Source organism: Lutjanus erythropterus, chromosome 12 (genome assembly GCF_056507025.1).
Source record: "Lutjanus erythropterus isolate fLutEry1 chromosome 12, fLutEry1.hap2, whole genome shotgun sequence".
Taxonomy (NCBI): Eukaryota; Metazoa; Chordata; class Actinopteri; order Lutjaniformes; family Lutjanidae; genus Lutjanus; species Lutjanus erythropterus.
This window is the reverse complement of record NC_139328.1, coordinates 35,191,353-35,306,568: the sequence shown is the minus strand read 5'-3', so window position 1 is coordinate 35,306,568 and position 115,216 is coordinate 35,191,353. Positions and strand designations below refer to the sequence as shown.

The window sequence follows — 115,216 nt, the reverse complement described above, 5'->3', positions numbered from 1 at the left end:
GGCGGGGCTTAGGAAGGGTCAATTCTATTTTTGTGTCTTTGTTGCTGTATTGTGAGTGACTGTACATTTTGTTTTTGTGAAGAGACTGTCAGCGCTTACAGGATCTGCAATCACATTTCACACTTTAAAAATACACTGTGCTGCAGTTGCCTCATTGTTTTGTTACATAATTTGTAATTTTAAAATATTTTCTGCCTGATGCTGAGGGATTAATACGGCAGACATGCAACTTAAAATACATTTGAGCATGTAACTGGATCAATAGAGAAAAACAATGTCAGATTATATAATCTGTGTGCGTTTGTGGGAGTGTTTGTGAGTGTGTGTGGATGGAGCTGAGTGGGTGTGCGTATGCATTATACCATATGTGTGCATGAAAAGACGAGTCTGAACTGGATTTTGTACCAGAACCTGAAGCTTTTATGAAATCCTGAGCGTGTGTGACATGACTTAGTGCCTGTGGGAACATCCAGAGAGCCAGCAGGACTAAATGTGGAGCAATCATTACTGCGGATTAACAGGCAGCCAGGGTCAGATTAGGCTGGCTCGCCTTTTATAACAAGGTTGTTTAGATGTAAACAAGCTGGTGTTTGTGGTTTGAAACAGACAGAAAACAGAGTCATTACTGGTTGTCAGAGGCAGCCATGTTGGGAGCCAGAACCTGCTTCATTAGCATTTGTGACAGACAGCACCGATCCTCACTGTCTCAGCCTCAAGTGCTTCAAACTCTGTGCGAAACATCTGCAAAACAGCCAATTGAAACTCAAATTCTAGGTCATATGATATTGCAATGTTCAAACCATACGCCGCCCACAGATTGCATTTCAATAACAGCCCGCAGTGTTTCCATAATGCAACTAAGTGGCAATTAAACCTCAACTAATGCTCACATTAGGTACTGTGATTATTTATTCATCAGGATCCTCAATCACTCGACGTGATGTCATTCCTTAGCTTGTCTACTTTTCTCTGCTTGTTTAGTTGTGGTTCTTACTCGTCTGCTTCATGAGCATTCCAGCACAAAAACAAATTTCAAGAAAGTAAAAAAAGCTGGAAAATAAGTCTTATGTTTTTGTCTGAACAGAAAAATAATCCTATGTCATCTTAATAAAACATATCTAACTTTGTCCTAATAAGATATTATTTTCAGATCTACATGCAAACTGAGTTGCAGCAGTGATGCAGCCGCGTCCTGCAAGACACTCAGAAGAGGTCAGATTTCTCATCTGAAGTATGTATTTCTTAAATAAATGAAATGTTGGCTTTTTTTAAGGCTCATTGTGGTCTTTAAAAAGTTAGATTTATACACGGAAAAAAATGAATTTCAAGAAAGTTTTAAAAACTTGGAAAATAAGTCTTATTTTCTGTCTAAAAAGAAACATGATCCTGTCAAGCAAGTTTAGCGTTAGGAAAGTGATCTTATTTTAAGACAGTATATCTAACTTTGTCTTTATAAGAAATTACAGCTAATACTTTCAGATCTAAATAGAAACTAAGGAGTCACGGAGCAGTAATTTTTTTTTTTAATTCAGTGATGGAGCCACATCCCGCAAGAGTGCCTTCATTTAAGAGAAAGTCACTTGTTTGTACCACGCTTTTTGAAGAAATTGTCTTTTGTCTTTATTATTGTAAATCTCAAATCAATATGGAAATTCTTAAAAATCAGCTCAGAAGAGGCCAAATTTCTCAACTGAAGTAAGTATTTCTTAAATAAGTTCAATATTTGAGAAATATTTCATATTTGGGGAGGAAGGAAGAAGAAAGAAAGAAAGAAAGAAAGAAAGAAAGAAAGAAAAAGAAAGAAAGAAAGAAAGAAAGAAAGAGGGAAAAAAAAGATCAATCTTCTTACAAGGACAGACCGCCTCCCTCTGGGTCTGGGGTCTGTTCTAGCTAAGAAAGGTTAACCCCCCCATAAGATGAATAAATACTGATAAAACCAGGAGTTCTGTTTTTTTAATTAATTCCTTTTCTTTTTTCACCAATTAAAAAAAAAATCTTAATTTTATTTTTATTTATATTTTTTCCTCTACTCTTCATTTTTTCCTTTCCTCTCATTCATTTATTTTGTCCCTCTGTTAACCCTTCACACACACACACACACACACACACACACACACACACACACACACACACACACACACACACACACACACACACACACACACACACACACACACACACAAATTCAGTCTACCTTCTTCCCTATCCAGCACAAATTTTGCTGTCCACATTGTTGCTGTCTATACCCAGTGACTTGTCTGTACTATCTGTGTCAACCCTGTCACGTCTCCTAATGTCTCAGTCTGTCTCTGTCCTGCTTTGTCTCACCTGTCCTGCTTCACAAAAGAAAAGAAATTAAAACAAAAATGAAATATAGTCAAACAGGGGGAAAAAACAGTTTAGCAAATGTCTTATTTTTTGCCTAAAAAGAAAAATAATCCTAATTTAATTTTAATAAAATATATCTAACTTTGTCTTGATAAAAAATTACAGCTAATACTTTCAGATCTAAATAGAAACTAATGAGTCACAGAGCAGTGCTTTATTTGGTTCAGTGATGCAAACACATCCTCTAAGAGCTCCTGGTGCCTGAATTTCAGACAAAGTCACTTGTTTTCATCATACTTTCTGAAAAAAACGTGTAGCATTGTAGGCAGTTTTTTCCTCTGATATAGATTCTTTTAGTCTTTATTACTGTAAATCTTAAATTAAGATAGAAATTCTTAAAGTGAGCTCAGAAGAGGCAAACTTTCCGATTAAAAAATATATATATATTTTCTATCTAGAAAGAAAAATAATCTTGTTGAGGAAGTTTTGCATTAGAAAAGTGATCTCATTTTAAGAAAATAAATCTAACTTTGTCTTAATGAGATATTACAGCTCATACTGAGCTTTATTTAATGAGTAACAAAGTACAACACTGGTTTGCATCATATCCCAGCAGAGGAACAAATTTGTTTTTCTTATTTTAAGAGTAAGACCATTTACACATCTTCTCAACTTAAGAATCTTAAGAAATGACACCAGTTAAAGGTTGAATTAATCTATTTTTATTCATTGTCATTTATTCATTGAGTGAGTGCATCAGCCTGGAGAACAGAACCTGCTGCTTCACATTTCACATTATTAACACAACACACATACAGCAGAATACAAACACAAACTGCAGCTCATGAACACGTTATAGTTAAACACGACCCGTGTGGAAAGTGCACCACAGACAGCAGAACTCCCAGCAGTTACTCAGCATCTTCACATCTAAAAACAGATTAATGAGTCACAGTGCAGTGATGCATTCGGTTCAGTGATGCAGCCACATCCTGCAGCATCATCATTATCAGATATGAATATATGAAAGACTATTATTACATCCAGAACACTACATGTCCAGCAAATATACAGCACCAAGTTTGAGTCTGAGTCAGAGTTCGACTCTCTGTTGCTCACATGTTCACTCCCTCCCTGAAATGCTAAAAATAAGATTGCTTCTGGTACCTTATTTTAAGACAGTCACTTGTCTTTATTTTTATCATGCTTTTTGGAGAATTTGTCTTTTCTACTGCTGATTATTCATTTCAGTTTAAGGTATTTAAAATCAGCTCAATCAAGAAGCCAAAATATATTCTGTCTCAAGAAAATGTGTCTTATTATAAGCTTTTTTGCTTAAATTAGGATAGAAATAAATGAAGAGACCATATTTCTCATTTTAAGTATTTTTTAGTGAGTAAAATATTTGTGATTGCTTCCTAGTTTTAAGGCCCATTATGGTCTTTATGTAACTATAAAATACTCTATAAATACTGATGAAATTGACTCCAATACTGTGCAGAGTTACAAAACAAAAGATTGAATGTACAATAGACTTCACTTTACAAGATGACAGCAACTAATGTCAGCAGTATGACTACTTATGTCATCTGTACATACAAAGGCAAAATGTTATTTACAGCTAACACGGTATTTTCAATGCTGGGAATTACATCAGGTCATTAGAATGATACAGATAGAGATTTTTTGGTGAAAATGTATTTTTTTTTAAGGATTTACATACATGAAATATATGTAATGTATTAAAATGCTTTGGTTTGCTTTCAGTTTTTTTTAATTTCTAAATTTGCCCTTTGCAAAAAAAACCCTTGTGGACTGGTAGCTGGAGGGGTGACAGCTCACCCCCCAGAGTGCTGCTGAGGTGCCCTCAAGCAAGGAACCTAACCCTTAACTGTTCAGGGTGTCAGACTGTATGTATATGTACAGGTCCTGTTTGTTCATATTTAAGTATTTTGGGCCTGTGTGTGTGTGTGTATAGGAAAAAAATACAACCTAGTGAAAAATGTCTTTTCCAGCAGGGGATTAATTATTTCTCCTTTTTCTGTCTTCTTTTAACTTCTTCACCTCTAAAACTAAGGACATCTACTGATAACAGGTGTAAGAATGTGTTCACGTGTTCACAAACACATCATAGAAGTAGCAGACTCATTCTTGAGAATTGGGACAAAACCATATTATGAGGGTGTTTTGATTTTTACTCTTGAACTATGGTGGAAAATATATTTTAAAAGATCAAACTCTTGGCTATCAAATCATGTAACAGACCAACCTCCTAATGATCTTTTTTTTTATTATTAAATATAGATCTGTAAGTTCACATCTTACAGAGGAACTGATTATTTTAATGTTGGAACTACTTTAGCATCGTACATTAGAATCGACTGGAACTTAACTACTGGAAAGAAAGTAGTTCCTACATGAAACTGCTCACAACAAGATCTGTCATTCATTTCATTTGTTTCATGATTTCTGGAAAGAGATGTTGCTTTTGAATATTCAAACATAATTTTTGGTGTTTTGAGCACCGCAAGCTGAATGCCATTTAGTCCCATTATACTGGAGAGAAAGCAGCCATCCCTGCAGCTGATATCTGTAAAACTCTGCAACTCGCCAAAAAAATCTAGATGGATAAACGGCATTACATGCCAGGGGAAAAATATGCGTTTTTGATTCTGGGGTGAAATGTCCCTTTACTTTACTATTGTCATTTTTGTGCAGTTAACTACTGAGCCTTCGGGCCATAAAAGGAAAAGGATATCTTTAATTTTACTGGTGTTTTAGCTAACTTATAGCGCTCAGATGTATGTCACTTTTGATAAAATGAAGTTGTAAGATTGTAAGATTGTAAACTAAGCAAATTAAATTTCTACCCTGGGTAGTTTTGCTGTGGTTCAACTTCTTCCAGAGTGAAGTAATAAGCATTTTTCAAAGTAGCTTCTCGAACACTGTTCAGCATATAAAACATGGTGTATTATTATAGAATAAACCAGGCAGCGGTAAATGAAGTACCACCAACTGCAACATAAATGAACTGCTTACACGTCACTTCAATAATAATAATCCAATAATAATAATAATATATGAATGGCAGTAGCTGTTTGTACTTTTAATTAAGTGCATTTTCAATGTAGGACTTTTGTTATGTTGTGTTGCTACTTTTACCAATAATTCTATAATTCTTTACAAATTTCTTGAAAATGTTTTGAGAATTTCTTCAGTGAACCTGTAGTGTACAGGAACAAAAATGAAAACTTGTAAATAAGTCTGTTAAAATGGAAGAATATGACTCTATTGACTCAAAAAAAATCAGTCTATTAACTAGAAATAAATAAGTTGCAAACATTACTCTTATGGTTTCCTACAGAGCAGCAGTGATGTTGACGTTCATCCCTGCTAAAGACAGACGTGTACTACCCGGGTTGTACTGACAGCTTAAATGTAACAGGGAGTATGTAATCAAATTACAAACAATTAGTAATTAGCCTAATTACATTTGAAAAAAAGTCTAAATACATTATAGTTACATTCAAGAATTACTTGATTACATTTTTGATTATTATTTTAAAATGATGAAACTTTAATGCTTAACTCATGAACATGCACCTGACGTACAGGGATTCTTAGACAGGAAAGCTTGTATGTGCATTTTATTTGCATTGAACATGTGTTCAGGGTTGCAAATTGTAAGCACACTCTGTAATCGATCGTGGGCAACATGAACTTAATTGATCATGTTTCAATTAATTGATTAATCGTTATTTTTTTTCTTATACAAAACAACATTAAATGTGTTTTTCCACCTCAGTGAAAGCTTTATTTCCATGGCAACATATTGTATATTCTCTAATAGCTTTACAAAGCCTGAAGCATACAGACGTACAGGCCCACATATTAAACACATATACTTGAATATCAGCTAATAGCATAGGGTGCTAATAAAAATAATCTCAGTTATATTTCAGATCTTTATTTGATAGTAGGTCAATTGAATTTTCCTTGATTGATCAAATTCCTAACTGATTACTGATCAAGGAAAACTGTTATAATCCCTGATTGAAATGTTTAAAGTGGAAATAAAAAGAAAATTTGTGAAACACAAATTTTTGTGGCTGCATCCATTTTTTTTGGTATAAGGTGCAATATTTTTAAATGTTTGATGTGGAAGTAATCCGAAATATTCTGATTACATTCCATTTTTTGTAATCCAATTAATTATGTTAATAATTACAAACTTAGATAGATAAGATAAGATAAGATAAGACAGACTTTATTGATCCCACAAATTCAGCTCAAAATAAAGTACAGGTAGAAGGAGGAGTGAGTGATAAATACAGAAAATATGAGTAGAATAAAAATATAAAACAATAAAAATATGAATTTAAGCAACTATACACGGGCTATATATAATACACCTTTCACTTGAACAGATGTATGGACATATATGGATAAGCGAACAGGTGTATGGGTATACATGGATAACTGTGCAGGATAATTGCACACATGTTGTAAATACACACACAGTGTGTGTGATAGTACATTCCCCAGCAGACTCCAGCCATTCTGGAGCAGAGAGGCTCCTCTCTTGGCATTCACCGCGTGCCTTAATTGACTGATTTTAAATCAAGGTCCACTGTGAACACTGAGAGAGGAAGCCCAGAGACACACGGGAGGACAGAGACAGACAGGGACAATAACCTTGAGTTAGATAGTGCTGAGGTTAAACATACTGAATATCTTTTGTACTCCCACATACATGCTGTGAATATATCCCTAAATAACACACTGAAATCATAATCACAGGTGTGCAGCGTCACTTGTGCATTTTTCTCTTCCAGGCATGCAGCAGTCATGTATTTCTGTCATTCTGTAGAGCTGTCACTGTAAATCACCAATGATTAACAACATATTTGACAGAAAGGAATGAAAAAATATTTAAAAATACACTTCATTGCTGACAATATTTAAAGGTCACACATATACCTGCTGATCATGTCACTTTCGCTCTGTCATTTCTGGCAGCCATCGCCTGTTTACACCTGCCTGTCCTCACAGAAAGCACTCAGAAGTGGAAAAAATCCTGCACAGACACGGTTAACACTCCATCTCTCTTTTTCATGACATGTCAAGGACACATCAAGCAGGCAGCCATTACAGAGCAGAGCCCGTGCAGACTGCAGGGATCTACTGTAAATGAGGCTAAGACCAGATTGGATGGGGAGTCTCATCAGAATGTAAACAGATGGAAACAGGAGCATCTGATTCATCTCAGTGAGAAAATAGACGACTTTTACGCGCAAAAATGCGCAAAAAAGGGCGTTTTTTCTAAGAATCCCTTCATTTTTTTTTCTTGTGCTAAATTGTGACAGAGTGCATGTCACTGATGGAAAATGACACTAAAATGTTATGATAAATTCAGAATGATATTAAAATGTTATTATGCTCTGAATGAATGATTACAGTGATAAAGTGGTATATTTTTAGCAAATAAAAGCATCTTACAGGCGCCGCAGTACTGTAAACACACCACCACAGAGCCCTGCTGGAATGATGATTAAATATATAGATCATAAAATAACAAGAAGCTCATAATAATCTCAATATTTACAGGCAGAGACGCACAAAATGTCCCTTCAGGAATGTTATATAAGAGTGATTTTTCATGTCACCCCTCCCGACATGAAATGAAGCAGATTATTACAGTATGTAGGCCGGGCCATGCAGCATTAGCCTATATGCTCCAGCAAAGCCTGAACGCACCACATTCTGACGAATAACAATACAAAATATACATTTAAAGAGAAATAAGATAGGAAATATATGTGCATGTAAGAATTTTCAGTGAGAATAAGCCGATTTTGCGTCTATTTTGCGCACAAAAGGCGCCTCTCATCATATGGCATCGACTAAAACAGCAGGAATGAATTGCCTAAATCTGAAGAGCTGGATATCTGCAGTGAAACGCAGATATTGTCGCATTATCTCCTCCAGCATCCATCCCGAAGCCTCCACATCCTCCTCTCCTCCACATCCTTTCATCAGGACAAAAAGACATTTCTGATGGAGAAAAATTAAAGAAGAAAAGACTTGTCCCTCTTTCGGTGAGGCGCAGTGTCTTCTCGGCGTCCTCTCTCCGCTCCCTGCATGCTGAAAAAAAAAGAGATCCTGCTTAACTGGTTTTAATATTCTAGACGGATTTTTGTTAAATGAAATCAAAGTGTTTGGATTCATCCTCCCGGACGGTGCGGACGGACGGGCGGGAGGGCGGGCGGTGGATGATTACGCACGGGAGGAGAAGGCTTCGAGCGGCTGGGGCGGGATGACGTCACCATGCAGACAGATGCTCTCTCTCTCTCTCTTTCTCTCTCTCTCTCTCATCCCTAACCACCACTACCACCGCTACCTCCACCCCTCCCCCCTCTTTGCCCTTGAGACCGGGATAGGCCTCCGATACAGCTGATGCTGCCATTTGGGTCTGTCACTTTGCTCTGTTTGTCCGTTATTCAGCAGTTCACAGGCCGGATGCAGCGCACTCATCCTCTCCTGGACAGAAAACTGGTTTCACTCAATGAGAAATTATCATATTTTACATTTCAGCGAATCACAGTCAACAATAAATGCAATGTGATGATGACACAAAAGGTCAAAGCATGTTTCTTTACAATAAAAACAGATAATAACTCCATGAAGTCAATAAGAAAGTCTATAAAGTGACTATACAATTTATTTGCGATGCATAAACTGCATTTATGGACTTATGGAAATGTATTACATTCTGCAACCTACTGTTGAAGACACCAGGGCCCTCCTTCTGGTGTTTTACCTATGTTCTCTCTCTCTCTCTCTGTCTCTCTCTTTATATTGACATATTTAACTGTCTTTTCTCATTTCCCTCCCCATTTCCCCTCTTTTCCGTCTCTGAGACTGCCGGTAGTGTCCGTACTGCTGTTCATTGCCTTTGCATATTTATTATATATTATGTATTATCAGAGGTGTCAAAAGTGCACACATTGTGTACTCAAGCAGAAGTACATCTACTTTTGTAAAAAAAAAAAAAAAAAAAAAGAGAGAGAGAGACAGAGAGAGAGACAGAGAGAGAGAAAAGACTGTTAACAGTAGAAGTACTGATTCAGCTTCTTTAGTTGAGTAGAAGTCAAAAAGTACAAAGTCTGAAATGTAAAAGTAAAAAGTAGCCTTGATAAAGGACATTTCTCTCTGCTAACTGAACCTCACCTTTTCTCTGGTCGATGTCTTTCATGTCATTTTTGTCTTTAGACGTCCTGTTACATCTTTTATCTTGCTTTCGTCTTTGTACGTCGCTTTTGTCTTGTTACATCTTTTATATATGTTTCATGCTGTTTTTGTCTTCTTATGTCTTGTTACACTGTTTGTCTTGTTTTGTCATTTGCATCATTTTCATCTTGTTGTGTTGTACGGTTTCCATCATTTTGTTGTTATGTCTTTTGGTAATTTTCATCTACACCTATTACGTTATTTTTGTCTTGTTATGTCTCAGTCGTTTCTGTGTTATTATGCCTTTTACATCATTTTCATATTGTTTTGTTATTGTTAGGTCTTTTTACGTTGATTTCGTCTTGCATTAAAACTAATGTTTTGAAAATGTAAGGAGTAGAAAGTACAGATATTTGTGGTAAAATGTAGTGGTAAATGTTCAAGTAAAGTAGAGATACCTGAAAAATCAGTAACAAAGTATTTGTACTTAGTTACTTCCCATCTCTGTCTGTTATGGTAATTGTATGCTATGTCTTTCTTATTCTTGCTATTTTTTGTCCTTATTTGTGATCTTTATATATAAACAGATGGGTGTTGAAGACATGAACAAAACAAATCTTTAACAACAACATCAACCCACCCACACACACATCTAATAGCACAATACGCAAAACTCCCAGTTTCCTGTTGGACGTTCGCTCTCATTTGACCGACTGTGACACGACAGCACCCTCACACTGACACTTTCACTCTGTCACTCTTGTTCTACACACTGACTCTGCTGCTGTCCCTTCACTCTGGAAAGAGTTCTTTGCCAAGGTTGTGAATGACTCCGATTTCCTGTAAGAGGACATTGGAGCAGAAATTGCTTTGGGAACTGATCTATTCAGTCTTCTGAGGGTGGAAGCAGTCTTTGAGAGATGTGGTACTTGATGAAATGAGTAAACTGCTGTAGGACTGGGAGTCAGTCCAGCACTGAGATGATGGAGTCGTATCTTTGACCAAGGACTGAGTCACAATGATAAACCCATCATTTCAGCGTGATCCACTTCATCAGACGGGATCAGGTAGAGGGTGTTAACCCTCTGGTCGAGCTGAAACTTCGTTTTACGTCATGCTTTCCGAATGGAATCGATAACAAGTTGTGTTTTGGCAGCGTGGCCAGAGACGAGCAGATTGGAAAGTTCAATGACACTTGAATGTACCATCACTCTCTGATGTGTTACATCATCGCTCACATTCATCAGATGGAGGCTGGAGCAGCAATTCTGACCACATGCAGCTCTCTTTCCTCTCTCACTCCTTCTACATATCCTGTCTTTTCATCTTCCTACTCCTTCTATAATCACCCTCTTCCTCTCCTCGACTCCTTTTATCCTATGCGCTGTACCTCAGGGGATTTCATCATCAACATGTGATTAATATTTTACTGGTTTTACTGGTGGGATCACCCCCCCCACACACACACACACATGTTCATAAAAACAATGCAAATGTGCCCCCTTGGGTGCCCATAGGGTACATGAAATGTGAAAAAGTGGTCTTTAGGGCGCCATTTTAGTGAGCAAAATGTGGTAATATGTCTTCTATAGTGCCCTTCTGGTGGACAAAATGTGGGAAAGTGCCTCTCTAATGGAAAAAAATCTAATAGTGTCCTCTATACTGCCCTTCCAGTGGATACAATATGACAAAATGCATTCTGGGATGCCCTTCTAGTAGACAAATTGTGACAACATGTCCTCTGAGGTTCCCTTCTAGTGGAATAATTGTGGTGATATGTTCTCTCTAGTGCCCTTTCCGTGGACAAAATGGGGTAAAGTGTCCGCTAAAGTGCCCTTCTAGTGGACAGAATGTGGTAAAGTGCCCTCTAAAATAAGCTTAGTGGTCAAAACATGGTAAATTATCCTCTAAAGCAGCCTTCTAGTGGTCAAAATGTGGTAAAGTGTCCCATATAGTGTCCTTCCAGTGGACAAAACATGGTAAAGTGTCCTCTAAAGTGACCCTTCCCGTGGACAAAGTGTGCTGAAGTGCCCTCATAGGTGCCCTTCTAATGGACAAAATGTGATACTGCCCTTCTGGTGCAGAGAACATGACAAAATACCTTCTGGAAGGTCCTCCCAGTGGACAAAATGTGTCATTCCAGAAAACGTGACAAAGTGCCATACAGGCTGCCCTACATACTAAAAAATAAGTTGCCCTTTTATGTGCCTTTAAATAGTTAAACAGTTCTCTGTGTTTTTAGTACAGTGTTGGAGTAGCTGTTATATAATGTAACAATTATTTTAATCTAAACCAGGATTTGGAAATTTTTAACCTTAAATGCACAACAATTTTAGTTGCCCTGGTGCCCCATCACATCACAGCCAGTGCCCTTTTTATTTTTTCGCCCCTGCCACTCAGACAGTGCCGCCCCCCAACATTAAGACTGATTTCACCCTGAACGGATGAGACAATAACACATAGAAAGGACAACTTCTTGGTGTTTCCATCAGTGTATAGCACATACAACAGACAGAACAAGATGAAAATGATGTAATAATACATAACAAGACAAAAGTGAGGTAACAACATGTAACATGATGCAATCTATAAGACCTAATGAACCAATGAACAAGATATAACAATACAAATACGACATACGTAGACAAAAACAATGTGACAAGATGAAAACAATATAAAAGATATAACAAGAGGAAAATGACATACAAGACACAAAAATGAAGTACAAGATGCAACAAGGCGAAAAAGTTGTAAAAGACCTAACACGATAGAAACAACGTAAAAGACGCAACAAGATGAAACGGACAAAGAGGGAGACTGGAGAAAGGTTCAATCATGTCCACATTAACCTGCTAAAATGAGCTGGGAGATTCTGTTGGGTCCCTGTTTGAGATTATTTTGTAAAGCAGAAATGTTATTTACATCATGTAGAATTTGACGTACAGCTCCTCTATGATGAACTGAACAACTGTACCACAAACCAGCTGACACAATATGGACCCCCAGACACCCAGGAGTCTCAGGACAGTCGCCTGCTTTGCCTGCTTGGTAATCTAGCCTTGATCAAGTCCCCTTTGAGAGATTTAGACTGTATTTACGAGAGCATTATTGAATTAAATATCAAACCAGTCCAAACACTAACATGTGAACAGTGCTGGACTTCTTATCTCATTTGCAAACAGCAGCAACAGCAGATGTTGTTACGTGTTTGAACATTAGGGGGCAGCCTCTTATTGGAGGAATCACAACACATGAGAGGCACCAACCTTCATCTCAACATCACATCTCTTCTAATGAAGCAGATTAGAACAGAAGTGAGAGGATCAGTAGTGTTACAGTTCATACCCTGTAATTTAAAACGTATAAATGATAAATATCACCCAAATGAGAAAATAACCTATGAGAATTTCTTTATAACATTCTCTATATATTGTTTCTGTCTCTATTGTGTCTGAATTTTAAAAAGTCTTGATGATAGACGCTCATCACGTGTGAATCCTCGCGTGCTCTGCTTTCTCTCGTATTTCAGGTCTTGTTCACGGCGCAGGTGTCCTCGGTTGTGACCCTGCTCACTCTGTTAATCTGATGTCTAATTGGCTAACAGGACCAGATGAAGCTAAGACCAGGAATAGGACTACTCAAAGATCTGTGTATGGTGGTGTCCAAGTTAGAGGTTAGACAGAGTGTAAGGTTAGTACAACAGGACCAAAGCAAAGGAAATATTATATGTTGTGATAGTGTTACATATCCAAGAGTGAGACTCTTATTTTTTTTTCACATTTTCATCCAATTCTGACAAGTTTTTACTTTTACTCCCTACATTTTAACAGAAATATCTGAACTTTCCTCTCCTTGCATTTTCAATACAGGATGTTTACTTTAGTTTTAATGTACTTTGCACCATTGCTTGCCACCTTCCCAAAAGCAAGACTGGTTTCAACCTAAATGGATGGAAGAATAACACATAGGAAAGGCAGATCCAAAAAAACAGACGTGACAAAATGAAAAACGTGTAAGGAGACGAAACTCAGCATAAAAAGAGATAACATGAACAAGATGCAAAAAAACGTAAGAAGACAAAAAGACGTAGCAAGAAGTAAAAGATGTAACAAGTCACAAACAATGTAACGACAAAAAGACAAAACAAGACATAATAAAACGTAAAAGACATAACAAGATGAAAAGTATGTAAAGATGTAACAAGATGAAAAACAATGTAAACGATGTAAAAAGACAAAAATAATGTAGAAGATGAAAAAGCTGTGACAAGATAGAAAACAACGCAAAAGATGTAACATGATGTAACAAGATGAAAACTGTGTAAAAGATGTAACAAGATGAAAACCTTGTAGAGGATGAAAAAGCTGTAGCAAGATATAAAAAAAGACATAAAAGTGTAACAAGACAAAAAGCAATGTAAAAGATGTAACAAGATTTAACAAGACAAAAAATATGTAGCAAGATAAAAAATCATGTAAAATACGTAACAACAAAAACAATGCAAAAGACAAAAAACACAAGACAAAAAAAAAAAGTCAACTATGTAACAAGTTGAAAAGTACATAAAAGATTAAATAGGTGTAACAAAACAAAAACGATGCAAAAGACAAAGACGGTGATTTCTGACTTTTGTACTTTGAGTATATTTCAGAGCCTGTTCTTTTTCAAGTTGAATCAGTACGTGTACTTTTTAATGCAAGATTCTGTACTTCTACTTGCATAAAGAATGTGTGGACTTTGGACACCTCTGCCAGTTAGCCAGAAAGTTCCAGTTTGAAACAAACAGTCAGTGTCAGTCGACGTGGCAATAAAATCATTTCCATTAAACGGACAACTTGTATTTTATTTTGTGTGAAAGAGGATGCTTACAAGTCCTTACTTGCTGTCTCGTTCGCTGGAAACTATAGGAATCTCCAGCTTGGTTCTCCATCAAAGCAGGTAATTGACCCACAGATCCACCAGAGGACATTGTGTAAGGGTCATGTTTTGCCTCCCCTAGGCAGGATATGATACAGTATGAAGAGTCCCCACAGGGACAACATCTGGGTGGACGGGTGGTTAAAACAGACACGGGACACCAGGGTTTGATTCCCATGTGAAGGAAATACTCAAGGTTGATTGTTTAAAGGAGGTAGTTATTTTAACCCAAACTAGGATCTTTTCCCAAACCTAACCAAGTAGTTTTATTGCCTTAACCTGACCACAACATTTTCTCAGCACACTTTATTTTGAAAATCTAACTGGACATTGCATATATATATATATGTGTTATTGCTAACTGCAGAATAATAACGTGTACTTTTCACACCTCGGTGAGGTAAAACGTGACACTGTCACAGTAGACTGTTATTCTATTACATGCTTTGGTGTGATACAGAGTTGGAATCTCACAAGCTTTTGAAAAAGATTACGCTGGTACAAGAAATAATTTCTCAAGAGCTAAAATTAAATTGATGAAGTTGAGTTGAGCTGTATGAAGGTTGGTTTGAGTTTTATAGAAACCCTCTAAATGTCTCAAGTCTACAGTCATTACAGCCATGATTGGCACTGGATGAAGACATCACCACAGTGATTATGATTCATCCTCTGGGGAACATGAATGTTTATAAGAAATTTTGTGTCAAATGTTGAGATATTTTACAGAACAAATTAAAACTTTATGTTGATGGTGGCACTTCAGGAAAAGGTGAACACTCTCTCACCACACCTTGATTCCTCCTGGCACAGCTCCATGACAGTATGTCTGATTGTGTTGAATCATTTTACCTTGATTTTTGTCCTTCTACCATGGGTAAGTAGGCTACGGAGTTAACTGGTGTCTTTTTTGGTTGGTTTTTACTATCAGGGTTCTGCACGGGATGTTTATGGTGAAAACTGACTGGATGCTATGCTGTTCCTGTGTCTGACTTCCTACCCTGCTGCTGATGCCAGGGGTGTTTCCAGACTTTTTTGACTGGGGTGGCCCAAGTGGGGCACTGACTTATACAGGGTGACATAAAGTAGGGGCTATTTGTAATAATTTAATGATAGCTTTAATTTACCACTCATTATCAACATGACAGTATTTTACAGTTTCTTACATTCCTGTGCTTTAATTGTTAATCGAAAAGGTAAATAGTACAATCAATCACATCACAACAGAGTGACACTCTACAAACATATCATAAAGTTTCCATACATTATTCTTTAAGTCCAAAAAATTTGTAACTACATTGTACCTCTTTCCTCAGGCTGTGAAATTCCACCACGAAAAATAGTTTTATTTTTGTGATATATTATTTATTTACCTATTTGCTATATAGGTCCCACCTCTCATACTCGAAAATACTGGGGTGGTACTTGGGGTGGCCAATCACATTTCAGGGGTGACCTCAGTGTCACACCTGAACACCACCACAACCTGAAAATGACTTGAAACATGGACGCTCTGTCTTGCAGCTTTAGTGGACGTTTCCATACATGTTTGACCCACCAGATCCAGAGGACGGTTGGTACACAGGATGGTACACAGACTTTAAATTAGACTTTGAAATATACTGTAAGACAGCAGTGTATGAGTCACTATAGCATACTGCCTACTGAGACCCACCTCCAACTATAAATCAGTGCACTGGGACTATTTCAAAGTCCTCTACAGGGAAATTTCAGGAAGACATTCCAGGAGGATTAGAGATTCTCCAAATCATTGACTTTTGCTTAATAACTGACCAGACACCTTCTGCATAACCACCATCTCAAACACTTTGAGACTGTGGTGATGTAAGTGCAGATTATTTGGCCCCATGTGAGATTCACAGCTCAGCCGGGCAATCAGGGAGCTTAGACATTTGGCACCCATACTTTGGCTCCGCACCCTTGGGTGACAGAAGCAAACTACATTCCTCAGGCCAGACAAGTCAATCTGGACTGTAAGCCATTGTAAATAAGTTAATGTGACCTCACACACTGTAGGATAAGTCTTTTTATTGAACATATAGGAGAAGGGTTGCATTCAGAGGCTGTTACAGTGAAACAGTAACTGGAAAATAAAAATAAACACTCATCAAATAAATAATAAAATCACTGGCTTGGTTGCACCAACATGTATTAAATTTTACCCCTAATTAAATTGTGGTTTAACTTAAATTTATGTTGCACAAAAACATTAAACTCCAATTTAAGCTGTGATCCAGTATTAACTTTAAACTAAAGGAGTTTTAACTTTTAAAATAACTGCTTTTATGAGATGTACTGAGCAAAATGAGTTGGCAAACTAGGCTAACCAACTTTTTAGCTATTTAACTTTTTAGCAAGCTAGAAAAGCTAACTAAACAGCAAACAACATAAAGTTTGTTGTTTGTTTGTTTGTTTTAGCCAGCTAGCAAACAATTTGTTTTGTTAATTTTTTTAGATGTAACACAAAACAAAAATATAAACAATATAACAATATATATTTTTTCTTTTTTGCTTGCTAAGAAACAATATATATATTTTTAAAGGTAACTAAAAAGCAAAGAATATAATGGATTTATTTTATGTTTGTTTTAGTCAGCTAGCAAATAATGTAACATTTTGTTAACTTTTTAGATAGCTAGCAAACAATACAACTTTTTTTATTTTTTATTTTTAGCAAGCTATAAAACAGTATCGCTTAAAAAAGGCTAACAGGTAAACAACAATGTAACTAGAAAGCAATGTAATATTTTGTTAACTTTTTAGCCAGTTAGCAAACAATATAGCGTTTTTAAAAGAAATACAGAGTAGCCAAGTTAACGTTTCCCCCCGCTAAGCATTACAGGGCTCCAACAGGACTTGAATTTATTTTTATTTAGTTTATTTTGGGTAAGCAAGCAACTCCATATTGCTTAAATAATTTAACGTGGGTTTACATCACAAACCTTGGATTTACTAAACAGAGATTAGTATTGAATTGTGCAACAGAGCTTTGGTGCAACCCAATATAACTAATATATTAGTTTTACAGTCACATTTTAAATCATGGAATTATATTAATAGATATGGATTTTTTATTTATTTTTTTATTTTTTTTAAAAAAGGAGTATCTATGAAATTATGCAAATATACATGTCAGGAAATAAGGGATTACAGGATTATACTACAGGTAGTGTTACATCCATCAGTGCATCATCCATCAATCCGCCTCTACCAGGCTTTAACAACGTGCCTACCGGCGTGTGTGTGTTTGCGTGTGTGTGTGTGTGTGTGCGTGCGTGTAGCCACTGACCGAGCATGTGCAGAGCAGCAGACAGAGAGATTAACGCTGTGTGTGTCTCTGGACGTCTCGCTGCGTGTCCTCAGTGTTTGCTGGAATATTCCGGGAACGGTTTTAATTTAGACATGGAGGGACTGAATCATTTGTGGGAAACTTTTCGGTTCAAACAGAGTCAGTAGGCTTCTGAGGGGCGGGGAGGAGATGAACGGTTGACTTTGGGCACTTTTTACGCGCGTGGATCTGTCCTCAGCTGTTGTGATCGCGGTCCTGTCTGTAGAAGAGTTACCGTGACTTTACTCAGAGTTGGACGTTCTTAACTCCAAGTAATGACAGGCTTGTCCAAACTGAATTATGGAGCTGCTGTCATGATATTTTGTGCAGATCTGGTGGTTTTCTGGATACATCTGAAGTGGCCTCACAGCAGATAACCCAGAAAAATACATTTTAACTTATATAGACAGAGGCAACGGACTATTTGCGTTTTAAAGTAAATCAAAACTGAGTTTATTAAAGGAATTACTTGTCAGTGAGTCAAATGGCAGAGGAATATGAACAGTCCGGTGCGTCAGAATTTATTAAAGGTAAGTCACACATGAATTTATGATATTTTTAAAACTGTAAATGTTGTTATATATGTTGTATGTAATGTAAGGTTGCTGTACTCTAATATCACTGACATACCCTCATAAATCCTGGCAGGTAAATATGCTGGAAGGTGTATTTGGGTAGCTATAAATAAATTAGATCTGAGCATTGAGACTTTCATTGGAAAAAATATATTTTTATATTAAAAAAATAACACAGTTGTGTTTAAGGTACAAAACTTTAACCTGTTGAGTTGACCATAGAACTAAATGACTGATTTGAGGAATATCAAAGATTACTTATTGGTTTCTTTGCAGGTGAATTTTCAAAACTTTTTAGGTCCAGTGTGTCAGATTTAGGGGGGTTTATTGGCAGAATATGGAAGAAATTGAATATAATATTTGTAAGTATGTTTTCATGTGTATATAGTCACCTGAAGATAAGAACTGTTGTGATTTTGTTTGCGCAGAATGAGCCCTTTAAATCCAGATTCACTTGCACAGCCCAGCCCAGAACAGACAAACCAAACACTGGGTCTAGATATGAACTTCGTCTTGCAGGTTTTGCAGCTACCATAGTTTCTCGTCCACGCTCGGAAGGGGAGGGTTAGGCGAGTGGTATTCAGTTGGTTGCAATCTACAACCTCACCATGAGATGCCATGAAATCCCACACACTGATCCTTCAAGGGGTTTCCACCAGGGCTGCACAATTAATCGCAGTCACAATAAAATCGCAATATACCCAACAAAAAGAAAACATATTTGATTGGTACAGACCTCAATAAATATCACATCATGATTTCAGTGTTTTGGGTTTTTTTTCAGTGAACATGAAAATTCCAATGTTAAAGTGATTATTTCCACTAATCATATCACAATCACAATTTCAGACAAAGTAATCGTAATATAACTTCTTTTTTTTAACTCTAGTTTCCACACATTTTTACCAATTCATTTTCAAAACTTTTAAACAACTTTTCCAAAATTTTATATAAAACACAATTTTGCCATTATTCCACTGTTGGGGAGACACACCTGTGTTAGCACATGAGCTGTACGACTATCTGCTCAAGTCAGTCTCATAGCTATTCTGATGCTGGCCATGCTGGAAGAAGTTGTTACGTTATCTGGCCTGGCTATTGTTGAGTGGCCTTTTGGTGCTTTTTCTGACCAGAGACGCTTCTCTCATGTTACCAGTAAACATGAGACATTTTGGTGCACTTACATGCAGTGCAGTTTCTCTGTCTTGAAACATGTATTATATTTGTCATTTAAAAGTCAAACAATTTAACACACATTTCACCATTTTTAGGGATAAGCAAACTACTAGCGCTAACTGCTAACTTTACTCCCTCATTAGACATTCCAGCCATCAACTAGATGATTGAGCTATGGTTGTGGCAGGGCTCCAGGGTAAAAAACTCCATCTAACTTTACCTAGTTAGAACGCAAGAGATCACAATGTGATTGGTAGTTGACATGGTACATTCATATTTCCAGTTTCTGTGACAATTGTGGGATATTTTTTGACCCATTCACCCAATCTGACCTCTCACTATGTGGACTTTGTTACTCTTTATACAACGTTCATTATTTGCATCCTGATACTTATATAAAGTGCTTGTTTTAAGCCAAACCACACATGATCTTTCCCTTAACCGAACCAAAGCGCAACAGTATGCAGACGCAAACGGTGCACCAATGAACAACCTTCAGCAAAAGTTTGGGAACCACTGGCTGAGGTCTGTACGTGGGTATATTGCAAACACGTATGGCGAATTTGGCTGTTAAAGATGTCAGTTTTCCAAAATGTCATATACAATATATGCTGAAAAGCACAGTGGAAGTGTCTTTCTGACAGTGATAAAAACTTTTGGGTTGCAAAGCCACATCTGTGACGGTGACCCTCCATGCACTCCATGACCGAGTCACACTGACTTCTCAATGCAGATCTACTAGGGGAAAAACAAACTTGTTATCCTGCAGAGGTTTGCATCTTTCATGGTGCACTCACAATTCACAAAAAATTGGAACGTTGTGTAAAATAGAAAGAGAACGCAGTTTTCTTGAATTGGGGTTGAATTTTCATGATCATGCGGGGGTTTGATTGCTGTCTGCCCGAGATGAGACCATCTTTGCTCAGGGCACAAGCAGTCCTGCATTTCCACAAACTGTGCTCAGCTTTTCAGAAACAGAATGGCCCCACACTGTTCTCTCCCTCACTGTACAAGCTGTACTCTATGTCTGTGCACTCCATATGCGCTGCAAGTGCATGGAGTGCTGAGGTCACATATGGAGCTTTTTGGTTCCTTTCTTTTTTAAAAATCAGAAAGCATCCACATCAGTGAGAGGCTTAGGGTTATATTTCACAACCTGGCAACCCTGAAGTTGTTCTTTTATTTTGTTTTTAACTTTATACTGGCAGACAACTGACAGTTATAAACAGCTGATCAACTTACAGTGAAGGACTGATCGTTGCTCTTTTTTGTCAATTTATGAAGTTGTGCACTTCCTGCAGTTCTGCGAAGCTCCTGCAGCATTCCTGCAGCCTGTCTCTGCTGTGTCTAGAGAAGAGGGGGCAACTTGTTTTAATGATAGTTCAGCCATAGTGCACTCTTTTTTTTTGCTTCAACCATAGATCATATATTAAACAGGATTACAACCTATTTAATATATAGTGTAGGGCTCCAACTCGTTATGTGAACCACTACAAGCTTGTTCAACTGTCATTGGAGCCCAGAGCAAAAGGGGTGGGACTTAGGAAGGGTCACTTGATTATGTTATTATATAATAAAGGTTTCACCAGTGCTAGGTGTTAAGTAGCCTATAGAGTGACTCACTGGATACACACTGTGGGTATAAGTCTTGCCATTGGCTGCAGTATCACGGCGTCCGCTATGTGTGTTTTCAAAGTCCCGGGAAACAAAAACATCCTCCAAGCTGCAACCTACAAGCTGAAAACAGCAAATTAGTACCTGGGACACTAATAGTACGAATGCAACAAGCTAACAGCTGTTAGCTTTTCTTATGCAGCGATGTAGTCATTTTAATACCAGCATCCACCTTCTGATGTGCAAATGTTCCACCAAAACAAGTTCCTCCTCATTTTGCAGCAGCACTGGCGCTTCATCCTGGGCTTAGTGCCGCCCAAGATGTTTGTGATTGGTTTAAAGAAATGCAAACAAGGCCTTGCATTGTTTCCCCTGTAACAGAATGTGTATGTGTTGAGCCAGACCTGTCTCCAGCACTTTGCCCTGTGGAGAGACATCTGGCTGTACTAAGTAGCGTGTTGTATTTCAGCAGGTTAAGTAACAAGCAGTGTTGTTTAAGGTGAGGGGCTTTGGTAACATGCTCTCATGCTACTTCAGCTTAACAGAGAAACTGGACTAAAATAGGTTTGCATTAGATTGTATTGTGATTGAATTGTGAGCTGTAACAAAGATTCTAGTTGCATTTCAACCACACTTAAATGTTAATAAATGTAGAAATGTCTATGATTGATCTGTCAGTGAAATTGGGGTTCACTGTCAGTACTGTTGTCTCTTTCTCTGTAAAATATAGATATTATTGAACAGCAGGGTTGGTACAATTGAAGGTTGATGTTCGACTGTGTCTCTGACATGAAAGTAAAACTATCTGAGCTCCACTTGAACTCACAGCACCTATCAATAATGCAATGGTATCTGTCTGCCTGTCCTCCTGTGTCCTGCAGACCGGCTGTACTTTGCCACGCTTCGTGTCAAACCAAAGAACACGGCCAACGCACACTACTTCAGCACGGACGAGGAGTTCATATATGAGAGGTAAGCCTGTGTGATGAGCAGCTGGATCATGTTAACATCACACAGTCAGCTCCACAGCACTGCTACATAATCCTCAACCACACACAATGAAGGGCAGGGTGACAAAAATGCATTTATGGAATTACAGCAGATTATTCAGACCTGGTAATACAGCAGAGCACCAAAACGGCAAAGCATGAAGCAGGTTAGAAACCCAGCAGTGAGCCTGGAGTCTTTGCCCTGTTCCTCTCACTTTGTACAATGTGTGCAGGTGTTCAACATTAGAGTTAAGCAGTGTTAATTTTGGACCAAAAAGATGTATAAGTTGGACAAAGGCTGGCAACACTTCAATGCAGTTTTATTAAGAGGATAGGTGGGAGTTTATGGTGGAGCAGAGTTGTCAGCTGGAAAACAGAATTCAGGAATCACCAGAAAATACTGAACTTGAGTCTGTAGTGTTAGTACAATGTTGACAAACCCAATAATCCAAATAATTACAGTGCAGGAGTGTGATGAGATGATTGGTCGCAGGTGTGCAGGTGGTTGGCAGCGTACACACAAACTTTGAGTAAACCGGCACAAACCAGCTGACAAAGAGGAAGCCTCTAGTGCTACAGAACAAACTACAAACAAGCAGAATGAATCTATGAAGAGATTTGACTGCAATCTGTTTTTTGTTGAACAGGTCTTGGTCTTGTATATTCCAACTGGAGCTCAGTAACTTAACGTTAGTTCTTCAGGGTTCTTCTCCAGGGTTAACAGTAGTTGATTCGGGTAATAAATGTAAGGTGAGGGAGCCCATGAATCATATAATACATTATCACATATTACTGAGTTCACATCTGCAAACTAAGTTGCTGCAGTACTCCAATTATACAATGATGATGAAGTTATTTCTAGATGATGATTCACGTCCTCAGTCTCATTAGTGTCTTAGATGTGATATTTAACAGACTATTGGTAATTAGGCTGCATATGACAGATTTATAGAAAGTAAAATGGTTATATACTGTATGAAAATGATGTGAATCATATACTACACCCTTCACAGTCAACAGACCTCCATCTCACTGAACACATACGGGATATTTTTGGAGCGATGTGTTAGACTGTCTGAATGACACAGACATAATCTGCTGTTGGTCACTAGCGACACATTCAAGTACAGTCGACCAAGGAAGTAGCCTCGTCACGGCTAATCCCCACCCCGCCCCATCCTGTCCTCTGTGCTTTAACTCCTTCCTGCTTTTCTTTCTTCATGATGTGGCCCAAATACTGCATCTGTGATCCTCGGCTTTGTTAAAAAAAAACATTACCATTTACAGTTGTCAAATGAAAATGCATTTGTGTAAGAAGAAATAAGCCTCTCACTCTGAATGAACCAATACAGCCCCCCCCCCCCCCCCCCCCAAATATGGTAGAGTAGTGCTTGTAAGTTAATTGTCTTGTTACGTCAAAGCAGGTTGATGAGGTCATACGTGTTGGTCACTTGAATTGCAGCCTGTTAGTGAAGCCCATTCATTCAGTCAGTGTTTATGATCCCACAGTAAGATATAGGTCAAGATGAGATCAGCGGCTGTGCCCCAGAGATGGACGGGGATTTAGGACAAACACTGGACGTCACCATTCCGACTGCATGACTAATCATTCCAATCCAACATTTGTAGCATTGAATAAACACAGAAGACAGTGTTTGACATGGCACTTTAGTCAATAGCATCAACGCTTCAACGAGTCCTGGCTGACTGTTATAATCAGTCAGTGCATCACAGTGAAAAGTTCAGTAGGTTTGTCAGTCAGATCAAATACATAGCTGAGTTTTAAAGTCAGACAGTTGGCAGTTTGAGGGAGGATTCATTCCCCCAGTTAGCAAAATGACCATAATGCATCTCCCTTGTTAACCTGCTGCCCCCTCTTCATGTCTTAGTAGAGAGACTGTAGGGGCAGAGGGGTTGTTTCATTGAATATGTTATTCTGGTCTGCACTGTAAAAACAAATAGCTGAGTTGACTTAAAATTTCGAGGCAAAGTGCTGCAGTAGACTCTAGTTACTCTAGTTTAGTTTCGCTTAAGTACAATCTTTAGATAAACATTTCTTCTTTAGATACTAAAGAACTTGAAACTTTAAGTTTTAGAAACTAAAAGAAAAAGTTCAAAAATTGGTCAGTTTCTTTTTTAGTGTCTGAATTTTTTCTTTTTTACTTGAAAAAAATTGTATTTTAACATTTACATTCACTTCATGCAATTTATTGAATATTTTATTAAATACACTGTTTTGAGTTGTGCCATTAAGGTAACTCATTGGTTCAAACAAAGTGCATCTTGGGAATTAAGTGCACTGTAAAAATGAAAAACTCAAAATTTCAAGGCAACGGACTGCAATAGATTTTTGAGTTTTGAGCTCAACTTTTAAATTTTGAAAAAGTTTTACCAACTACTGATCTTTTCTTGAGACAATTTACTTTTGTTCATTAGATAAACTTAAAGTTTTGAATTTTAGAGACTCAAAACAATGTTTAAAAAAAAAAATAAAAAATACTGTGTAAGTGAAGTGAAAGTAAATGTTAAAATTGTAATATTTTTATTTAAAATAAATTGTTCAGGTACTAAAAAAAAATACATTTCAGATTTTTTTTGTTTCTAAAACTGAAAGATTTAAGTTTATCTAAAGAAAAGTAAATTATCTCAACTAATGGTAAGGAAATCTTTTTAAAGTTTATTTCAAAACTTAAGAGTTTGAGTTGGGTTCAAAACTCAAAAATCTACTTTAGTGTGTTGCCTTTTAAATTTTAAGTTATCTCAAGTATTTCTTTTTACAGTGCAGACTAGACCAACATATTCAATGAAACAACCCCTCTGCCCCTACAGTCTCTCTACTAAGACATGAAGAGGGGGCAGCAGGTTAACAAGAGAGATGCATTTTGGACATTTTGCTAACTGGGGGAATGAATCCAACCTCAAATCACCTTGAAATTTTAAGGCATCTCAACTATTTTTTTTCTAGAGTGTATTGACTTGCTGAGAATGAAACGTCTTAACGTTAGTTGATTCAGGAAATGACTGGAAATGAATGGATTGGTGGATTCACACTTTAATCTTGGAGAGAAGGTATCAAGTATTTTAAGGCCCAAGTCCAGTTGAGGTCTATTTTAAAGTTTAAAGTTGTAAAATTTGTGACTAGAGTCTGACTCAAGTCCAAGTCATGTGACACAAGTCCACATCTCTGGCCTATTGAGTGGTGTCACCTTCATAATCAAAATGACAAGCAGCAACATGTAGTAGCTGAAGAGTGAGAGGATCATGAAGACACACTGCTCCCTGTTGTATTCCTATAATATAATAATAATAATATAATATATAATAAAACTCAACAAATCACTGACTGAGTGTACAAAAACATAATTTGTATTACATGAAAGCACAGTGTGTTTTATTGTTTCAGCTCATGTGTCTGATTTCAGCAGCTCATCATGGATTCAGTGACTGTGGTTCTAAAACAGCTCAGTGCTGCTGGGATTCTTCAAAGACCCCTGAACTCTGAAAATGAATAAAAATAAGATGACTTTTTTCAACTTTTCCTGAACCTTAACACCAACAGCTTCATGGAGTCAGATCCAGAAAGTAAAACAGTTTTGTTGAATGTGAGGTCTGGGAGGTTTTGGCAGCAGGAGAGCAGCTGGGTTCTCTGTGATATTATCATGGTGGGATGCCAGATACTTTTAAAATCAGCTTACTCAATGCAGATAGTGGCTGCCAGAGAAAATCACACAATCAGTTTACATTTTCAGCATCTCTGCACAGGATGTCCTCCCTTATCATGACGTGTCTCTCTATGGATACGTGTTTTTCCACCTTACTGACCTGTAATTAAAAAAAAAAACACAACGTGAAAGACCACAATGAGGTCGTCAACTTGTCCTGTATATCTGATCCATTTAAAAATGAACATAAACATGTCTAAGAAGATACTTTTTGTGTAACCTCATAATAGTAGACAGAGATAATAGAATAAGATCTGAACTGACTCATTCTTGACAATGTTTCTACCCAAAAACATTTAAAAAATATTAATATCAACTCTAATTGCAATTTTTGGGTGAAAAAATAATTCTTGAAGTATTTATATATATGAAATACATGCAATTTATGAAGTGTTTTGGTTTGCTTTAATTTCTTTAATTTCTAAACTTGCTCTCCTCGTCCCAGACAAGAATTCACAACTTCAAACAATTGAAAATGAATTAAAACTAACAAAATAACACAGGTATAAGCATGTGCTGTTATAATCATCTTTGTTTTAAGATGGATTGTTTTTCTGAAAGTCCCAGGTTGTCATCATCTCGTCAGATTTTTACAAAAACACTTTTGGCCCGTTACCAGGTTTAATATCCAAGAGTCTGATCTTTTAAAATCTATTTGTAATGAACCAAAACACTTTTTGCACATTGAGTCGTTCAAACAACCTTCTCAAAGTCCTTCGTAATATTAGACAAAGATGAAATCTTAAGATTTACACAAGACTCTATATATTACTGTAAATACACAACAGCACCTCTGAGCACCTGTGGAAATATTCTGTATCTACTCCTATAGAAACATCTTTGCAGCATTGCCTTGAAGGTTATTAATAACATTTTCTGATACTTGTCAGTAGTCAGTGAGAGGAGGTTGGAATGAGGCTGAATATGAACATGTTTCAGTGGGTCAAAAGTCTCACTTCTGCATTTTGGAAACGTTCCAGCTGAGATAGAGATCTGGCTCGGGCAGGAATTAATGGAATTATAGTGATCCACATGAGATGAGAGGAAAACATGGATTATTCAGGCCATCAAACAACAAAAAAAGCATTTATTTTGAAAAATGAAGACAAAATACAGTTTGTCACTCACAAAAACAGAGGTCTAAATGAGATGGCTATTCTGTGATTCAAGCTTTGCATTGAACACGTGCAAGATCAGCACCCACTGATACTGTGTCTGAACATTTTGCTAACTCATTTAACCACCAGGTGTACAGGATGAAGAAATCTCCTACAGCTGAATCGAAAAAATCTTGTCATCCTCCCCCAGCGGCAGTAACATCACATGTGTAGCACTGGTATCTCTTTACTTTAAATTCTCATTAATATTCAAATCAAGTCCCACCTGACATTAAATCCTGAACAGTCATGCTGAGTGGCAAAGTGGCCTTTTTTACTCAAGTGTCCCCGTCCCCTAAACACACCAGTGTTTGAGGTCCCAATGAGTTCATGCAACACTCAACTGATTTGTTTGTCTGTTTCACACTGATCAGAGTTCAAACTAACGCCGAATTTACGAATGAGCAAGTGTCGAAATCATTAATAATGTTTTAGAAGGACTAGATGTTTATAACTGTTAAATTGTGAAAAATGTGAATGAAGTTTGGCAGGCAGTGTGTGCATTTTCAGAGCAGTGGACTTTACATTGACAGACACTGACAGTTATAAACAGCTGATCAACTTACAATGGAGGACTCATCCTTGCTCTTTATTATTTATTTATTTATTTATTTATTTATTTATTTATTTATTTATCTTTTAGATTTATGAGGCTGTGCTCATCCTGCACTCCTGCAGAGCTCCTGCAGTGTTCATGCAGCCTGCTTGTCTCTGCTGCGTCTGGGGAGGAGGGGGTGGGGGGTAAACAACTCGCTTCAACCTTAGATCGTACATTAAACAGGATTACAACCTATTGCACTCATTTTTGAACAGTGCAATGGCTACGTATTGCTCCTTTAAGTTGAATTCACTTGATTAAATAAAACTTGTATAAAAGATTAGTTGATTCCACTAAAGTCTTGTATTTTTTTTTTACAGTGTGCTCAGTTTCAGTTACAGCACAGTTCAAATAAGGAGAAACTTTGTCATTGACGTTCAGCAGCTTAAACCGGACTGTCAAGTGCAAATGGGATGAGTAAGAGTTTCCCACGATATCAGGCTTCCAAATCACTACTAAAGGGATTTTGCGCCATTCTTTTGACTGTTTAGATGTTCTGTGCGTCAGCTGATGACTGACACAGTGATGTTTGTGATGGGCCCATGTTTCATGTATTTCTTGAATGACAGTTGGGTTTGCTGCACGGTGAGAAGTCTGGCCCTAAAGATATCCAGGCTCTTAATATGTTTAAGCGGTCACTGCAGTCTCATCTCAACGCGTCAAACACAGCGGCCGTCTTAATGATCTTAGCTGCAGATTATCAGAATACACCAGGAAGTGTACTCCACTGGCCTGTGACACTCTGAGGAGACCCAGACTACTGTTTGTGGTGCGTTGGTGCGATGGTGAGAACTTAAACGATCTGCTGATGTGGTATTCATATCTTTGTATGTAAAAGCTGTTAGGTTTAAGAGTTAAGAAAATAAGTTTAACATTAATTTGCCATCCTAAATGACAGATTTAAACTGAATAAAAGCACATTCATTTAAGTTGTTTTGAATCGAATCATGCCAGGCATTTGATATACCTCCTTGTAGTTTTTGAGACCATTTGTGTAATATATTACTTTTAGTTGTTAGTCACAAAGGGTTACTCATTTTATCATTTTTCACCAAAACAGTGGTGGAAATATAGGTTCCCCTTATCACATGTTCAAAACATGTCATCACTTAATGACCAGATAGACTCAAGTAAGAATTAAACATAAAAAATGCATTTTTAGGGAGAAATGATGCAGCTTCATGATCATGAGTTTCCGTGCATTTCTATGTCCATAAACCCCACAGAAAGAAAAGGGATCTCATGGGTATGAATGCTGAAAAGTGAATTATAAAATTCCACTTAGAAGGAAACATTCTGAAAATAGTTTAAAGACAGACTTTAACTGCATGAACAGCAAAGTGAGTTCTGCAGTTAAGTTAATAAGTTTTAGTGTTCAGATGATAAATTCCTAATGTCTAATTAAATGTCGTACGGTCTTTTAACAGTCAGAATCTTTGAGTTGGGTTTTTTCTTTTTGCTCACAGAACCTCACTTTATATTTGGACCGGTTCTGCGTCAGCTCTACAGCTTAGTCAATCAGATCGTCAGTGGATCAGTCCTCCAAAATTTCCCCACCCTTTGGTGACGCTAGGAGGCATAGAGGTCAAGGGTGTGTGAGTGTGTGTTTGTGTTCATGCCAACTGGCTAAAACAGGACGTGGCAGTGGGAGTGACCTATCACAAAAAGGCACACAACTTCTAAAGGGATTCACACAACATTAGCGAAGTTTGAAGAAAGACACACACTCAGATATGGACGAATCCGACGATGTTCTTGAAGTCAACAAGTACATCACAAGTGTGTCATAAGAAGTTTACAGTTTTCTACTTTTACAATTACTTTTTATGTAACGTTACTTTTGACAGTTATGTATTTGAAGTCAGGTAGGAGCTGTGCAGTTCAGCTGCTCCAACAGTTGTGTCAACTTTGGGGAAAAAAGTGGAATGCAAAATACACAAAGCTTTACTTGATGAAGAGTGCTGCTGTTTGAGAGCAAACACTCTACAGAGGAACACAAAGTGTCATAATGGATTCAAAATATTCACAGATGATTGATTGATGAAAAATGTGAATTTTTAAATACACAGTGCACAGTACTTCTTCACTTAAATGTGTTGGAGGTGGTCTGTTTTTCCTCTCATCTCCTCCTCTCCTTTTTCTTCTCCATCATCTACTGTGTAAAATTTGAAGAACTTTAAAATCGCCATCTGATAAGGAAACGTCCTCAGTCTCTGAGGGCGGCTGTTTGCCACCGTCAGCGGGCCACAGCAGACACGGTGACTGGAAGAGAACCCCAGATCCCCGAGATCTTGTCAGAGTCTCGCAAATTTGTGGTTCCCTTCTAGACACAACCAACAGAGTGGCGGACGCAGTGTGCCATCTCAGTGAGGGCGCCGCAAGATGGCGGAACACACAAAGCGGTTGACAGATTCATCTATAGACAGACACACACATACACACATTCCCTTTCATAACTCATGAACTGGTTGTCATACACACTTGTATGAGGCATCATTGGACTAAGCAGAGATCCCTTTTCATTGTTGACGGTGTTAGAGGTTGTGTGTGTGAATGCATGAAGAAATGGATGTATGTGTGTTCATATGTATTACAGATTCACACTTGTTTTGTTACATTTTATCATGTATAAGTATAGTCCATGTACTGTATCTGTTTCACCCTAAAACATCGTGGTTTGGGCTTAAGTTTTATTATTTGAAGCCCATTTAAGAAGCTTTTCTTTGCACAAATGAACTCTGGGAAATTTGGGACAGGGTATGTATGTCTAAAAACCTTAGAAAAGCAAATATTTAGATGTACAGGGCTTTCATATAAGAAACTCCACCAGTGTATGTAGTGATGTACAGTATGTGACAGGTTCCTCTGTTTCTCTGTGTGTTGCAGTTTCTATGCAGACTTTGGGCCCCTCAACCTGGCCATGCTGTACAGATACTGCTGCAAACTCAACAAGAAGCTCAAGGTGAGAGACGGAGCTCTTACAGTCCACACATACATACAATGTTTAGTTATTTAATCTTCTTTTGCTGAAATAACACTGGACACTTAAATCTAGTATGTTGTTCTACCTGATTATTCAAGAGATGTTGACTTTTTTTGTCCCTTCAGTCCTTCACCATGTCCAGAAAGAAACTGGTCCACTACACCAGTTATGACCAGAAGAAGAGAGCCAATGATGCTGTTCTCATCGGTGCCTATGCTGTAAGTATCTCTTCATTTGTCCATCTATTCATCCTTCTGTCTGTCTGTCCATCTGTCCATTGTTAATAACACAGTATAACCTCTCCTCTATAGGTAATCTATTTGAAGAGAAGCCCAGAAGAAGCCTACAGGACTCTGATCTCAGGAAACAACACAGCCTACCTGCCGTTCAGGTAGTGTACCTCGACACACACTCACAAACACACACACACACACACACACACACTTTGTTAGTGCTGCTGACACAGTTTTTGCAGCATTACAAACACTGATACTGTGTCTTAAGTTTTTTTTTTTTGCTGACTCATTTTGCAGGTGTACAAAGTAAATCTCAAGAGTACAACCTAAGCAATCTTGCCGTCCTCTGTTAGCAGCAGTAACATCAGATGTGTAGCTCTGAGTATCTCTTTACTTTAAGCTCTCATTAATATTTAAATCAAGTCCCCCCAGACATTAAATGCTGCCCAGTCGTGCTAATTATCAGACTTCCAAAGTGCCCTTTTTACTCAAGTGTCTCCACCCTCCAAGTACTCCAGTGTTTGAGGCCCCTCTGATGAGCTCATATTATTGATGTGTCCTTGGGACAAACCATAGACTGTATAAAACACAGATATAGTCTCCGTGACTATTTTGGGTGGACCTGAAACATGGTTTGGTGATGTGACGGGGCCGTGGCCCCCCAACACTATATAAGCCCCAAGAGCCAACACATGTATGACCCCCAAGGCAACAGACTGCAATAGATTTTTGAGCCCAACTCAAATTCTTAAATTTGGAAAAAGTTTTACCAACTACTGATCTTTTGTTGAAATAATTAACTTTTTTTCTGTGGACAAACTTAAAGCTTTGAATTTTAGAAACTCAAAACATTGTATTCAAAAGAGATATTGAGTAAATTCATTTTCTATTAAAACTATTTAATTTTTCAGGCACTAAAAAAAGACAAATCTGGTTCGCAGCTCACATGTGAATTTTCTTTTAGTTTCTAAAACTCAAAGATTCGAGATTATCTAAAGATTATAGGTCGGTTTATTTCAAAACGTAAGAGTTTGAGTTGGGCTCAAAACTCAAGAATCTATTGCAGTGCGTTGTCTTGAAATTTTAAGTTGTCTTAATGATTTTTTTTACAGTGTAAAAAATGTATGTGAGGATTATTGTCAAAACTCATTCAGATCCACAGAAGATGTTTTACAAATATTTTACATTTTTTTAACAGAATCACAGGCTGAGTCATGTCAGTAAACCGTATGTGTGTGTGTGTGTGTGTGTGTGTGTGTGTGTGTGTGTCTCACAGGGATGCAGCAGTGGGAGAGTGCTCCTTTAACCTCACTGTCCTCGACTGCTTACAAGGGATACGCAAGGTAAACAAGAATCACAACTGAGCTAAACTACAGCAGATTACTTCAGTTTGTACATTTAGCAGGTCCTGACTTTACCCCTGATACACTCAGAGATTAGTGGAAGGTCAGTCAGCTAAAGTTTATCCAGGAGGAGGAAAAAACCTTACACACAGCTCTTACATCACGTTAAAGTGACGTAAGATATTTTGAACCGTGCATTGTGTGAGGAAAAACAACAACAGCTGCCCCGATGTGATTTCTGTTCCCACCAGAGGTCAAAGTTCAGCTGCTTTTTTGTTCTTAGTTTAAATCCTGAACTCTTATGAAAGTTTGAGGGGATGAAAAAAACAGCAGAGGTCATGAGGAGAGAAATTACATCACAGTATCAGACTATTATAAAAGAAAAAAGCTGCATCAACGGTCCTCTTTGTCTCTGTCTCTCTGGCTCCTGCAGGCATTACAGCATGGTTTCTTGGACTTTGAAAGTTTCCATGTTGAGGAATATGAACATTATGAGGTGAGCACACACACAAACAGTCCCACTTGTGTTATAGTTATAAAACACAATGAAAGATGATTATATTCAATTCGATAAACTTGATGTCAGACTCACAAGAGGGTCCATAGCAATTAAAAGAAACAACAAGACAGATTAAAACAGCGTTGAATGGGCCTTAGCATCCCACGCTACTGCTGTGGTGTTGCTGAGGAACATCAACACTAACCTGACACTCCAGATGTTGTTTGTTACACAGAACCATCTGGGAAGTTGTCCTTAGAAACTGTTTGGAAAAGGGCAGGCACTTTCAAGAAAACACTTGGCAGTTGATTGGATGAACCATCTGCCTATCACGTCTAACACAAGCTAACTTCAACCAATCAGATCAAATACAACAAGTAGTTCTATGTAAACGATTCTTGTTTTTTGTAAAGAAAATTTGCTGGTTGGGAGAAGAGCAAAAACATCTGTTGTTTGTTCGTCTTTCAATGAAGAAATACTCTTCAGTTCTAAAATAACTGATGCTATCACAGTAGCTACGCTAGCCTTTTCGTTTGTCAAACAAGTCATTTTCGTGGACGCTTCTCACCATTGTCACGCCTAAAACCACACCATTCATTCCTCCTAGGATGCTGATTGGCTGCATCACTTTTGGTGCAGACAAAAATGGATAATTTGAAGCTGGGCAAAATGGATTCTCATGTGATCTCAGGATCTTGTGGGGCTCTGAACTGCCAGTCAAGTACTGGTGTTTGTTCAGACTGGGACTCTCATCATGCCTGAAATTTGGTGCCACTCCAGTTTCCACTTCAATGGAAACTAAAAAGTTTCTCAATGTAGCATCATCAAGGTCTTAAGACTTTCTTGACCAGATCTGTCAGTCAATCTGTCACTTCCTGTTGCCAAATGGTGGTGCTATGAGTAGGACTGACTCCATGCATGTGGATGTTTCCAAGCCAGGACTTTTATCAAACATGTCAGTAAAAATAAAGTAACAGAGTAAATGAAAAAGTACAGCGTGGAACAATAAAAGGCTTCAGAATTATATGAAAGACAAGCAGCAATGAGTGTGTAGAGACAGTGTGGGCTTACATCACCTGCTCTGAAAAAACTTGATGTTTTTAATGGATACAGCTAACTTGCTTTGGTGCTGCATGGACATATTGCCACACACTCAAATGTCCATGAAAAACAAGTGGCTCGTTGGTCTAGGGGTATGATTCTCGCTTTGGGTGCGAGAGGTCCCGGGTTCAAATCCTGGACGAGCCCTGCTTTAGGAAAGGTTTGTATATCTCAACCTTTAGATTTGGTTGAACAGTAAAATTCACGTCATAGTACAGTTTGTAAAAGCTGCAAGTCCGGACAGATGCTTACAGAGGAGGATTACTGCAGGTTTCCACTCCAACTGTCTGGAAAGAAAGGGTGTATTCTGATCACCCAGCAGTTCCCTGTGAGGTGGACTGCACTGCAGACATGTTAAGTAAGAGTCCAAACCACAGATTTAGAGTTCTGAAAACTGAGAACTCAACAATGGATCTTTGCAGGAAGTTGACAAGAAAGATTACCCATCAGTCATTGCACCAAAACCAGCACACAGAAGTTTTAGATCTCAGATAATTTTATTTATATTTTATTTTGAATTTTGAATGCTGAATTTAATAAACACAAAATAATTATTTAATGGTATGTAGCGATATTTAATTTAGCAGTAGTTATTCAATATTTATTATATTTTTAAATAGGTTGCACGTCTGTTAAGTATTGTCATTGTAACTAACATTACCAGTCATAATTATCAAGGATGATATAATATAAATATATTATATTCTGTAAATCTGCATAATAATAATAATCTCTGAAGGAATGGCACCATACAAATTGTACATGAATGAAATCACATTTATTCTCAAGTTACACCTGCCAAAACCATTTTCTTTTCAGAAATGTTTTCTCATGTGTCTCTCAGGGCTTCTGTAGTCCTCTCATAAAGTCATAAAGTTGTAAACATATTTTCATAAAAGGTCAAAATTGAGGCAAGAGAGGTCAAAGTCATGATGTGTAGTCCCTAATATGGCTATAGCTCACCCATTCTTGAGAACTGGGATAAATCGTATATAATATACAATAATATATATATATGTGTGTGTGTGTGTGTGTGTGTGTGTGTGTGTGTGTGTGTGTGTAAATAATACCAACACGTTAAGTCCAAAACTCTTTCTCTTAACAAAAAAAAAAAAAAAAAAACTCTGTGGGGCTCCATTCCATTAATATTGTCGATATCAGGTGGAATTAAGAAAACAATATTTGTTGTGGCTTGTTGGTGTTGGGGTATGATTCTCCCTTCAGGTGTGAGAGGTCCTGGGTTCAAATTCCAGATGAACCCTTAATAAAAATGGGTTGTGTGTCTGGACCTTTATAACAACTATAGTTAAATATAGTCTATAAGCTCTTTAGAGGATGGAAGGACTGCTGTGTCTTCTGTCTGTCAATGTCACTTATTGCACCACAGGTGTCAAACAGAAGATCCAAACTGTCTAGAGAATGTTTTTCTTATAATAGTAATATCAAAGCATCATGGCAGTTTTACAGTTGTGGGATCTCATTTCCGCCAGTGTGATGAAAAAATATCCTGTTAGTCATTATACTGAGAAACTTTTCAAAATAATGGCTCACTACCTCATTATTTTGAGATACAAAGTCATTATTTTGTGAAAGGTTTTCATAATAATGACTATTTTTGTCATCACATTAGCAGAAATAGGCTTCCATAAATGTTCTAAAGTTTAAAATGCTGTACATAGGAGTGCCTCTGTCACACACTGCTGTCTCTTTTCTCTCTGTGTTTTTTAGCGAGTGGAAAATGGGGATATGAACTGGATCATTCCTGGGAAAATTCTGGCATTCAGTAGCCCTCACCCTCGCAGTAAGATAGAGAATGGTGAGTTAAAAAAAAGAAAGAAAAACTTTCCCCTAATCCTCTGGGATTCAAATGATGATTTGTAAAATTCCCAGAAAAACAGAGTCGCATTTAATTGAATTAATCAAATGTCAGACTGCAAATGTCAAAGGAATGTATTTTGGTCCTCACTTTTACCAACACTGAATAATTGGTTGTGATATAACAACTGATAATGGTTGTGTTTCCAGGTTATCCTCTCCACGCACCAGAGGCGTATTTTGCATACTTTCGTCAAAACGACGTCACTGCCGTGGTACGGTTAAATAGGAAGTTGTATGACGGCAGGCGGTTTGAGGATGCAGGATTTGAGCACCATGACCTCTTCTTCCTGGATGGGACCACACCCTCTGACCTCATCGTCAGGCGTTTCCTGCACGTGTGTGAAAGTACTGAAGGAGCTGTGGCGGTGCACTGTAAAGGTGGGACTGGATTAATGTGTGCATATTTATTTATTTATTATTTTTTTTTCTTAATCACAGTCAAAGATACTGCACTTGGCAGAAAGTCATACCATATATAAAAAGTAGTTTGTTGCAAGTCTAGGTGTCAAACCTTTTCTGTCATTTGTTTAATCCACAGCTGGTCTGGGCCGTACAGGCACTCTGATTGGCTGCTACTTGATGAAGCACTTCCGGTTCACTGCAGCTGAGGCCATCGCTTGGATAAGAATTTGCCGACCCGGATCTATCATCGGTCCCCAGCAGAACTTCTTAGAGGAGTGAGTTTCAATCTCAGATACAGTATGATACAGGACGTGATGATATGATACGACAAGATACAATACGATACGATACGATACGATATGATACGATACGATATGATACAATGCCACGACATGACATGACACAATAAACTAAAATAGGATATGATAAGATACCACAACATGATACTATACAATATGAAATGACACAATACAACATACTACGATGTGATACAACGCAACAATACAATATGATACAATACAATAAGTAGTAAGTGTGTTTCAAAAACAAAATGTAACTTCTCTCAATATCTAGAAAAATGCAAATATTTAATTAAATATTTCAAGTCATCTATCCTAAATCATGATTGCCAAAGCAAAGTCAAGTCCAGTCTTTAGTCAACTAAGTCTTAAGTCCTCAAATTTGTGACTTGACTATGACTCGGGTCAAGTCATGTGACTTGAGTCTCCCACCTCTGCAGATTGATAATCTTTCAAGAGAGAATCACAGTGCATCTAAGAATCAAATATTTCTCCCACCCCTACGTTCATGTCCAGAAGCTTAGCCTAGCAGAAAGATTAGAAGCAGAGAGAAATTTCTTGTAGAGTTCCACCAAAGTACAGTTCAACAGTGATTTAATCAGAGTTTATGATTGAAACTGAGTGGCAAGTAGTGGCTCGTTGGTCTAGGGGTATGATTCTCGCTTCGGGTGCGAGAGGTCCCGGGTTCAAATCCCGGACGAGCCCTTAAGAAGAAAAATTTGCCTCAAACATTTGGTTGGCAAAACAAATACTCTACATTTGCAACTGTTAGGCCTGATCACATAGTGTGACTGGTAGCTGGAGAGGTGTCAGTGAATTGATTAGGAACTGCAATAATGCATGCAAGAGTGTAGAACAACTGCATAATAGCCTTGTTTAGTACAAAGACTAGGAACAGGGGGAAACTGTTGGCATAACTGACCCTTCACTAAGCCCTGCATCCAAACAGCAACTGTCCAATCATAGCTTAGCAACTGTAACCAGAGCAGGCAAGCTTTGCATTTTCCTACATGTTGACGCAGTGTGCAGGAGGATCTGAGAACAGCGATACTTTGTTTTTCTGGATGGTGACATCTTTCCTGTAGTCTCACAAAAACGTGAAACACAAGAGCACACGTGGCGAATGGATTAAAACTGTCTTCATCTGCTCATAAGATGCAAACATTAGCATGTCCAGCTAACTAAGGAGCATGTTCTGTGGTTCGTTGGTCTAGGAATATGAATATGATTCTCGCTTTGGGTGTGAAAGATCCCGGGCTCAAATCCCGGATGAGCCCTTAACAAGAGAAGTTTTCTGTGTCGCAAACTTGGCCAGTGACATGGACAAAGTCTACAACAGCTACAAGTCTTCCAGAGGATCATTGCTGGTTTCCAGTCCCAGCTTCTCAGAGCCCATTGACTTGATTTAGTTGATAGATTAAAACAGTCTGAAAGAGCATCAAAGAAGTTCATGTTGTACACATTAGAATGAATTCGGGCACTGCAGCAATACTCTAAAATTAATTATATTTAGCATTTGAATGCCCAGGAGGTTTTCAACTTAGCTTAGCATAAAGGTTGGAAGCAGGGATAAACTGCTAGCATAGTTCCACCAAAGTGATTAGTGATGGAATTTTGTTCACAAAGCTGTTACTACTGTTATTCAAGAGTGATGATCAATAAATTATACAATTTTTGTGGCTCGTTGGTCTAGGGGTATGAGTCTCGCTTAGGGTGCGAGAGGTCCCGGGTTCAAATCCTGGACGAGCCCTTAACAAGGGATGCATTAGGATCTCAATTTAAGTTTGTTTGTAAAAATGAACCTGAACACAGTCCAGTCTAAAAGCTACAAGTTCCTCAAAGGAAGCATCCTCTCCTTTTCTCCAACAGAGATGCTCTACAGTTCCAACAGGCTGGACAGGTGCTAATTAACTGATTGGGTACTGCAGTAATGCTTTCAAGAGCTTAAAATAATTGTATAGTTGTCGACTAATATATTCAGGAGCTCTTTAGCCTAGCTTAACACAAAGACTAGAAGCAGGGGAAAACTGCTAGCATAGTTCCGCCAATGTGATGGAAAAATGGGCCCTTCTAAATGTGCCCTCTTTGCAAAGCTGTTTCTACTATGATGCAACAGTGATTCAATCAGACTTTTTTTTGGAGACAGGTTAATAAGTTTTTGTGGCTCGTTGGTCTAGGGGTATGATTCTCGCTTTGGGTGCGAGAGGTCCCGGGTTCAAATCCCGGACGAGCCCTCAAAAAGAAAGACGTGCTATCTTATATTTAGTTTGTCACTAAGATGAACATAACCGATCATATCTAAAAAATGCAATATGTTCCTCAGATGACAGTATCTGCTCCTGTTCCCCCAAAAAAGATGCTCTATAGTGTTGACAGCTTATGTTCAAGCCATGTCTTAGCCTGGACTGGGAGCTAGAAAGATGCCAACTGACCCTTTGCTAAGCCCCACCCTTCTTAGTTACTGTTGCTAAGCCTGCCAAACTTTAAATTCTCACGCTGCATTTATGCAGTTTACAGTGATAACTGTGGCAGATATAACATCGAAATGGGGGGCAATAGTTGAAACACAAGGTCTTTGAATCCTTAGAGACGTAAACAAAAGCAGCTTCTCTTTTATAGCTGATGACGGTGGGTTTTGTTTGCTAAAATAATGAATCACAAGATTTTATAAGTTTAGCAGGCTGATATAAGCTACCGCTAACTCCTTGACTCGGCCAAAAAGTCAGTTTTAATGTTAACGTCTGACATGTTTTAAAACAAGAACCCTGTGAAAGCGTAAATGTAAAGTTACCTGAAAGCTGCGCCCATGATATGCTAAAAGACTGAGGCTAAAGCTAGCTTACATCTCAGCAAACATTGTTCAGATGGTGAAACACGGCAGATATATCTACATGAAAGATGACAGAAATATACTTATTAATGTGGGAAAAGGAAGCACAGGGATTCGGTTAATGCAGTGGACTTGGAGACAGGTCACTCAGCCAGATTAGCTAGACTGTGATTGCGGAAGACCGCTGGGGTAAGAGCTAAGATAACTTGGCTTAGACCTGAGACAGCGACCCAGAGAGAGATGCATCATCACTGACCCACTTTGATTCTACATCAGCCTACATCCTCCTCCTCAAACCCCAACAGAACAAATGCAGATGCAGTGGGATCTAACAAGTGTGGCTGGAGGTAAAGTTACTGCAGCTAGTAAGCTAGTGTTAGTTAACTGGACATGCTAACATTTGCAGCTTATGTTAGAGCAGATGAAGACAGAGTTTAATCCATTTACCACACGTGTGCTCTTGTGTTTCATGTTTTTGAGAGACTACAGAAAAGACGTCACCGTCCAGACTCATGGTCGCTCTTCTACAGGTCTCCTGCACACCACATCAACATGTAGAGAAATGGAAAGCTTGACAGCTCTAGTTACGGTTGCTAAGCTGTGATTGTGTTTGGACAGTTGCTGTTGGAGGTGGGGCTTAGGGAAGGGTCAATTCATTCATTAGGGATCATGGCAATTACAAATAGCCTATGTATATGTCGAGGAGGTCTTTAGCCTAGTTTAGCACATAGATTGGAAGCAGGGGTGTAACTACACCGGTCCAAGGAATAATGGCCACGAATCATACAGATGTCTTTTAAAAATCTCCATCCTCCGTAGACACCGTGAAAACTATAAAATAAAACATATAAAAACAGCATTTAAAAAACAAATAATTATAATTGAAAGTCTCTGAAAGTCTATTAATAAATGTCCAGGCAGGCTCAAAAGTAAACCTTCACATGAACATCACATTATAGACGGGTTCCCGCAAGCTAGCACAACAACAGAAAGGTTGTTCTTTAAAGGTCACACATGTTAAAAAACATACAAAAACAAATAAATGTAAGAATAAATACCGTGTGCGCTTCTTGGACCATGCAGAATGTAATTTTTTGGGCCGCGTGTACAGCTCAGCTTTCCTGTCTCTGCTCTGCAGCCATGGTGGCGCTCTGCTTTGCAGCCATGAGGCATTACCCCAACCCATAATGCCATGGGCGTGACCTCTGACCTCTATTACGCGACCATTACTCTTAACAAACTAAATTTACATAAATAATAATACATTTGAAATACATTTTAACCATTTTGAATAGAAATATAAATGAAATTATGTTTTCTTAAAAAAATGTAAAATAAACATCAACTCAATTGTCTCTCAGACAGTTACAAGGGGGGAACTGCTACCACGTGTGCCATCACTGCCATCAAAGTGATGAAAAATTTGTATTTTATTTGCAAAGCTGTTTCTACCATGATTTAACGGTGATGAAATCTGATTCCTTGTTTGAAGTCAACATGACACATGACTTGTTTGTCTAGGAGTATCATTCTTGCTTTGGGTGCGAGATCCCAGGTTCAAATCATGGACAAGCCCTTGGCAAGACACGCATGTATCTCTACCCATTAGATTTGGTCAATCGGTGGACAGGGTATCTACAAAAGCCACAAGTCTTACAAAGGATTTCAGGTTTCCAGTCCCAGCCGCTCAGAGCTGGCATCAAAGATGTTCATGTTGTACACACTAGAATGAGTTCAGGCAATGCTCTAAAATGAATTATCATGAGTACATAAATGTTGAGGAGTTGTTTAGCCTAGCTTAGCACAAAAACTGGAAGCAGGGGGACACTGCTAACATATTTCTACCAAAACGATTCAGAAATTCTTATTGAATTTTGTATTGCAAAACTGTTACTACTGCTGTTCAACACTTATACTTAGAGGGTTTATTTGAAACAGAATATGACCTTGGCATGGCTCGTTGGTCTAGGGGTATGATTCTCGCTTTGGGTGCGAGAGGTCCCGGGTTCAAATCCCGGACGAGCCCTTTACTAGCCATTTGCTGAACCATGCTGAAATTCCTGCCTAACAGTGATATGTAGATTGCAATTAAAATGGCTGACATGGTGGTTATTCTATGGGTTCGGATGGCCAGATCACAAAGGTACACGCAGTGTGCAATTTCGTATGAGGCACAGCAGCTGTATAAATATCTTCCATCAAAGCTGCCCACACAAATGATTTCCTGAGTTTCTTCTGTCAAGCTTATAACTACACTTTTTAGTAAGTTTGTAGTAGTAACAATATTTGCTTCAGTGACATTACTGCACACATGGAAATGTTTAAAACAATAGAGAGCAAGCTCTCCGACCATCGAGTAAATAAGGAACACACTCAATCCACATCAATACAACATAAAATAAATAAATCACTTGGAAACTTTGCACTATCTGAGATGGTTTAGGAGATGATTCAGTGATTAGAGAGGATGCTTCAAGTCATTTTAAACATTTCCATGTGCGTAGCAGTTTTGTTAACCTTTACTTATTCAGGGGAGTTTTACTGGGAGCAGTCTTCTCTTTTCCAGAACACTAATCACATTCACACAGGACAGGCAAGCGCTGCCTTTCACTTTTTTCCATCCTGGGGCATTGAAGATGACTGGTTCACTTCTCTAGTCTTTAGGCTACTACTGCCCCAAATGTCACATAATAAAGTTACTGCTGCTGCTGCTGCGCCTCGTGTGTAGAAGCACACAGCACCTCCAGACCTCACCAGAATGTGCATCAGTAAGAAAAAGGCAATGACAGTTTTGTGTGCAACGTGCCACTTTGCACTGGGCGGAAAATAGAGCCTTTAGTCTTGTTAAGTATTAAATCTTGTTTATCTAATACAAAAAGAGATGTATAGGTGAGATATTTTCTTATTTCCATAAGAATGTCCATTAAAGGTACAGTTCAAACCACAAAATACAAAATACACATTTTTCCCCTGGCCTGTCGTGATATTTTTCCATCTAGAGTTTTTTGTTTTTGGAGATGTCTGTCCTCTCTCCATTATAATGGGACTAAATGGCACTCAGCTTGTGGAGCTCAAAGCACCAAAAACACATGTGAAGTACATTCAAAATCAGTGTCTCTTTCCAAAAATCATGACCTGTTTACTCAAGTTAATCTTGCTCACCTTGTTGTGAGCAGAGTAATTTGAGAAGCTGAATGTGCAGTTGTGTGTTTCTTGTGTGTGTAGGAAGCAGCACAGTTTGTGGGTCCAGGGTGACGTCCATCGCTCCAAACAGAAACTGGTCCAGCAGAGGCTGAGTCGGCGGCAGCAGCTACAGCAGCAGAGTCAACAGCAACTAAGCAGCGCGGACCCCGAGGGAGCAAGACAGGAAACCATGTCCCGCCTACTCTCCAGCATGGATGACCTGTCAATCAACACCACCCTTTACAAATCATACAGCTTGGACGAGGTAAGGGCTGGGACTTTTTTTTATTATTGCTGTCTTCGAAATGACGATTGCAACATCTAAGACTATACTCAGGCACGTGATTTATATCTACGGTGTAAGTCTTAACAATGAATATACATTTTTCACAGAGAACACACTCTGTCTTACTGTTTCTCTCTGTGTATGAATGTGTACAGAGTAATTACAAGGACAGCAGTCTGACTCAGGGAGACAAACTGAGAGCACTGAAGGGAAACCGACCACCGAGATCAGCCTCCTCTTCCTCAAGGTATGCTATGGTTAGAATTTGGGGTTTTTTTGTGTTAACATTAGGATAATTATTGGGGTTGTGTGTAGTCGTTACGGTTAAGAGAAGTTGGACATTTTGAGAAATTCTCTTTCTTTCTGAGAGTATATATGTCCATAAATTATTAATGCAAAAAGGACATCCCACTCCCCACCAAATCTGTTTACTATGCAGACAAACAAATCCCTTTGTTTCAGAAGGAAATCCGTCAGTAATGGCGTTTTTCCATCATGTCATTAGCATGAGTAGTTTATGACAGTACCTTGCTGAGGATGTGGAGGAGCGCAGTCTGTCTCCTGGCTGCAGCTCTTCATCTAACAGCTCATTGTTGCCGCTCCTGATTGTTTCATCACTCCAGTTACTGCAATGTTTAAAACTACTTCACTCACAGAAATACTACAATAATTGCTCATCTTGTTTTTTTGGCACTTTTTTTGTTAAACAGCTATTATCAGTGCGTTGTGCATTTTGTGGTGACTTCACAGCAAGAGCCACCACATGTTTTATTAGCTTCCAGTAGGGGTGCAGCAGCAGTAAGATGTTCTGTTTATATTTTTCTATATTTTACTGACCTAATACAGCGATGACAATGTGTAAAGAGTTTGAATAGTAAATAGTAAGTTAGGTTACCATCATCATTGTCCTACAAAAAAACACCCTTTAAAAATGATTAATATCAACACTAATTTCAATTTTTGGTGAAAAAATTAATTTTAAGGATTTAAGGACACTTTGTTTTAAAATCCATTTTTTAATGAAAATGTTGGCCGTTTAAAGGTGTGTCCCAGATTTCCGTCAGTTGAGTCAGATATTTATAAAAACATGATTTAATCAGGCATAAAAAGGATTAGCTATACCTCAAGGACCTCTGTCTCACTTCCTGGTTTAAAAAAGGCGGGAGTACTGCTCAAGCACTGGTAAACTTTCTATTTTTCAACACATTCATGAAATAATATTACTATTAGACGTGTCTCAACCATAACATGTCTTCAGCCCTTGTACACTCTGAACAACTATTTTCCATCTAATGGAGCTGATGTCTACATGAAATAATAATAATAATAATAATAATAATAATAATAACAATAATAATAATAATAATAATAATAATAATAATAATACAAGGATGTTGGCCTGTTACAAAGTTTAACAGTCAAGAGTTTGACTGAGTAAAAATCAAAAACCCTTTAAATACAGTTTTATCACACGTGCTCACTTATTTTGCCTGATTAGACTTCGTCTCAGGGCTGTGTGGTCGTCTGATCTTATGACCCTGAATCAACTTTTTACTGTTTGCTGTGATGTTTGTTAGTTGCATTATACAGTATTTAATGGTTTGGAAAATATATAAATATGTTCTAATCAGTATATTCCTTTGTTCTTCTTATTCAGGTTAAACCTGTCCAAGGCCTCTCACTGCTCCATCCTCCCACCTCCTAAGTCCCCTAAAGTCCCCCTGTCCTTCTCCTCTTCCTCCTCTTCTAAGAAGCTGATACGGAGCTCCTCCTCCTCGGCCACACAGATCAAGAGGTGAGTGTCCATTTTGTTGTATTTTGTCATATCCTCCTCAGGAGTAAACAGACAGAGGAGAGAGCCTCATTGACATGAATCAATAAAATGAAAGAATCCTCTCTGACTCTGTGTCTCCTGTATGTCTCTCTCCACAGTCCCTTCAGCCTTAGTCTGTTCAGCACCAGGCCGGCCATCATTCACTGACTGCCCGGTCTGGACGCTTCCATTCTTCTCACAAGTCGAAAAAAAACTGGACTACCAACGTGCTGTGGTCGTCTGGGCCTTAAACATTTTTATCAACTTTGTCTGATAAAGTAACTGCACTGCACTTTGAATGTAGACATTCACAGACTCAAGATCTTGGTAACTCAGAGTAAAGAAACTCTTGTATTCCTTTACTTACATGAACATGTTTAAGGGCTACACCAGCTTTGGGAGAGTGCGGTTCATTGGTCACAACACTGGCACCAAAACTCATCTCTGTGTCTCTAGTGGGGGAAAAAGTATACAGTATGTTAGAAGATATAATACAGAAAATTATTAATCAATTAAAAACACGTACACATACTTTACAATGAACAAATTTTAATTAATAAACAGGTTATTAGTGACTAATACAGCTGCAATTACTCAGATCCTAAATAACAATCCAAAAGTAGTAACACTTGAATGTAAAAATACTCCATTACAAGTAAAATCCTGTTGTCAAAATCCCTACTTAAAGGGTAATTCTGGAATTTTTAAACCTGGGTTTTATTGTTACAAAACATTTTGGAATTACTCCAGTAGATCATTTCAACTGGCAGGCAGTGCAGTGGCAGCAGTGTAATCCCTTAAGGAAAATGTGTCCTCTGAAGGTGTTTGTTTTGCCACTGACAGAGGCAATGATATGAAGAATAATGAGGATTTGAGCTTACATTTTTTGTCAAAAGTGTTGGTTTACGTCTGGAGATCTGGGTGTATACTGGACGCTCCTGGATGCAGTGGCATATGTATAATTCATGTGTGTGAATTAAAGGCTTGATACAGCAAAGTCATAAGGACATAAAATCATAAAGTGTTACGGATCAGGAGAAGCCATGTGACTCAACTGCAACTGCACTTTATCATTAGAACCTTAATATATTAAATGTTTCTGTCAAAAAAAGATTATTAGTGATGTTTTGAGCTGAGCAGGAACACATAGTATGAACAGTTTACATATACAGTAGGTCAAATCAAATTTATCAAACAAAATAAGGCACAGAAACTAGTTATTCATAAAGGGAACCTTATTTTTGTGTGTGTAGTTTTTTCTTCTCTTTTCTGATCAAATCTATGGATTGAGAATATTTGTTTAATATTTTGTTTCATGCCATGTGAATGCTCATCTTGCTATGCAAACACTGTCCAGTGTTAAAAACTGTGCTGTTACTATTACGAAATATGTGAATGTGTTCATGGAAAATGTGTGACCATCACTGCTGGTGATTTGGGAGTGTCTTGTCTGATCACTGGTTGATTCCAGAGGCAGAAAAATTATCATTTGAGATTCACAGTTTGATGAGATATCTGCCCTTAGTGTTGCTGCAGAGATTGTTCTTTTTAAAATGAATAATAAATGTTGCTGATGATGAGAAAATGATTCTGGTTACCCTTGATTACCCAGGAATATTAGTGAATGTGGGTGTTTGTTTGATTTCACATCCCAAAAGAAACTGAATGATTGCATCTGGTGTTGTTTAAGCTGGCCATTCCAGACAATAGGACCTTGATTTTCTAAGTAGACAGTATCTTTTTCACCTCAGATTGCAGCTGCAATGATTAATCAGTTAAGAACTGGTGATTAAATGAATTGCCAACTATTCTGATACATTTATCAAATCTATGATTAATCAGTGTGGGTAATTTAAGAAAAAAAAAGTCAAAATTCTCTGACTTCAGCTTCTTAAATGTGAATATTTTCTGGTTTCTTTACTCCTCTCTGACAGTAAACTGAATATCTTTGAGTTGTGGACAAAACAAGAGATTTCAGGACATCATCTTTGATTCTGATCAACATTTTTATCATTTTGTTACATTTTATAGACCAAACAACAAATTAATTGATTGAAAGATTAACTGAAAATGAAAGTAGTCATTACAGGAAAGAGTTGAAAAATAGCCTGTGCTCCACCATGGACCTATTCTTCAACTGACAAGATTGTGACAGGATTAATTAAACAACTAATCAATTAATCGAGGAAATGATCAACAGATTACTCATAATGACAATAATCGTCAGTTGCAGCCCTACTTCATATTAACTATTTTTTTTAATATTTGGAACATTTCCACTCATTTTCAAAGACATGTAGGGAAAATAAACAGAAGTTGAAGGCTGAAACCCTCCATGCAGCCAGTTTTGTCTCTGTCCTCAGTGTTGCCCCGGTAACCCATGACACTTGGCATCAAATCAGCAAATACATGCAGAAAATGATTTGAAATGGTCAGGGACAATTAAGCTTTGAAAACAAAAATGTCATTACCTTCTCTTAAAGGGAAAATTCACGACTTTTTATGTGGATGTCCAGTCAGTATTGATGGTAAATGACTGAGTTTGTTTGTCCCTCCTGTTTAATGCAAATCATCTTATGATACAGATTCTTCATGATTATAAAAAAAAGTGTCCAGTATGTCTCATATGGATTTTATCCACATCATTTGTAGTTTGGGACAATTTTGCAAATGTCTCAACTGTATTGTCAAAGAAAGAGCAGAAAGTGAGGTTAAAGAAGCCCCTTAAATTCTGAACAAGTTTTTGTTTTTTCACTCCTGACAAAATCAGCTACTACAATTCAGTAATTAGTAAAAGCCAGGGTATAGTATAATGACATGATGATACATCTTTTCATTTGTTCATACTCATCTTTTGCAGACAGAAACACAGATACTTTGGTTATATGTTTTGTGTATTTTTCTTGAAGCTATCTGGAAGCTGCAGTGCAGATGATGCCTTCCAAAGTCTCCACCTGAAAGAAAAGATCCAGAGACACTGAGTTGTTTGTCATGTGAGCCGACCGTCACGTATCTGTTACTGACTGACTGAGGACAGAAGCTTCCACTGCATCAAGTGCCTCCCAGCTAAAACACATTCTGCAACACAGACAACAGGATCATATTATGTCAATAAAAGCAAAAGATCACATGAGGTCCTGCACAACAACTGTGACACAAACACATCACAATGACTGAATAGTGACTAGTGTTATTTGTGTTAACTAGTAGTTATTTCTTATTGAGTGGAGTGTTTTGCACTGAGCTACAGTTCAAGCCTCTGTTGTCTCTGTCGGCGCACTGGGCCAAACCTTAAAATGCAGAAAAATTGATAAATAAATACATGAATAATAAGATTTCAAATGTACAAGCTACAATAATGGCTAATCCTCTCCTCCTGAAACCACTAAAAAGCAGCAGACGGTTTAATGAACTGAGAACAGTAGTTCCTCAGTAGGAAATGTTTAGAGTAGTGCCAAATAATACACAGCACAACAAATTTCAATGCAGTCCTACAGTATACCAGATATTTATACATCTTACAGTAGCATGAATGTATTATCTGTTGCCAGAAGCCTGTTTTTGGGGCAGATGATGTTGAATTTACAGTTCATTATGTGTTTGATGCGGACAAAACTATTTTAGAAGACAAATAAATGTGTGCAGTTAGGGTTACATCTACAGTAACTTCTCAAACAAAAAAAAAACACCTTATAAATGTCAGAAAATGTGAATAATTAAGTAAGAGACCACAGATGTAATGCAGATCTACTGCAGCTAGAGATGTTTAACTGGCTAAAGAAAAAGGAACAAAACTCGATATAGCTGAACTTTTTTTTTGATGTTGTTATCATAATGGGAAGATCTGAATGAGTGCTCAAAGTGACAGTTCTGGTTTTTTGAAGTGGGGTTGCATGAGGTGCCTATCCATAGTGCCTATCCATAGTCAGTTACCGGAAAGGGACTACAAATTAGCTATGGCTAGAAGCCCTATGTTCAAGGCATTGGCTGCATTTTTTTTTTTTTTTTTTACTTAAATGTAGCTATGGCTACATACGTCGCCCCTGTCAAATACATTAATATCTACAGCAGATGGTGGCTGATAGGCCCTGAGTTTGCAGAAGCAGCAAGAGTACCAGTGTAGCAAGCTAAGCAATGTACTGCTGTGGACAGGATCAGCAGCAAAATGTTTTCAAATTTTAGCCACCTAAAAAGTCAACCAATATCAGTTCAAGCGTATGATATATCTAAAATATTTTCACAGCTTTACCCTTCTGTCAAACAGTTTTTTACAATGACAAACTGACATTATAAGCCAAATATCATTCTCTCCAAAGAAACCAGACTCCATTGGCAAAAATTTTACCTTGTAGAGTTTCTCATGTACTACTGCTTTGATCAGTTAGCTTGTTTGTGTTATTGTGTTACTTTGGTGAATCTGAATGAACCCCTTCAAACACCACAGTAACAGAATACCGCAAGCAAGCTAAGTGACTGAGGGTCAGTGGTAGACCAGCAACTCCTGTGTTCTGCAAGATAACATTAGTGTTTTTGCCAATGGAGTCCAGATGCTTTTGAGAGAGTTATATTTGGCTTGGCAATGTGTTTTTTGTTTTCTCATCAATAACATGCGTTTTACAGCAAGGTAAAGCAGTAGAAATCTACTAAATATAGCGTTCACTTAAACTGATATTGAATTTTCTAGGTGTCTAAAATATGTTATGCTGCTGACCTTGTCCACAGCTGTAGGTAACACACTGACCACAGATAAGTACAGCTATGTAGTTTTACCTGGCTGCTCTCTCCCACACTGAGGTTCTTCAGCTGGTAGACAGTCACTTGTCCACCACTGTCTCCTACCAGGACACAGTCTGTCTGTGTGGCAAACAGCAGGGACTTCATCTTCACACCGGGGGCAGCAGGCTGCACGATGACCGGGTCCAAACTGAAGGAGACAAGTGTATATGGCAGACACACAGGATTACTCTTGGCTCAGGTTTCATATTAGAGAAGACAAACAGGGAAAGACAGACAATAATCACAGACAGATCCTCCACTTGGTCTGACTTACATGTTGGAGTTCAGGTCCCAGATCTCCAGCTGTCCCTCATTAACCACTCCGAATACTGTGGCCCACTTTGGGGACCACTTGATGTCGCACACGGCTCTCTGGGTGGAGGTGAAGCTTAACATGGGGTGAAGGTGGTCCTGCTTCCACAGCTGGATGGTCCAATCAGAGGAGCAGCTCAGGAACACATCAGGATGGAGTGGAGACCATGTGACATGGTTCACAGAAGACTGAAGGACAGGAAAGTTATTGAGTTCTAACAGCATCAACACAGAATTAGATTTGAAGCTAGCTGGAAACTAATATAGGAAAAAGATTTGATGTGGTCATACAGACAGAAAGATGAGATGAGAAGAGAAAAGGTTATTTTTACTCCTATTATGTCTAATATTACCTGAAGAGATATATTTTCAGCATACGGCAGAAAATATGGAATGACTCAGCAGTTTTGATGTCCACACTATGATTAGTGTACCAGTTATTAAGGTTGATAAAGTTTTGCTACATTATGTATTTTTAAGGCCAGATGTTCAGTGATTTTCCTTTCTTTTTTCTGCTAAACACAGACAGATTTTAAGACACAGTGTATGGCAGTTTTATTTCAAGCAAGCACTGTGCAGTCCAGCTGTGTTGGCAGCTAAGGAAAATGGATTTTGATGAGCTGTTACTGCTCTACTTTGCACAGAAAAACCAGAAGGAAACCTGACAGACATAAGTTAACCAAATTCTTTAAAGATGACAGGAGTTAGGAGAGTTGTCGTCTCTTGAAGACAAATTTTATTCATACTTATGTATGAGTCAACACCAATCTGATGGTATCCTGATATCATCAAAGAGAATATCAGTAAGGGCAGAACAAACTTAAGTGATCTCACCAGCACCAAAAACAGTGGCCTTACAGTATTGTAATTTTCAGCCCAGTATTAATTACATAAGCATTAAATAAGTTGTATAACATAATAAGACTGCATGATTAAAGTAGACCATCTCTAAAGTATTTCCTAAATACAGTCAGTGAGATAAAAGGGAGGCTACAGCTAGAAACCAATATTATAAGAGAACTAGTGCAACATTATTCTGTAGAGAAATGAAAAATGCATATTAATGAATGACAACAGGCTTCCCATCAAAGGCATCACTGCTATAAAAATTCGGACGGATCTGATTAGCTGTTTCTATCATTCATCAAAATGCTCTGAAAGTCATCCTAACAACAGTGTTCACCACTGATGGGGAATTATTAAAATAACTGTGATCGTTCTTTTTGTAGGCAGTCCTTTAACTCCATTCATCAAAACATTGCCATTACCTGTAAACCAAAACTAATGAAAAAAAAGTTCCACCATCAGTTAAACATGTTACTGCATTTTATAGGAATCAACTGAGGGTCAGTAAGCAATGCATTGTGGGGAAGAGCATTAATGGATTTAACAAGCTCATACCTGATGAAATGAAATATGAGGTTATGAGGTTAGTGGAATAATAATGTCATAGTCTTTTGTGTTCTACTTTCTTTTTTGGGGGGGCTTTTTGCCTTTATTATGATAGTGACAGCTGAAGATAGGACAGGAAAGGGGGTAGAGAGAGGGGGAAAGACATGCAGCAAATGGGCCACAGGCAGGAATCAAACCAGCAACCGCTGCAGAGGACCAACAGCCTCAGTACACGGGGCAGACAATCTGACTTTTATCCTGATGGACTCACAAAATGTTTCTTGTATGTCTCCAGAAACTGCTGATTGTTGGAACATGAGCATTTGTGGATGAAACCTTCCCACGAGCCGACCAGGTAGGTACGAGAGTCCTGGAAGAACAGTGAAACACAGGATAGAAGTCAGTGTGATGGATGATTACAATTTATTAAGTCAAGAAAAAATCTTAAAATCTGAATTTTACTGAGATTGTCAGTGTCAGCACTAATTAACTGCTGTTTCACAGACACTGACCTGCAGAAGAACACCTAAACATCTGTTAATAAGCAGTTTTCTCAAAGAAACCAGTTAAAACAGTCTACTGTTCTATTGAATTTCTGTTAGCAACTTACTTTTGGATGGAAGTCAAAACACAGACCAGCAATGAGTGCAGACAGAACACTTTCTGTCTTCTGTTCTGTCTTGTTGTCTCCAGCCTTCTTCTTTGTGTTCCGCATCTTCTTGAGTGTCATCAGTTCTATGGCAAGAGATGCACAACCGGTTTGAAAAGTCATGTAATAACACATTTAGCCCCCTTTTGTCGTTTCAATCTGATAAAAATGGTTCATCACTATTTTTTTTTTTTTTTTTTTTTCTGACTAGACACTCCGATAGAGTACATCTGCTTTTATTCACTCTTATTGAGTACATTTGGCTGAGTTTATTTACTCTGATAGAGTAACATATTTCCTGCTCTATCTACTCTCATAGAGTATTTTATTTATCTTATCTTGCTGGGTAATTCTTTTGATATTTCCATGTGTATTTGTATTTGTTTTGTATTACTGATGAAGGTGTTTCTCTTTCATCAGGCTCAGTGAATGGGTTATATGCTGTTTACAACTGGTACTAACAGGCATCTTGGGTGATCCAATCACAAGTGAGCAGCTCTGGGTACAGGTGTGAATGCACCCAAGATGCACTGAGGACACTGATATCTGATCACTCTGACCATATTTAGAGGTTCTCTGGGCCACATGTGAGGACATACTTTCAGCAGTGTGTCCACACTGTGTCCTGAGCCACACTGAAGAGCTGCTCACTACACTGACATATGAAACAGCGGTCTAATTTCCATCTGGTTCACTGTGATGAAAATTACATGTTTGGGCTCTCTGACCTGCCAAGATAAATAGCAGATGTTTCTGAACACACCGTCTGTATCAACTGATTTCACCACTCAACTTCCTCAATATCCCCAGACTCCCTTAATAAATTGAGCAATTTTGAGGTTGTTGATTGAGGAGAAACTTACTAAAATTTCTGAAATACTATCCACTAAAAATTCTTAATTATTTGGACCTTCTTGTTAATTTGGCTAATGTTATTAATTAAGTTAATTCTTTCTTCAGTGTAAAAAAAACTGTTGAGCAGATTTAAAATTTAAAGGCAACACACTGCAATAGATTTTTGAGCTTTGAGCCCAACTCAGATTCTCAAGTTTTGAAATAAACTTTTAAAATCTTTAGTTGGGATAATTTAATTTTCTTCTTCAGATAGACTTGGTAAAATGGTCATAATGAGCTGCAAACCTGATTTGTGTTTTTTTGTGTTTTGGTTTTCTAAAATTCAAAGTTTTAAGTTTAACTAAAGAAGAAAAGTAAATTATCTCATCAAAAGATCAGTAGATGGTAAAACTTCAAAACTTAAGCATCTGAGTTGGGCTCAAAACTCAAAAATCTATTGCAGGCAGTTGCCTTGAAAGTTTGAGTTTGTCTTAACATTTTGGTTTTTACAGTGTTTGTGTAAAAACATTGTGTCTGTCTCAGCATGTTGGCTATTCCTGTTAGGCCGCTGGTTAAAAACAACAATGGATTTGGTCTTTGCAAATGAAAAAGATGCACATGTTTATTTGCAGATAGAGCAGGAAAGTCTCTCAGGGACACATTGCAATGCCAGCTGAGAACTCACATACTCAAAGCTGTCCAGTTGTGATTGGATCACCCAAGACACATGTTAGTACCAGGTGTAAACAGGCTTACTAAGGATGTCAAGTTCAAATGATGGTGGTAAAACCATGGCCTGCTGCTGAGCCCAGTACCTAAACAGTCAAGGCCATTGTTGACAAACCACTTGCAGATCCTCCCATCTGCAGCCACAGAGAACAGAGCTTCCACCTTCTCCTCTCCTGTCAAACTCAACTCCTGCTGGATCCACCTGACCTGCCACACTGGACCCAAGTGCTTGTTGGGACTTTCACTGCACAGAAGTAAAGAGCAATAACATAAATAGCACCAGTAGTTATTATTTTGAGTGTCTGATGTAAGAGCTGCTCTGTCCACACACACACTCCTCACCTGGTGCTGACACATGACTTGTTGTCTTGACTCTGCACATTGTAAATAGCTATATTGCCGTCCAGCATCCCCACAGCCAGCTGACCGGGGCTGTTGAAGGAGAAATCCAGGGAGGTGACAGCACTGTCACAGTGGATCACACGCTCAGGCCACTGCAGAGAGGAGGAGACATGAAAACATCTGGAATGGACAGCTGGCACTAAATCCTCACTCAACAATGTCCTGCGTGCTGCTGAGGAGACTTATGGAGCACTGGAGGAGGAGGTGTGGACATTTGGGAAGGTAAATAAAGGTTAAAACATGTCATACCGTGGGGTTTTTGAGAGACCAGCAGCACACCAGCCCTGGTTTCTGCTCACTGGAGTCAAAGTCGCCATAACCAACAGCCAGAAGGTCCTAGCAGAGAAAGCAGAGCACAAGCAGACATGTCTTCATGAAGTGGTCCAAAGTTTATGAGTCCATTATGGTTGGCAAGATGAGCAATTCAGAAATCTTTTAAAAAAGAGTTTTAAAAGCTACATTAGGTTTGTTACAATGCACATTTTGTATTTAAGCTAGTTTTATATTATTTGAAATTACATTTTTAATATTTTTTTTTACAAAAGGTAAGACCTGAAATGCACCTGAAAATGTCACGTGGTGTAGAACAACAAATATTAAATATTTTATCCACCTAGATTGTATATGTATGAGTGTGTATGCATGTATAAGTGTAATTACTTCATTTTAAAAATTACATTAAATAATCTTCGACAAATTATGTGAAAAATGTCTAAAAACATGCTGTTACACTGCCATAAGTATAATACTGAGCAGTACTAATTAAGAATTAATAAGATTGCCAAACTAGTTTATTGGGTGTTTAATTGAGAATTTCAACTTTTTTAATTATTTGGTATGAAGTTTCTACAGTTGCACCACATGGACATTTTTACCTTCATTTCCCCATATATTTTCACAACTTAATTAAAAGCATAACTTTAAGACTAGGTCCCCGGAAAAATGAGATAGAGAAGTAATTTGTCAGGTTATTTCAATTTCTAATCCTTCTAAATTTAACTAAACCACAGGGACACAAATAAATTGTGTCATCTATTGATCCGGTTATATATTTTATATGTTTATATATATAATATTATTAACGATTCTTTAAAGAAAAACTTTGACAGGCATTTGCAGAACTACAAAAAAGTAAATGTTTTTTTAATCAATGTTAAAAAAAATATATATCAGTTATCAGCTGCTATCAACCACTACAGAAGCCCTGAGAAGCATGAAAAAAATCATCAGTCTAGCCAAAGGAAAGACATGACAGCAATGTTACATAATTTGCTAACACACCACATATGTTCCTCATCTGGAAGAAAACCTGAACGCTTTTAGTTCTGTTTAGAACATGTAATGGTGCACTTCAGTCTCTTGTGGCCAAAATACAACAACAAACACTAAAAAATTATGTGAACAAAAAATTTTCACCTGTTTTTACAGGAAAAAAAACTCCTAGCAAAACTTTTTTTTCACATTTTTTAATTCATAAACAGGAGAGAAAACAATTTAGATCAGACTTTTTTTTCTCATATGCCTCTCGGGGCTTCTGCAAACAAACACTGTGGATAAGTGAAAACAGTATGTTGAGGTGGGTGAACTAACCCATTAAAGAATCCTCCAGACTAACAACATGCTGTCCTCCATAATGACATATTGCAGACATGATTAGCAGTTTTTCAGTTTTTCTAATCTAATTGCTAATAATTAGTGAACACCATTATATGGCCATCATACAATACTGACAGATGTGACAGAAACGTCTCTAAACACCATCAAAGAAGATAATATGACAGTGACAGTACATACAGGAATAAAGAACAGGTGTGTGTGTGTGTGTGTGTGTGTGTGTGTGTGTGTGTGTGTGTGTGTGCGTGTGTGTGTGTGTTACCGGGTTCTTGTTCCAGGCTGTGCTGCTGACGCTGCGTCCTCTGTTGAGCTCACAGCTGAAAGTCCAGAGATGCTCCACAGCTGGAGGGCGAGGGCCCTCTGTCTCCACCTCCCTCTGCTCCACCGGCCTGTCTGGGTCTGACACAATCAGTACATTTAGACTCACTGTTTTCATTCACATGGTAACTCTTGGGAGATAATATGTGTGTATTGTGCCAGTTATGAGGTGTAAATGACACCAGTCCAGGAAGCATCTTGATTCACCTGCATCATCAGTAGTGTGTAAGTGCCAGTGTGCGATAATGAGCTGAGTTTACCTTCTAGCACAGGCAGCTGTCTGTAAGCAGCTAGCTTAGGTTGGAAGGTGTTCAACAGAATGCTCCTCTCCATTACCAGCAGGATGTATTGGAATTTCTCTGACTGCAAAATCAGCTGCAGGTCCGACTCAGCATTTGAACTGTTCCCAAACGCTTCCAATTCTTTCATTGAGCTGGCAGCACTGGCTAAAGAGAAATACAAGAAATTTAACATGCAAAACTATCCAAAGAGTAAAAGTGTAGGAATTCAGGCTAATTCAGTTTGAGTCACCCTTTTCTCTGCATAGTATCTAAGAAGTCACATTCATTTATTTATACATTGTTGAATCATCCACCACAAACACATTTCTGAGGATTCTTGACTATTTGGAGTGGGATTACACCCAATAAAACTCAGACTGAAGCAGTGTTCATCATACGTACCTGTGCTGGCTGTGCTGCCCACTGACACATTCATGTCTGTACCTCTGCTGGTGTCCACAACAGCCTCTGGATAGTCGGCCCTCTCTGGTTCAGGGCCACACACTGTGTCATCCTGCTCAGGGCTGAGCAAATAGTCATACATGTCCCAGTTGGTAACATTCGTGCCTGTGGACATGGAAACATTCGATGAATAACATCCGATATATATTCACCAATATCTTTGTAAGTTTTTTCTTCAGTTTGTTCTTCAGAAAGGTCCTAAGAAAAATGTAAATCAGATTCATGAAGGTGCTCTTAAACTGCATAATTGTTCAAATCTCTGCTCTTAAGTGTCAGTTGTTCCCAATTAGCACAAGTAAATGCCCCACCAATGCCTTTTCAAGGGCATGAGACTGCAGGACCATGTGCACACACAGAAGAATTGAGAGGAGTCAAGAAGGAAAATCTAAAGATGGTGGAGTGGTGTCAGTGATTTCATCTCCTGTCTCAGAATCAGAAGGTCAGCTGCTGTTCAGAATTAATACAATTTTACAGTACATTTTATCTAAAAGCTAAGCTGTAAAACCATGAAACATGCTGACACATTTGACATGTAAATACCAGTGTGTAAAACTTAAAAACATTTGTATTTTGAATAATTGTTCTCTTTTTCAATATATCTAAGTGTTTAAAAAGTGTTACCTAAGTGTGGTATAGACCAAACACTGCATACTTTAAAATCCCAAAGGAATTGAACCATGTATCAATAAACGTACAATATGACACTAGCTGCTTTCACCTTCTTTAAATTCATCGTTTTCTTTTCCACAAGCTGCCCCCTAATCAGACTTGCTTCCAGCAACAGCAGGCAGCTGTTTTCAGTGAAAAGGTTCTGATAAACCGCTACCTGGCGAGGACCAAACAGTAAACAGACACAGTTTGAGACTAGCTGGTAACCCTCGGCTAAAGAAACAAATTTTATTCTCAGGAGGATATTCATCAGGTGACCAGAAGAAAAACAACACAAAATGAAGGCTAATATTGCTCTGTGTCTGCTGTTCTCCTCTGTTTAAAGCCTCTGAAAGCTTTACCTGTACTTTACCTTAACTATTTAGAACAACGTTTCCCAATCCTGGTCCCCGGGGCCCACTACCCTGCAAGTTTTAGAGGTTTCCCTGCTCCAACACACCTGATTCAAATGATGAGCTTGCCATCAAGCCTCTGAACAAGACAGAAAACAACCAGGGCCCTGTTTCCCAGAGCCTTCGTAGCGCTATGTGCGTTGTAAGATGTATTTTAAGGTCTCCCTTAAGGTTAAAGGCTGTTTCCCAGAGTTGGGACAACCTTAAGGGAGACCTAAAATACAACTTACGACGCACGTAGCACTACAAAGGCTCTGGGAAACGGGGCCCTGATTGACCAGGATTTGGAAACGCTGATTTAGGACATGTTTGCCGCTTTACTTTGTCTTCAGACAGTGTCTTCCAACAGGGAAATGAAGCAGCTCTCTCTGCTCTCTTTACAACCACCATACTCCATGGACAGAAACCGTCTTTTTACCTCTCAGGACACAGGAGTTGTAGGAGTTTGTGTTTGTTAGTTAGTTTGTGTTACTGTCTGACCTCAGTATGACTTTGGTGTTTTAACACGTTTGTTTGGGTCCGAAGAAACTTTACTTGCTGCAAATCAAGGCAGCAGTCAACCAGCAGTTCCCGTGTCCTGTGAGGGAAAAGGACTGGGTTTTTATTTCGATGGAGTTTTGTGGCTGTATAGAGAGCACAGGTGGCAGTTTCAGTTAGCTGTCGGTAAGTAAAGCAGGGAAAATGTTCTAAATATAGCATACACTTAAAGTGGTATTGATTTGGGCAGCAGGTTAAATCACTGTTTGTGTTGAAGCAATGATATAATTGCAATATAATATATTGCTGAGCTGGTTCAGACTGGGAGAGTAGCTGCAGCAGCGGGAACAGAAGTTTTATTTCACCCACATAGCAACTTTTTTATGATTGGTTTGTGGAATTAATTGTGTAATTAAAGAAAAATTAATTCATGCAGCTTTAAGACTATAAAGTCCAAGAGAAAACAATGAGGCTAACCTGAGTCCACCATGACCACGCAGTCGCTCTGGATGTGTTTGTTTTTAGCTGCTCCGTTCACTGTCTGCATTGATCGGTCCACATACTTACTGTTGCCCAGTCTGTTCCTGCAGACCTCAGCATACTTTTTGTTTCTCTCTCTGTGAAGACAAGATGAAGATGACATCAGCTTGTTAAAACCAAAGAATATACATTTTTATTAATGATCATTAGATAGAATTCTCTTCTGTTACATAGTCATATACCGCATCACTGCATCAGTACGTGTGTACAAGGACAGCTGCACAGAGAAAAACATCGCTGTCTTTCACTGCAGTTCAAAAAGGTTACGAGTGGCGCATCTTTTTCAGGGAATGTCTTGGAGTAGCAGTATTCAAAGTTGGCTTGATACACATTCAGATCTTGTCAAACAGTTGAAAAAATCATGAGGTAGGGGACTTCACTCACATGATAGCGTCTGCGTCATCAGCATCCACTGACACGGAGGTGCTTGGTATGTCCAGCAGGGAAATGGTGTCCGTCTCAGAGATGTAGACATCTATGACCTCTTTCAACATGTTTTCGGTCACGTGTTCTTTCACAGTGTTTTTTTTCCCGGGCACATCTGGCAGGAAGCAAATGACATGAAACAAAATTAAACTTTCACCATTAACACATAAGAGATGTAACAGCTCTCTGCTGCAGAGAAGTGTTACATCCAAACATTATAAAGTGGTGTAGATGTAACTGTACTTTGCTGTATTTGATTTAAAGAACCAGTGTGTAAGATTTAGTGGCATCTAGCAGTGAGCTTGTAGATTGCAAACACATCGTCTCACCCTCCCTTTCCAAATGTGTAGGAATAGGCATAAACGTTGAAATAAACTTAAAAACGTATATAATAAAAAGTTTTGCTGACCTACAATCTTTAGTTGAGATAATTTACTTTTTTTTTTTCAACTTGAATCTTTTAGTTTTAGAAACACCAAAAATACATTTCAAACATTGGTCACTGTGAGGTGTGGAGCTGATTTGTTATTATTTTTGTGCCTGAAAATGAAATGGTTTTAACTGAAAATAGCAACATTTTAATCATCATTCGTTTTCACCTCAATGAATTTAGATTCAAGATTTTTTGACTTTTTTGAGTTTCTAAAACTCAAGGATTCAAGTTAATCCAAACAAAAAAAAAATTAATTAAAGAACAAAAGATCTGTAGTTAAGTAAAACTTTTTCAAAACTCAAGAATTTGAATTGGGCTCAAAACCCAAAAATCCATTGCAGTATGTTGCCTTCAAGTTTGGGTTTTCTCAATGTTTTTGTTTTTACAGTGTATACCTACAACAATGATAAATGAAAATTAAAATGTGAGAAAAACCCTGTTATTTATTTCCATTTTTTTTTTTTGGCATAGCCATGGGGAGCCATTTGAGAGGGGCTAAAGAGCCGCATGCAGCTTTAGACCCACAGTTTGCAGACCCCCGATGTAGGAGAACCTACAGTGGCCACAAAAATCTGAAAAACACAAAAGACCATATCTAGAACCAGTGTTTGTCTGTTCCAGGCTACTGTAAAAACATGGCGGTCTGGTTGGGAGAGGACTTGTGCCCTTTGTAGATATAATGGACTCATTCTACAATAACATAAACACAACAATTTTCAGGTGATTATACACAAATGAAAATATGCTTATACTGTTTCTGCCATATTCTGCCAATTGATCCCCCTAAATCTTACACACTTTAAGTTATTGTAATCTACCAACATTAAAGATGGAGCTAAAAATGATGAATTTAATGATTAAAAGGAATAAACAGCTGAACAAAAACAGTGATAATGGTATACAGTATAGTAGTTTTAATGAAAGAATTGAATGAAAGAAATAATATTTGAGTGAACCTGGGAAGTTGATGGGCATGTCCCATGTGGAAAATGTGTCCTCAATGTCCTCATTCATGGATTCTATGGTAGATTGGCTGGATATTCTTTCACTTCCTAATAAAGACCTGCAAAACAATGTCAGAAGACATTTTTACAAGGTTACATATAGTGATAAGCATTTTGAGATAATCAGTATTGGCTGACATCTGCGATGATGAGGTCACCAATAAACTAAAAAATGTGTGCAGACACGTCTGCAGGCAGCCTTGTCAGTGTGGCTGCTGTGGAAAGATGTCAGAGCTCCGCCTTGTGAGTTTTGGGTGGGTGGTAAATAAAAATTAGTTTGGAGCCCTGTACTATACTCAAATGTCCTCAGACATCAATCTTTTCTCAATGTGAGCATGTTTCTCCTGTTGTCCTAAGTGACAGCAAATTTAATTTAAGACTGTTCATGGTTAGCAGTGTTTCTCCTATCCTGGTCCTCAGGGCCCACCGCCCTGCATGTTTTAGATGTTTCCCTGCTCAAACACACCTGATTCAAATGATCAGCTTGTCATGAAGCCTCTGCCTGACAGCCTGAAGCCTGATAACGAGCTGATCATTTGAATCAGGTGTGTTTGAGCAGGGAAACATCTAAAACATGCAGGACAGTGAGCTCTGAGGACCAGGATAGGAGAAACACTGGTTAGTCTTACATACATATTATGCTATAATGTATAGAGTAACGCAATTGAAGGATGTCTCTTCTGAAATACTGTACATCAGTCTCCCTGTCTCTCCCTGTACCTGTGTCCCACTCTACAACAAAACATGATCTGCTAAGATAACCATGTATATTAGATTGAAATATACATGGAATAATGGAATTATACATGACTTTTCTTAGCTTTAATATTGGTATTATATGTCATCCATCCTGCTTTCTAAAGAGCATCAGCCATTGGAAAAGCCATATCAGTCAAACACTTGTGAAAATGTGTGACAATACTTGACCTAATGAGCAACAAAAAGATGTCAAACACTTATTAAATATGATATAGTACCTTTTGAAACATATGGTTACAAATTATATTTCATGTCTGTAAAGATAAAATATTTTTTTTCGTTCTCATCTATAAATAATACGCCTGCTGTAAAGTGTTCTCATTGATTCATTGCTGTTGTGCCCTGTCTTCAAGAACAGCACTTTTTGCTGGTGTGTTTCCTGCCACATATTAATGCTTTGACATAGTGCAGTGTATTTACTTAAATAATTTACTTGAGGAGAAATGTGACTTTAGTATTTCCATTTTATGTAACTATATGCTTCAATATTGTACTTTTTACTCCACTACATTTGTCCGAAATCTTAAGTTGCTGGTTATGTCTCAGATTACAATTGTTCATGTCCATACTGTCCAGTGAAAACCATGTATCCCCAAGTTGTTGTCAAACTGCTTGTCTTTTTTCTGACACCATGAAAAGGTGACTTTTAGTGATATGTGGTTCTCACAGGACAGCCACACTACAAACAGATGATGATGCACTGCTGTAGATGTAAGTAGCCAACAGTATATAAAATAGTTAAAATGAGCTCAACCTCAAACATTAATAAACACATTAATGTAGCAGTAATAGTAATCCAAAAACATCATGTGTCAGAGTAAAACACTGACAGGGAACATTTTACTGCACTACTTTTACACAATTTCATACTTAAAGTACACTTTGTTGATAGTATATACATACTTTTACTTAATGCAGGAGCTTTACTTGTAGTGGAGTATTTTCACAGCGTGGTATTAGTGCTTTACTACTGAAGGAAAGGACCTGAATACTTTCTCCGCCACTGCTGGTACCAACCTGGAGAAAGGCACAGCGAAGCTCCCGGTGGCTGTTGATTGGTCTGATGATGATCCAGGAGAGAGTTCATCCAGAAACAACCTGCTGGCTTTAACCTGCACAGCTGCTGCTGGGTCAGCCTGGTACACAGGCTGAGGAGTGACGTCATTGTCTTCCTCATCAAATACCTGCAAACAGGAGAACATAGTCCCTGATGAAGGTATACTGACTTTGCTGGATGTACTGTTTATTTCCTAATTTGAGGTTTATTTTCCCAGTTAATTTAGATATTTTATTATTTTGCTTCTTTTTTTTTTACACTTAATTGGATGTTTATTTTTCTATTTAATTTATCCTGTTGACTTTTTATATTGTATTCAATTGATATGTGCACTTTACATAATTAATTGCACTTACTCCTTTATGTCCAATAAATAGGTTTAAAAAACATACAAATAGGAGAGCAGTAGACTTTTTTCACTGTAGACATACTGATATGAAATAGGAGGCAGTGTTGGCAGACTGGGCTGTTTTCCATCCATTTGGGCTGTTTTGGGATGCACTGTGCGGGTCAAGATGGGCTTAGGTGAGTGGACAGCATTTTGGCTGGTTTACTGGGAGCTGGGCTGTTTTTTTAATACGTTTAAAATTGCAGTATTTTAAAAAATATATTGGTCACTCCGGTAGCTCGGTTGGTGGAACATGAGGCCTGTGTGCTGGGGCTGTCAGTCCTCTGCAGTGACTCCTGCCTGTGGCCCTTTGCTGTGTGTCGTCCCGTCTCTCTGCCCCCTGTCCTGTCTGCTTTTACACTATCACTTTATTTTTCCTTTATTTTTAAGGCAGACGGCAGAAATGAGAAGTGTTATAGTTTAGTTGTAGCCTCCTGTGTACATTCCATCCCACTTGTGAACACTTAAATTGTTGTTTTACCATCATGTCATATTAAATCGTTATGAATCACAATAATATTGTTATTATTTATGAATTCATTTCTATTCTTAATTATTAACATTATTTGGGCTTTTTTTTTTAAATCAATTTGGGCTGGAAAACACCAAACCAATCTGGCAACACTGATAATAGCGGAAACACAGATGTTACCAATGATACTAATTAAGGTCCCGTTCAATTTAGTGTAGCAGAGCCTTTCCATTGAGCTAGACTAATATGCACAGTTGCAGCACCTTGACTCTACCTGACCAGAAGCGAAACATTAATCAGAATCATAATTAACACCTGTGTTTACACTGATAAATGTCAAAATGGCTACTGTGAAAAAGCTCTATTAGCTCCCTATCTACAGCAGTATTAGGGCTGTATTAGCTTACTGCTGCTACAAATATTAAGCTAATACGTGTGGCCTGTTGGTATAAGTTATAACTTATTAGTTACCCGAACAGCCTGTCTGGGAGTCTGAATGAGGCTCTTCTCCAGGACTCTGCTGCCTCCACCCAGACTGAAACTGTTGGTGTGTCTGGTGCTCTGGTTGACGCCATGCACACCAGAGATGTTTAAAGTTCGAGAAGAGCTACGAGACAATAAAATAACATATTAGCACAACAGTTAGCATGGCTCCACTCTGGTAGCTAAATGGCTTGGTGTGAAAAAAATATCAACTTACGGTCTCAGCACCAGAGTCCGTTTTTTCTGTCTTTCTTCTTTTGTCACAGAGGTAGACATTATCGTACTGTTGTTCTATGTGGCGCTACTCCGTTGCCATAGCAACGTGACGCCACGCGCCCCTGCTGGACAGTCCAATCACGTGCCCTCGGACCCAGTTCTTTCCCTCGGTGTTCATGACTCAACATGTAAATATATTAATAACATATTAAAATAAGCACTATCATCTAAAGCTGTGCATCTTATATTATGCAAACACATGCAATAATCATTGAAGGAAAAGACAAAAGACCTTGTTTCGAATTTAAGGACAACAGTTCATTCACTTTCATTAACTTCCTGATTTTATTATGGAAATTTCATATTCATGAAGCTAAATTTATTAGTTCAACCCCACATTTTAAGCTCTTTCAAAGCAAAGATGAACGCTATTTTGTGTCTCTTGAATTTTGTAACCAATAAGAAAGGCATGTCAGTTGCCAGTATTTACTCAAATATATTTACTGAAAGGAGTTTGTTGGTGTTGATGTTTATGTATTTATGTATGTATTTGTTTGTTTACTTATATTTTCCTGACCTCATCTAATCATTTACTCCAAATCTAAGGTACTTGTGCTTTATTTGAATATCTCTCTTTTATGCAACTTTGTACTTCTACTCCACTACATCCTAGAGGCAAATGTACTTTTTACTCCACTACATTTGTCTGACAGCTTCAGTTAGTTACTTTAAAGATTACAGTTTTTAATTTTTCATCTCCAGATTTGGTGATTTTGAGAGGGTGTTTTTCTAATAAACTGAAGGATGAAGTGTTCCTTTATAGCTTGAGAAATTCTCCCATTTTTTCATCTAAATAAACTTCTTGAAAACAATCTTGGATCAGATGGACAATGTATCGACACAAAGCTGAAAACATGCTGTTTTTCTAACTTTTTATCACAAGATAGAGAAACAAGCCAATTAAACAAGCCAAGAGTATATAAAGTCCTTAAAATGAGCACCGACTTGAAGACCTACAGCAGTAAAATGCAACATACACATTGCAGCAGTAACATTCATCAAGAAACATCAGATATCATAGTAAAACACTGTAAGGGAACATTTACTTTTTATTTTGCTGATAACACTTTGATATTTAACTTAACATATGTATGGTTTTGAATGCAGAACTTTTACTCAGTGCGGTATTAGTACTTCCTCCACCACTGGTTACAAGTAAAAGTCCTGTATTCAAATTTTTACTTTTATTAAAAGTACAAAATTATTAGCATCAAAAGATACTAAAAGTCTGAAAAGTAAGAGAGCAGAGTGGCCCATGTCAGAATGATATGGATTATAATGATTAATGTACAGTGTGATCATTACGTTAATGTTGCAGCTGGTAAAGGTGGAGTGACTAGCAGTCATTGTGGCAGAATGTGATAAAAGTTTATCTGATTATCCTAACTTATATTTTATGATTATGGCCCTAGGTGTGTACTCAGCTGTATAACCACAGACAGTTATAACTATAAATCATCTCTGCTGAAGACGTACATATATGCAGCCTTTTTTTTTTTAAAGAGCTGCAGGAGATAAAATGATCTTTGCTGTTCTCATCAACTGAAGGTGGATTGCTCTCTTTCTTTCTGTCTTCATTTCGGGGCTAATAAATTATGTGATACTGGATCAGTGAACAGAGTCCCGTTCCAGCATGTTATGCTGTATCTGTATAGATATTTCCAACGAGGGTATCAGAACAGCCTTATCTTTCTTTTGTTCTTTGTCAACTATCCATATTTTGCAAGGAAAAAAGCAAACATTAGACGTGGCTCATAAATAACTGGGCCACTCTTTATTTTACAGCACAGTAATAAGACATAACAAGCCATACTTTGTATTAAATCAGACAAAAACTAGAAATAATATGTTCTTTATTAGACAGCATTCGACCCTTATGAGACTTAATTAGAGAGTAATTAAGGACAAATTACAACAGAAATGCAACTAAAGTGTATTATTTTCAACTGTTAGACCGTCATTAGACTTCATTGTAGTGTAATTACAGACACATTACAACATGAACTGTACTGTAAACTAAAGTGTATTGTTGCCCACTTTTAGATGATTATTAGATTTTATTAGACACTTTACAACAGAACTGTACTGTAAACTAAAGTGAACTACTTCCCACTGTTAGACCCTTATTAGACTTAATTAGAGTGTAATTAAGGACACATTGCAACAGATCTGTACTATAAACTAAGGTGTATTATTTCCCACCCTTATTAGACTTTTTTAAAGGGTTGTTGGGGACACATTGCAACAGAATTGTACTGTAAACTAAAGTGAAATCACATGTGAATTAAAGGGTCTAACAGTCAGAAATGTCTAATGAAGAGCATATAATTTAAATTTGATACAAAGCACAGATTGTGATATCTTATTAGTGTACTGTAAAATAAAGTCTGACCATAAATTGTATAATGTTGTGTTGTGTATATTGTTTCTTCTTTACTGAACTGTTAATCACCTTGCAATCCTTCAGATTTACCTTGAGAACCTTTGGAAGGGATCCACAGGTTGGCTGACACTGCCATATATTCTTATTATTCTAAACTGAATGAAAGTAAGTGAAAAACTTTATTTCTGTTTATTGAAGGGACGTTCAAGGAAAAAAGATGAAGGACACACTCCACCCTCCTACCTGTGTTTCATACCTGCCTTGGTCTTGACCTTCGATCAGTTCTCACTGGATCCGTCACGGCTGAGAGTGTAGAATAGAAACCGAAGAGAGCAAGTGGACCTTATCAGATCACTGTGATCTCTGCTCTTTAGATAAGGCTCATATAATCAACAGGAAATATCCCTACCCATCTGTCCCACGGTCGCCGCGAGGTGCTCTGCAGCTCTTAGTTTGGAATCCTAAGACAGGAGAGAGAGCAGACAGGGGAGGATGGAGTCCAGAGAGGACCATACCATGGAAGACAGACAAAACAGGTCAGACATATTGATACAGATGTTTTCTTATCTAACAAGCCTTACAAAGTGAAAAAGTGGGCTTGTGATAAGTTCGTTATTGGTAAAAGGACAGCCTTGGTGTGATTTGTGTCCTAGCAAATCACATTTGAGGATATGTCTTCTGAAATGTTAAATGTCCATATGATTACATAGATACAGTAGATGTGTGATTGGCTCTTTTATGTTTTGCTGTGTTCCTCCAGGATGGGGCCGCAGTCTAACCACCATGGTTCCAACCAAAAGAAAAAGAAAGACCTTTACCTGGGCTGTCTTACCAAACAACACCTGATAATGATATCTGTGGCTGTTGGACTTGTCGTCCTGGTGATTATCATTACTGTCCCAGCTGTGGTGCTCACGAGAAAGTCAGGTACATTATTAAAGATATTTTCCATATATGGTTCATTAAAGTGCTTTATTAGAATTAGAAACTTTCACAATCAACATGTTTATTCTTTTGGTAGCCAGCATGGTTAAACTTACAAGTGATAATAGAGGTTTTGCTCAGTAACTGTACAAACCTGGACCCCAGCAAGCTTACAACAGGACAAACTGAGTTTTGTGTTGTTTGTTTGGACCTAGGCTTGATTAAAGGTCTAGATTACTACATAGTCATCACCAACTCTTTTTGAGTTTAAAAGTAGTCATACAAGCTCTATGAGTTTGTGTCAGTTGTATTACTCCATCTATATTGCATCAAGATCAATTAATGTATATATAGTACATTTAGCTGATGATTTCTTCTCACATGAAACACAAATAAGCACAATGCTACTTGCTAAACAGACTAAAAAGTAATTATAAGTTATGATTTAGAGTGGATTCATTACAAGGTACGAGATATGGGTACAAGGTACAAGGTTAATTTAATTAGTGATCCTTTTACAACATTCTACATATAAGATGTTATATAAATGGAACTACAACATGATAGTTGTAGTTCCCTTTAGGCTGCCCACAAAACCAAAAGTAATATACAAAAACTCAATTTCGTAAATGGATAATAAACCATAAAAATGAAACTGTTTTGCTTGAGGTTGAATTAAGTAGCTGCAATAAAATAACAATAAAACATGGAAGGGGAGGGTTAAATAATGTTCATATGCATGTCTACTTTTTATCAGTGTACATAAACTTGATAACAATAGCTAATATTGATTGATCAGTAATCCAAATGCTGTAGCTAAGAACAATGAGGCTCTGTCTCAGAATTTATGGGGGAGTTTACATTCTGAAATTAAAGAATTAATCCAATTAAACAAAATGTGCAAAAAAATATAACTGAACAGCTACCACAAAAAAGTAAATGCTTGATAAAAAAAAAAAAAATAATAAATAAGGATCCATTTTTTTACAGTCCTGTACTTGCATACGTGCCTTTGTTTGTCTTGCTGTCCAATCAGGTTCCTTGACTTCGCTTCCCTCATTTCCCACTGGTGGAGACATGCTGGACTTCCTGATTCAGTCGGGTGATATCGACAAACGTGATGGTCTGTTGGCTACCTGGGTACACAGAGCCAACAACAAGGAGGAAATGAACAACGCACTCGCAAGTAAACTCACACACTTACACACACAGACAAATTTGTGTTCTTCGTTGATGGTATTATCTGGTCCCTAGACCTGTTTTAACTAATGTGGTGGATTTATTGATGTTAAAATGATAACACTCACCTGTTACTATGAAATCTATATACTGTATTGTACATTGAAAACCTGATTTGACAAACTGTGCCTCCTTCTCTCAAGGTGATGTTATGATCCTGGAGTCTGATGTAACCCTGCAGGGTTATGGAACACCCAATATGAAGCCAATCCCTATCATGGCCCACCCCCCTGACGTCTATAGTGACAACACTCTGGATGAATGGTTGGATGCTGTGCTGGCCTCTAGAAAAGGTACCGTAGATAAGAAGAGATCTGATGTATTTCTATGTCTTCAACTGTATGTCTGTTTCAGTCTGAAAATCATAAAAAGCAAAGGGCAGGTTTTAACACTCTGTGTCTCCCTGCAGCTATGAAGTTGGATTTTAAGGCTCTGGGAGCCGTGGGTTTGTCACTGGACCTGCTAAGTAAAAAGAACAGTAGCAGAGGAATAAATAGGCCTGTGTGGCTTAATGCAGACATCCTGCCAGGTCCCAATGCAGGCATACTGCCTGTAATCAATGGAACCAGGTGAAAAGACTGATTTTTATGTATTTTTTTCCATCAGTTACTTATAAGCATGAATTGTACACATATTAACATTAATTATTGTCATGTTGCCAATAAGAAACACTTCCTCTCCCGCTGGATTTAAATTAAATTTAAGTTGTTGCTTTCTTCCGCCTTTTCCAGATTTTTACAGTTGGTTGATGAGAAGTTTCCAGATGTGACTTTGTCCCCTGGATGGAAGGTATGACATGTTCACAGCCTGATTGGGAATCACTGTATAGTACTTGTGTGTTACCCTATAAGCTTTTTAGCCAAGCCATTAATGTCAGTTGGTCCTGGTGGGACTCTCAGTGCTTCATGTTAGCTAAATGCTAATGTCAGCATGCTCACAGTTGGGGTCATTCCTATGTTCCCAAGGTCCTATGCTCCAAGGGTCCTATGTTCTCAAGGTCCTATGTTAACATGGTCCTAAACTATCAAGGTCCTAAGTTACGAGGATCCCAATCTCCCAGGGTCCTATGCTGCAAGGGTCGTGTGCTACAATGGTGCTAGGGTCCCTATGTTCTTAGGGTCCTATGTTTACAGGGTCTTAAACTATTAAGGTCCTATGTTCCCGGGGTTCTAAGCTCCTAAGTTCTTATGTTCCAAGGGTTCTATGTTCTCAAGGTCTTTTGTTCACAGGGTCCTAAACTATCAAGGTCCTATATCCCCCGGGTCCCAAGTTCCCAAGGTCCTATACTGCAAGGGTCTTATGTTCCTAGGGTCCTATGTTCTCAACGTCCTCTGTTCACAGGGTCCTAAACTATTAAGGTCCTATGTTCCCAGGGCTCTAAGCTCCGAAGGTCCTAAGTTCCAAGGATCCTATGTTCTCAAGGTCCTACATTCTTAGGGTCCTATGTTCCACCACATAGGAACTTGGGAGCTTAGGACCCTCAGAACATAGATACATTCCTGTTCTCAGTGACAGTGCTAACATGCTGATGTTCAGCAAGTACTATGGTAACCATATTAATTATTTTATTTTGGACCTGGTGATGATTGTTAACGTCATGGTGGTGCTATTGGGGCCCACCAACTCATAAAAATCATGTAACCTGTAGAATGAACCTTGTCCCCTCAGTCCAGTACTGCTGTCTCCCCTCTACCCTCAGGACAAAAATGTCTGTCATATAATGATTTTGAAAACTTGGCTTAAAAAACACTTGTAAGTCTTAGTCTGGTTCATGAGGACTCTAAGGGATATGATTGGCAGTTCTGATTGGTGGTCATGAGTAGGCCTACGTGACCCCAGCGTTTGTCCAGTTGAGCCTGCCCACATCAAATCATTTGCATGAGCTTTGAGAACTTAAGACATACAGAAATCTGTAATGTGAAAGCAAAACTTTTTTCATGTGACATGCTCAGCTGTAGACTGCAGACTGAGTGATTGTGATTTACAGCTGATATTGAAATGTTTCTGACAGGTACTCTATATTCCTTCGGGTCAAACCTACACCAAGACCATGGTGGAAAACATGTACAAGATGATCAAAGATGTTCCCCAAAAGGTAAGCTTTGAAAAGACAAGCAAAAATAACATCTGTAATTTGTGAAATATCAGTGTCACAGTGAATTTCACCTCTGATATGTGGCGATAACCTCTGTAGCAGCTGAAAGTCAGTGATCATTTAAAACATGGAGAATAATTTGTCTCTTCAGGTGACATTCCCGGCCCACGCCTTGTTGGTTCGCAGAGGCTGGCAGCACATCAGCTGGCTCCTCAGCCAGTCAACACAGTAACACAGACAACTTCCATCTGTACTGTAGCAATGAGTGAAAATCAATAGTTTATCAATAAGAACGACCCAGGGAATAAAATATTGATACATCAGCCAATATTCTTTCTTGAATAAAGAATATATACATAAACATATTACAAAGACTTAAAAAAAAACAATCTGTATTATATCCTGTTAAAAAAAAAAGCTTTTCATATTGCTGCATGTTGGACAACTTTTAAACTGATACCAGTGTTAACTCATACAGCTGTGGAAGGACAATAGTTGACCAAGAAAATGCAAATGAGCTCCACTTTATGACTCTAAGACTGTTTCGTTGTTCTGTATGATTCGGTTTCCAGGTACAGTCTGACTTTGTGGCAGGGTTCAACTGAGCCCACCCTCGAAGACCTGCTGTTCGTCCGTGACAACACCCACCCTGCCAAAGTCTACTACGATATCTACGAGCCGATGCTGTCTGCATTTAAAGAGGCTGTGGGTAAGAAAGGAGCTGACTGACATCAAGAAACAGTTTACAACAGAAGTGGAGTCGATGAGTCAGACAGTGGTTTGTTACAAATATGAATGAATAAATGAATGAATGAATCTTTAAGCTAAACTTTATTTAAATTAAGAAAAGAGAAAGACCTAGAAAATTATTCAAACCAAAACTTAAAACTTTTAAAAGTGGCAAAAGTTGAAGTGGAAATGTAGAATTTACAATTTAGTATTTGTATTACAGTGAAAGAGTGTTAGGATCAGGTATAAAGAAAAAAAATGAGAAGGTGAAAAAAAAAAAGTTTAATTTTGAATTTTGAGAACAAAGGCAAAATGTCAAGAATAAAGTTGAACTTTCGCTGTCAGTCCCTGGAATAAGAAAAATAAATCAGTAGTAGGGCTTTAAAGTTGAAATGTTAAGAATAAGGTGACTTTATCCGCAAAGTAACATTTTAACTTGAACTTTTAACTCCATAGCTTCATATTTCCACTCTACAAACAAACAAACAAAAAAAAGAAACAACCTCCTCTGATTTATTTCTTCATATTACAGGGACTAATACTGAAAGTTCATTTCAACTTATTTGACATTATTCTTTAAATGCAACACTTAAAAAAAATCATCCTCCTCTGATTTTCCTCCACCAGAAAATCCACAGAGGCAACACTGAATGACCCTACACCACTGCACTGGGCAGTTAAACTGCAAACAATAATTATGAATGAAAATTGAGGAAATGTTAACACAATTTAAACAAAGATAAAAGACTTGTTAGCAAAACTTTTTGGATCACATGACTGCCAGAAAGTAACGCAACTGGAGGTCTGAATAGTTTAATTCAGGCAAGATTTATTATCCTTTTGTAGTCTGGATGTTCAAGTTTGAATTTTATTATCTTGAATTTTGGTTTGGAATTAGACTGGTTTACAACATTACAATTTAAGCAACTTCCTTTAGATGCAAAAATTGACTTGGAGCTTTTTAATACTCGACACTTGATTTTTTAATTTCTTTTATTATTAATTTGAATTTTTTTTAAAAAATAGCAGTGTCAACATTTTATTACATTCCATTGATCAAACAGAGGTACACTTTTCATTCCTTAAGTATTTTATATCAGTTCACTGTGATCAGTTGTTGTCATGTCAGTGATACATGAGTCAAAAGTGAAAAAATATTTTCATATTTTGATTGGATGATTAAAGCTTAGAAGTGACTGTTTTTTTCTGTTTCAGTTTACTTACTGATGTGTGGTTTGTGTTCACAGCACAGCAGGGCCGTCTGAGGAGATTCTATCCTGGAGGAGACCTGATGGACTTCCTCTATCCAAGTCACACGTCAGACCCCAGCATCCAGTCCACAGACACGCAGTGGAACAGCCTGGCAGTCCGCCGGTTTACAGTCACTGACTGGACCTCTCTCTTTTCTAAGCTCTTAGGTAGGTACTGCAGATATGAAAAAAACAACTTCACTTTCATCATTTTCTGTTTTCACTCAAACAATATATCTGATGTACTGACAGCTGGCTGTCTTGCTGTGTTGAAATGCTTAAGTATTTTCTCCAGTATCTCTTACTTTGAGGCCATCTTGTGGTAGCATCATGCAACTACTACACAAAAACTTCAGCCATCACATCACCATCATTTCAAGGTGCCATAATCACAGATAACAATATGCCACATAATGTGGTTTAAGAATGCAAAACAAGTTAAGTCACAAATTTGGGAAGAAAATAGTACACATTTGATTTATTTTACTTCCACTTTCAGAGGGCAATAACTCCACTATATTAATTATGATGACAGCTTTTGTTGAGTGAGCTTGAACAATTAATAAATTAACTGATCTGTCAAAAAATCAGCAAGTGTTTTAATAATTGATTAATTATTTAAGTAATTTTCATGTAAAAATGCCAGAACATTTTCATTGGTTTCAGCTTCTCAAATGTGACTTTTTACTTCTTGAGAAAACTCATAATCTTAACACAACTGTCATCACTACATTTTTAAATTTTTGATCAACAGTTTTGAAATAAACTGTAATATTTTTTATAGAAGAACTTGAATCTAAAACTTGAGTTTTAGAAGCAAAAAATGTAGTATTTGATAAATTGAGGAAACTCATTAAAGTGAAAAATACTTAATAATTTAATCTAACTGCAATTTAAGCACCCAAGTAATGACAAATTGTGTTGAGTTTTCTGGGCTTTTAAAGGTCAAAAAGGTTCATCTAAAGAAGAAAAGTAAATTATCTCAACAAAAGATTAGTTTATTTCAAAGATTTTAAGAGCTTGAGTTTTCTACAACTCAAAAAATTCAGTGCACACTTGCCTTGATATTACCTTTGATACTCCAAGTACTTTTTCCTGGCAATACTTTTGTACTTTTACTTACTTTTACTTAAGTAACATTTTAAATTAAACTGTTGTGACTGTAATGGAGTATTTTCTATAGTGTGGTATTACACTATAAAATCAAATGCTCAAACTAATTAACTAACTTTTGTTTAGAGGTTTTATTGACTTAAATATATTGAATGGCAGTAGAATTTTATTTCTTTTGTATTTATTAAACTCATAATAAATATATAATTTTAAGTTTTTAAGTCCCTAACACAATATCACATACAATATTTTAAAACAGAATTTAGAAAATAAATAATAAAATAGAAAATAAATAATTTAATTATTTATTACCATATTGAGTTAACTGAAAATGAAATAATGGGTTTTTATACTTTAATTTATTCAGAGTTGCAATTGCTGAAAATATATGAGTTAGCTTAATCAATCATTTCAATTCACCTGGAATCAAAGATTTCATGTAACACTAGCAATTTTTTAATCTTGGATAACCTACTTGTACGTAAGTAAAAGATCTGAATACTGTCTCTGCCGCTGGCTATAATCGAACCATGGTAAACAACATGTATGAACTTTGGGTTCATTATGTCTCAGATTTCTTTAAAATTTCAAATAAAACAAAAAGAAAAGAAAAGATAGGACATCTTCCCATGAGTCACTGTGTGATTGCAGCTCTTAATGCTTTAAAGGCATGCAGCAACTTTTTGTGTTGTGGTCGACCTGAAGTGCTTAGTTTGTTGTGAAGCATGAACTTGTATTTATATCAGTCAGGATGTGTTGGCAGCATCAAACAGGAGTGAACCTGTGCTCACTGTTGGAACCATAAAGTCACTGTGCAGTAATGAAGTCTGAATCCCGCTCACCTCCGCTGTCCTGTTTGTAACACGTGTGTGTCCAGATGGTGCTGGTGGTTATGGTTATGGTGGTCCTGGCGGTATGTTGGTGTTTCGGGTGACCTCTGACATCAACCAACCCGGAGTCCCCGTGGTGGAAGGTTCTGCTGAGAGCTCAGAGGCCCTGACACTGGAGGTATATTAATGAAAAACAGCCTGACAGTGTAACTTGTGCCCTCAACATCATATAAAATGCAAGTGGTTGTGTTTGCAGGTCGTCCTGCAGGTGCTTGGGCACAGAGCTGATGCCCCCTGGGGCATTCACCTGCAAATTCAAACTCAGCAGCTTCTGGAAGCTTCTCTCAAACTGCTGGACTCGGCCTACAGCAGAGAGGAGCTCTACAGGCCCGTCTGGATCAGCATGGAGGGTTTGCAGAACAGTGATGAAACAAACGTATGTCGCTTCCTGCTTTGCTCATTTGCTTCTACGAACACGGCTTCCTGATACACAATAACCTCTGCCAAAATCATCTAAAAAGTCATGTCACATGTTCCACTGCTCTGATTGGTTGTGGGTCTATAAAGTTGTGTCCAGTCAGCAGGTCCGTCCAGTGCTGATCAAATACGGATCAAGATTCTGTTACTATATTGCTTTTTTCTCAGCTCAAATGTTTTCAGACACATATTTAGTGTACTGTTTCGCTGTAATTTTATGATATGATTGATAGATACAGGCTTTCTGGCCTGTATGCATTGATAACGAACTGAGAGGTTCCAGGCTAATTCACATGTGCTAATTAGTCTGGCAGTGCCACTGGTAAGGTTTCTCTTTGTCATTTGTTTGTCTTTGTCATTTGTTTCTCATTATGGATATAGATATGATACATCAGTTCACAATTTTGCAAACAATAGGTCTGTTGTTTTATCAGAGAGAGCAGACATTGCATATGGAGGGTCAGGATCTGTCCTGGTAGTATTGATTTTCACCACTATGCAGATGACACTCAGCTCTTTATAACTGTCGATCCTGATCTCCTGACTCCCTTTACACCTTTGGGAATCAAATCTCTGATATGATATACTGTATCGCTGACTACACCATCACCTACTAGTTACACAAGAGAGGCAGCAAAAGGTGGGATTCACATTTTTCAGACAAAAAAATGCTGCTTGCAATGTTGTGGCATTACTATCTGGAGACAGATGGACCAGTCTACACCAGGGAACAAACTAGTCAGCAGGCTTTCAAATATAAATTGAACCAGGACACTGGTACACTTGATGAAGACTGTGCAGACTGTTCGTACTGGGATGGGATGGGAGTCAATTTAACTATTCTTCATGGGACAGGGATGAAACAGGGAAAAAAGTCATTGGGAGCGGGAATCATAATAACAACAGGTCAGGGGTTTTTTTTAATAAAAACTTGTGGATGGACGGGAGACAGGAGTCATTCATGTCACCCTCTACTCAGGTCTGCCTGGAAATCAGTACTGATACTGAGAAGATTATGATCATTTCATAATAGGAGTTAATGCAGACTTGAGGTTCAGTGTGACGGATTACATAAGTCATAATTATGAAATAGACAGTCAAAATGATTATATAACTGACTTTTTTCTCACACTTTCGACTTAAAAAAATATGACTTTTTATCTTATTTCTACTTTCATGTCATAGTTTTGACTTTTTTCCCCCATAATTATGACTTTTTTCTTGTAATCTAGATGTTTTATCTCATAATTACAACTTGTTATTTAATAATTTTTACCTTTCATGTCATATTTTTGACTTTCAATCTTATAGTTATACGTTTTTTAATCATAATTATCTCACAATTATGACTTACCATGGCGATATTTTTTTTCTGTTGCTGGTGGAAATAGGCCTCCATATATCAGACTCGGGTGATGCTGACTGACCTGTAACTAATCAGTGAAAAGAGTTTATTCTCAGGCCAATATAGAAAAACTAACATGTCATACATAATGAGGGGAAGGAAGGGTCAGTGTGCCCTCATTCAGGTGTTTAAGTTCATGTTGAGGTGCTTGTGATTCTGTTTGACTACACAGAGTAAGGCTGTAACCTCCTCCTCTCTCTTTCAGGCCTTTGTATCAGCAGTAGAGACTCTGTTCCCTTATGTCACCCTCGTCCTGACAGAGCAGAACTGGCCTCCTCTGCTCCCAGCAGCAGTGACAGGTTTGTCTCAGAGGGTGGCTCTGCATCTGAACACTGCATCGCTGCCAAAAGAACAGGAGGCGCTTGACTCTCTAACGGAAATGATGGACAGATACGACCTCCTAGTGGAGGCTGACGCTCTCCCTGTCTTCACAGGACGTTTGAGACAGCTGACAGTGAGAGCAAACACACACCTGTATATGATAGATTGATCAAACCTTACTGAGGAGGGATGTGACAAACCCAGAATTACAGCAGTGTCCTACACTTTCCTCTTTATTTAATTTGAACGGACATGTAATGTTCAGTGAGCACACTTACTGTGTCAGAGCCTGACTGTCTGCTGTACTGAGGGTCTAATCCCATCAGCTGATATATATATACACATGTAAACAATCAGAGTGTGTGAGGAAAAAATATTTTACATAATGCGATTAAAGAGTGCCTGAGTTATCATGTCTTACAATGAAATTAAATAAAATATGGTATAAAATTCTGTAAACCTGGTTTTCTGAATGATGTACCACACTTGATACCCACAGCTGGTGGTTTCTACGTTTTACTGAATACTAACAACATGTTAACACACTCACAATGATAATGCTCACATGTTGATGATCAGCATGTATAATGTTTACTGTGTGAGTTATCATGCTAACATGCTAACATTTGGGGACCCCAGAAAGACTAGCAACCGCTTTCTGCAAGCTAATAGGGGTTCCAAATAAAGAATAAAGTACAGCTGATGCTGATGGGAATGTCATTAGTTTGGCGGGTATTTGGTCTTTCCCTCTAAAGTCTTCGATCATGCCAGCGCAATCAAATCGCAAGTGGTTCAAAGTGTTGCAGAATAAAAACGTCACATTGAATGTTGCCATCAGTTTTTGCAGAGGGTACTGAAACTCCATTCTAGTTTTTGTTTGATGTTCACAGACCAAGTACAGTGATATGATCAGGTAAATTCAATAAATCTGGTCGAATTTTATGTGTTTTGGGGTAAAATATGTGGAAAAAGTATGTCAAAATTAAAAAAATAATTGTCAGGCCATACAGGTGATGTGCTGAACAAAAACATACCAAACATTGTTGGTAGTTGGTCAGTCTTTTTGGTCCAGGGTAAAGCCGACTGATTGTGTTACTCTTTCTAACTCACAACAGAATATTAAATCCTTTTACTGAGGCCCTGACAGGCCAGTGAGTAAAATAATTCTGGTGATTAATTTTCTAAATCAGACATAAACAGATGTCTCTCCTGTGTTTATAAGAACAGGTGAAAAGGTCTGGCCTGATAGTCTTTTTAAGTTCATTTGTGCTCTTCTGTGAACACAGGTGAAAAAGAAAAGCTTTGGCAGGTGAATTTGTTTTGTCAAGGTCATTGTTGTTTGTTGTTGTAATACTCATTTCAGCCACAAGAGGACAAGAGGTGCAGGTACAAGTGCACCACAACCCCATGAGTTACAGCAGAGTTTTGATGGTGGAACATTTCAGCCTTTTGCAGCTGAAAGGAGTATGACAACAACAAACACTTCAAAAAATAATCCAAAAAAAAAATAATCAGAGAAAACAGGTGATTTTTTTTTTTGTCTGGATCATTCTGTAATAATGATCTTTAATCATTTTGAGTATGTATATATAGTATAAACATGAAAAGTGCTTGAATTTGACTTTGGTAAAGGTGTAGAAACCCTGAATATGTTCTCATCAAACCAGCTCCAACACAAAGTGACATAGTGCAATTATATGACATGTAGCTGAGTTCAATTCTGATTGGAAGGACACAAAATGAACATATTCTGTTTTAAAAAACACTTTATTAAAGTCCTATGAAAGCACTAAATAAAAGATCTTTGATTTTATCAATTTCTTTTGTAAGAAAAAGTTGTTACCTTGTGCGTACTGCAGTCAGACAATTCTCTCACCACTTAATGCTACTGTTAGTGTTCTTTAAATGAACCCCTCATTTCCTGTAAACCCACACACTTTCTTACATTCACTTTCTTCATTTACCTTAAAAATAACAACAATAAAATCTCATTAGCTGATTACTGGTGACACAGAATGCCATGTTTCATCTGAGGACAAACTTAATTCACTCATTCTTGAGAATTTTGACAGTTTGATTTTCACTTTTTAATTATGCTGGAAAATATATTTCAAAAGATGTTCCTCGTACCATGTTGTATGAACTGCATCTACACTTTGTGACGTAAACGTAAGCATGGAAAGTACCGCTGACTGTCTACAGCTGGGTTCTGCAGAGGGCCGCTGACAGATTGTCAGCTTCGTCGTCATAGGTGGGACTGTCTGTATCCGCGGCCTGGTATTGGCCGGTTTGCTCCTCGGAGTCGGACTGCAGTCTGTTCTTGGTCAGGTACTGGCTGCAGGAGCAGAAGGTGTGGTAGAAGGAGGAGGAGAGGCCGGCAATATCTGTGGAGATGTAGGGAAGAACCTCTGGAGACGCCTGGGTATAGTAACTGACCTGTAGAGAGATTCAAATAATAAAGTTTGTTAAGATTATACACAAATATAAACCTGTTTAATCAGCAAGGATCTTTATTTGTCTCACCAGTGACATGTTGTTTGTGGTCTCCAGTATGGTGAATCCAGCACACAGAACCTCCCCTCTGTTGAATCCTTCAGTGGGAGGGTGAGTGGGCAAGGACACCGAACGCAGAGCGATGACGTATGGATCTCTGCAGAGAAAAAAAAAACAAGAGCCGACTCCTAAGCCTGGGAGACAAAGGGGATGTAGCTCAGTGGTAGAGCGCATGCTTCGCATGTATGAGGTCCTGGGTTCAATCCCCAGCATCTCCATTTCTAAATTCTTTATCTATTTAATAAATCCTGCAGGGACAATTCACCCATCTATCCTAAATACATATTCCCCCCCTGACCTGTAGTGCTGTTAACCATTGACATAGTTTTGATGTGAGTTGCAGAGTTTTGGAAATATCAGCTGTAGAGATGTCTGCCTTCTCTCCAGTATAATGAGACTAAATGGAACTCGGCCTGTGGTGCTCAAAGCACCTAAAAAAATACATTTTAAAAATTAAAAGCCAGCACTTCTTTCTTTCTAGTAGAACAGAAAGAAGTTCTGGTAGAAAAAAGTATTATATGTCCAAATAAAGGTCTATGACCTGTGAGCTGATCATCCTGCCTCTTTCTACTGACCCGCTGCCACACGGCTTCCTCTTGGAGGCCAACAAGATGAAGTCCTGGATCATCCCTTCTCCCGGACTGACTGAGGTTGGGGAACCGACTCCACCCTGACGCACCGACGGAGTCACCACGCGGTACAGGAAGTCATCATCGTCCACCCGGTGAATCAGCTCACATTTCCTGGTTTAGGAAAGGCCACAGAGAGACACCACTGATGAAGATGATGAAAAGTAGTTTATTTGAAATAAAGTTAGGGAATATTGAATAGATTATTAAAGGCAAAGTTCCACATTTTGAGAAATCTACTTATTTGCTTTCTTGAAAGTTAGGTGAGAAGACTGAAGCCATCTGTCTGTCTGTCTATTAACATCAACTAAGAAGAAACATGAACCCAGACTCTGAATTTATATAGATGACTATTTACTCTGCTTTATCATCTGCTGTGTTTCTGTTTAGCCACGCTCTTATATAGCAACCTGCCAGAAATGAGAGTCCACGCTAAATTAACAACTATCAACAAAGCTATTTGGGCTCAGTAGATGTTGAACTTTGTGTTAAATACAATGAGCTTAAACCAACTGCTCTATCTAGATTCTTCACATCAAAGACAGAAGGATCTCTTTAAGTGTAAATGTGTCTTTTGAGATCTCATGTGTACATGAAGCATTACTAACACAATGGTAAAGACCTGTTTAGAGCGAGGTCAGGAGTTGGAAGAAAGAGAAAGTCGTACTGACAGAAAAGAGAAATCCTCTCACCAAATTCCATTAATTCACTTTGCATCACTTCCCAAATTGAACAATGTTGAACAATAACACCAAATTAAGTCAAGAAGCTGAATGACTTGTTTAACAGAATCTTGTATTGTGGTAAAGTAGGGGTGCTGCAATATACAGGTATTGACAATAACCGTGATATTTAAAAAATGAATACTGATATCATACGAATAATACACAAATGATAATACTGTGTACGTGAGGGATAATGTAGAAGCAAGCATTTAACAAAAGTGTATAATGGGTAAAAATAATCTAGCGCCTCTCAAACAAACTATATGTTCTGAAAATAACTTCATTTGTCTCCTTTCCTCAACATCCCCACAAAGACACACAACTTTTCACTCTCCATTCAGTGTAACTGCACTGTTTGTATGTTTTTGTACAGTGATGGTTACAGGCTGTCTCTCCTCCTTCCTACAATCATATTTTGAGTCTAAGTCATTTGCCAGAAAAGACAGAAAAAGCACAATAATTTTTGACTGATTGCAATGATTAATTGATTATTAATCAATTACTAAATTGATTGCCAATTATTTTGACAATCAATTGATTTGAGTAATTTTTTAATTTAAAAAAAGTCAAACTTGTCTGATTTCAGCTTCTTAAATGTGAATATTTTCTGATTTCTTTACTCTTCTCTGACAGTAAACTGAAGATCTTTTAGTTGTGCACAAAATAAGACATTTGAGGACGTCATCTTGGACTTTGGGAAACACTGATTGACATTTTTCACCATTTTCTGATATTTTAAAACAAAAACTATTAATCAATTTATCAAGGAAATAGTCAGTTAATCGACTATGAAAATAAAAATTCATCGCAGCCCTAAGCACTATCATGAAGTCTTTTGAGCACAATGGCACTAAGCTAAACTACAAGGGAGCAATGACCAATGTTGATTCTCAAAATGAATGATCCACAATTATTTAAAGGGCCTTCTTAGGTGATTTGAATGAAAAATGTACAAACAAAAATGTAGCAGTGGTTTCACTGAATCCCTTGGTTGCTCACTAAATCTGGGAATTGTTTAAGACATTATAAACCTGAACAAGCAAGACACAGGCCATCATGTGTGGTCACTGACTTTACAAAAGCCTTTGTGTCTCATAAACACATTCTAGAAGTGCTTAAGAGGAACAGAGTGGATAAGCTGATACTCCTACAAGGGCTGTTACAAAATGAGTTAGAAGCAAGGCAGACAAGACAGGAAGGATCAGGTTCTGAAATGTGAAAGCATTACTGATAATGTGTGTCCCAGCGTGGTCTGTTGCTCAGCTCAGCCAGCAGACGAAAGGCTCTGTGAGCGGGAACATCCACCTCTGCTTCCACCCTGATACTCAGCATGGACTTCCGCTCCAGGGTGTAAAGACGAACCTGGAACAAAGAATCACATGAAACGTCCGGCGCCGCACGGTGAAGAGGAGAGTCACATTTTACATCTCCATCTCAGGGAGAGGCTCAGCAGGTACCTTGTCTTTCTCAGAGCTGAGGCGCCAGCTGTTTCGAGCAGCCATCGTCTTCAGAGCTGAAACATTGTTATAGCTCAGATACACCTGGAAACGCATGAAACATGCATGTGCATTAGCAAACACAAGCATATACATTGGGCAGAATATACCATTAGGATACAGACAGTCATGCTGCTGCATGTTCCCTCTGATCCTGCTTTGCTTAAGAGTACAAGATGTTCTGTTACGGAGAATTAACCAGATGATGAAAATCACAAAACTCTAAAAAAGTGACAACCTCAGTTTTTATATTAGCCTAGAAACTACTGAATGAATGTGTATCTTTGTCTTGTAAGTGTGATGCCACAGTTTGTTTTAGTTTTACAAAATCAAATATATGTCATCTACCACTGCTGCCCATTTTCCAAACTATGACATGGTTTTTAGATTACTTAATCTTATGTTCCTTATTTTCAGGTGGCCACTCATTTTCATTTTCAAGTACAGTATGAAGAAACTTCCTGTAAATGGTTAATCCAGTCTGGTTTTGTTGCTGTCAAAGCAGAATGCAGTGCGGATTTAAAAGCATTAGTCCTCATGCACAAATATTTTCTCTTACTTTCTCTCTTATATTTGTTCTTCAACTAAGCAGCAAAATATGAAAATTGTATCATGAAATGTGGGATTCGTGAAACAGCCAAGTCTGTTGATAATAAGTTGATGAATCACATTAGATCTTAAATTGGATGCACATATCATGAAGTTTGCACACGGAAACACTCAAATAAATCCATATAAGGGCAGCAGACTTAAGTGCCATGTGCAAACCACAAAACAAACCACTGACACAAGAAAATGCAAATAAAGCCCTGGTTTTTAACAGACATAGAGGAGCAGACTGGAGCCTTGGTCGGATTTCTCTGGTTTCTCTGTCAGAGTGCAGCCAGGTCATGCGCAGGCAATTTTTAACATATCACAGATTATTTGGATATTCATTTAATGGATTTTTACCTAGATAGAGAAGTAAAGCAGATGTGGAGATGGTGTTTGATGTAGACATACAGTGGATTGATCTGGCCTGCTGAGCCACAGTTTGTAATACTTTAGTGTTAACTAGAGAAGCAGCTGTCTGTTTGTGAATAATGCAGCCTAAATACTGGTTAAACAGTGGACCAGGACATGTCAGACCTGTCAACAAACTCTCTCTAGACGGCCAGGAAACTGGCAGCAGTGAGTACCTGCAGATGAGACGGATTAGAGAATTTTGTCTCTGATCTAAACTGAGGCTCGAGAGTGGCATACAGGTTTAGAAGAATCTGTCTCAGTAACCAAACTTGTTCTTCTTAAATGAATAAATAGTTGTATCATTTCTTCTGTGTTTTCATTTCATGTACATTCTTCTTCCTCATTATAAGTATTTCACAGCACAAAACATGAGCTGACTTCTGTGTGTACTGGTCTACAAATGGTCTGGAGTGCTCTTTAACCAGGAAATGCTAAAGTATTGATGAATACCACAAAAGTTCTTAAACTGTCACAATTTAAGATGAAAACTTTTCATACAAACGATTCATGCACAAAATCTAATTTCATGTAGATCTCAATAAATGTGCTTACAAGCTAATTTTTTACTTAAATGCACTGAAATTAAATGATCATCAATCAAATCAAAAACACACACACACACATAGAAGCTTTGTAGATGTTTAGTAGTAGTGCTACACACACATTAACTGCACTAAATAAACTAGTATGGTCCTTGAATAATTAATCATTTATACTCCTCTCTCAAATACTCAACTGACCTTTGACCATGGCAGTATTATTAATAGTGACTCAGCTGAGTCAATAATGCAGAGCTGTGAGTTTCTAGTTGACCCTGTTATCAGTCATGATTTTTATGTGAGTCTAAATGTTGATAAAGCAGGTGTTGGTGAAACAGTATTTTACTCTACAATCTCAGATTAGTGGATATAACGTTCCCTGCAATGTCTGCATATGAAAACATGTTGATAATATAATGTAACTGTGTCAAACAAATCTTAGTTTTACAGGTTAAATTAAAAAGGAAAAACACATCATGAGTGTGACTGTTTTGGTTTTAGAATTCAAAACTGAAAGACACTGCAGTGTGGATATAGAAAACTCTGCAATGTGTCAATGTTTCCATGTAGCTGCAGCCTTAAGAAGCCGACTCTTAAACTATGTGACTTGCTTTTTTTTTGGGTTTTCCATTACACATAGTACCTGGTATCTGCTACTTTTTTGGTACCAGCTCCAGGTCTAGGTTCCCTGTGTAGTGAGCCAGTATTTAAAAAATTCTGTGGACCACTGATGGGTCATGCGACTCAGGATGTACTGCAGAGGCCTGACATTTTTGAGTAACCAAGGCAACCATGCCGCGGTCAACTGATGAAGTGTAGACATATCAAGAACACCGTCCCTTCATAGTAAACATTGTAAAACAGCAAACTAAGCATACAGCAGTAATTTAAGACACTTTAAGCAAATGAACCTGCCTGTGAAGATGAGATGATTTTAGTTTTTTTTTTTATGTTTATGCCTTAAATATAGTCTAGCACTCTCTTCATGCGTCTCTTCCTCTCCACGTGTGAGCATGTGGACCAGAATGAGCCGTCATGACTGTATTATTCACTGTACACAGTCCTGAGTGATTCCTGAGCTGTTAACTCACCTGGTTTCTGGGGTCCCAGGGTACAGACAAAGGGACCTCGCCCTGCTTACGGGAAATGATGTACTTTCTAGAACAAGAAACCCAGAGCAATGAGAATGATTTATGATACTGTCAAGTGAACAACACAACACAATTACATTAAATTGAGAGGTTACAGACAGCTATCCAAGCAACAGCCTGGGTGGTGGATGTTTTGACATGTGGCTGCAGGATAAGGTTTGTGATGTTATGAAAGATGTACTCAGGTAAGACCCAGCAGTTGTACAGTACTATACTTTGGTAATCTGGTAGAGAAAACATTACGGAAGGTTTTACTGGCTGCTAGTAAGAAAGAAATGACTAGGAAGTGGAAAGACAGGACTCTCCTGCACAACCACAGTGCTGAGATATAACAGAAGAAATAAAATCGAAGAAAAAAATGTGATGGAGAAACTAACATTTTAAGAATACAAGAAGCCAAATATGAACAAAAATGGGGAAAATGAATTATTTACAGATCCAGAAGAAATGCAAGTGGATAGATGAGAACAATAAGATTGTGACTGTAAGCATAAATGTATGAAATCCAACAGTGATGTTATTTCATTTTGTTTTGATGCTGTTGTTATATGTGTATATGAAAATGCAATAAAAAGGAAGTGTCAAAAACAAAAAGAGGGGCTACACGGTCCTATTTATGTCCAATACATTTTTGGTATGATTACAATTTAACTGTAGTAAGTATCCAAATCTATTGCAACCACTTTTGACCAGTGGTGGCACTGTAGACCAGAGTTTACATGTTTCATGAACGTCTTTAGCAGGAGGGGTGGGGTGACATTTCCACACAGTGCAGAGGCTTGTATTGCATATTGACATTTCTGTGGTGTGTGCTCTCGCCTAAAATGTTCAATCTCTCTTATTTTTACCCCAAATAAACTGAAACTATCACACGAACTGTGCATACTACTACTGGCATAAACAAGTGGATCTAAGAGCTAAGAAAGTATCTTCACAGGGATAAACAGATGGGTTACCTGTCCAATCTGATCTTCTTCCTGGCTATGGCTTCTTGAAAGCGCCTCGTGCCTTCCTGTAAATGAAAGAGAGGGAGAGAAAATCATTTATCCATCTTCTATATTCACCTATTCCAGCATGCAATAGTGGAATTTCAACTAAACATGCTGAATACAGCATTCTTGGACACGTTATTATCAAATTAAAGGTATATTCCAGTGTCTAAGTTTTGCAGTTCCATAAAGTTGGGGAACTCATAAAAACAGACATAAAAAAGAATGGTCAAAATTAGGGTTATAAATTGTAAGCACTTACCTTAATTCATCATTGATAAAATTAACAATCAATAATCGAATAATCTTTTTTTGAAACACATTAAAATTTTGGTTATACCGAACATTACCTAATGTATTTTATTCTCAATCAAAGTTTCATTTCCACAGCAACGTATCATACATTCTCTGACATCACTACATAATTGTTGCAATATACAACTATACAAAAAGTTATTAATGAATGTTTAATTTACAATGTCTTTGTACACACTCATTTCCCGATACATACCCTAAAAAAATCCTTTAAAAACCTTCCGTCAAAGCGACTCCCAGTTTTAGCCGTTCATGAAGTCACCAGATGGCGGGAAATATTAGAGTGTGACACATCAAAGACATCGATTGATTGATCCCTTTTTGACCTCCCCCACTCATACTATGGGAATTCTTTGTTGCCTCCACAAATACTTGAGTATCACATAACAACCCACAATAAATACAATAAACAATAATAATAAATGCAACCAGGGCAACTGTGTAGATTAATGCCCGAAACTGTGTGCATGCACCATGCATACACATTCTTTACATCAGATTTATAAAGCCACATGGACACGTGGTTAACACAATCAGTGAAACGTGTGTGGGAAATTGTGTATGCACGATTTTTTGTACATAGGTGTTGTTTACACCTTGGGGGCTGGTTTCAAAAAGATATTTTTGACTAGTCTACGTTGTTAAACTAGGCTTAATTTTGCTCATAGATTAGTCTGCTGAAAGTTAGACCATTTTAACAAAAATAAAGACTCACTAACTGTAAGCTGAAAAAAATTAGACACCTTACCCCCAGACTGACTCAGTTTATAGACCCATGTCACCATGGTAACAATCAGAGCCTTCAACTGGTCAGTAGCACCCAACAAGTTTGCTAAAATTGTTATGGAGAGAACAATGATTTCTTTGTGTCTTGTACATCTTGTATATCTTTTTGAAGCTCCCTGATGCGCCTCTCAACAGTGGGATTCACACTGTTTAATGTCACGAACATTTTTTTCCATATCAGATTTTTTTTTATTTTACACTCTTAACTAAACTCTTGTAACTGTTGAATTTCTCTAAAAGACATATATTTAAAAGAGAGAGGTAAAGAGAGCTGAGTGGTTGGATGCAGTCTCTTGGTCAGCCATTTTTTTATTTTGAAAAATTTACCCAGAATCCATTGTCCTGTAGTCCTACTTAAGATCGTCTTGCACTCAACTAAAGTCTGACTATCTGTTATATCTAAGCTGTAGTCAAAGTCTATCTTTGGTCCCTGGTGTATCTCAATGTGTAGAAGCCTGCAGTCTGGGATAGCTGTGTTTTTGTTTATAGTATTCTTATCTCCAAATTCATACGAGAACCCATAAACAAAGTACTTTTCACCCGGCAACTGAGCTCTTCTCAGTGTGATTCATACATGTGGGATTAAGAAACTGTGATAAGAGCTGCTTCAGTTAACACAAAGCCAGTCCTTCAAAGAGTGGTGATCTTTTTTTCCCCCAACAGTTCGGACTTGTTGAGTCAAGTGAAGTTTATAGCTCTGATCTTTGTTCAGTGAGGCCTTCACACCTCTCCAATCCCAACCCTGCAAAACCTGTGTCAAAGAGTACATGGGTACAACTTAAATACACGTTAATAAGACTATAGTTTATAACTGGATCAGCTAAGAAATGATCATGAACAGTGTACTGTGTTTTTTTTTCAGGTGGTGGTGATGAACATATTCAATATATTATCAGTAGCTGTATTATCAGAAATAATAGTTTCTGAATATTACACAAATATTTTTCTAATATTTCTAATATAAGTTTTTTTTCCCCAAATTTACCTATAGGATATCATGTTTATTCCTCGAGGTTTTCCTTTTAGGAACCTAGTCCGAGACAGGGGTTAGTTTCCTTAAATAATATCAACCACTTACTGTAGTGGAAATTCTGAAGAATGGTTCACTCAGACACTGAAGAAGAGTTCGGGAGTCCCAGATGACTTACACAGGAGTATTTAATGAAGCTCGATCGAGGAGAATTCAGATTAGCAATACACTGAGAATATTGTGACTGCCAACCCAATTCTGAAGGTTACTTCTCGAGTGAAGGTATTTTACTGTCCCCTGACATTCGCTGGAATTTGACACGCCACCATGTATGGGCCTGATGTGTCTATCTATGTGTACACAAATTCTATTGGGCATAAGTGCAAAACAAGAAGCTATACATACCTCTTTGCTCTAAATCACTGTATCTGTCGGCCTTGCTCATGTATTGTGCCCTGCTAGAGAATGTGGAGACAGTCTGTCTGCCCGATAAGCCATAACCTTGGGACCTCAGGAGAAAGTATCTGGGGGATGCACTACTCTCATACTTGTGCAGCTGTGGACTGTAGTTGTGCAGAGTGACCAACTACTAGTGTGCCTGTTCAGGTTAGATGACCTATGACTGGACCCTTCACGACTGCATTGTCACCCATATAAAGAGAGACTCAGGGAACAATCTAAGGGCTAGTGAGGCAAGTGAGGCAAATTCCACAACACTTACCTTCTTGTAACTTTTTCTTTTGACATTTGCAACCCATTCTTGAGAAATGGGACAAATCACACTCTGATTACATTTTTTGGGGGGTGAAAATGTATGCTTGTATATGACAAATATATGTAATTTATGAAATGTTTTGGTTTGCTTTAATTTTTTTAATTCCTAAACTGTACCAGAAAACAGCCTTGTCCTAGACAAGAATTCACAACTTCAAACAATTTAAAAATGTGTTAAAAGCCTTCAAAATCTGAAACTAACAATATCTGCTGTTAACACAGGTGTAAAAATGAGCTAGTATAATCATCTTTGTTTTAAAATCTGTTTTTTTATGAAAATGTTGGTCTTTCAAAGTTGTGCCCCAGATTTCCATCACCTCCATTAGATTTATTACAAAAACATTATTTAATCAGGCATAAAAAGGGTTAGCTATACCCTAAGGACCCCTCGTGGCTACGAGTGTGTGACTATCTTCTTCCACACAAGACTGACCCCACCTGCTCCCTCTGTTTTAAAGGAGTTTTTCACCCATTTCCTGCTGTTAAAGGTATATGATTAAGTAACATAAAATGAACAGTGCTTGTTTTGAAAAGATAATAAATTGTTTACTGATTTTATTATTAATCTGATGTTAACCTGGGAAATTTAACCTCGCACTGTCCCTAGTATGACCAGTTAAAAGAAAAAAAAGGAATGCAAGCCACCACACAAAGAGGTGCAACGTTTGTTGCCTCCGCCTCGTTTATTATTTTTGTTTATTACATGGCTTTGTTAAATACTGGATTCTGATTGGTCAGTTTCAGCATTCTAAGGTCTCTTATTTCTATATAACAGTCTGTTGTTATGAGGAACAGACCCTTGCTATGGACACAGCTCTGATCATAGATTCTGGAGGAACATTAAAATCATTGTTAAATCACTAAAATCATTTTTAAATTAATATTTTGTGCCAAATTATTGATTATTTTGGTACATAACCATGTAACAAGCCAGATAATGTACAGTGAGCAGGTCACCATTGTGAAATAGAGCCATAAAGTTCTTTCTAGTTCTAAAATTAATATTTTGTGTCACATAAATGTGTGCCAAAAACATTTTCTTTTTTTTGGCAAGTTACTATGTAATAAGCGGGATAATGTACAGTGAGCAGGTCATTATTGTGAAATAAACTCCTTCAGGTTAATTAAAAAACCTGCATCATCCTGTCATTTATTTCACAATAACAACCTGCTCACTGTGCATTATCCCTAATATGTCAGGACATCTTATCATGTATTGTGACTTAGTTAATATCAGCTGAAGTTGCAAAACTTTTCCATCTCGACCGTGATGGAAAACCTTTGCAAAACTTTTCTATCTCAACTGAGTGTTTTTACAGTACAGACAACAATGAATGGTGATTTTCTATTTCTGTTATATCTTACTGAATCAGAAAAAATGTCTATAAAATGCATGTGTAGTGTTACAATTGTTCTTCTTCAGTAGATCTAATTTTGTGCGCCAACTCACCAGAGGTTCGGGTCGTATCCGTGGTAATGTGCATGGCTTCCCGTGGTTGTCAAGCACCTCAAAGGTCATGAAGGCAGAGTTTATGTGTCGATTAGTTCCATCCTCATGGTACGCCTCTGCCCGCACCCCCACCTCCATGCTGCAGGGCACACATCTGTTATCATGACCTGTTTTCTCCACACAGATCTGATCTTATCTTCTTTATCTTTATGGTTGATTCTGTTCTGAACACTCTGATACCTGTTTTTGAAGGCGTTGTTGACTATTGCCCTCAGCAGCAGTCTGTCTCCAACCTGAGACGGTCCTCTGAAGGTGAACATGTCAATGGCCCGCAGAGTCGGGTGAGCCTGACACAGACGACTGCAGAAACAAACAGAGACATTACACAATAAGAGAAAAAAATCAAACAGAACAACAAACTGTCCATGTCAAGTATTTGCAACAATAACTGTATTTGTGTTTAAAAAATTGTGAAATTTAAAAACTAAAACAAAACTAAAAAAGTATTTGGTGATTCCTTCATGTCAAAAGAGTCACTGTTGTTTCAAACTTTTCCTCAGGGTGGAAAAGGGAAATAACATCTATATCTATTTTAAACTTTGAGTAGCAAATGTTCTGCTGTTTGATCTGCTCTGACTGAAGGGTTACTTGGTTTAGGAGTGCCTCCTTGTTGTGATACCACAGTTTGAGCTCTGAATATGACATGTACTACTATTTTATCTGTATGAGTTTCCTAAATGATGTGCTACAAAGGACAGTCAAGTTGCACAGGTTCATCATGTGTTACTGTGCATGTTCTTCAGGAACAAATTTTATTTTTTAACGAGAGATGATTATGGCTGTGTCTGACAGAAACTGTTGTAATAGTACTTTTATATACAGTATGTAGAGAATAAGTATTGGAAATGAGTATTTACAAGCTAAAGGTTATATCGAGCTAGCCAGGAGTCGAACCTAGAATCTTCTGATCCGTAGTCAGACGCGTTATCCATTGCGCCACTAGCCCCACATAAAAACTGATTGGCACACATGTGGTGTGCACTGTACTCATGGAGTACATTGTACACATTTGGTGTACATATTGCTTGTAAATTTACTTTTGTACACAGTATGTAGAGGATGATATTGGAAATGAGGAGTCAAACCTAGAATCTTCTGGTCACACATGCCATCCATTGTGCCACAAGCTCCTCCCACAGTGACATGTGGAGACAGCCTGCTTATCACAGCATGGCATGCAACTGCAGCTGTACATGACTTAAAACAGTCCCATTGTCTTGGTCTACCGAGCACCTTCTTGGTGTGATCGCTTATTTTGAGGTCTGACTAACAAATGACCAACTTTTAGGCTCTGAACATCAAACATGATACATGATGTGTGTGTTTAAACAGCAGTGTTTGAGCTGCTGAAACTGAAGGGTTCAGATGTGTTTCAACACACATTGCAAGACCATTTACCTATTACTGGGTGTCTGCAGTTGTGGACATACTGTGATATACAGTATGTAGAGAATGTTATTATTATGTGATTTACAAGCTAAAGGATGCACCGAGCTAGCCAGGAGTCGAACCTAGAATCTTCTGATCCGTAGTCAGACGCGTTATCCATTGCGCCACTAGCCCCACATGCACTCCCCTCTGGGAACAGCGTCGTTGTCACAACATGGCATGCAAACAGCCACAGTGCTGTGTTATGCAGCCAAGTGTGAAGAGCACTGGTCAAGTAACTAGTTGAGTTGGAAAATATGTGGCATTTTCAAACTATGCAAACTGAAGCAGAGGCTGAAGTACTTTAAAGCAACAACATAAAAGAAGTACAGCCTACCACTGCAGCCACAACACCACAGCATGCTAACAACTAAATGATCATGGCTGCTATTGTGAGTGAATAAAAGCTGCAGCTTCTCAAGACCAACTGCTGGAATAGTTTCACTATGACGATCAGCTCAGCCTGTACCTGCCACCAAAAGCGAGTAGAGCTGAGTCAAACTGCACACCATGTGGTGGAAATGTGACTTTGGTTTGACTGTGTCTCCTTGTGTTGCTGAATATCAAATGTCAGACAGTCAAGATGGACAGAGGGTTTCTCTAGGCCAGCTGTACATGCTCTTTTTGTGCTTGATCAGCAAGCAACACTTAAAACTATGGCCCCTTGCTTGCACTATACCCATCTTCAACCTCTGACATCATTTTGATCTCAACTAGACACCTGTAAAGTTTCATGATTGCTTCTTGTAAACTTGTGATGCTATCACACTGACAAAATCTGTCTACAGACAGACAGACAAACATATTAACACCTGGCAAAGTATATAAAACTGCCTCTGTGGTAGTTCCCGTACAGTAGATGTCTCCAGGACCACATTTTGCCATGATGACACACACAGACAGACTCACAAGATGGAAAAAAATACCAGACATGCCAGCATGCTCGCAGCTAGTAAAAGAGGATGATTACAAAGTAACACTAAAGACCATCAAAGCCACTGTGTTTCATCAGTTCCTCTTTGTTGAGGCATCATATTTTAAGTTTTGAGCATCAAACGTTCTACTGTTTGATCTGCTGAAACTGAAGGTTCAGATGCTTTTTGCTGCATCTATGAGCACTAACCACTATACAATCACGGCCATTTGAGTGTCTCCTTGTTGTGACAGCATAGTCTTAACTTTGAATTTGAAATATACTTCTATTTTACCTGTAAGTGTTACAAATGATGTTACAAAAGACAGTCAAGTTTAATTGTGTGCTGCTGAGAATCTTCAGCAAAAAGTTTAGTTTTTTAAAGAAAAATGAATATTTATTATAGCTGTGACCAACTGAAACTGTAAGGTTCCAGGGGCTTTTAATACATGTTAAAAGGACATTAGTATTATTTGGCTCTTTATATTTGTCAATACACTATTATGTTATGTTACTATTACAAGATGTAGCTAAAAAGTACTTGATGGACAAGCTAAAAATGACATTGAGCTAGCCAGGAGTCGAACCTAGAATCTTCTGATCCGTAGTCAGACGCGTTATCCATTGCGCCACTAGCCCCACAAAAAAAATCTTTGCTTGTACACACTGTCTACACATGTGGACTACATTGTACATATGTGGTGTACATATCTCTTGTATATGTACTTTTGTACACAGTATGTAGAGGACGAATATTGGAAATGAAGCTAAAGTTTGTGCTGAGTTAGCCAGGAGTCAAACCTAGAATCTTCTGGTCACACATGCCATCCATTGTGCCACAAGCCCCTCCCACAGTGACATGTGGAGACAGCCTGCTTATCACAGCATGGCATGCAACTCATGCTTACCACTGCTGGTCAGCTGTACACGACTTAAAACAGTCCCACTGTCTTGGTCTACCGAGCACTTTCTTAGTGTGATCACTTATTTTGAGGTCTGACTAACAAATGACCAACTTTTAGGCTCTGAACATCAAACATACACGACTGTTTGAGCTGCTGAAACTGAAGGGTTCAGATGCCTTTCAACACACATTGCAAGTACATTTACCTGGGTGTCTGCAGTTGTGGACATACTTTGATATACAGAATGTAGAGAATGAGCATTATGTGATTTACAAGCTAAAGAATGCACCGAGCTAGCCAGGAGTCGAACCTAGAATCTTCTGATCCGTAGTCAGACGCGTTATCCATTGCGCCACTAGCCCCATAGTCTGTACATATTTCACTGTACTTTTGATATGAAGGCATATTTTGAGATCTGAATCAAACATACAACTTTACTTCTGCTTTGGTTTCTTACATGATGTGTGTGTTTAAAGGAAGGTTTATAACACACTGCTGTGTATGTTAATCAAGTGCAATTTTTGTTTGTTTTTCACAGAAAGATAATTATCAGAAAATACTTAAACCAATCTAGCCACTTTGTTTTCTCAGTTCATTGATGTTGAGATAGTATATTTTATGCTCTAATTACCAAAGGTTCTACTTTTTAATCTGCTGAAACTGAAGCGTTGAGAAGACTTTTAACACATGCTGAAAGGCCATACACTTATTATTTTGCTCTTTCATTTTGTAAATGTACTTTAACAAACAGTATGTAGAGAATAAGCAGTGGAAATGATGATTTAGTGATGTACAAGCTACACTTTGTGGCAAGCTAGCCAGGAGTCAAAGCTAGAATCTTCTGATCCATAGTTAAGACGCATTATCCATTGCTCTAACCCCACCCATGGTAATATGTGGACACAGTCTGGTTCTCACAGCATGGCATGCAAATCATGTTGACCACTGCTAGTCAGTTGTACTTTATTTAAAACAATGAGGGCTCTTGGTCTACTGAGTACCTTGTTGATATGAGGGAATATTTTGAGGTCTGAATATCATAACATGCTACTTTTTTCTCCATATTGGTTTCTTAAATGATGTGTGACAAAAGACAGTCAAGTTTACCAGAGGGTTGATCTGGCACTGCTGTGTATGTTCTTCAGGGGCAAATTTTGTTTTTCAAACAAAGATGATTAGCAAGAAACACTTGAAATATTCACAGCCACTTTACTCAGTCCATCCTTGTTGAGATAGTGTATTTTAAGCTTTGAAAATCACACACACTAATGATTTATCCAGTGAAACAGAAGGCTTGACTGGTTATTTGCCTATTATTTGGCTGTTCCCAGTCATAAATGTGCTTTGATACACCGAATGTATTGGAAGCGAGGACCAAGTGATTTAAAAGCCAAAAGTTGTACCGAGCTAGCCAGGAGTCGAACCTAGAATCTTCTGATCCGTAGTCAAACGCGTTATCCATTGCGCCACTAGCCCTACAAAACTAGGCTTATCTTCCCAAAGGTCAAGTTCACATGTTCAAATGTCATGTTTCTGTTCAATCAGCCCAAAACGAGATGAAATTCAGTTTTCAGTAATAGATGTCAAAGAAAAGTAGCCAGTCCTTTCAGGTGACAAGCCAGAAAAACAACTATTAAAATATTTGTCGATTATTTGTCAAGTTGAATTATTGATGACTTGTTTCAGCTAAAGGCTCAGACATCTAAAACTGCTGTATTTCAAAATGCTCACATCAGTGTACTCTGGCCAGTAGCATCAACTTTCACAACAACTACTGTATGTCCACTGTGTGTTTTACCTGCCCATGGTCACATTCACATTTTAAACCCAAGTGTGTGTACATACTGTACATGTATGACTGTCAATGTGTGTTTGTGCATGTGTGTATGCGTGACTGTACCTGGCAGCAATCGTGGCAACATTCACCATCCAGGCCATGATCTGTCCTCCAAATGTATTCACCTGGTATTGAGACAAACAGAGATGAACTTCAACTTACCCCCCAACACTCAAATGATACACCACTGATGAAAGGCTGTCCATGTTTAGACTCACAGAGATATAATTATGAATTTTATACTATGTTACACAATGACACAATAACAAAATGTTTACTGAAGTTAAAATGACAAAACAAAAATCAAGATTCTAAGCATAATAAAACAGTCACACATGCACAAATTTGCATCTTCCCTTTGCATGAAGGTCAACTTTGGTGAACTTTGACCACCAAAGTTGCAGCCTCAACCAATAGCAAAGATGCATGTGGCGACGGTCACTCCCCTGCATTCGTGCATGTGTGACCGTGCCCTAATAGCACCAAAAATGGCACAGATCACCATGTTCAATCAGAAAATAACTGCCGATTCATCCTTTTTCCTGAGGTGAATGGACAGAGAGGCAGATGGACAGACTGATATAAAACAAATAAACAACCTGATGGTTAGCGTGTGGAGGTAAAACCAGTTCAACACTCTCCACCTTGGTCTTCACTGCTGCCACCGCGTTGTCTGCTGCCGAGCTGTCAGCTGACACACACACAAACACACGCAAATTAATAATTTAATGCAAGATTTTAAATGATATGGTTGGTCTTATTACCAGCAATGTGTTTCTCTCACTACTTTCTGACTTCCCTGTTCTGTTTGTGGCTCTCGAGGAGCCGCTGTAGTTTTTATCAAATGTTACTCAAACAGGAGGAAATGCTGCATTTGTTAGGGACTCTTTTCAGTTGTGTATTTTTCCATATTTGGTGCTCTAGTGAGTATTTCTGGTAGCAAAATGTTGTATGTGACGATTGAGTCCAAATAATCTAAGTATGTGTTCATGATAAGGAAGGAACAAGTCACCCACTGGCTCACTCACCAAGTGTTAAAGTGAGACACTTTAATTCTATTGACTACAATCAAATTTTATATTTCATCACTGTAGGGGTGTGCGATATGACAATATTAGATCGTGAAGGATTAAAACGTGTAGACGATCTGCCAAAGTGAGGAGATTGTATGGATCGTCTAGGTCAGGGGTCCCTAACAGTAATTATTAAGAGATTTTAAAATTTGACGGGACGCTTCTATTTTAACTGGTGCAACTTTTCTAGTCTTTCCGGTGCTGGTTTATCTGATCAGGAAACGCAAAAAAAAATCAACATTTTTATTGCTGTTGTTGTACTTTAATGGTATTCTTATTGGTATTTTTTGATGACCAACAAAAATATGGTCTAAAGTGAATGGTGTAGTATTTTGCTGCTATTTAAACAACACATTATTCAGAGTCTTACACTCCACAGTTTTAAAAATTAACATTGTGATTACAGTTTTTCTGGATCTATTTGGCTCATTTCAAAAACAGTCTCAACTTTTTCTTAACTGTGAGAGCAATTTTCTCAACTGTTTCATGGGACACTAAAACTCTACTGCATGTTTGCAAAAGGAAGTAACTCAACCAAAACATTTCATTCATGTTTCAAAATCAAGTTACTGTGTCAGTGAGTTGTTCAATGACACCAAAATGAAAAGTTGTTTTGTCATCACATCAGCTGTACTGCTCAAAATATCATATCACTTTTAGTCTTTCATGAAAATTCATATATATATAAGATCTGTCACAAAATGACACCCACATGATTCCTAGTTCATTACTGTCACCTGGCAGCTCATTGGCCAATTTAACAGACATCACAAACATCTCATGTCATAGATATTTATGGAATATATACATGACAGGTTTTGATAACTGAATGGATCATTTTGCATGTGACGTCTCAAATGATAGAACATTCAGAAGCTGTGAAGAGTTTGACAGTTTCACTGAGAATCAACTCATCAGTTTTGATCAGCGAGCCATGAGCAAGTGGTTGTTGTGCAAATTATAGACAATTGTACTGACTCTTTTGGACATGTGCCAAAATATGTGCATTTTGCTTGAATGAATGAGAAATTCCCCTCTATTGTCAACAACAAACTAATTGTTCAGAGAACTGAACTTAATGTTTTGACCTACAAACGGTAATAGCAAATGGGCTGAAGGTGGGTGAAACAGGCTGTAAGCATCTCTGTTCATACAGTGAAATTGTTTGGAGCAAAGTAGCATATAAATCCTGACTAACATCAGAGTTGTCTAAAAAAGTATTTCCTCTGTTTTCCCTGGAGAGTTTCCTCTGCCCTGTCAATGTTTTAACATATACAGTTTTTTTTACGATGCTTAAATATTAACAATATTTGCCAAGAGGGCATTACTGGACACATGAAAAACGGTTTAAAATGAGTGAGGGCAGGGTGCCCTGGTAGCTCAGTCAGTAGAGTGTGAGTCCTCTACAGCAGCAGCCATGGGGTTGATTCCAGCCTGCAGCCCTTGGCTATTTGTCATCCTCCTTTCCTACCTAAATAAAGGCATAAAAAGCCCAAAAATGACTGAATGCAGCCTCCCTAATCATTACATCAGCTTTTAAATGACGTCAAACAGTACAAACTTTCCAGGTGATTTCTTCATTGTGTGTTGTCTTTTGCATTGTGTGTTTTCTTTTGCAATTTACTTGAATGATTAGAGAGTTACGCTGCTGTGCGTCATGTGTAAATGCACAGCATCTCTCTCAAAATGGGGACATGCTTCACCCTTTTTCACCCACATGCAACCCGACCACTCCCATTTAGAACTGGTCATTTCAATATTTGCTTCTCGCTCAATCCACAATTTGAATTGCAGTGCACCAGATGCAGGTGCACCTGTTTTTTTAAGGGAATAGAAGGTTCATGTTACGACCAAACACAGGTATGATTAATTAAAAGACTAAATCCAACTCCTTTGTACCCTACTTTGCACCAAGATTATGCACCATTAAACAAAAGTGGACACGCCTTTCATTCCCTTGTGCCATGCACTTAAGATAATGAGCCATAGATCATATAAATAGGACCAATTATGTGTAAGGCCTCAGTCGCTGTCCCTCACTTTGTCATAACATTCAGCAACAAGTTAAACCATCTGACAAATCTCCAAACTCATAGTGACCTACAGTAAATGTGGGATGCTGCTGTGGTCTGTGATGTAGCAGTGTGTGTCAAACCTACCCTGCTGGATTGATCCATGGCAGAGCAGATCTTTGATGATGTCATCGTGCAACATCCTGACGCGCCGCCTCTCAGCCGCCACGCTGTATTCAACCTGCTCTTTTTGAGTGTGAGGCACAATGGGCTTCAAGATCACCTGTGTGGTCATATCAGCAAATGTGTCCACTTAGTGTGCAGCAGCTAACATTTAAATCTGCTTTTACGTTCATGTTGCATTGTGTTTTTTTGCTTTTCAATACTGACTTCAACATAGATGTGCAGTCAGGACCGTAGCAAGTTTCCACTGATCACATCACACACATTCATGAAAACCTAAAAGTCATGGATCATCACAACCCTCACCTTTTTTCCTGTTTCAGTGCGCTGGGTAACAAAGGTGGCGTAGGCGTGACAAACCCTCCAATGACGATCAGAGAACAGGTCCTCACAGCTCACATCGATGCCCACCTGAGATGCAACATATTAAGGATTATAATGGTCAAAGAAAAAGTGTACTGAGGTAATATGCTCTTTAAAGACTCTGGAAATTTGGTGTGAAATACTAAAAATGATGATATCAAAGTTATGCTTTTTTTTTTAGATATAAAAGTTATGGCCACAGCAAATCACATCTTGACTGACATCTTGATTGACGTCTCACTCTGGAGTATCGGCACTGAAGCTGAGCAATGTACTGCAGTGGGTTAGGTATTTTAGCCTGCAAAAAAATTATCAATAACAGCGTAAATGTGCACCATATTTAGATTATTTTTACTGCTTAACTTTGTCGCTTTGGCCCCACTCCAGAGTAGGTCCATCTCAGGCACAGCATGGCGTGGCTTGGTACGTGGAAAGCTATAATAGAAGTGCAATTCGGCACGGTACGGTTTGGCGTGGCACAGCCAAAAACGCTGGTGGAAAAGGCCCATTTGTGTGCATGACACGAAAATAAAAGGAAATCAATATAACAAAAAAGGAACCTGTGAAATCAGTAACCTTGGAGCTAGGAGTATTAATTTAGACAAGTCTTTCCAGATGAAGAATTTATTAACATCATAAACCTAAAGCCCCAACATGCCGTTCATTTTGGCACGCACACCACACACTTCCAGTTCAGATGGTGCGCACGCACACATGAACGTGGCTCTAGGCCAAACCTGCGACGTCTTTCAAGACAGCTTGGTATATTGGGACTTTAGGAGACTTGGATTACACCAGACGAGCAGTACGGAGGCTTTTTATGTTGGTTTGTTTCATCTGTTTTTTCTGGTTGAAAACTGGTCACCATTTACTTCCACTGTTTGGGAGATTCTGCAACACTGTTTTCCTGCGAAACTCCAGCAGTGTTTTGTGGACTAAAAAACTAAACCTGACCTTCAATAGGCATGAAGGTGAGTAGATAATGACAGAATTTTCATCTTCGGGTGAACTATACCTTTAATATAAAGTAACAGAGACTGAGCAGGTGTGTTTGTTTAAAGAAATGCATGAATGTGATTAACTGCATGAACACAATACAAACTCATCTGACCTCCATGCTGGTGTTGAAGGCTCTGTTGACCTTTGCCTTGATGTTCACCACCTGACCCACACTGAGCAGACAAACATAAAGGAAAAATGCGTGAATACTGTATATATATACATATATACACACAAGCAATTCAGAAAGTCCTCTGTACACACACTTCCTGTTACCTGATGGTGTGTTCAAAGTAGATGTCATCCATGGAGGCAGTGACGCAGGGACACCCAGCATGCCTCTCAGCTGCCCATATGAAACAGACACTTGTCATGTCCTGTCTGCTTAGTCAGCAGTTTACAACAGATTCTGGACACTCACAAATAAAGCATTTCAACACACACCATATGACTAACGCTCACTGAATCTCACACACACACACACACACCCCTCACCAGAGAGGCAGGCTGTAGAGTCTATCCACTTGAGCAGCTGTCCCACGCTCAGCTCCTGTCGATGGTTGCTGTGACACGGCATCACTATCTGACTCATCTTCACCTCTGTCAGGTTGACACTCTCCTCTTCTTCTTCTTCCTCCTCTTCCTCCTCCTCATCTCTCTCTGGATCAGCTGACACCCTGGAACTCATCTTCAAAGCTGAGGGGAGAGGGAGAGTTTCTCAGGCTGAGATGAACTTCAGTTTGAGGTCAGATGTCAGATATCAGCATCAGCAGTACTAAATATCTGACGACATGTCTTGTTTTGACTGAGCCTTGTGACTTTCCATCAGGAAATAGAGTTTGACCCAAAACTTGTGGGCTGGCAACCTATCAAAAGAGCACTTTCTGTCAAAAAAATCTGTCCAGACTAACAACTATTATTAAATTCTATTATTAATTTTTCCTTGGCATCCATAGCTCGCCTCAGGAGACTCGAGACTAGCCACCCGAAAAATTCAGAAGAAAAGGCACCGAGCCATACAGTAGATGTAGGGTATAACACACATTTTACTTGACAACATACTAAAAGATTTTGTTATTTTCACAACTGGAGAATTTTGGAATTAATGATGTTTCATAAAAAAGGGCCATAAATCATATTCCATATAATCTTTGTCAAAGCCACAGGGAGCCACTGGAGAGGAGCAAAAGCGCTGCATGGGGCTCTGGAGCTGCAGGTTGCTGACCCCCAGTTTAGGGCTTCCGCTCAATAATCCATCCATGAGTAACAGACTCCAAACCCTGCCAACTCTCAGTCAGTAGCAGCAGCACTGTCTGTGTGGCAAAAATAGCATGTGAGAGGTTTTTTAATGCCGTCAGATGTATATAGAATTTGGACTTGTTCTTACTTGTTTAAACTGATCTGTGCAGTTTTTTACTGATTGCTGTGTTTGACAGTTGGTTTTGTTTCCTGGAAGTTATTCAGTGGCACAGATGAGTGGCTACACACACAGGGTGTGTCTACAAACATGCAGTATTTGCACAAAGCCTACAATATATTCGTGCTGTAACAATTAATCTATTATTAATTGACTATTAAATTTTTTAAGACAAAAAAATGAAATCCTTTGATTCCAGCGTCTTAAAGGTAGAGTCAGACGGATTTGTCTCAGCTGTCCCTGAATGCATCAGGACGTTATGGGTTGGTTAAACGTCTCAAGCAACAAAAGGCTTCTATTGGCTCCTAAGTGTGATTGAAAGGGATTATGTAATATGAGTCTACACAATGTATTTTTAGGAAAATGTTGCAGATTCTACCTTTTAATGGAACTACTTTCTGGTTTCTTTACTCCTCTCTGACAGTAAAGTGAACATTTTTGAGGTGTGGACAAAACAAGACTTTTGAGGATGTCACCTTAGGCTTTTGGAAAAACTGATTGACATTTCTCTCTCTCTCTCTTTCTCTCTCTCTCAATCTATAGAGTGACTTTTCTCAGCGATCTAAACTTTTAATGTCCTCAATCCATGACACATGAGGTCACATTAGTTCAGTTCAGTGTATACATGAGTTGCAGTCAATGATGGCGACACAGTTTACTGCAACAGCTTCCTCTTCAATGATTCATTTTAAACTGATTGTTTCTTTTTTCCCCTCAAAATCTGTCATCAATCATCAGTTTCTCAGACCCACAGACAGCCTGATTATTCAGTGACGTACAGCTGCCTATGACACCGGTGCTTTGAAGATGACATATACCTGACATAATGCTGCATAGTGAATCACAAATACACCAGAAATCCTTATTCCTCATGTCTCTGCAGTCCTTCATGTCTGTCTGAAGCGCACTGATTTAGACAGCAGGCGTGTCCCCTGTTCCTTCAGCTTAAAATGGAGCACTGAAACTTAGCTAAGAAGTCTAAACGTTTAAAAAAAAACTTTACAAGTATCCAGATACTTTCTCTCCAAATATTGATAATGACATGACAGGACACGAGAAGAAGCCACACAGGTTTGAGAGGAAAACATACCAGACAGAGTCCCTGGACGCTGAACTAACTCGACACAGTCACAGGTTACGGAAGGACTAACGCTACTTTAGACAGTTTTTATTCCGTAAAAGGAAATATCTGCATACGAAATAGAGCTAATAACAGCGACGTAAACATACCTGCTATCAGTTATTCTTCTGCAATAACAGCGAACTTCAACGACTTTACATAGTTTAACTTGTAATTTAACGTTATCTACAAGCTAAAGATACTAAGTTACTTAACTATGCTAAGCTACTTGAATAAACACGGAGTAAAAGTGAAGTTTAGCTCGGTTAACTTTGACGAGTTAGCTTACTTTAAGAAGTATTCACTGACCTGACAGCAGCCTGTGAAGATAACCGATCGAAGATACAGGTTGATAACATGCAACGCTATCAGCGGAGGGTGTTCCGGTGACACCTTTCAAAATAAAAGCCGTGTTCGCCAAAACCAGTATTGTTTACGCTACTTACGAGTTTTTTACCCAGAGAAAAAATTCTTAATATTTCTGGAAATGGTAACCAAATGTGAAATAAAAGTATGATGCAGGCGACACATTTTCTGGTGTTGCAGTCTGATACACAGTGACAAACCTGACAAATTTTGACAAGTATACAGTACATTGCTGGAAATAAGTGTACACAACCAATGAAAACACAAGAAAACAACACACAAGACTGTGGCAGAGGTCATAAACAGTAATAAAGACTTTTTTAAATTAATTAACTAATGAACTAATAATTAATTATTCTGTAAAACAAATAAACTAAACTACAAAGCAATTCGTTATTATTATATATTATTCGAGAGGAATTCTAAAAAGAATGTGCAAATTAAATATTATTCCATTAAGAAATTGTTCAAATTAAAAAATATATATATAAAACAGAAAATAAGTACATAATTTAGATGTAGATTTATGAATTCAGAAATATATATATATATATATTCGAAAATACTATGGTGGACGTCAGGAGATAGGAGATAGTAATGATGTACTTCATTAATGAACTAATTGTAAAATAAAAATAGGTTTAATACATTACCTTTGTTTACAAAATAATTTATTAATCTGTAAAATAAACCACATTACAAAGTACTTAATTATTTGATTTTTAATGGGCAGTAAAGAGAGCATTTACAAATGAAATATTAATCCAAAAAAAGTGGGAGTTTACAAAAACAACATAAAACAGCCAATAAGTACATCATTTAAAAGTACGTTAAATAGATCATAAATAATGGAATTTAAAAATCTATTTGGAAAGGTGGTTTAAAGGGAAATATAGCTGTCTTCCCAAATTAAATTAAAAATTCACATTTTAATCAGGCATTTAAGGGCAATTCCTGTCTGCTAGCTTAGTTTAATGTTTCGGCTTCTCCATTAATCCTTACCTTTACCATTGAGCTTGTTACATCTCCCTGGCTAATTTGCATTGTTTACCTTGTTTATCAGCACTAGACGGACTTATTTTTTTTATTGTACCGTTAGTTATTCATTTATGAAATGCTTCATTATTATTTCCGTGGCACTTATAGTCGTCCTTACAAGACAACACAAAAGCTACATGAGATTTAAGCTACTTTTTAAGTAGTGACCCTCTCCAATTGCTTTAGTTCTGAAGGCAACGCCACTGACTTCCGGTATTTTGTGAGTGTGTCTTTGGGTAACTTGACAAAAGTCAATATACGACAAACTTCAGTCTGGACTACAAAACTAGATGCAGTCAACTGGGATAATGTTTTGAGTTACCTTTCTGCAGTTTCTTTGTGCTCTAGGCTGTCCTCTCTGTCTCCGTCTGTGTTTTCAGTCCTTCGTGCCGGTCGCTCCTGTCACAGTCAATGTGATGGAGTTGACTGGCTCACTCTGCCACACTGACGAGTCTCCTGAGGTCAACCTTTCCAGGAAAAATTTACTGCTGACACGCATATAGTGTCAGCTTATATGAAAGAGTTTATGTTATGTGCTAGATTCAATCCCATGTAAACCAGTTTGTCATACAGTATATGGTTTTGCTAAATGCAAGTAAGAACACAGTTTATGTTGGCATCCATCCAACGGACCCTAAAAATGAATTAGCAACTGGACAAAGCTTCAGGGGCCCCAAAGATCCACTGCATGTCAGTGGATTTTGGTACTTGGATTGTTTTCGACCACTGAAGTTGCCTGCAATATCTGAAGTATAATTCTGTAGGCTTGTGCTAAAGTCACCATACACAGAGGAGGTTGATAGGGTTGATCTGGGTCCAGTTAAACAGGGACTTCTGGATTCTTGTAAACTGAGTGCAAAAAATACTGAAAGGTTTTTTTTTTTTAGGCACATCAAATGTCTACAGGAAGATTTATCCTTTTACGTTCAGTCATCAGTTGGATATCTTGACATCATTAGAATATTTTAAAATTAAGTATAACAGAATAAAAAATACATACAACAAATTTAAGTCCGCTGCTCAGAGCCTTTTGTTGAACACTACTGCAATAGTTGAGTTGTTATAATTACTGATCGTAAGGCAATCATCAATTTCTGGAAGGTCTCTCAAAAATGCAAACTATTTTCACAGCACAGGTTTTGACTTGTCATAATAGGAAAAGCACAATATAACTATAGAAAGCAATTTCTGAAATAACTGCAGTGTGAATGCTGGATGCTGAAAAGCTGACACTAAACTGCACTGCTGACCTTAAATGTCTAATAATGCCAATGATGTATCAAAGATGTGGAGCATCATTAGATTTGAATGGAGTTCATCATTGAAGGATGAATGAGTAGACAGAAGTTGAAAAAAGTTGAAAAGGGATTAAGGGTACAAAATATAGTGTACACTGGGAGCTAAACTCAATTGCTTTGCACTTTACATTTGCAATTCAACTGTGTAAATGGAGCCTGTTACTGTTGCCTCTTCACAAAATAGAGTACTAGTGTTTTATAATAGCCTGAGTTATAATGATGAGTATCTGTGGGAACCTGAAAGAACTTAGAGGGATATGAGCTTGTTTATCTTCAATATGCTGATCAGCAAAGCACATAAACACACAGTTTATATTCAGAATGACAGTTTATTTTATTGCATGAGCTCTCATTGAGCAAGAACAAACAGGGATGGAGTAAGAGTGTGTTAAAATGAGTTTTATAGTTTCAGTCTGCTCTAATTATCCAAACAATGGATGATTCACAATGTGAACTAAAGGAAAGGAGGAGTTTTCTGGTAAGATACTGGTTTGGATCCCAGACACACACACAGATACAAACACACATACTTGACTGGTGACTCACTGCTCAGAGTGTGTACACACACACACACACACACACACACACACACACACGAGGTACTGCATGCTGTCCTACACAGCTCCGTGCAGGTACAGGGCCAGGAATTTGCTGAATGTCTCCGGCTTGTATCCTGCAAGACCAGCTGGTACCTAAAAGAAGTAGCAAAGCAACCAATCAGAATCACTTTTCACTGCTGCTCTTTCATTCAATTTTCTCTGTTGTAACACCGTAATTGGTAAAGACAGTATTCATTCAAATAAAAGCCACATCTCGAATAATGGCTGGGGGAGTCTTTGAAACAAACAAACGTAAACGGGGAAAAAAACAAGGGTGGATAAACTCCTGGTGGAAGTCATATTATGTGCATGCCATTCAAGCATAATGCACATTTCCATCACTTTATTTTTTATAAATTCAACAATCATGCTATTTTCAAGACATTGTTGTTCTGGATTATTAATCACGTGTTATAATCTGATTTCAGTCACTGAAGGTATTTGTGTGTTCATGTCTCTGTAGTAAAGTCCTCTTGACAAAGTAAATCTGTATTTTGTAGTATCATACAAGCGCCACAAGATGACAGTAGCTACATTTGGAGTGTTGTATTGGAACCCTGCAACTCAATGAGTTTCACACATGTTCCTGCAAATGTTTCGCAATAAAGGCCTTGTTAAGAAATGAATGGTTTCACTCCATTGAAACACTAAAGGGCTTTTAATTTGAAACATATATAGGAAGTGTTGAGTTTGTATTAACAGCACACTGCAGTAACTTTTCAAGGGTAAACGGGGACAGATCAAAACAAGGCTTCATATTAAAATATGACCAATTATACTCATCAAACAATGGGAATTAGGGGGCCTGTCTCAAATACAAGCCTGCTTCAAATAAAGGCCTGGTATGTTCTGCAAATGACATAATCACACAGATCGCACATCACACATTAAATAACAAGTAATATTAGAGTTTTTCCTCCCTGTGTTGTAAAGGCAAACACTCACTAGACCGCACTGATTTAAATGATGCAAATGGTTGTGAATTAGTTCTGAGTTACAGTTACCAACAGACAGAATGTTATAATCCTACCTTCACTTGCTTCTTCTTGATGAGTGGTCGCACTTTTGCAAAATCATAGAGCTCGACATCTTCATCCAGCCACACCTGCATGTTAGAGACAGTATTTTTTTAAAATCCAGGAGACGGCAATGAAGCAGCTAACAAGTCTTGTTTCATTACTGTATCAAAAATATTGCTAACACACTGATAGCTTCTTTGCATATGCATTTAAAGCATCTTATTCCATTCTGAGTAAAAGCATCAACCAGTAGTGAGGTGCAAAAAATATCCCAATGTTCTCATAAAGTTCTGATCTCTGTGTGACCACTGAATACTTTTTAAATATGACAGGGAGAATTTCATGTTAAAGCTAAAACTATTGAATCTTGGTCAGTCACCCGCTGACTGTAGACTTCTTTTCTATATGTTCACAGTAGTGGAGCAAGTGTCCCTTTTTTGGATTTGCAGCATATACGCTACAGCTGATAATAAAAAAATAATGAAGCACCTGGTTCTTGATGCCGTCGTCTCCTGACAGATCTGTGGTGTTGAGCTGGAAAACCAGAAACTGGAAAATTCTGCCGTTGGTCCCCACCGCCTGTACAGTTATAGGACGGTCTAATACACGCTGGGGCTCAGTCTGAGACACACACAGAGAGGGACAAGTGAATCAGCTGACACATTATGTTCACAGAGCATTTTGGTGTGTTTAATGACACCCTGTATTCTTACCCCATACTGTTGGTGTGCCCGGGCCAGAGCGTTTCCAAAAGCGAACATGAACATCTTGGATCTGAACTGTTCTGGGCGGAGCTTACAGCGAGCATCAACTCCCTCCAGGAAGTAAACTGTGTGGGCATGAGGGTAAGGGTAGCCCTCCCTGAAACCTGACAACAGAGACGCCATTTCGTCAGGCCTGAGCAGTGGACATACTGTCTCATGGAAACCTAGAGGCTGTTTACACCTGGAATTAACATGCGCCTTGGGTGATCCAATAAAAAGCAGACATCTTTAAGTACAGGTGTGAATGTACCCAAGACACATTGATGATGCATTGAGATTGACATTAACTTGCCAAGATAACTAGTAACCACAATATCCCCAGACTCCATTGAAAAATCACGCAATTTTACGAGTTGTTGAGGGCGGTGACACTTAAATAACTTCGTGAAATGTTGTCTACAACAAATTCTTTATTATTTGAGCCTTCTTATAAATTCGGCAAATGTTATACATTCAGTTATTCCTTGCAACACTGCATTTTGCAAAAAGAAATGATGTAGTAATGGTGTGTGTTTGCACATAGCACAGGGAAGTGAGTGGTTACTCATGATTGTAATGCCTGGTGTGAACTGACGTACTCAGAGCTGTCCACTTGTGATCAGATCATCCAAACCGCATGTTTATACCAGGTATGAACAGACTACTAGACACAGCAGACCACCATTAGGTCAGGATTTCTGTGACACAACAGAGGAAGGTGCGTCTCCTCACCTGTGCAGTTCACATCCTCCTTGTACACGTGGATTTTCTGCAGGTCGATGGTGGGGGAGACGGGGTAGAAGGTTTCCAGTGCGTGATCTGCCGTTTCACTCACTTCCTGTTTCCCAGAAACCTCTGGGAGAGGATCCATACAGCTGTGAAGTAAACCATTCTGACCCCTGATCTGGAACAAGTCCTCACCTGATAAAACAAAAATGGAAGTCCGTTAGAATGCATTCGCTACATTCAGATTTATTATTATTTCAGCCACAGTTGAGCTGCAATGATTAGTCAATTAATCAATTAGTCAATCAAAAGAAAATTAGTTGACAAGTATTTTGAAAATGTCAAACATTTGCTGGTCGCAGCTTCTTAAATATGAGGATTTGCTGCTTTTCTTTGTCATTTATGACAGTAAATGAAGAGTCTTTGGGTTTTGGGTTGTTGCAGATGCAGTCCTAACCCGCAGCATGAAGCAGTTTTCAAGACTGATTTTTGGCCGCGCTGTCCATCTGTCGTTCAGCCAGTTCACCACTATATTCCAGACTGAAGCGTAACAACAACTGTTGAATCACAGATTGCAGAAATTCTATACAGATGCTCATGGTTGGAATTTCTTCAGTGAAGATGTGTAGGTTTTCTGTTCTCTCTGTTTTCATTTTGTTATTCTTTACGTAATTATGATGTTATTATTATTTACTTTCTTTTTTTAGACGTTCTACATAAATTAAATTTTCTCTAACTAAATGTTTTAAGCCTTTTCTGTTAACATGTTATCCAGGAGTCTTCTTTGCCTTTGTTGGTGTATCACTACATATTGCTGCCAGCTGTTGCTCGGTGAAATAGCCTGACACCATTAGCAGGAATGTGTATTGTGCCACCCACGTGCTTCTTAGCACTAGCAGTGGTCAAAAGCACCACAGGGTACCTTTAAGTATGAGCACCAGGTAATCACAGAGGGTGTATTACCTCTATTCCATGTAGCTGCCAGTGAGTATTTCTCAGTGAGGATCCTCCTTCCTATCGCTGGATGACTGGGCTGTAGAGTTGCACACAGGTGGAGCAGGTTGAGGAGCAAAGTGTTGCTGTGGAAGGAGAGCGTGCACACACACACACACACACACACACACACACACACACACACACACACACACACACAGTGAGAGAGAGATAGAGTGATCTAACTGTATCTGTGTTGCCATCAGCTGCAGATTGTCAACTAATGTCACATTATTAGCAGAGGCGATCGCCATATTTATTGTTGTACTTTGTGTAATGTGTTGGCCAAAGTGTGACATCTAGTAGGATCCAAGTCAAATTTCCCCTTGCAGACTGATGGACAGATGGATGGACGGACAGACGGACAGCCAGCCAACCCACCTACCTACCTATATCTGCCCATGACAAAAGACCAAACTAGAGCCTGACCAAATTTTGAATTTTTGGGGCCAATAATGATATTAGGGAGTAAAAACATTCCAGTATCAATATATAGGCCATTATAGCAATTATCCCCTATAGGCTACTGTCCAAAATTAGATCAGGTCACTGAGACAGTAAACTTTCACTGGTCACTTTAATAATTAATAAGAACTATGAATTAAAAAAAATACATATATTAAACATGTTCTGTTCAAAAAAAGAAAAAGTCTTCATATTGGACAACATATACAGTAAACCAGTACTGATGTAGACACATATAACTGTGATCAGCTGACCAATATATCTGCCTGGCTCTATATAAGAGCTTCCACTGATGTACAGTTATAAACAAAAAAGTAGAGCTGCTGTTGTTTCACTCTTGTGAAGAGCACCGTGTCACTACATTGCGCCAGAGCTTGTATCGAATGAAGAATATCACGGGACTGAAAGACATCCAAAGCTTCAAATGTTACTGGTGTTGCTGGTTGTAACTGGTTTCGTGTCAGCAAAAATGCATGATATGGCAAAGAAAATCTTACTGTGATTATTTCGACAGATATTGTAATTGTGGTATGATTCACAATTAGTGGGAATGATCATTTTCACAATTTTCATTCTTACTGAAAAAAAAAAACTGTTTCAGTCATGATGATGTGACATTTGTTGAGTCTGTACAAAACAAACATATTTCTTACATCTGGAGAAGAAGATGTTTAGGTGAGGGCATCTCTGCAGCACCTCAATAGAACGCTGTTTGTCACACATTTATCTTTATCAAAAAATCTGCTGCTTCTGTGATTTGGATATCGTTCTTGTCCATATTGTGAATAATCTTGCAATTAATTGTGCAGTCTCAGTTTAAGGCACCATTTCTGAAAAAAAAAGTATATGCTGAGGGGCTGCTGTAAGTCCCACAAACCACCTGATGTCACTGTGTTTGCTGAATGTGACGCCCCGAAGCTTCAAATGTTTGTCAGCATCAATAAAAATAAAGCCCCAAAGCTTGAATCGGCTTCATCCACCCGTCACTACAAAAACGGTTCTACCCTTCTTGATAACTGGGTTCTTATCAGTCTTTTCCCCTCAGAGAGATGATTCACACTTCCTTCTTTTGTATTAAACTGAAACACACAATTCAAACACAGTCAACAGTCTTTGCAAATCTAGTTGCTTTGTTTTCCGAATGTCCTGTTACTTTCTTGCTCAAAGACATTTACTGTCAGGGCTGCACTATTTATCACAATTGCAATAAAATCAAAATATAGCCAAGTGCAAAGTGCAAGTGATGTCCTGGGATAAAAATCTTGTTCTCCAGATGAAAGAAAATATTGTATGTTTGTTTGGCACAACACTTTTGGGTCAAATTTTAATGTTACGGCTTACTGACATTACACCACACGAGCAGCATGGAGACATTCTGTGTTTTTTGTGTTCTTTTTTGACATTTTAAAACTGGTCACTGTTCACTTCAATTGTACTGGATTTGGCTGCAACGCTGTTTTCTGCTGCAGCTCCAGGAGTGTTTTGTGAACTGGAGATCTTCACCCATCCTCACATCAGCACAGAGGTCAGTAGACATTGAGTGAAATTTCATTTTGGGTGAACTATTGCTTCAATGGGATATCTTCCTGTCAATCCTGTTTTTCTATTGCTACGCAAAAAGGCAGAATTTGCTGTGGATTTTCTGAAAATTTTGAAATACAAGACATTTTTTTTTGTTGTTGTTGTTGTTTTGCCATGTTGTGGTGACACACTACCTGTACTTCTCTTTGCCTGGTCGCTCTTCCATTGTGTCCCAAAAGCGAGCATGTTTGATGGCGTTCTGCACACGTTCATCCTGATCTGGTATCTGATTGGCAGGATTCTCAGCCAGTGCGAGCAGCTGAGGCGGCAGACCAGAGATCAGCTTGGTTTTGGTCAACCACAGAGCCTGACGCACACCTGAGAGAGAGAGAGAGAGAGAGAGAGAGAGAGAGAGAGAGAGAAAATGAAATGTTTTCAAAAATTATTGGAACTCTGAGGTCACCTTTCCTCACCTGCTGGTTGGATCTATAATAGATCTAAGTTGAAAAATTCATAATAATCACAAACATACACATTAACAAAAGTTGCAATTACTGAACATTTATTATCAAACATATACCCAAGCTCATCAGCCAAAGTTAGTGCTCAGAGCTCATCCTGCACTAATTCTGTAACACCTGAAAATAATAAGAGTGTCTGACATTATCACCACCGAAAACTAAAAGGTAAATGGTATCCTTGACACTGTAAAAATATAAAATTATGTGTGAATAGAGTGCATTTCAAAAGAACACTGATGACCATTTCAGGAGAAATGATAAATGATAAAATTTTGATAGAATTTAGACATCGCACTTAATTTAGTAAGCACACTACAGTCTGTTATTCTTTCTTGTCATTGTAAATGTGGGTGAAAGTTGTTTTCATGTTTTCGGTTACACACAGTTTCACACTGACATTGACACAGTTTCAGAAAACCAAGTTGTTATAAGCAGTTTATTTCCTGTCTGACTTCCGATCGAGTTTTTCTTAAGAGCAAAAAATGATGACCAGTGATCGTTCACACCCCTGAAAACATGACTGAATACCTTTCAAGAGTCAGTGGGATGTTTTGATCAATTTGGCATACGAGCAGAAATATTCTAACCTCTTGAGTTTGAGACTAAGACGAGCAATATGAGCCTCCTTAACAGAGATGGTGCCATTCATTTATTGCAATTTCTGGTAACTAATACTTATTATTTCAGTCAGTATTTTGAGATATTTTGTTATTATATAATATATCATATTACTTTGAGATACTGAGATTACTTTGAGATACTATGTTATTTTTGACTCATTATTCTGAGAGCTGTGCTCATTCTAATGACTTCGGGAACCTTTTCTGTACGTTGAGCTTGACATGTTACTTGTATCATCCTACCTTCCAGGGCGCTGGTCCTCTGGTTAAACACATAACAAGGTTTGTCTTTGTACAGCGGCATCTTATGTGTTGGAGGAGCCTTGTAATGTCTCGGGTCCTTGTAGTCTCTCTCCCACGGTGGGTAGACAGGCTTAGCCAGACCCGGCACATAGTGCATCCTCTCCCCGTAGGTGACCATCTCCAGTCCGGGTATCTCCACTCTCTCCCTGGGTTTACGCGCAGGGGGGACTTTAGCTGTGAGACAGCGGCTGACACCGAAGTGTCTCCGGGCCTGCAGGCAGCGGGCTCCTCCATGTGCGGACAAGCGCCTCAAGTCCTTCAGGAGGACAGTTTGAGAGAACAGCGGAGCCGCTGTTTTTAAACACTGAGCCGTTTCTGGAAACATGTTATCTCCCGGCGTAGTTTCTCACTGAGTTTTACAGATTAAAACTGTTATTCTGACCTAAGTCATTGCCTGTCAGTGAGTGCCGCTACAGGACGCCGCCATCTTGGATCCTCTGACTTCTTCGGTGACTCTGTGTCACCTGCGTTAAGGAAGGACAGAATACGAGAGCGCCCCCGACAGGTTATAAGATGAACTACTGGTGCTTCATTTCCCAATATGCATTACTCTATTTCCAGTGGTGGACAAAGTACTCAACCCCAGTACTTGAGTCCAAGTATAGATTCTCCTGGTCAAATATTACTCAACTACAAGTGAAAGTTGCTCAGTCAAAATTTTACTTGAGTTAAAGTACTAGAATACTTGGTTTTAAAAATGCGTAAGTGTTCAAAGGGACATGTTTTTAAAAATACTTCAGTATTCAAAAGTACAAATTACAAAGTACATTTTCTAATATCAATACATGCTGTATTGTTTTCTGTACCAGAAATCCCTGCCCAGCGCTTCAGTCTGTAGAGGAGGATGTTGCGGTCGACTGTGTCAAAGGCTGAGCTAAGGTCCAGGAGAACAAGAACTGCGCAGTTGCCATCATCAGCAGCCATTAAAAGGTCATTTGTGACCTTAAGCAGGGCCGTTTTGGTGCTGTGGAACTTCCGGAAACCAGGCTGAAATTTTTCAAAAGTGTTATTATTTTCCAGTGCCGATAGAAATTGCTTGGACACTATTTTCTCTAATATTTATGAAATAAATGGCAACTTGGATATATATATATATATATATATATACATATATACATAGTTGTTGTTGTTGTTGTTGTTGTTGTTGATAATACAACAACAATCTCCTAAACAAAATCAGGTATCACTTTATGCTTGGTGCTTGTAATATGAAATATAGATTTACCACATTTATAGATTTACCACATTTAACACACATCAACAGTACAAAATATGTAAATTCTTCCACCAATCTCAAACTAAACTGTTCAAAATGCACTTTGACCTTGACTGAGAGCTTAAGGTTTTAAGCTTCTCTTAAAATTTTTCTCTGTGATGAACACAGTGTATGATCCATCACATTTATAAAAGAAAGGAAATTAATCTGCTGACTTCAAAACTGCTTCAACCAGAGTAACTAGTACTAGTACTAGTACAACAATAATACAAGTACAATATTTGCAAAGGCTAAGTCTTGGTATAACAGCTCAAATTAAACATAACTTTGGTTTTACTATAAACTGTAATATGTAATGCCTACAAACAGATATGAAATATACATATAATATACATGTACATGTATATATACATGTACAACACACATGGTAGAAGTACAAAGAAGTAACATCTATATATATATATATATATATATATATATTACTCAACTACAAGTGAAAGTTGCTCAGTCAAAATTTTACTTGAGTTAAAGTACTAGAGTTCTTGCTTTTAAAAATACTTAAGTATTCAAAAGTACAAATTACAAAGTACATTTTCTACTATCAATACACGCCATATTGTTTTCATGATGCATTTACAGAATCTTATAACTCTGAAAACACCTGATGATGCACTGACCTGCTTGTAGAACCACTCTGCTACACAAAGTCTATAGAAACACCTATAAAAACTTCAACATAGAAATACAATCAAAAACTAAAAGGACAGTTATTGTCATTTTTTGATGTAACTGTATTAAAGTCACATCATGAAAATTAGATTGAAGCCAACTGTAAGGAGTTCAACAAGTCTGTTAAATAACTGAGATTTCTTTCTGTCTTCAGAGGCAGTATATATACATGAATTATGTGGTATTTTTCACCCCAATAAAACAATCCAACTTTAAAAGCTACCTGGAATAATGAGTAATTATAATAACATCTTGAGATTTAATTTAGTCTTTCTCCTGCCGTCACCATTATCGCTTTTTGTTTGAATGAAAGAGGGAGAGTTTGCTTGTTCTTGTTAGTGCGTCTGGACGTATTTCTGCTTTTACATCAGTCCCATTTGAGAGGAGCTACTGTGATTGGTTTCTTTCTGTGAGGAACACAGCATGTGACCAACTGCATTTTAGAAAAGAAAAACACCAACAGCTGACTTCAAAGCTCAGTCGAAAAGTAACAACAACCTTCCTAGAAATGTAGTGGAGTCAAAAGTACAATACTTGTCTTTGAAATGTAGTGGAGTGAAAGTCAGAAGTTTCCAAAAAAAACAAATACTCAAGTAAAGTACAGATACTCAAAAAATGTACTTAAGTACAGTACTCAAGTAAATGTACTTCATTACTGTCCACCACTGTATATTTCACACTACAGTCAGTACGTGTTAGAGCACAAGGGACAAAAATGAGGGAGAATCTTGTGAGAATATCTGGAATAACGTTGAAATGTCAAGAATAAGTCAGTTTTTATTATTATTATAATTCTTATTATTATTATTCAGTGTGCCTGATGTGCAGACACATTATATATCATCCGCCATACTTACTTTTATTATTTTTCTTCCGCTGGATTTTTGGCCACAGTGTTCACTCTACATACACAAATTGTACATCAGGTTATAGGAAAAGTCATGCCGGTCA

At 38.1% G+C, this 115,216-nt stretch overlaps 5 protein-coding genes and 11 non-coding genes across 17 annotated transcripts; 8 read left to right on the top strand and 8 right to left on the bottom strand.

The window, feature by feature from the left end:
* The first annotated feature begins 17,834 nt into the window (after positions 1-17,834).
* Positions 17,835-46,090, top strand: LOC146318363 (dual specificity protein phosphatase CDC14AB-like). The gene is made up of 14 exons (XM_084732652.1): positions 17,835-18,351; positions 22,068-22,158; positions 30,539-30,614; positions 30,761-30,853; positions 30,947-31,026; positions 32,148-32,214; positions 32,648-32,710; positions 35,543-35,630; positions 35,840-36,070; positions 36,231-36,369; positions 42,449-42,671; positions 42,848-42,939; positions 44,350-44,487; positions 44,625-46,090. Exons 1-14 carry the CDS (start codon positions 18,306-18,308, stop codon positions 44,671-44,673), a joined length of 1,476 nt encoding a protein of 491 aa, XP_084588778.1. The 5' UTR covers positions 17,835-18,305; the 3' UTR covers positions 44,674-46,090.
* trnap-ugg (transfer RNA proline (anticodon UGG)) lies at positions 33,890-33,961 on the top strand. Its single transcript has one exon. It is a non-coding gene; the product is annotated as a tRNA-Pro (tRNA).
* Positions 37,027-37,098, top strand: trnap-cgg (transfer RNA proline (anticodon CGG)). The gene has a single exon. It is a non-coding gene; the product is annotated as a tRNA-Pro (tRNA).
* trnap-agg (transfer RNA proline (anticodon AGG)) lies at positions 38,072-38,143 on the top strand. The gene has a single exon. It is a non-coding gene; the product is annotated as a tRNA-Pro (tRNA).
* trnap-ugg (transfer RNA proline (anticodon UGG)) lies at positions 38,556-38,627 on the top strand. Its single transcript has one exon. It is a non-coding gene; the product is annotated as a tRNA-Pro (tRNA).
* trnap-ugg (transfer RNA proline (anticodon UGG)) lies at positions 41,178-41,249 on the top strand. Its single transcript has one exon. It is a non-coding gene; the product is annotated as a tRNA-Pro (tRNA).
* A 146-nt stretch (positions 46,091-46,236) lies between the features above and the next one.
* LOC146318362 (dynein axonemal intermediate chain 4-like) lies at positions 46,237-63,687 on the bottom strand. Its single transcript, XM_084732653.1, has 17 exons — positions 63,592-63,687; positions 63,363-63,498; positions 61,992-62,158; positions 60,168-60,274; positions 58,737-58,893; positions 58,290-58,429; positions 56,215-56,379; positions 55,792-55,977; positions 55,476-55,612; positions 53,849-53,935; positions 53,540-53,691; positions 53,284-53,441; positions 51,596-51,720; positions 51,257-51,355; positions 49,556-49,782; positions 49,276-49,429; positions 46,237-47,459 (listed from the first exon to the last, which is right to left on the bottom strand). The coding sequence occupies exons 1-17, from the start codon at positions 63,648-63,650 to the stop codon at positions 47,415-47,417; spliced, it is 2,301 nt and encodes a 766-aa protein (XP_084588779.1). The 5' UTR covers positions 63,651-63,687; the 3' UTR covers positions 46,237-47,414.
* Positions 63,688-66,415: 2,728 nt separating this feature from the next.
* On the top strand, positions 66,416-76,693 carry fam151a (family with sequence similarity 151 member A). The gene is made up of 13 exons (XM_084732326.1): positions 66,416-66,569; positions 66,794-66,960; positions 67,994-68,143; positions 68,340-68,489; positions 68,606-68,765; positions 68,928-68,985; positions 70,208-70,291; positions 70,443-70,519; positions 70,864-71,000; positions 72,268-72,438; positions 74,261-74,391; positions 74,470-74,649; positions 76,301-76,693. The coding sequence occupies exons 1-13, from the start codon at positions 66,526-66,528 to the stop codon at positions 76,583-76,585; spliced, it is 1,794 nt and encodes a 597-aa protein (XP_084588452.1). The 5' UTR covers positions 66,416-66,525; the 3' UTR covers positions 76,586-76,693.
* Positions 76,694-78,489: 1,796 nt separating this feature from the next.
* On the bottom strand, positions 78,490-102,553 carry acot11a (acyl-CoA thioesterase 11a). 2 transcript variants are annotated; one of them, XM_084732325.1, is made up of 17 exons: positions 102,418-102,553; positions 100,067-100,267; positions 99,848-99,917; positions 99,684-99,744; positions 98,516-98,620; positions 98,174-98,309; positions 95,541-95,632; positions 95,005-95,066; positions 90,039-90,158; positions 89,799-89,937; positions 85,471-85,526; positions 84,455-84,521; positions 81,781-81,864; positions 81,552-81,685; positions 79,545-79,712; positions 78,940-79,066; positions 78,490-78,852 (listed from the first exon to the last, which is right to left on the bottom strand). In XM_084732325.1, exons 2-17 carry the CDS (start codon positions 100,257-100,259, stop codon positions 78,613-78,615), a joined length of 1,854 nt encoding a protein of 617 aa, XP_084588451.1. In that variant the 5' UTR covers positions 100,260-100,267; positions 102,418-102,553; the 3' UTR covers positions 78,490-78,612. The 2 variants fall into 2 exon arrangements, with proteins under 2 accessions (XP_084588451.1, XP_084588450.1); XM_084732324.1 differs by lacking the exon at positions 102,418-102,553 and adding an exon at positions 102,219-102,411.
* On the top strand, positions 79,116-79,187 carry trnaa-cgc (transfer RNA alanine (anticodon CGC)). Its single transcript has one exon. It is a non-coding gene; the product is annotated as a tRNA-Ala (tRNA).
* Positions 90,732-90,804, bottom strand: trnar-acg (transfer RNA arginine (anticodon ACG)). The gene has a single exon. It is a non-coding gene; the product is annotated as a tRNA-Arg (tRNA).
* trnar-acg (transfer RNA arginine (anticodon ACG)) lies at positions 91,349-91,421 on the bottom strand. Its single transcript has one exon. It is a non-coding gene; the product is annotated as a tRNA-Arg (tRNA).
* trnar-acg (transfer RNA arginine (anticodon ACG)) lies at positions 92,766-92,838 on the bottom strand. Its single transcript has one exon. It is a non-coding gene; the product is annotated as a tRNA-Arg (tRNA).
* Positions 93,394-93,466, bottom strand: trnar-acg (transfer RNA arginine (anticodon ACG)). Its single transcript has one exon. It is a non-coding gene; the product is annotated as a tRNA-Arg (tRNA).
* On the bottom strand, positions 94,508-94,580 carry trnar-acg (transfer RNA arginine (anticodon ACG)). The gene has a single exon. It is a non-coding gene; the product is annotated as a tRNA-Arg (tRNA).
* Positions 102,554-105,119: 2,566 nt separating the features above from the next.
* On the bottom strand, positions 105,120-112,774 carry mrpl37 (mitochondrial ribosomal protein L37). The gene is made up of 8 exons (XM_084733068.1): positions 112,261-112,774; positions 111,071-111,254; positions 108,861-108,976; positions 107,904-108,092; positions 107,142-107,296; positions 106,918-107,049; positions 106,440-106,514; positions 105,120-105,502 (listed from the first exon to the last, which is right to left on the bottom strand). Exons 1-8 carry the CDS (start codon positions 112,643-112,645, stop codon positions 105,425-105,427), a joined length of 1,314 nt encoding a protein of 437 aa, XP_084589194.1. The 5' UTR covers positions 112,646-112,774; the 3' UTR covers positions 105,120-105,424.
* Between the last annotated feature and the right edge of the window lie 2,442 nt (positions 112,775-115,216).

What these genes read in the sequence shown, in the direction of transcription:
- LOC146318363 (XM_084732652.1), top strand. Translation starts at nt 18,306, where the DNA reads ATGGCAGAGGAATATGAACAGTCCGGTGCGTCAGAATTTATTAAAG. An exon ending in GAGGAGTTCATATATGAGAG is followed by an intron (nt 22,159 to 30,538) that starts GTAAGCCTGTGT and finishes TGTGTGTTGCAG; the next exon opens with TTTCTATGCAGACTTTGGGC. An exon ending in AACTCAACAAGAAGCTCAAG is followed by an intron (nt 30,615 to 30,760) that starts GTGAGAGACGGA and finishes TTGTCCCTTCAG; the next exon opens with TCCTTCACCATGTCCAGAAA.
- LOC146318362 (XM_084732653.1), bottom strand. Translation starts at nt 63,650, where the DNA reads ATGTCTACCTCTGTGACAAAAGAAGAAAGACAGAAAAAACGGACTCTG. An exon ending in CAGCCTGGAACAAGAACCCG is followed by an intron (nt 53,936 to 55,475) that starts GTAACACACACA and finishes TTTCTCTGCTAG; the next exon opens with GACCTTCTGGCTGTTGGTTA. An exon ending in AGACATACAAGAAACATTTT is followed by an intron (nt 49,783 to 51,256) that starts GTGAGTCCATCA and finishes CCTGTCCTTCAG; the next exon opens with TCTTCTGTGAACCATGTCAC.
- fam151a (XM_084732326.1), top strand. Translation starts at nt 66,526, where the DNA reads ATGGAGTCCAGAGAGGACCATACCATGGAAGACAGACAAAACAG. An exon ending in CCTGTAATCAATGGAACCAG is followed by an intron (nt 68,766 to 68,927) that starts GTGAAAAGACTG and finishes CGCCTTTTCCAG; the next exon opens with ATTTTTACAGTTGGTTGATG. An exon ending in CTTTGTCCCCTGGATGGAAG is followed by an intron (nt 68,986 to 70,207) that starts GTATGACATGTT and finishes TGTTTCTGACAG; the next exon opens with GTACTCTATATTCCTTCGGG.
- acot11a (XM_084732325.1), bottom strand. Translation starts at nt 100,259, where the DNA reads ATGAGTTCCAGGGTGTCAGCTGATCCAGAGAGAGATGAGGAGGAGGAA. An exon ending in CCTTCAACACCAGCATGGAG is followed by an intron (nt 98,621 to 99,683) that starts GTCAGATGAGTT and finishes GTTGCATCTCAG; the next exon opens with GTGGGCATCGATGTGAGCTG. An exon ending in CGCTGGGACACACATTATCA is followed by an intron (nt 79,713 to 81,551) that starts GTAATGCTTTCA and finishes TTCCTAAACCAG; the next exon opens with GAAATGTGAGCTGATTCACC.
- mrpl37 (XM_084733068.1), bottom strand. Translation starts at nt 112,645, where the DNA reads ATGTTTCCAGAAACGGCTCAGTGTTTAAAAACAGCGGCTCCGCTGTTC. An exon ending in CCAGGCAAAGAGAAGTACAG is followed by an intron (nt 108,977 to 111,070) that starts GTAGTGTGTCAC and finishes CTCCTTCCACAG; the next exon opens with CAACACTTTGCTCCTCAACC. An exon ending in GGCAGCTACATGGAATAGAG is followed by an intron (nt 108,093 to 108,860) that starts GTAATACACCCT and finishes TTGTTTTATCAG; the next exon opens with GTGAGGACTTGTTCCAGATC.